This window comes from Anopheles nili, chromosome 3, assembly GCF_943737925.1.
Source record: "Anopheles nili chromosome 3, idAnoNiliSN_F5_01, whole genome shotgun sequence".
Taxonomy (NCBI): Eukaryota; Metazoa; Arthropoda; class Insecta; order Diptera; family Culicidae; genus Anopheles; species Anopheles nili.
The window spans coordinates 12,211,786-12,333,190 of record NC_071292.1 but is presented as its reverse complement, the minus strand read 5'-3'; the positions used below and the strand labels follow the sequence as shown (position 1 = coordinate 12,333,190).

The window sequence follows — 121,405 nt, the reverse complement described above, 5'->3', positions numbered from 1 at the left end:
GAAGCACGTGTTTGTTCGCCGTTACCATGGTTACCGATGATGGGTACGGGAAACGTTCCGAGACACTTGTTGCGGTTATTTCGTGGGAATCCGTGACGTGCCGTGAAACGATGGTATGCGAGGTCCTTCGAGCCAAAGGTCACTAGAAACTCTACCAGTGGAGGTTTCGTAGTGCACATTTTGGCACACGTTTGCGGACAAGCGCACATCGCTACCCATTAATCCGTAGTATTATTGAGTAAAGGGCTCGTATTAAACTCGCTATGCATTGCAACAACGGAAGAATGGAATATAATTTATCACCCCTCTCGAGAGTCAGCTGACAGGCAGTTGTTGCCGTTACGTACGTGAAACATTTCGACCACCAGCACATCAAGTAGGCCTTACGCTTCGTTGTATTCCCCTCAACCAGCCTACTAGACCTAGCGTGTCAGTACCTACCACCCACCGGGCACAAAAAAGACGATAAAACCCACGATGTGTTCGATCGAAATTCCCGAGATCGCACAATTCCACATCCGAGGAACCCCCGTTTCGAAGCTGTGTGATTTCAACCACGTGTTGTGTGTTTTGTTTAACACCGTTCAGCGTCGGCTGAAGAAGGATAAGCTCGAAAAAAAAAAACGAGAAACAGGACGTCCTAAAACCCCATTCGTAAGCGCTAGCGCTGTGAGTGCAAGCAGTTCCGGGTGAGTGGGATTAGACGCGCTGCTCGCCAGGGGTCGCCGCGTAGGGTTTTTCCGCGTGACGTGTGGGTGTAGGGGTTCGATCGAAAAGTTACCGGGTTGCATCCCGATTTTCAAGCCGTGTACTGCTTTGTATCCTTTTTTTCTCCTGGGTGTGTACTTCAGTACACCATCCAGCAACTTCGCGAGTCAGCCGAGGTCTAGCACAATGGTGCACTCGAGCCGCTCGGGAAGCTATTTGTAAGAGGGCTTATCTGTGGAAAGCCAATTTTATTTATTTTTCCATCACGTCACGTAGATTTATTGTTTACCGTGGGTGTAGCGAATCGTGTGCGTCGAGTCGAACACCCGTGCTCATCCTGCCGATGGCTGGTCCTGTGTCTGGATCGGGCGCCCTTTTCGTCCTTTGATCCGCGGCAGAGAGGCATTATGACATCATTTCATTGTACGTTGCGCTCGAATGGGGACGCACGGTGTTGTTCCAGATGCGCCGGTTGATGGGCTTCCGTGGGAGTCGCACCAAATGGACCGGACTGGTCGCCGTTTGGCCGCGGGGTTTGGGTTGGACCCATCCGATGTTTACGATGCTGGTGCCGAGTTCTCGAGTCTACCTCGACGATAATTATTCATTCGCCCGGTCCACCTTGACGAGTGTACGGCTGGTTGTGCCTCGGTGTCCTTGCAACGCGACCAGCAGCTCATCCTTCCAGCCACACAAACACACGCTCGAGGTCACGAATATTCACAAAAATGATATAATGGCTGCTCTCCTATGCAGGTTGTAGTTTTTTCGCACCACAACACCCCAACCAACCATCATCTCGAGCATTTTAGACGGGGGTTTTATGCGAGATTTTTTCCTCTAATTTTGTTTGCATATTTTCCCACTCCCTAGGTTCCTAGTTCTTTGTCGGCATTTTTTTTTCTTCCTTCTATCTCGCCCCCTCCCCTACCTGCCAGTTTATTGTTGCCAAAATGCTTGCGCCTCCCTCGGAAGCTTCAAAGTTCCTTCAACCGGGCGCCGGCAGGCTGTTAATTTTATTTAAATTTCATTAGACTTGGCACACAAATAAAATGAGATCATCTAGTCGCTTCCGGGTGCAGCGGGTGCGTTTGCTAGTTGCTCCTGACACGAGAAAAGCGACGCAATCGGGCAGCCCTATTGCACCAGAAACGGGGGCTGGCTCTTGTTTGTGTGAGTTTTGTCTCACTCGAACTGGAATCGTTTTACCAGTTTTATATTAATTCCAACAGCACAATAGCCCAGAGAGAAAGAAACGCTACAAAATCGCGCGGGCACGGTCTGGACGGAGTTTCGTTTGATTTAGTTGCCGCCAGCTGACAACTTTTGCATTCCGCAGCGAAGAAACAGTGTCGCTAATTCGTCAGCACAACTATGCTCAACTCCCTCCCTCGGCGGGCGGATGGGTGCACATATTTCCCGGCCAGCTGGCCGTCGATCTCCGGGAAGCAGCTTAAGCTCTCGTCCTGCAAGCGATGTCCACCCGGCACCGCATCAGCCTGCTGATAAGCCTCCGGGGGGCGTTCATTAGGAGATGGGATGGAACGGAAAAAAGGGAGTATAAAATGAAAACTTGCTCGGTTCGAGGGGCCACAAAAGTTGGATTGGTGGACAAAATGGCATCACACTGGGTAACGGAGTTCGCGCGCAATCCCGGTGCATAAAAATGCATGTGCATACATCACCAGCCAGCGATTTGTGAGCCGCACGGGAACTCGCGACCGGGTTTTGGGGATTTACCCTCCGCTTGGGTCGCTGTATTTGCATCCACCCCGAGGGACAAAATACGAGGAGAAACAAAATGATAATAATAATGGTAAAAAAAGCTCACCATCTCCCGTCGGAATTGTTTTCCACCTTGCGATGGAGCTGCCTGATTTGAATAAGCAAGCAGCGTGATGAAAAATAATGCGCACACACACATTCTGCGCTTGACGTGCGCGACGAGGGCGAAAACACTCACCCCAAAAGAATAAATAAAAGAGGAACAAGATGCCAGTGGGAAAATGTGCACTTATGCAACGCCGTCGGCAAGGATGTATGCTGGTGCATGCATATGCTTGCGTTCATGGTTTTGGGGAGGTGCGATATTAAGCGTGATTTTGATACAAATGAACTTTTGTGAACTTTGTTTGCCTTTCGAAACGCGAGCAAGCTGCACGGGTGGCCTAAAAACCGAAGAACTGCTGGCAACGTTTACGAATAAACCTTCTGAACGAGGTTGGGTAGACTCTTTTTCTAAGAATGGTATACAATTTAATATGCTGTTTAAAGGTGTATCAATTATACGCAATGAAAAGAAATTAGGGAAAATTTGTACGATGAGTTATCAACTTGCGTTAACGGATTTATATTCTTTGATCGTTTGACACTCATGAAAGTTATGACATATATTTTGAGCAAACTTCATTACAAAAACTAACCGAGTCAGCCCGGGATAAGGCTCTCTGCGGCTGTTGGGAGGAAATGCCTTTCAGCTCACAAAAAATTATTCAATCCTCAATACGGCCAGGCCGTTCTTAAATAAATAACAAGATAACATTTTGAGCAAACTAATAAGAGCCTAATATTTTATAGTACAATAGTCCGTTGTACAAATTATGAACCCGTTCACGAGTGAGCACGTTTCCATTCTCTCATGGTGTCGTCTTCCTGAGGCCGCGTTACCGATAGACAAGTTGAGACGATTGCCTGCGTTTAGCGGTGTCCTTGCCCGCTGATTGGCTTATTTGCGTCGGATGCGACCGGACTCGCAATCAAGCACCAGAACTCGCGCTTGTGTGTCTAGCTTAATTGTCAATTTCGTCCGAAGCATGAGACCTGACGTTCGATTCCTCGCAATCACAAGTCCGACGGAACCGGGCAAAAGAAGCCCACTCACCTTCCTTCACTCGGCGTAACCTGATCCAAGTTAAGAGGTCCTTTTTGAGGAGCGGATCTGGGGCGCTTTAAACGTCACCGGAAGGACGTGTGCGATGTCGATCCTTCCGAACATAGCGGCAAATTTTCGGTGTCGCGAACTCGCACCGTACCGCGGGTCGAAAGTCAATCAATTAAGCCACCGAACCGTGATTCCGATAAGCGACATAATAATAAACATTTTCCGTGCGTTCACAGCACCCACCCGGATCTTCCGGTGGCCGGTCACCGCAAGTCAGGCCACCCCGGGGTCACGCGAGAACCCCAGAAAGCCGAGAAAGTGTGTCCCCGCGATAATCCGTAATTGGTTTTGCGAGCAACCGGTACGGTCCGCGGGAACAGGCGACCGTCGATGATGGTGTTTTTGGCCGAATGTCCGTTTGATTTGCGGTCAGAACCCGGAACCGGGACCGAGTGGCTTCCGCGTGTGCTAGCTTCGCGATCAAATGACATCGGGTTGGCGCGATAAATCAACATCAGCTGGCGGCGTAAGGCGATAATGATGCCCACCGTCTGGCGGATGACGATGCTGATGACGCTGAGGTTGGCGTCTGACCAGAGCCACCGCGGTGACGTTCTCCGAAACGTTCGAGGATGCGTCAGAACCACGGGACGGGTTCTTCTTTCGTTCGAGCTTGCGAAACGGATTCGCGGTCGGGCGCGGCTAGAAAGCTGCCGCAGTCGAACGGACCGCTGGGATTCTTTAGGAGGTTGGATTGGCCTTGCGGTTTGGATGGCACATTCATTAGAAATTAGAAAAAAAATCAAACACCTAGCATTTAGGCCATTTAGCCTTCCTTCACAGAAATGGAAGATCAAATATTCATTATTTAAATTGAAGTTCTTCCAAATCCAAATGATGAAAAATATAATGTGAAAAAAAGTCCCCAATCTCAATTGAAATTGTGTGCATCATTACATAATTGTGTTTGAATGCTAGGCATGAATAATATAAGTAAAAACAACAATCAAAATTCGAAATTATTTACAAAAACATGCTTACAAACTAATCTGAATGAGATCGAACGTGGAAATTTGTTACTCAAATATTATAATGAAATATTCGATGTATATCAAATAATTAGTTAGATAAATATCAAGCGGCTTAATATTTAATTTGAAGGGGTTTAAACATACTGTTCTTGCTTGAATTGCTTGCTTATTTCACTGACAGAAGCTAACTGTGCTGTGTGGAAGCTATCTGTCTGCAAACACGGCGATCGATTCCCAGCGATAACAATTTAATTCCACTAGAACAGATGCCCGGTATCGAATCGGACCACCCCTAAACCACGCCAACACTGGGCTGCGTTGGAAATCATAATTTGTACAATTAATAAAAACAATCAATACGCGCGGGAAATCCCCGTAGCTCCACCAACAAGCGAGTGTGTGTGTGTGCACGCATTTGAAAAACCCTTCAGAACCCCCCCGTTCAGAGCCAAATGCGGGCTTGGGTTCTAAAATACTCGAGCTAGGCGCCGATCCTTCCCCGAAAAACCATCTATTCACCCCCTGGTGTCCTGGTGGCACTCACTAACCCCGCCGGGCGAAACAATATTTGCACCCGCAATAGTCGCGCGAAATATTATTTGCGGTTCGCGGCTTTGGACCGCCAAAAAAGGACGGCGCGGGATGTGGATCCGTTGAAAAAGGGATTAGAAGGCCGATTTGGCGCTCCGGTATGGGGTTTTTCTAATCAAAAATCGGAACCGATGGGGGCTTGCCGTATTGTTGCATTGAAATAGGACAAACACAAACACAACGCGGGTGATTGTGCCGAGGGGAGAGAGAGAGAGAGTTATTTTATTGAAGCCAGAGCCATTGCACAAATCCATTCCGGCTGCAACAGCAGCGGTTCTATTGTTTTTGTTGATGGAAGTCTCATTTATGCTCATGATTGCAGCATGTTTACGGATGCAGTGCTTGCGATGGAAAATCGTTGGCTTCGGAAATGGCGTCAAGCGTTTGAGTGTGGTTTTTGTTCAAAATACGTTACACTAAGCAATGTTGGTGAATATTTAAAACTGTATTTCATACGAACAATGAAAGGGAAAATATTCTGAAACTACGCATATTACATTTCCAAAACGATCTAGTCACCTTTGGTATCGAAACACAGAGCAGTTTAGTTTCAGAGATTGCTTGGATGTAAAATAAAATTGTCCAAACTGCGAAAAGCTTTTCCATGTCACCCTCGTTCATAGAAACGTCAGCAATAAAGCCCAAGCCTATGTCGTGAAATCCCGTCGGTACTTCCATCGTGCCACGGTAGCTCCACAGAGCCGAAAGTAAATGAAGGCCAGCCTCGGACCTCGAACGGGAAGCTGTTGTGCTCCGATAATCGCTATCAAAAAGCTGAGGAAGGCTCATTATTCCCGACCGACACTCGCTGTGACTTGGCTGGACCGGATCCAGCTGGGCTGCTCCCGAATTCCTTCACAATCCGGCCAACGTTTCCGGCTCCGGCACCGTATGTAATGTGTACATAGAAATGTACACGGCTAGTTTGCCAAAAAATCAAGCCCAAAAGTTCATTCCGGGCGTCCCACCGTGGCCAGGAAAAGCCACCCCTCGGGACGGGGAGGGTGCGGTGAAAAATGGCGCACGGACGGTCGGGTGGTGATGTTCGCCAATGTAGGCGGAGCCTAGCGCGAACCATCACGGGGGAATCGAACTTTGGTACATAAGCGCGGGTTCCACTCACACCCACAGCGTCGTCCACGCTGTGAAAATGACATCCCGACGGGAAACCGTGTAACTTTCCACCCAGAACGCGCTGGCCAAAGGAAAACAAGGGCACCGAAAAAACACCTGCGCAGGGCGGGCCAGCAGCAGAGAGCATGTGCAGGACTTTCGACTGGCGTTGGATGTAACGCACGCGGGGATGGTGTAAGCCTGCTTTCCTCGTGGTGGGCGTCTGTAACGCACTGACGGGCACTCTTTCTCTCTCTCTTTCTCTCGTTATCTCGCTCACACTCTCTGGTGAGGTGTGAGCCTTGGACGAGCAAACTATTGACACAGCCAGGACCCGAGCCAGCGTCACCGGACTTGGCAATTAAGGATCATGCCTCCATCATCCATCAAGAAGCTGGAACGGCATGGCTCAGCAGTGGTCACAGCACAGTCGAGGCGCATTTGCCTGCACGGAAAACGGCTGCAGAAAGGGGTGTGTGAGTAGCTCCTTTTCTACCACCGACTCCTTCACCTACAAGGCTGTGACCCGTGTAGTATCGCACTCGTTCTGGCCAAGGTGAAGCAGGCTCTCTGGTCGCCCCTTCTCCCGACAGGTTAGTTAGGGTTTCATCTGTCCAAGTAGTACTTTGTAATGGCTTACTTCAGCCGGCACCTGACAAATTTTCTCACACGTCCACCGGAGGGATTACTCCCAACGCCCAATGTCCAGCTGATGAAGCATGGTTTCCGGTGAAGTGGGTGAATTTTTAATTTACTCGTTCCTCCGGGGAGTCGGCAGAGACTGTGTCTGAGGTGGAATGACGATGTCCGACCGCCGGGACACATGCATTTATAGTATAGTTTTCCCTCGAGCGTCTTCTTGGATCACCTTGTGGCCTTTTGTGGTGGCGCTGTAAGGGGTACGAGACTGCCGCTGGTAGTCAAGCGGCTAGGAAATCATGTTTTTGGCTTAGGTCGAAAGAATTAGGTCGTGTCGGTCATTGAGGGATACAACCGCAAGGAAAAAGGATGCAACCCTTTCAACAAAACCACCCAGGTCGAGGTCGTCAACACTCGATGCGTAGCTGGGCTTTTTTCTCCCTAATCGAAGTAGCCGCTTTAGTGAGTGAAGAATGCACAAGGTGTGGCTTTGGTGTGACGAGTTATACACCTTGGGGTGAAATTACAAGTCAAAGTACTTCACTTTTCTGGGTATTTAAATATTCATGGAAAATTGAAAATTTAGAAATTCGGTGAAAATAGCAAAATGGTCATGTGACGACTAAGGGATTTGAGTGAGAAATTCGGTAGCACCCTTTTGGATGGTGTCCTGAATGTGGTGGTGTTAGAAATTATCATGTTGAGCTTTTCTGAAGGTTATTCGAAAATCTGTTTTGTTTCTCACACTCTTTAAATTGATTTACATGCTTTTGTAACAGCAGATTCTTTATGTGCGTTTTTAAAATCATTATCCGAGGGTGATGAAGAAAAAGTGCATTTTTCATCCTTCACAGCCGAAATTGCGAGCTGCTTAGTTGCAAACCTGTAAACTACGACAGGATAACACGCCATCCCGCCCCGGTTCCCCCTTAGGAAAAGAAGTGCGATATCCGACGGCATGCCGAGCATATTTCCACCGCACGGCTGTGCACAGTTTCCTTCAGGATTAAAATTGCTTCGCCGGTCGTCATCGACGGCGTGAAAAACTAATCCCCCATTTTCAAACGACACCCGACGCACGAGCCGGTTCAGTTTCACCGTGTCATGCGTGCTTCCTGGTGCCGAAACGTCAGCTCGAAACGACGATACATCGGCACCACAAACAGAAATAATATTTATTGTGCCAGGGGCAAGCCAGGGCAATGTTCCGGCATTCGACGGGTGCCGAATAGGACGGATGATGGGTGAAAAAACGAGACTCTAAACAACAGCACTAAAAAGTGTAAAAAAACACGCACACACTCACACGCACACAGAAGCAAGCAAAAATAGCTCAAGAGCCAGGGCCGGGAAAAAGTTTTACCCCAGCAAAATCCTCACACGGGCCCTGGGAAAACCCGGTAGCTGGGGAGCTAATGCTCTGGTATTTTGTTTACCGTTGGTCTGAAAGTCCCTTTGATAAGCCAACGGAGATCCGGCTAGCTGGCTGGCAGGGTTGTGGATGGATCTCTGCATTGATGGAACCGCTTTTTTTTTTCTCCTGCGTCGAGAATGACAAGGCAGGATGGAAAATGCACCACCGTGGGGACGAAACAAAACGCACGCAACAAGCGGCCACCGTACGCCGTAAGCCGATTGTTACAAAATAGCGAAACAGTTGTAGTTCGGGATGTTTTCCCGTCCCAGGGATCAGTTTCAGACCTGCGGGCGTTAAGCGAATGGGAAGCATTTTGCTTGGGGATAAAAAAACGGAACTAAAAGGACCTACTTTTGCAGCCACATATGATGGAGTTTAAGCTTTCTGTCTTTCTGGAAATAAGCTAATAGACTAATAAACGTTGATCGTTAGCGGCTTATTTGGAGTTTGATGTTGAATTAAAAAAAAGATCTAGAATTCATGCTTATTGACTCAAATTACCTTAAATTACGCTCGTCGTGAAGTGTCGTTTCTCAATATTTTTTCGTTTTGACCAGAACTCTCAACACCTTTCGTTTCCTCAGCAGTTATGAGTCATTTATACGTAATCAATAGTATTATACAACATTTTACAAAAGAAACGGTCGTTAGCTAGAAAACGAAACACAAACCACTTCGTGCACTTATCGTCTACGGCTCTATCGTCCTGTGCTTATCCTTGCTGCTTTAAGTGCATTTTGCCAACCCTGGCTATCGCTTCTCCGTAGTCCTGAGCTGATCGAGCTGAGGTTGTTTAATATTATTCTATACTCGAGCGTACATTGCAGTGATGTGATTTTAACGTGCGGTTTTTCCGTTTTTTTTTAAACCTCCCTTTACAAGGTTCAATTAATTCGGCTGACTTTTCTCTCTGACCTTCTGATCAACAGGCGAGTGAAACGGAAGGACATTAGAGACGTAGCAAAAAAAGGAGGAAAGAAATATGGAACGAAAAAAAAGATATCACCCACCCAACCACCAAATAGTAGCCCTCATATTTCGTGGGATTTCCGCGACCGGAATTTACTTTGCAAATTGAAGAACAACATAATTTTGCCCACCATAAGCCACGGTCAGAGATCTGCCCACCCAAATAGGTATGCAGCACACGTTGGTGGAGTGCCGTTCCCGATTGTTGTTTCTTTTTTCGCTCACCGCTATTACCATCGAAGAAAATTCACATTCCTTGCAAGCTGCGAAAATAACGCACCCGGCACTGATTTGTGGACTGTGTACCGTTCCCAGTTTGTGTCTTTTCTTGCCCGCAAACCTGCTCACCCAGTTCAGCGTGAAACATGAAAAGTTGATAACGTGTACCTTCGAGGGAAAGGACAGGCGAACGAACACACACACAAAAAATTAAAAACAGAAAAAAAATAATACAAAACCCACCAACCACCGCTGGTATGCGGTGCTGGAAAGCGATGGAAAAATCCTTCCTGCCATCGAACGAGCCGGAATAAAACTCAAACAGCCGGAAGCGTTGGAAAAACACTTCCGCCACCGAACATCGGTCCGCCAACTAACACGAGAGCGCAAACTCCCCTAGGGGAGGAAAAACTGCCACCACTGATGCGGTGATGTTTTTTTTTTCGCGAAAATAAAAAATAAAAAATCAAAAAAAGCAACAAAACAAAAACGCTCCAACAAGAGCGGTACCTTATGCCTTCGGGGTCAGAGCCCCGGTGGGTGTGGTGGCGCCCGTTCCCACCTCGAGGTCGGTGTACTTCTCCATCTGGTACATGTCGATCAGCAGCCGGGAGATGGGCACGGTACCGATGGTTTCCTTGAAGAAGAGCGTCTCGATGGTGGTGGACCGGATGGTACGTAGCAGCGGCAACAGGAGCAGCAGCCGCCCGAATCGAGTCGGTTGACGTGGGTAGCGAACGCGCACGTGCTCCGACAGGACGCACTGGGCCTGATCCTGCAGCATCTCGACTGGCTGGACGTCACACAACTCGGACGTTTCTGAACGTTCGGACGAAGGAAATTGGCCACGAAGCCACAGACAACAGGACGATTAGACGTGTGGCTGATGGGACGATTGAAAGATCCGCTTTTCGCGGCACTTACCGGGTGAGAAAAGAATGACCGCTTTCATGCAACCGAGTTCGCTGAGATCGGGCGAGATCTGTCGAAACCGGCACAGGATCTCTTGCATCGTTTTCATCTCAAGCTGGGTGGCAGCATCAGGTGGTAGACGATCGCGCACCTGCGGAGAATCGAGCAACCCGCTCAGGTCCCACGGTACACTCCACTGGGCGAAGTTGAGCAGGAACAGCTCCTTCCACGATTCCTGCGAGAAAGTGGATGAGATCGGTGAGCGAAAGTGCATGGGAAGTAGGGCGCATCTTGCAAAACATATACCTGCAGTAGCAAGTGTTGGTCGTTTTTAGAGAGCGTTTGAAATGGGATGAGGCAGCGCACCCATCGGACCGACATGAACAGCAGTCGGGCTGTCGTTTCCTGTAAAGGGGATATGGGAGAGCAAAATATGAGGAAAAGGCCCAGAAATTCTCAGACAATAACTAAGCATTTTTTGATGACCCAGACAAAGTAATAGAGTGTAGGAATGCTTAGGAAACATCTAAAGGCCAACATCTGAAGACAGTATACAATACAGCAGAAAACAAACATGGAAATAAGAAATAAAAACAATATCATAAAAGAACTATCGCTAGAGATAGAGTATGTAATAAAAGGTTTCGTATGAATACTTAAAGAATATCTAAAATATAAAATTAAACACAAAACAAACGCGGAAAGTAGGAAATTAAAAACCAACGAAAAGTGCAGAAATCAAACGAGAAATTGGGAGAAAAACAAGTAACCAACAAATGAGGCCTGACAAGGAAAACGATCACTAAAATGATGTCAAACCCTAACAAAAAACAAGCAAAAATAACAAGCCCTACGAAGAAGGAGCAACAAACTGAAACTGGCAATGGTATGGCAAACCTGCAGGATCTCCCACGTGGGTAGCCGTATGATGGCGGGTCCTTCCGGAGGCAATCCTCCACCGATCGGGTGCGGTACAAGCGGCGGCGGTGGTGGTGGAACCGGTGGTCCTCCTGCCCCTGCCGAAGACACCGGAGGCATCCCGGAACTCGTGAGGCTCACACCCGAAGGAGCCGTCGTTGGTGCTGGTGGCTGTGGTGCGGATGCAGGAGGCCCCACAGTCGCAACACCCGTTCCACCACCGGGCACGGGGACGAACCCAGGAAACGTGATGCTACCGTTGTGGTGGTGTTGGTGGTGTTGGTGATGGTGCTGGTGCTGGTGCATCTGGTACTGGATGAACTCCTGGCACTTGTCCGTGCTCATGAGGATGTCAAGGACGCCGTTTTGCGAGAGCGGTGACGGTAGACTCAGGCTGGTGGTGGTCGTGGCGTTGATCGGTGTTGGACTGAGGACACTCGAGCTGCCATCGACGGTCGAGTGTGGGCTTGTGAGACTTTCGGAGGGTGAATCGACACTGATCGAGCTCTTCGAATCGGTCGGTGAAGGTGGCATCGGTTCCAGGGCTCGGTAAACGTGCTGCACTTGACCGGAGGCCGCAAACTCGAACTTGCCGTGTTCCACCTTGATCGGTGATAGGATGCCCGCTCCCGGCAATCCTTGACCACCCGTTCCCCTTTCACCACCACCGTTGGAGCTCGCTAGGGAAAACTCGAACTTGTTCTGCTCGAGCTTGACCGGAGGCAACAGGGACGGTGGCATATGGTGGCCAAGTGGAGCGAACGAAAGCGGTTGGGGATGGTGCAGCAGGCTGTTGGAACTGGCCATGGCGGCGTGATGCAATCCGGCCGGAAAGTGTGCCATTGCGTGTCCGTACGAAGGATTACCGACGAAGGGCCCACCGAGATGTGGATGGCCAGGATGGTGATGGCCTCCGTTCGCCTGCAGGTGTTGCAGCTTTGGCTTTCGGGGGCCACGCTCGTGTTGCACCGCTGCAACGGAAACGAGAGGATGATGATCGAGAGCGAGCTTAGCTATGGGGTGGGGAGAGGGGGGGGGGGGAGGTGGGTGAATGGTGGGTGTGGGAAATAGAAGCGATCACGGGTGAATCGTATTAGAATGCGATTGGATCAGTGAGAGAGAGAGAAAAGGGCAGCGAGAGCCATTCGAAAAAGGACCTTTCGAAATTGTTGAAGCTCGATTCAGGGCGAGTTCCTGCGGGCGGTTTGAACCATTTTTGCGGGTGCATTTCGCGAAGGTCGTGATCTTTTTGACATTTTTTTTGTTGCGCAAACTGGAGGAATGCACTTTTAATCGATCTGCAGATCCGCGAACCGTTCGTGAGTGTTCTGATTGAGTTGCGAAAGAGTTTCGCCCGCCAGCGAGCGGGAAGAAAGTTTACTCTTGGTTGCGCGGAGAGAAGGCTATTAAGAAGGAGTTTTACTCACACCCAAACGGCAGCAAACTGCATTTTAGTTTGTAATCAACATAATCAATCACTGAAATCACTCAGAAAATGGATGTTGAGCTCAAAAAACGGTCACAAAAGACAGGGTGTTAAGGTTTATTATTGTCTACAGCCAGGCAAAGGCAAAGACTCAAATCAAAGAGCAACTAAATACCAACAAGTAGTGAAATTAATTGTAAATGCTTCAAAAAGCGACTAAAAAACTTCCTTTACAAGGTCCATCCTGTCCACTAAAATCACACATTTCAAATTGAGCCGTGTGAGAACAGCTTCTGTAATGCATCGAAAGAAGCGCATCCTTTTCACAATCCCTAAATGTATGGGGTTTTATTTGGCTGATTTCCGAAGTTCACAGGGTCCTTTGAAACGAGCGCACCCTTGGCAGGCATTTAACAGCCCCCCCCCCCCCGCTCCTCCCACGGTTCGTTGAAGATATCCTTTTGAACCGATCCGGCGACAGCTGGGAAAACGTGTTTAGATACGCACCGGCTCATTGCATCCCCACCGGGATCCTTTAATCTAATTAGGTCATGTGAAAAATTCGATCCGATAAACACCGTTTTCTAACCGATCGGACACGGATCCCATTCCCAACCTGAATGGGGGAATCGACCCCACCGTGTGTATGTGTGCACTCTCCCCCTCGGTTGCGTTTAACACTTCATTTGCACTGAAAAGGATATCGGTTTCAGCTCGTTCGAAATTTATTCCAAATTTCCAACCGCACCAACACGGGCCACGGATAATTGCGCCCTTCGCGTCCCGGCCCGGGATCGAGAGGATCATCATCAGCAGCAGCAGCGTCGTGCATCGTGCGTTAGCCCGGTTGAAAGCGGCTTAGGACTGCCTTCCATTTTTACGCCCTTCTCTCGTGCCCCGTCGGTGGTCGGTATTTTGTAACATTTTGACACATGACTTAACACACGGCATGGGAAAAGCGTCAGCTGATCGCCGGCAGGACGACGCAAGGGCATTAGCAAGCGGTCCACTCTGAAGGGAAGGGTCGACATTAGAAGCTAGATGGCGGCGATGGCAATCGAGCGTCTAATCCCCTTTTTCCTATCGGGTGCTGATCGAAATTTAATGTTTGCGACCGATTTACTTTTGGACTCGTTCGATGTCAAGTGTTTTCCTCCCGGGGGTTTGGTGTGACTACCCTTCGGGTGTCCTTTAAAACGCACCGAGGACGAAATCTTTTCACGCGCGCTCGAAACGCTACGTAGGAGCAAAAAAAAAAATGGTATAAGATGCCGTCAGATCGGCAAAGTTGAGACAACGAAGCAACGTTTTTCCATTTTCCGCGGCCCATTATCACCGCGGTGGACCTTTTTGCCATCTCCGGGGGCATGATCCCTGTTCTTTGTCTGCCGTGGGAAATGATTAGGCGACGCGTTTATTTCGTTCGCGTAACTTTTCCACACTCTCTCTCACCGCACGGAGCTCTTAATCCTTTTTGCCTGAGGTCCTGTGGGGGGAGGGAAACCCGCAACCCTGCGCACGGATATGTAAGAGCATAATTTCGTCCCTTCCTGCGAGGAATTAAAAAGTTTCCCCCGCACGCAAAGGAACCGCGCGCTTTGGTTTCTTGATGTCGCGTAAGACTTTGCATGCAAAAACCCTCATCGTCCTTTTCCGGCGCCACCACGCCACGGTGGTTTGGAGGTGGGCGAGTCTTTTAAGGGTGCCTCGATCCCAGGATCTTTGCAAAAGACGCCCAGAATCTTTGCGAGAAAAGGCTGGTCGACATCCGAGCCAAAAGGGAGCCGAGCTCAAACTCAAATATTGATCCACCCCGGGGATGGGACACGCAACGGGTCTCCCTTTTTGTGTTGCGGTGTGCAAATTTGGGATGGAAAATGGTCTGCTTTCTGCTTCGTGTGGATTTTCTCGACGACTTCACTCCTACTCTCTTTGGCTCGCTCAGTTTAAGGAATGCTAATACGAAGTGTATGCTAAGACATTCGCCTTCAAGTCCTTTGAGTCCTTGAGCCGTTGGGGTTGGGGTTTTCCCGTTCTTGGGTGTCATCGGGGCGCAACTTTCGGACTCACGTAATGATCGAGCTGCTGGCTGGGATGATGTGATTTCTTCGCCGGTGTATGGGAGGAAATTTGCGCCCCGAAACCTAAACGACATGCTGGTGGCAGACCAGCATTTTGCAAGCGTTGAGTGCCAAAGTTGAAAGTTAAGATGACAATCGATCGAATTCGGTTGGGGAGAAAAAAATCAAACGCGGCAATCGAAAGATAATTGGACGCTACGGGCGTGGAAATGGTGGTCTTTATCAAGGGCGCTTTAGTCTTTCCATTGCAACGGGGATATACTGAACAATTTTTCTACTCATATTCAACAATAGATAAAGGTAAAATGATCCAAATAAATTCGTTAAAAACACATCTCATAATGCTGCTAGTGTTTTTTTTTGTTTATATCCTTATAGGCATAGAATTGCTTGGGTAGAATATCTCATTGTACTAACAAGTGCTCCAAAATCAGTAATAAAGATCGTTTCATGAATTTTATCTTACGTGATTGCCACGATAGATGCATAACCGATAGTTTAAAAGAAGCACATTCAATAGTGTGATCCGAAAATGATTAAATTATAACACAGATTTGGTACGGTGTCGGTAGCCACAAAAGAACCATACATCGACAGCCAACCGAAAGCAGAACATTACACTGTGGTGAAACGTGTGTTTCCTAACATTTTCCAGCAACCCGATCCCCCTGGTGGCGCATAATGAACGAAGCACTCTTCCTGTGGCACACGAAAAGCTGCCTGCTCGTGAATCAATTACAAAACAACGGCATTCTAAACCATTTCCCAGCACCGAACCAACACGCACCAAATTGTTTCTAGCACCGACTCGGTGCTCGCGTCCGGAAATGTTTGCCGATAAATATTGAAGCAAAATTCCGTAAGCCACTGCAAACTGCAGCAACTCAAATCACCACCCGGAACCCGAAAACCGCAGCCCTTTTGCGCACCCAAAATCTCGCTTCATCGCCCTGGGCTCGGTGTGGGGCAGAAAGCGCGAAGCCACGGAGAGGGCTTTACGCGCGAGTGCGACAAATTCGGTCTCATCATCACACCGCCAAACCGTCGTGGGGGTTTGGGATGTGATGCTGGAAAACCTCGAATCATATGCCCACCCAGTGCTGAGAGCCCCCAAGCGTGGGAGGGAAACGCGCGCAAGGATATGTCGTTGTTTTCCACGCGAGCAAACGCCTCGATGTCGGCTCGATTCGTCCGCTTTCCGTGGATCGTGCAGCGATGTGGAAAAGCCGACCACCGACTTAACACCCATCCACCCACCCGAGCGGGGGTTTCGGGCGCGAATTAAGATGAAAAACAACGCTCGGGTTGACGCGCCGGCGAATATCTCGCATCATCAAAAAGATTCATGACCTCCCCCGGGAACCGGCACCGGAACACATTACGAATCGAATCGTTACGGTTTTGCGCGCCAGCAAAGGGCAAAGAGCGCCGGTGAAGGCAAAGGGCACGCATGAGCAGGGCCTGGGAATCGCGACACTTGCTGGCAGGCTCGACCCGGTCCGCCTCATGGGCCCTGGCGTAGGTGGAAGCTCGGTTTGGCAGTGGCATAAATATTTACTTGCTACACGCTACGGCTGCTGCAGCACGCCATCACGCGCACCCACACATGCGCGCGTGCGTTTTCTCCACCTTCGCTTCCCACATATGGGAAGGGATCGTGACGGGGCAAAATCATCACCCACCCCGGGGAACCGGGCGCTGGCTTAACAGCGCGGTGACGAAATTAGCTAATTTATAATTAATTTGCTGCGCGATCAAAACAAAACCCTCCCCGGGGTTGGGCCAGGTGAACCGCACCGGAACGTGTCCTTCTCGGGTGCTGTATCCTTTCGGGAAGGGTGGTTTTGTCCAGCTTTTTATTGCCACAGTATTTTTTTTATTCACTCGAGAGCCCTGTCTCGGCTTTCCATTTCGCTCCTCGCTCGGGAAGGGCATTAAAACTTCATCCGCAGCCCGTTCGGTTCACACGGCAGCATCCAGGAGGGGTGATGGATGAAAAGAAGGAACACAAAAAAAAAAACACACCCCACCTTCGATGCCTCACATGGCGTGGGCGAAGGATCAATTTCTCGTTTGAGATGAGTCCGCGTGAGCGAAGAGGTGACCATCGAGAACGGGGCAATTGAAGAAATTTGTAATCATGAGCCCATCAAGGTCAGTCTGATTCGATTCGGCGCGCGGCCCTTTGGCGAGGCGAGCCCTTTTTTCTGAGGGTGGCGGATAATTCGGGACATCACCACAGCTGTTCCGGATGGCCTGTTGGGTTTTGGCTGGACAGCGGTCATCAACAAGTTGCATTGTGAGCAAATTTCGACCACACTGTCCGTCAGCGCTGACAATCGATAGCATTTAAGCGTGTAAGGATAATTGGAAAGCGTTCTTTCCGACGCGCAAGGGTCATTCCGAGCGAGTGAGGCCGGAATTCGCAACGTCATGCTCATGCTCATATGTGAAACAGGCTTCGTGTGGGGGATAGCAACGTTTTTCTAACCGGAAGCGCTATTAGCTCATAATGAACACAATCACAAGGGATGCGTTGTATTCGAGCATATAATACAGTATTGAAGGAGGTGTATGAATCGTGGGAATTACACCAGCGATCTAGCTGACGAAGTTGTCAGAGACATCATAGTTACCACAGGTACTGCTTTTAATCGCTACACGTTGCTATGGTGTTCTTGACTGTCAGTGAAGTGTCAATAATATTTCAATAGCTTGTAAAATGTTTTACAATGTATGACAGGGTATTATTCAATGAAAACCTGCCCTACTAGAAAAATAAATTTTTAGAAACTAATATATCATATTTTGAATCATATGCGGGGCATGAATTTGCCTTTAGTCGAAACACAGCCAGGAAATTTATTCGATAACTGTAGTCAAACAAACAAAAAATCCTTACCCATTCACTGCTTCAAATGCCAAAAAGTACGCAAAGTTTAATAGGATTTTTCTTCCTTAAAGTGAGCATTACGAATGCGCCATCCATAAACCTAGGTATGCTTCGTTCGCAGACACTGGATAAAAAACAACTCCATCCAACATACGAACGCATGGAAGCGCGTCGCCTTATTTTTTCGCGGTTCATTTTTTTTTCGTTCTCTCCCACCATCCGTTTGATCCTTCGCACTTCGATTCGTTTCGCTCAATCAACAATCGCATCAAACGAGCGAGCGCGAACCAAAAGCTCACCGGCGAGAAATATGGCTTGAACCGCATGGCATGGTTGGGTGCCGGGAATAAAATATGTCGCCTCTCCTGTCCTCTTTTCCCGGCTCGGTCTCAGGCGACCACCAAAAGACGACATTACCGGCGAAAGTATCGCTTCCCGGCCCGGGGGATTACAGGGATTCCATTTTTGGTTTTCCACCAAAGTGCCCGCACCACGGTGGCCACGCGCTGCGGGCTCGAGTTTTCCGCGTGATGAACAAATCGACGACAAGCTTCTTATCGCTGGGATCTATCGTTCTGCTGAGGGAGCAGGTGTGGAGGCAAAGGACTTCCCCAGCCATTGCTAGCAAACAAGTGAGACGAAAAATGAGGGGGCCAGAGTGGCACCAAGCACCCAAAAAAAAAAAAAAACACCTAGCCCAAACTCAGCACCGTGAAGCACCGTCGCTCGTGACGGCGTAATGGTGGGAAAATGTACCGGAACGCTTCATTTGCCGTGTTTGCCAAGGCGCTCTGTTAGCGGTGCGGAAAATGATGGAAAACGATGCCGATTAGAGGCGCGCCCTCGGAACGCCCGGAACGCTGCCAGCTGACGATGTGGCGTCGTCTTCGAGGGCCCGTTTTTCCATCAACTCGGTTCGAGGAGGTATGGAAAATTGAAAATCGACGGAGGAAAACCGCAGCCCGATTGACGCACCGATTGATTAGCGTACCGTCGTGGAAAGTGCGGGAGTAATCACGGTCGCGAAAGTGTATGGTCCCATCCGTCGTTCGGCTTCTTGAGCACAAACCCCACATCCCGTTGAACTGGTACTCACCGTCCTTGTTCATGGCCGACTGGAAGCACTTGGAGAGACGGCAGGCTCGGCACTGGTTGCGATGTGTCTTGTCAACTGGACAGCGGCCCTTTAGCTCACCGGCCGCTTTGCACGTGTACACTCGGTTTCGGTGGATGCTGCGTTTGAAGAACCCCGAACAGCCTGGAAAAATAGTGGGATGGAATGGCCGGAGAGTCAATGGAAGTTTCGGAGAGAAAGAGTCACGGATTCGCCTTACCATCGCAGCTGTAGATGCCGTAGTGTTTGCCCGAGCTGCGATCTCCGCACACTTTGCACGGTATGTCCAGCAGTCTGTCACCTCAAGAGATCAGAGAGAAGAAAATCGGTTAGGACTGTGTTTTGGACGAGACCCGAGGAAGGACTCCGAACTATGAAGTAAGCATAAAAATCGCTCATCAATAGTTGGGGCTTATATTTTCATTTTTGCTCTTGAAATGTGTTCGATATTATCAAACATGAAGCGTGAATTGTGAAGTCAAATTTAGCAATTAGAGATTATTCAACTTTGTCCAAAGACATAGCGGCGTAGGATCACTATGTTTTTAGCAATTATATACTTATTTTTGTATTTAAAAGCTTTTCCAAACAAAATATTTACCATTTCTCTTTAGCTAAATAGCTGCCAAATTAATAAGAGCCAAGAAACTTAGGCGACTCCTTGCCTTTCCCTAATTTCCTGCGTCTGTTTTTCCATATCAGATCGTATAAATACTCCCGATCTACAATCAACAAACGCAAGTGAAAAACACTTTCCAGCACCTAAACGAATGCTCCAAGCATCGTCCCAACCGTCGCGGTGGAAAAATGGAGCACAAATCCCGTCCCAAATTCCCATCACCGGAGGAATCACTGACTAATGAGCTTTCGTTTGGATGGTGCCTTTTTTTGTTGCACCCTCAAAATAAGCCGCCCTCATTTTCTGCACAATCCAAGAAGCGAACGACGCAACCTATCACCCATGGAGGGCGAGAAGAAGACAAAAAAAAACCACCCGAGAAGCAATTATTTAGTCAGACAACCCCTTTTTCGTTAGCGCCACACAGGATGTCCCTTGTAATCGGATTCGGGCGCCAGCCAAATGTCGACGGCACTGCCGGCGGTTCAAATCCCTTTTTTTTGTCGCCACGGGCTAAAGGATTCCCTTTCCAAGGTGACACGCGAAACGGCAGGGCGTAATGCCGCGCGCTGTTTTTACAGCATCGCACGCTCATTTGCCACCCGTGCTGACGGGGTGTTTTTGTGCTATTCCGGCGCCACTTCCTTTTGCTTTTGTTTTGATTTGACGTTTGGCAGCACTTCTCACGCGCCCGGAAACGGGTTTCGCTCTCGAGCGGAAGCGCATTACCAGCCCAGGCCCTTTTTCCTGCCACTGAAGTGGGCTAATCTCGCAGGCCTCAGGACCCCCGGGTAGTGTTTTTCCACACTCTCCTTTCACATCTCCTAATACGCGGATGATGAAACGCAAATGAAACGTGTTTCCGCCGTACGCGTGTGGCGTGTCGCTCGAACACCAACCAAACGCCACCAATCACGCCGTCGATCGGTCATCAATCGGGATTTACATTCGATTGCGTGTCCTTCTCGAGGAAACCGACCAACCGAGGCCTCCGTGCCGCGACCAGTCGGGGCAGCTTTTCAGCTCGGCCAAAGGAAAATGTTTGCATACCGCGTGGTGCACCGAACGACGAGCCGGTCGATCGAATTCCAAACCCAACAACTTGACCCGTGCTCGCTCGGTGCTCTACTGCTCATGTCCGGCAGACGCAAGGATTGCAGAAACCGGCGGTCAAACAACAGCTCCCGGTTCCGGGTTGCACAATCAATCAGGTGCAGCCGCATCCGGTCATCGAAGCGCAGCCTTGCGTAACTTTCTGATATTGGCTGACCCCGGGTGACGGGCACCTTTTGACAAAATGGCGTCCACTTGGGGTGTTCACGCGCGTGCGGGTGGCATCGGAACGGTCGCAGTCGAGGTGTGGCACAAGTAAACACGAGTTAATCAAAATTTTAATTCCTGTTTTTCTAGCGGTCCTTCCGAGCCGCCCGAACGCGTCCGGTTATCGATTATCGAGCTGGCTTTCACACGCCCTGGCTCGAGGTGTGGCCGAGGGTGCACAACCCCGCTTTTGCGTGTACCCTTTTACGTCGCGTTTTGGCTTCCTTCGGTCCTTCGAGAGGCGGTGAAGCGCTATTTGCGTTTCTAATCCCCACCTCGGCGAAGCTCGAGCGTGCCTTCCGGCCATTTGGCCCTGGTGTCTATGTGTGTGAAGGTGTGTGGTTTTTTTTTTGTCTCGCTCGGTGTTGGGACCTCCAGGATAAGGCGGACGAAAGGGGCGCGAGCGAGTGTGTCTTTCTGGTTTCCGGTTAGCCAGCACGAGTTTGACCTTACGCCCGTGATGACATCACGGGGTCGTTCCTTCCCGCTGGAAGGGTTGGATTCTTTTTGCCAGAAAATCACAAACCAACAACCCAAGCACGTCTTTGGGCCGGGCGCTCTTACACACACCCCATTCCGGTCGCACCGGAGGAAGGGCGAACACTCGATTGTTTTGTTTTAATTTTAAATATTTGAGAAAGGAAAACACTCGTTACGCAGGGATTTGCAAGGGACCGTCGGGCGACCGTCGGTAGGCCATCTCGAGCGCACCGGGTGCCGATAGGAAAACATTCGACAAGCCGGGAAATGTCGGAAAACCCCCTACTCGCTGTTGATGGCGTTTTGTTGTGATGTTGTGATGCATTGTAGCGTTTTGAGCGCCTTGGAGTGGATGGCTTCAAAGTGGCGGAAGTCGTGTAATGCATCATGCATAAATTCAAAGCAAAAGAGGTGAATGTTCATGGAAAATCGGATCCTGTATATACTGTGGAATTGCGAAACGAACATCAAATGGTGAAAAGTCCTTTTGAAGGGTCATTAATAATCGCTTTTATCGCATTTACTACGCTTTTATATAGCATAAATGAAGTGTTCAGACTGAGAAGGAAGGACTTCCCGGATGGAATAGATAAGCACTCAAAAAATAGTAGCTTTGTTTCATAATCATTCAATTTATAAACAAACCGAGTCAGCCCGGGATAAGGCTCTCACCGGCTGTTGGGAGGAAATGCCTTTCAGCACTCAAATAACTAAATACGGCCTTGACCGACCTTAAATAAATATTAATTAAAATTTTAAATAAATTTTTTGAAGTAGCTGCGCGTAGTAAGAATTTAATCAAAAAATAATCAACTTTAGCAGTTTTAAATTAACATAGACCAATTTGAAAGTAAAACTTCTATTCAATTAATATGAGAGAAATTTTGTACGAATCACCAACATTTTTCTTTGATTTACTACTGGCATATGTCTTGACAACAATATTAGTGGAAATACTAGAATATTTCACATCTGGAAATTTTGCTAACGTTGCACCGGGGTTCTATCCCACCGGCCTAAGTGCGTTGCCATTTTCATTGAAATCATGACATACCAAGAAAATTATCTCTGCTTGACTTTATACATGCTTCTTTTCCTAAAATGAAATGGTGTGATTTTGAATGGTTAGCAATGTGAATAACATCAGTCATTCGATATCAGTGGCTGAGCATAAAATTTCTAAATTTAGCGTTCAATAGGTTGTTGAGATCTTGATGTCCTTGTTATGTCCTTCTCGAAATATACGGGACAATATAATGGACAATGTGAACCGAATTACGGTCGCGGTTATTATCCATACCTGTTCCCATTCTGCGCGGTTGCCAAATGAGTTTGAAATCCACCGTGAGCCTGTTGCCGGAGTGGCCTCACGAAGCTGGTGCGAAATTCCGACACAGTGCCGTCGAGTCACGAACCGGCCGGAAACAACAATTCGCCCACTAGTCTGACTTTGGGCTCTTCTCACCTTCACTCGTTCGCGCTTCGACACTTTCGTCCCTCCAGTCGCCAGGACTTTGACTTTCGAGCGGGGAAATTATGTTCTTCCGAATGGAAAATGGAGAGCAAAAAAAAATATCCTCCGTCACCGAAAACACGCACCCTTCCCGAGATGGGATAATCGCCCCAAATCACATTCAATCCCGTGCGGATTCACTGACACCCGGGCACCGTCTTCTTGCGCCTTCGAACGCAATGAGTAAGTCTGCACCTAACCTCACTTTGATGCCTTCCGAGAGCCTCCAATGCTTCCGACGGTGCACGCAGCGTGCTTGACACTTTAATTATTCCAGCCGCACCCAGCCGGTTCTGGCACCGGAGCGATGTCAGTCCGTTCGTTCGTTCGTTTGTCAACCGGCCTGGTCTCGCAACCGATGCTCGTGTGCTGTGACTTCGACGGACATCGCACGATAACAGAGCCCCAATGGCCGCTGCCCTTAACCGTCCGGACTGGAGACCACCACACTCATCTCCGAAGCTCCTGAAGCAGAGAAAGTGCACACTGCACAGAATTCACCTCTCTCGCTCACACCGTGTGGCCGTTTTTCTTCGCTCAAGCTTTCGAGACCACCGAACCCTTTTTTTTTATTCGAGGACCCCTTTTTGTCCTGGTGACACACCGCGAATGAAACCGCGCCACTGGCTGCTGCGATGGAAGCTGCTTAACGACTGATATCAGAGTTGACTTCATCGTAGTTCACATTGGCTGGCTGGCGTTGGCTCGTACGAGGCGCGACCTCTCGCCAAACCTTGCATCGTTTCACCATCACCCCCTGCGTAAGGTCGGTAGGACCACCACCACCCCCGGTTCACGTCACCCTTCGCACGAAGCTAACCGCGGATTCGTCGTGCCTTTCGCCGTTAGCTTCATGTCCTTCCGGCCCACCCACGTTCGCGAGGGGGTGCGCGAGCGAGACCGGAAGTGAGCGACAGCGCGCGCGCACACACAAACGCGCGGGCGCGAGAGAGAGAGGGAGAGAGAGAGTAAGATGAGATGAAAAGGAAGTTCGTGCTATGGGTCTAGCAGCCGGATGTGTGGCCTTATGTTCTGGTGGCGCTCATCCCCGGCATGACTCCACAAGCAGTATGCCAGTTTCGGACGCCTTCAGTCAGGCGACCTACAGCGGTGAACGTCGTGCTGGGTGGCTGGCGCTGGCTCTCGGCTCCAAGTGGGTGGTTTTTGGGCGACGCGAACCTCACCAGCCATCAAATCCAGCCCGTGACCGACTGCCGTCGGTGGCAACCGCAATTGAGTGCGCCATCTTTTGCCCAACCACCGGCGGAAGGGCTCCTTTGTGGAGTTACAATTTCTCCTGGCGCGGAAGCGATGACAACTTTGCAACGTTGGAAAGGCTTTCGGGGCGGCCGGGTTTTAAAGGGCCGGAAGTGGGTGGGTAAAGACGCACCAAAAGAGCTATGTACCCGGGTGCAGATGGACGCCATATCCTTTTGGTCGTCGAGAGGCGTGGCCTACGTGAACTGGCAGGACCGGCATCATGACGTATTCATCGGTACGGGTTCGTGTACTCGCGCACGCACACAACGCCACCAGGGGGCGTGGAGTTTGCGTATATCCTTGCCGGGTGCTCGTACACGCACACCACCAGCGCAAGGGGCTCATTCATTCATGCATCCTTCGCGGCACTGTCTCAACTTTCGTACGGTTGGTGCCATTCATTTACGAAACGAACTCGCGTCCAAATGCCTCGAACGAAAGGTTGGCTTGCGATACATCCCGGTTACTTCCAGTTGCGCCGTAAAGTCACGACACCGGACCGCAGTGTGCGATTGTTTCACGCAAAGCGGCTTGCTGATGCGAGCGGGCTGACGCAATCCCGAATTCGGTGCGAGCGTTGACTTTGTGCGTTTTTATTTTGTTTTTGACCACGAGCTGGGTCCGGTGGCCTTTGAATATGACACCACCGCAGTGGAAAGCGGAAAAACGGACACACAAAAATTTGGTCCTGTGGCAATCAGGATATACAGGATGTTTCGTGGAAACTAATCACGATGGGTAGTCGAGGAGCGTATGGAACATGATTCATCGAAAGAGCAATTTAAAATTAATCCTAGTAGGCGAGCATAATCGTCGAAAGTATGTAAAATATATTGGGGTGTTTAGGTGCCATAAGAATGCATTTAACTTTAAATTCACTGCTAGCAGCTGTCAACTTTGCTAAAGATATCGTTCATTCAAATTGCATAATAGATATAACCGAGAATCCTCCGATTGAGTCACAAAAAGAAAGCCCTTTGAAGATATTTTTTATCAGCCAACGTTGAGTAGGCTTTGATATTAGACGAAGCATTAAAAAAAAAACAAACGTATTTTTTCTACTATTCCGTCAATTATAAAACAACTAATGTCATTTTCCGCCTTTTTTAAAGGACTATAATTAGTGCAATGCAAACCAAATGATGATAAATTGTAAGAGCCTTAATTAGCGAACAAAAATAAATATCAAATATGGCATTTTTTTTCACTCCCATTCATCAATGCATTACCATTTTATCAAGTGGATGCTTTTTTTTATAAAACCTTACCTTCAGCTCCAACGCAGCATCTCGTCCTACGACGCTCGTTGGCCTTTCAACAATTTCACACGCCTTCGCCATTAGCACGGGTGGCCACTTATTTATGAAGGAATAAATCATAAGAGCAGCCGCCGCAGAGATTGTGTCCTCGCTCGAAACAGCTAGAAGTAAAGGAAGGAAAAAAAAACATGGTAGCACTCGATAAAAAATGCCCGACATCGACGAAATTTTCGCACCGTGAATCCCCATCCGTGACACTGCACTAATTGAGACGATGTGTACCACCGCCAGCACCGGGGACACATTTTTTGTGTGTGTGTGCTGCCGTTCCAGTCGTCCGCCACTCGGTTCTATTAAATGTATTTTACATTTTATTTCATCCCCCGGGTGGGGCGATCCACCCGCGAACACCGGTGTGGGATGTACGTGTCATCTCCTGCGGGGCCATCCTGCGCCTCGGTGCCCAACCTGCTGCTGGTGCCATCCTGCCAGCCGACAGGACGCAGCAACCACTCTTCGTTCCGTGGGCATGCACTTTCTGATGACAAAATTGACGGTAGCACGTCACGTTAAGTGGATGTGACAATATTTTTTGCCCTTCGCCACGTCGCCCGTTTACCCTCAATCACCCCCGTTCATTTGGGAGGGAGGGAGAGTAGAAGATGATTGATTGATATCGATTCCTTCGGGGAGTATTACGGGAGCCATTGGCGTGGTATTAACGCCGGAAGTGGTTGCGCGCAAGTAAGTGAACCATTTGCACGGTTCACAATTTTATGCGTGTCTTTATGCGTGTCATCGGAAGGTATTGTCGATTTCTTTCCCACGACGGCAACGTAATTCGATTCACAACTGTTCATTTTTTTTCTCCGGTACTGATTGTTCCCTAAATGATACGAATCAAATTCTGCTCTCGAAACTTCGGGCACCATTTATAATTATTTGGTAAACAGTGGCGCCTTGAAAAATAAAACCCTCATCGAGACATCTGATTGGGGGGTGTGGGTGATAAAAAACAAAACAAAACAAAACAAAAACACCCATTACGTGGTAGCCAAAAAAGGACCATCATTCCGGGGGGCTTGCCGGATTTGTCTAATTGAGTTTGATTTGATTTGTTTATGCTAATTATGATTCCGAAGGGATCAAGAGTCGTGTTAGTTTCTTTTTTTTGTCGGTCGTATTTTGTTTTTCCGTTCCCCACGGTGGTTCCATTCGTTTCCTTTATTAGGTCGTTCGTAACGAGAAGACGCTTCCAGCTTGAAAAGGACGACGCGTGCCATTGGTGTGGGTTGGTGGAACAATAGCAAATCATTGTACGCAAAACATGCCCCAAAAAAGGACCGCCGAGGTGGTGAAAGTAGTGGGGGGGGGGGGGGGGGGGAAACAGGAAAAAAGGAGCAATCGACACCTTGCCACGATAATGAGATTCTAATCGCACTCGAAAACCCGTCAATGCTCGCCTAATTGAATTCCATTCCGGCATGAAATGAAAGCAAACGGCATGCTCGTCTCGGCTCGTCGGGCTCGGAAGTGGGTGGTTTGGTTGTGAGGGTGAAAAAAATATTCCACCCACTCACACGCACCCACAGAAAGAAAATCCTACCACCAACGGGCTAATTAATTCACACTCCGATCCTCGCACCGGGCAGTGGATGAACAAAACAAAAAAAGGGATGTTAAACAATTCATAAGTCCTGGCTCGGGCCAATGTGCCCACCCCCACCGTCCCGCCTTATGTCCTTTTTGGGGGGTGGCAAAAAGTTTCCTCATTAGGCAGTCGCAACTCAGGCACGGTAAGCCGGGATAAGAAACAACACCACTGTGGCGTGTTCTGTGGGGCGTGATCCGGAGCGGAAGATTCTGCGGCAACCGTAAAACCACCGGAACTGATCCAGCTGTTTGCCATTAATCATTTGTACACCTTTTTTTCTCCGCTGTGCCGCTTCCACTCCCGGGACTCTGTTCAGGTGAAACAAACAAACATTATAACTTTCGGAAATTTTCTAATCTGCGGCCAACGAGCTAGAAGATGGTGTTTGCGTGGTGGAGAAAAGAAGACACCCGAATGTCCGGACGTCCGATTTTGACAGCGTGGCAAAGGCGACCGACGTGGTGGACATTTTTTCCTTCTGATTTTGTTGTGGTGATGATGAAAAAATCCACACACATGCTCGCGCAAGTGTAATTGAAAACGGATGCCAAGCGTAGCTCGGGTTCGGACGATGGACTTCTGTGGACAAGGATACGGCAAGGCCTACTCTTTGAAAACCGGAAAGAAGGTCTTTGTTTGAGTGAATGGAAAAATCGCCTTCTATGATAATGGAACACAAGATTCGAAACCAGAGACATAGCCTCTTTTTAAAGCAGTCAATTATATTAGTCTTACAGCAACTTATGGATGTTTGTGAATTGCACTATATGGTTATCATATTAGTGGAATAATTTCAAATATTATTCAAAATACTTCGATATGAAAAGCAATAAAATATTATTGGTAAAATACTGGCCTTTGCTTTGGTAATATAACTTATTATCAAACTTTAATTAAAATGCTTGGAAAATAATAATTTTATAACACCCATATCCTTCTCGCTTTACGCCCACTGTTCTCGACCGTCAGTGTGATCGTTACACAAGGCCCATCAGCATCGTCGGAGCGGAAGATGAGCACATTTCGACGCTTTCGTGACCGACTGGAGATAGGTTGCCTTCGCCGCAGTGGGCAACATTTCCACTTTATGACGTTCCGTGTAGCCCGGGCCACCCTCCGGATGATCTTTCCCCTGTCTCGCCCCATTGCCACCCCCCGTCGTTAGACTGGGAAGCAATTTCGCACCTCGTCGGCGAACGTTCCCGCGCAACGGTACGACACCCGACGTCGCTTTTCGACCCCGGTTCAGGGATCATCCCGAGGCTACACGGTTCTCCCTTCTCGGCTCCCGCGTGGAACCACCAAGGCGTCCACGCGAGTGAGCCGATTTCCACCTCGGAATCCTCGGGGGTGGATGATGATGCTGATACTTGTAAAACATTATTATTATTGTGAGAACGGCAACAACTGGTACGGGTTCCGGTGGCTGGGCCTTTGCAGGCCCGAGTCGAGGGGATGGCTTTCGTGCCGAACAATAGTTCAACTGCCGGAAGTTGATGAGAGATTTTTAATGTAGCCAGCGTGGCCACAGCGGGAGCATCGGGATTCGGGAAGGGCGCCTTAGCAGGACTTCCGGCCCTCGAGATCGCTGTTTGCACGAACACGCGACTAACGACCGTTGCTGGCTGCGGGAAAATACTGGCCGGTGGAGAAACGGACGGCATGAAATATGATTGGTAAAGAATGGAGCAGCATTTGGGGAGGGTGGATACGATATCATTGCTTTTCCCCGGGGTTGAAAATTGTTCTTTTCAGGTAAAACAGAAATGAGTCGATTAATTATCAGCAGAGTTTTTGTGTTTCTTTCAACTCTGGCGTAAGCTAAAAAACGAGATAAGAAACTGGTTTGTTCATTTGCCGTTACAAATTATTTATCTATCGCATTATTTGCTTTCATTATTTGTCGTGAAGTTGTTGGATCGTAATTTTCAGAATAAATGCAATTTGGAATAAAATCTAATAAATCATCTACTAGATCCAAGCAATTTACTGGCTTTTTTATCTCATACTGATTTCAATTTTCTTTGTCTTGTTCAACGTTTCAAAAACGCATCAAATGCAAACACAAATCTACTTCCAAAAATAACCGAGTTCTCATCGCAAACAGCTCACTAATGATGATCGCTCATCAATCTCGCAATGGCTAATTAAAAACTGGTCTTAAAAACATACCCACCAGAAAGGGGAGAATAAAATCTCCAAATCGATGCTTAAAACCGTGCCGAAATCACAACTAATTAATCGCCCGCAGCTGTTCCGTTCGCTCGGAAAAACCGCCCAATGAATTGGCAGCTTTTTTCCCGAAATAATCAATCTCCGGTTTGCCTCCCAAAACGGCTCCATTAGAACTCGCTGCACCGGGAGACACCGGCTCTATTACATATCGATTATTTATTTTACATCAATATTTCAATTCGTGTGGTTCCCAGGTTGCCAGTGTTTGACGCTATTTCGGCGGCACACCCGAGGACGGCGGCGACTTGCACAATCAATCTCGGGTTTGTGCCATCGTGGGCGATTGAATTTTCTGCCAATGTCATTACTCTGCCACTGCAGCACCAGTTCGGGGTTGTCGGATTCGTTTTGGTTCGTCTGGCCAGTGGCATACCGGGAGGATATGCCGGAAGGCGTTTCACTGGAAGGTGCGCTTTTGGAACGAAATGGAATCGGGCATTGAAAGTGTTACGAGCCCTTAAATGTGTCACACGGCCCACGTGGCAATCCTCCTAGGGAAAAATATACCGATGCTGGTGGGAGAACCATTTTGGTAATATTTTTATGATTAACCACACAAAAAAAGGAGTTTGAAAGAGTGCTCCAGCTAAAGTGCTGCAGTTTTTGTACTCGGGAAGACTCTCTCTTTAAAATAATTTTCTAAATTTTCTATTGTATTTAAGCAGAATTTTGTACGTCAATGTACAGCATGTAAATTATAAAAGGCCATGGGTGAGTTCTGTTTTGTAACTAACAATAATACACTTGGCCAGATTGCATGCCTTTTCCTCGAGCTACAAGCAGCAAGGACACGCTCGATCACGAGGAATAAGAATAATAAGCGCGCACACACACACGAGTTCAAGCTCCACACAGCATCATCATTTTAGGTGCCCCATTTGTACCATGTTCGGCCGCTTCGATTCCAACTAATGACGCGAGGTCCTCGCGACATCAAAGGTAAACAATTTGTCACGTTTGGAGCGACGCAGGCCCGGCCCAAAAGGATATTGATGATGCCCGGTAGCTAGGTAGGTTCGCCATTCAGGGACTGGAAAAAGGATTTCCCAACCGTCGTAGGTGGAAGAAGCAAAAAAAAAATCGCTCCCACCCACGGCAATGGTAACGGGTAACAAAAATGTGTGCCGGAACTGGGCCATCGGTGAGAAGAATAAAAAATGAAGATAGACCACCCAAAAAAAAAAGAGTAAAGGAAAACATCATGGAGCAGTCAGGAGGAAGGAGAAACCTCGTTTCCTCGACGACGGGCGGCTTCGGGGACAAAGTGAAATCACACTCGATGAATATTCAAAATGGATGAATAGAAAACGCCATTTAGCCTGCCATCTGACGGGGCAACGCGACCAACATAGAGAGAGAGAAGCAGAACAAGAGACAACATGAGAAAACTGCAACGCCGAGTGTGGGGGCGGAAGGGACTTGCGCTAATGGAATTGTCATCTGCTATTTCTCGCGCGATCGGACGCGCCATCGGTCACGCCGGCGGCGTTCGCTTTCGCGTTCCGGTGGGCAAATATGGTGGATAATTCTTAAGCTCGATTACACATTTGCCTCGTGTCGGATGTGGTTGGATTTTGATCGTTCGCCACCAGACGGCACCCAGCGTGGTGAGGGTCTTGCGCCACAAAGTGTCAGCGACGTTGAAATTACTTTCCCAGATTAGAGTCAAACCGTTCGTTGCAGGCTCGCGAGGGAGTGACGGGGCACTAGGAGTGCAGTGGGTGGGTTAGTTGCAAAAAGGAACCTTCCCATTCGTCCTGCGGTAGAAAACGACTGTCCATGGTGTGCGTTTGTGACGGTGAAAGCATGATGGTCTGAGCAGCGAGTTTCGAACTCGTCCGTATAAACGCTCGCTTAACCATTTCACTCCACTCTGACGGTGTGAGGTGGTTTTTATTGCACTCTTTCGATAAAACACGCCCTACAGAGGGTCTGAAACAATAGTCATAGGAAACGGGAATGGTTTTTCCCTTCGACATACTGCAGTGGAGTGGATGATTTTTGCGAAATTGCGTCCTAAAGTCGCCTGAAATCCCACACGCGTGATGTTTCGCTCGTACAAACAAGCTAGCCGTTGCGGATTAACGACGAGCGGAGCGAAATACGTCCATCCCTGCGTGGAAAAGGGCTCTGGACCGCGTGTTCAAGCAGGGTTATATGCAACGGCTTTTCCAACGCACGATGCGAATTCTCGGCCAGCCCGAGCGGCTCCGATCAAGCTGTTAAACTAATCAAAAGCCATCGGTCAGTCCGATTGCTTGCATTGGGTGCTGATGCGGGGAAGCGGCGTATTTTAATAGATTTTCCAAACGCGTGCCGCAAACACGAGGTGGAATTATCGCAGGGTTGAGTACGAGTTGCAGAGCGAAGTGCTGCTCAAACAGTGCCGTTCGATGACTTCCACACCATCATCACGTTTAGGCTGCTATAGCCTTTTGGGTGTCTAACTCAAGAAGCTGTCACATTTGCTTAGCTTTAATTTCAGCTTATATTAAAATGTGATCATTACGAGGTAAAAAACTTGTTACGGAAATATTTTAAATCCAATGAAGCACGAGAAACAGAATTTGACGTCAATTTCCAGGATACATTATTATAAATTATTCATTAAGCTTGAACAATTGTCGGAAAAAGATATATTAAAGGCCTACTAACATGCCATTGATTTGAGGTCAAGATGGTCTACTTTGATCGATCGTTTTTCTCATCTCTCCCCCTCCCAAGACACCCGTCTTTGAATGCAAATAATAAATTAGTTTAGCAGAGCATAATTCATCGCTTAGCACAAAACAACGGCAAATCTTTCGCCATCAAGGAATTTGCTGTTGGGCAAATTTTGGTCTCTTGTGTCGCCTTGCCTGGGCTCAAATCATACGTCTAAGTACGGGGGGTAGGGTAATCGCTTCCACAGCTTCTTGCCATCAGGCAGAGTCGGTGGTAGAGAATAAAAATAGGAAAAAGACACACGAAATTCAACGACCACGCAAGTGGCGACATGATCTCGATGCTTCAAAATCGTACTCCACGCGTACTCAACAACTAAAAGCCCGTACGCGGCCCGGCATTCGATCAGTCGGTGATCGTCGTTCGTGGCCAGCGGATCAGAGCGCCAAGCCGTGAAAAGTAGGTCCCCATCGTGGAGTACTTAAATTTGTGAAAGGCGTAAGGGGTTTATCAGAACTATTCAAGAGAGAACTTGTCCGGAAAGGTGCTAAAAGGAGTTGACCAGAAGTAATCGACCAGGTGACAGTCATCCTTGGGCGGCTTTTTGGATACAGGACATTTACCGACAAACATGTGTGTGTGGGTGTACCGTTAGTGCTTTCTCTTAATTTTATCGCACTCTTCCCAAGCTGCCACGCGGCCCGGTTCCGATGGGTAGCCTAATTATGGGCTATTTATGCCAGCAAAACGCTGATAAGACTCCATTTCGTGCTTGCTTCCTTCAATTTGCCGTTCTAATGCCGGTTCTCGAGTGGGGAGGTTGATAAAGCGAGAAGCTGCAGGCCGAAAAGGAAAGCAAACTAAGCCAACTTTTACCCCAGAGCCAACCGGGAGCCTAGTGAACGAAGTGGTGGTTAGTGATACGAACCTTACCACGAAAACTAGTTCAATCGACCAGTGGAAGTGACACAGTTTTTTTTGGGGGGTTTTGTATGCTCTAATTTTCTTTTCTCCCAAATGCATGGTGTGGTGTATTTCGTGTCTCTCGATTTCAACAAGGCTTCTTGCATTCACCCGTGCGCAGAGTTCTGTGGTGCACTAATTTCAATCTATTACTCTTCCTTTCCTTAGTGAAATCATCCGACACCGGAAGCGACCGGGATGTGAAGTGACGTGCGCCCGTGTGTGTGTGTTTGTGTGCTAATTTCAACCAAGTGCTACTAGATTATTCGGCAAAAGCGAGCAAGCGTATTGTACGGTTTGGCGAAGGGAGCTCACGATCGATCGCGGGCACGGCTGCGTGTATGCGCCAGGAGTGGATTTTGGTAGTTCTGAGCCGCTAGAGGGCATGCAGCAGATGCATCCGAGGCGCGAGTCCTTCCACCGGCACCGCAGGGGTCGGAGGAAGCGACCCGCCTCGGGGCCACCCCGTGGAGGGCTTAGTGTGTTAAGTGAAGCAACGAATGTGATGCTGGCCGCTCTCGTCGTCGTCGTCGTCGTCATTGGGGGCTTGATTACGTACGCAGATGCCGAGCCTCGGGCGGGTAAGTGTGTAAGGGGTTGTGGAGGGGTTGAGTTCTTTTCCACGTGTGTCGACGTCGGGTTGGTTTCACCATGTGGCGCAGCGATAGCTTACTAGCCGACCGTATTGCCGGTTTTGATGGTGAAATCGCCTCAGAATATGTTAGATTAACTTTGCACAGTTTCGAAAAGTGTATCGTTATTCGAAAACAATCTGCATCTCTATACAGTTTTGTGAATTATGGACATCAAAATGATATTTTGCTCTACTCTAGTTATAGTACAACTGATGCACAATTTTGGATATGGAAAAGGCAACGTATATTTATCATAGACTTTACTTTACTTTTAATTGCTCCCCAGATTCCGGATGAAATTATTCGATTATGTTTCCTTCACATTTTCAAAAGCATTTTTTTGTGTTGACTTTTTAGTCGTCCTTTTAAAAACAACCATTGCTCAACGCATGTACTTCCATTGTATGAAGATGCAAATGAGTCTTCCATTCGATCGACAGGGCAAAAATCATGTATTAAAAGAGGTTAAACGCGTAAATCCACCCGATTACAGAACCGAACAAAACGGATGGGCTCCGCGCAATCATCGTCCATCGCACGGTTCGATGTAATCGGTGTAATCATAACGATAATCACACCGTTGTAACATCATAAGCGCATCCCGCTCGGCCCGATGCAGTAAGCCTCCATCGTAGGCCCTTTCCGTTAATCTGCATCAACAGATCAACTCTGGAGCCGAATGTCACGAATGTCCGCCCCTGCCTTGAATGGGGACTGTTCCGCTGGTCAACGAAGGCTTATGGAAATTTATGGGTTTTAAATCATTCGCTGCGCGATTCCGGTGGCTTCGGTTTGGGTGGTGGAAAAATTGCACTACATGCGCAACATTGTTTCGTGGCGTCGGGCGGGAATGTTGTAATTGTCCTTCATTGGGATGTACGCGAATCGACAGCTTTAATAAACCGATCCCTATCCATCATAGGCGGCGCTGGAATGCGTGTGGCTCGATGGCCTACTACGGGGGGTGCGTTTATTAATGCGTTGTAATCTGTCACACAACTGACTCTGGTGGTGTTGCCACAGAGGAAGAAAAAAAGCGTGACAGAAAAAAAATCCCTAACCTAAACTGATGGTGCAGAACAGAGTGCGTCTCCATGCCGTTAGAGTAAACAAATTTTTTCCGTTAACACTGCACATAAAATACGTGCTGGAATTGAATAATTTTCGTTTCGTACGAGTAGTGAGTTAGATCGATCCGCTCGTATGTGAATTATTAATCATCTAATCCGTTCAAATCTATCTACACTCTACAGAGCTCCAGAGCTTGTTTCTGAAATAGTTCGCTGGCTACAAAAAATAGCCCGGATTGAATGCTTTTACTTTTTTTTTCATAGGAGGTTTGTTTGTCATTTGGAATTTATACTAGGTTTAGGGACCATCTGTTTCCATGCACACCAATCGGAATGTTTTATTTTGTGTGTGGTTTATCTGAAGTAAAAAATAGTATTTGTAACTAAGCGGGCATATAATTAAGGTTTAATTTTATGGAAATCACCATTCAATTTTCTATTTGAAAATTAAGGCTATAAACTTTAAAACTTCACAGATAAAATAAGAGAATAAGAAAATAAGATAAAAATTTAATGAATCAGACATTATTCCGAAAAATCAAATAACTTTATCCCTTCAACAAAAAATGCAATTTGAATCTCCCTCTAGATGACCTGGTCGACATGATCGAGCAGTTCGGCATGCCGAGCCTTCCGTCGGGTATATCACCTTCGGTGGGTATGTGTAACGGCAGCCGAAACCAGTACCAGTCACACCCGGAACCCGCCTACAACCTCAACCAGGACACGGTACTTAGCATCCCGACGGTGGCGAGCTTTCCGGCCGGATTTCCGATCGATTTCTCGCTACTGGTGGCACTTCGAGCGAGTCCTAACCTTGAGCGAGCGCCTCTATTTGCGGTGTACTCGAGTGATTCAGAGGAGACACTGATGCTGATGGTGGGCCGAGACGTCGCGTTGTACTACTACGACGGTAACCCAGAGGATGACGAGCAGGACCAGTACCAGAACATGGTCAGCTTCGGTGTCAGTGTGGATGATGGTCGGTGGCACCGGCTCGGGTTGAGTGTGAAGGGAAACTCAGTCACACTGATCCTGGACTGTGGGACACAGATCACACGACCTTTGAACCGTCGGGAAGGTGTACAGCTGACAACGGACGGGCTCATCCTCACTGGATTGCAGTTGAATGAGGACAACGGTTTCTTTACGGTGCGTTTGATTAGCAGAAATGAGCAACAAATTTGACACATCTTAGTAGGCCTTGTCTAAAAGTCCCAAAGTGACTTTGACAACATGTCAGAATCGTACAGGCGTACAAAATCTGTACGATATGAACAAAAGCTTCTCTTTGCATCTTGCAGGGTGATCTTCAACTTTTTATGATCGCAAACACCCCGGACGAGGCGTACAACATCTGCACGCAGTACGCACCGGATTGCCCAGGTGGAACGTCCAGTGGAACTGGATCTTCCACGACGTCAACTCGCACCGTCACCGTTCAAACCACTCGGACCGTAACCAACGGTACGGCAGGATCCGTGGTTCGCACGCAAAGCAGCACCAGTGGCAGGACCTCTTCACAGGCGGCGGCTGGTGCGAGCATTCGTGATCAAGTGCTGAGAGAATCGGTCTCTGTCACCGGTGGCGGAAGTTCGGGAAGTTCACGTGGGAAACACTCGGCATCAGCGAGTTCCGTTCGAGACTTTGTGGATCTGTACGGTGACGGAGAAGGACTCGAGGTGATCGGAGATGATGAGGATTACTACAACAACCTCGAGTTCGGTGGGGATCTTAGCCGAGTCACGACACCACAGGAGAATGGGGAGACGACCCAAAACCGCACGGTTGTCATTCCTGGGGCTTACGATCAGCTGCGTCCAGGAGTGCTGCCTTTACCCGAACCGGAGTACGATGCAGCACCAGGTGCCGGTTCCAGACCGAGTGGTGCCGGTGGAACTACGTCGACAGCACGACCTACCATCGATAGAGCGAACCGCACACGTCCGTTAGATCCTGGCACAGGTCAAGGGCCGGAATTCGAAGATGAAGAGGTAAGTTTTATAACCAACCATTTCCGGCAGAACCTCAACACTGCAACGCGTGGATCTTTCACAGGAGCGATCGGTAGGATTTCCTGCGCAACCGACCGTCACCGTGATCGGTGGAGTGAAGACAGTTCGAGGACCACGAGGACCTCCGGGTGATCCTGGTCCAAAGGGTGAACCCGGACGAGATGGGTTGAGCGGCCAGGGCGGCCCATCGGGACCACCAGGACACGTGTTTATGATGCCACTCACTTCGGCCGGAAACGAAAAAGGACCAGACTCGCAAGCGGAAGCCCTCCGACAGATGCTTTCCCAGCATATGACGGCGATGCGTGGTGCAGATGGGCCAATGGGTCTGACCGGAGTACCGGGGGTCGTGGGGCCACCAGGACCGGAAGGAGCCAAAGGTGAACCGGGTGATGCTGGAGAACCGGTAAGTGTGTAAATTCTCGCAGTTCTTGCAGGTGTGAGATTCATCCGTCTTTGCGTCTTTCTATAGGGACCGATCGGACCACGAGGAACCGTCGGAACGAAGGGCCGTGAAGGACGCCGTGGACGATCGGGAAGGGATGGTGAACGTGGTGCCACCGGGTTACAAGGCGTCAAGGGCGAACAAGGTCCAATCGGGCTGCCTGGGTTCCCGGGTGAAAAGGGCGAGCGTGGTCGACAGGGAACGGTTGGCGAGAAAGGCAGTCAAGGACACGATGGCGCTCAAGGCGAGGATGGACCACCGGGACTGCCCGGACTTCCGGGAGAGCTGGGACCGCGAGGATTCTCAGGACCACGCGGATTTCCTGGTCCATCGGGAAATCCTGGTCTTCCCGGATCGGAAGGAGTGGCCGGTTCGAAGGGCAACCCCGGACCACAAGGTCAACCGGGTGCACCGGGTCAGACGGGATCTCCCGGACCGGTAGGACCTCCTGGACCACAGGGAAATCTCGGACCACCGGGTATTCCGGGTCCACACGGGAAACCGGGTCTCCCCGGGTTACCTGGAGCCGATGGACCACCGGGTCGGGATGGGAATCCTGGAATCGCAGGACCAAAAGGAGACGTAGGACCGCAAGGTGTCCAAGGGCCGATTGGTTTCCCCGGTAACAGAGGCCCCAAGGGTGATGATGGCGAGCGAGGTGCGGCCGGTGATAAGGGAGAAAAGGGCGAACAAGGACACGACGGTGATAAGGGTGATATGGGACCGCCGGGCGAGCGGGGTCATCCTGGAACGACGGGAGCACATGGATCGGAGGGACCCGAAGGACCGAAGGGTTTCGAAGGACCACGTGGTGAAACCGGCATGATGGGATTGACCGGTGACAAGGGCAAGCAGGGAGTGCAGGGTTTCCCGGGTTACCCAGGACCACCGGGAGACAAGGGTGATAAGGGCTCCTCTGGGATGTCCGGTATGCCGGGTGAGAAGGGTGAACGGGTAAGTGCATTTATTGTGTCCTGGTGGAAGGATTTAGGGTAGAGTTTTTATTCGCGTTTTGGTGGGACATTTCAGGGCAACACTGGATTGCAAGGTGAACGGGGAGAGGTCGGCCCACGGGTAAGTTGAATGGTGGAGTCAACTCCGAGTTTTTCGCAGGACTACGATGGGTGTTTTTCCAGGGCTTCCGAGGACCACGTGGTAGACGAGGCGCAGACGGAACCACAGGACCAAAAGGAGACACCGGTCAGCCAGGATCGCCGGGAGCGCAAGGTGAAATCGGCATGCAAGGACCCGAAGGACCACGAGGCTTTATCGGACTTCCGGGACCACCCGGGAACAACGGCAAGGATGGTCCACTAGGAGCATCGGGAGAACGAGGACCTCCGGTGGGTTTCTGAACACCTCGCGTCTTCTGAAAACATCATCACATCGTTCTGCTTCCCATTTCGCAGGGTGAAAACGGAAATCCGGGCCCTATCGGTGCTCCTGGCGTCGTTGGACCTCAGGGACCAACAGGCGAACCCGGACCAGTAGGAGAGCCGGGCATTCCGGGACTTCCAGGATTACCCGGAGAACCGGGCGTCCCTGGCGACACTGGCAAGGAGGGTCAATCTGGACCACCAGGACCACCGGGAAAGAACGGACCCCAAGGTGGTCAAGGATTGCCAGGATTCCCGGGTGAGCGCGGTATGCTAGGTATGCCAGGATTACCTGGCCTTAAGGGGGAGCTTGGATTGCCCGGACTCTCGGGACCGGTTGGTGATAAGGGTCAGCCGGGCGAGCCAGGCAAAGAGGGACCTCCTGGGGGCGAAGGACGTCCGGGACCACCTGGTCCACCGGGTCCTTCGGGTGCAAAAGGCGAGCGTGGTGAGTTGGGACTAGTTGGACCGGTTGGACGCGATGGTTTGCCAGGCCAACGGGGTCTTGCAGGACCACCCGGTCCAGTGGGACCTCCGGGCGAGGATGGAGACAAGGGCGACATGGGACCACCGGGTGAGAAGGGCTTCAAAGGGGCCCAAGGTGAAGCGGTGAGTATGCCATGGCTCGAGTGATCTACATTTAGCCGATGTTTGAAAGCATTACTTGCCTTTCCAGGGACCCGTTGGATCACCAGGATCGCAAGGAAGCCGCGGTGAACCGGGTGCTATTGGTGCACCGGGTGAAAAAGGACCTCCGGGTGAAATTGGACGCACGGGACCGAAAGGCGAGGATGGTCCCACAGGTCTTCCAGGATCGCCTGGACCAGCTGGACCCCAAGGAATGCCAGGACCACCGGGCATGAAGGGTGGTCGTGGAGATGACGGACCTCAAGGAACGGTTGGACCCGCTGGACCACCGGGTGAACCGGGTCGTCGGGGACCACGAGGTGCCGAAGGAGGACCGGGTGCACCAGGATCACCAGGACCGCAAGGAATTGCGGGTGAACCTGGCACACAAGGACCTCCAGGACCGATTGGTCCCGAGGGCAAGGAAGGTGAGAAAGGCTCGATCGGACCTAAAGGCGAAGAGGGCAAATCGGGTCCTCCAGGACCACCGGGCAAACGTGGCCAACCGGGTCTCGAAGGTCCGAAAGGAGTGGCCGGTCCACCCGGGTTCCCTGGCAATCCCGGAGAACCGGGTTTGGTCGGAGCGAAGGGCGACATTGGTAAGGACGGAGACGATGGCAAGCAAGGTGAACCGGGTCTTTCGGGAGAGCCAGGTCCTCCGGGACCGGCCGGTGAGATAGGACCTCCGGGCAAACTCGGTCCAGAAGGTCCTGCGGGTCTTCAAGGTACGACGGGATTGGTTGGTGAAAAGGGCGACCGAGGAATGGTCGGACCCCCGGGCAATCAGGGACTCACCGGACCACAAGGAATGCCCGGTGTTCAAGGTCCTCCAGGTCTGCGAGGATCCCCAGGACCATCGGTAAGTGGATCCCCGATGAAAGTCCTTCCACGGTAGAGTAATGGGTGGTACGCGCTTGTTTCAGGGTGAAATCGGCCCTGTAGGAAAACCGGGCGATAGCGGAGCACCTGGCAAGACGGGCGAATTGGGTGCCAAAGGACCAAAGGGTGATCGAGGCCGACGCGGACTTAAAGGACATCGCGGAGAGCTCGGACTTGTCGGGCTCAAGGGTGACGCCGGTGAGAAGGGCGACAAAGGTGTCCGAGGACTCGTGGGTGGCGAAGGTCCGAAGGGCGAACCAGGACCTCTTGGACCTATTGGGCTCAAGGGTAACGATGGACCGCAAGGACCACCCGGACATGACGGACCACTCGGACCCAAGGGCACGGAAGGTGTCGCAGGATTGCGCGGTGAACCGGGCCCACCGGGACTTCCGGGACCACCAGGACCACCGGCGGATGCTCCACTCATCCCACCGGAGTTGCTTTTCCGCATGAACGAGTTCACCATGACGAAGGGCGAGGACCGGCAGAAGCGTGAAGCTGGCGATCTCGTGGACGATGAGCTGCTCGAGGTGGATGACTTCGACGAGGAGCTGCTGAAGGTGGAACCACGCAAGAAGAGCAAAAAGAAAAAAACGAAAGCGAAGGCGGACCTCGGACCGAAGTTCCTTGACATGTACAGCTCGATCTACTCGATGCGGCAGGAGTTGGATCGCATCCGGAAGCCGGTGGGAACGCGCGAAAATCCGGGCCGCACTTGCCGGGATTTGCACCACGGTCATCCGCAGTTTAAGGATGGTAAGTTACGAGTCTACTTTCCCTTTTTCAAATACTCAGAAGTCCCCCTAACAATGGGTTGTACAACCACCCACTCGTATAGGTTGGTACTGGATCGATCCTAACCTCGGCATGGGTGACGACGCGGTGTACGTGTTCTGTAACATGACGGCGGCCGGTGAGACGTGTGTCTTCCCGGACATCCACAGTTCACAGATGCCGACAATACCGTGGCGCAAGGAGAACGACAAAACCGACTGGTACTCGAACCTTCGCGGTGGCTTTAGGGTAAGGATTCTACGTCCACAAAAGAGCTTCCCACCATCTGACATTCATTTCGGTACTTACTTGGGCGTACTTTCAGATATCGTACGAGACGGTCGGCACCGTTCAGATGACGTTCCTGCGGCTCCTGTCCCAGGAGGCGTACCAGAACTTCACGTACGCCTGCATGAACAGCGTCGCGTGGTACAGCACGAAGGACGAAAGCTACGACAGTGCGATCCGGTTCCTGGGCGAGAACGAAATCGACATCGGGTACGAAAACAGCAAAATCAAACCGACCGTCCTGGTGGACGGTTGTAAGACGGGCCGCAGCAAGAGCGAGACCGTGTTTGAGGTTCGTACGCCAAAGCTCCAGTATCTGCCGATCGTCGATTTTTATCCGATCGACTATGGGTTGCCACAGCAAGCGTTCGGTTTTCAGGTCGGGCCGGTTTGTTTCAAATAATGGAAAAATTGCCTACCGAAAGAAAAAGTTATGGCGTATTCACATGTAGATGCTCTTTTACGGGAAGGTTAAGGTTAAGGTTAAGCATAACAAAGAAACACACACACACACACACAACGCTGCACGCTTAGCAGTCGTAGAGAACTAGATTAGTAGTAAAGTAGATCGAGTTAGTATTTAAGAACCGCGTGTCAAGAATACCTACCGATCGGGACTGAGTACATCATTAGTCAGGGGACGAAACAGTTGAACAACCCACACCTCGAACATCGTCATTGCCTTTGTTGTTAGCCTCTTTGCTTAGTTGTAAATAAAGTCCCGCGTTCTCCTTCTTCCCCCCCAATAAGTAGGTGGTTATTTGCATAATGGAAAAAAATCTCCACACACACACACACACACGCACGTGCCTGCATGGGGATGTGGGCATTTGGTACTACGTAAAAGGACACACCTGGCAAGGATGAATCAACCATCATGCCGCCAGTGCACTGCCAAAGATCGTTTGTTGTTGATGAATAAAAAGCTAAAAGGAACGAATATGTAAGCAAGATGCATTTTGGCGTAGTTTCATTACATTCGTGCATGATTGTGATGTGTTTAAAAAACCTTTAAGTGCACGTGATTTGATTCGAAATTTGTCCTTCGTAAGATGAAGCGTTCTGAAATAATTCAACATGTGTGAAATATTTCAACGCAAGCGTGTCACGGATGAACTCGAATGAACACGGGTGAGAAATATTTCGTTACTAAGTTCTTGAAGGCTTTCGGATAAATGTTGCATTACCAAAACGAACGAAACCTCAGTTGTCATTTGCTATGATTATCGTGATTATGATTAGTATCTATCATTGAGCCTCAGAGTTCAAATTTGTTAGATTTGTATATTTTGTTTTTTTTCTTCTCGCTCCGTGTACAGCACACACACCTTTAACACACTGTGGCGGATTAGTTAGCCAATTTCATTCCCGCGTTACATCTCGTGTCGCTTAACGTAGCCCCTCTTAAATCATCTGCTGCCAGTGTGTCTAATCAGCGTTAGCCGAAACAAGGTAACGTCAAGTTTCACATTTTCCTATGCTTCTGCTGGGGTCATGCTAAACGCGCCCCATCGCAAACGTACGGATGTCGTTCAGTCGTTGGACAAACCCGGGGGGAAGCGATTTAACGTAGAACTGTATGGAATTTGCGCTTTTCAATATTTTTACAACGAGCAAAACACGGTCGCGAGGTGAACAACGAAACGCACAACGAAAAAAGAAAAAACAAGCTCGAAATGCACTTGTCACTAGGTTAAAGACGATGGTGCTACCGTGGAATATTTCATCTACGTTCTCAGCTACCTAAAAACACGTTCGATCAATATTTTCTAAGAGGGGCCAGAAAAAAATACGATTTCTAAAAATTACCGCCATGACTTTTGCATATTAGTCTTCTCGACCTGATTTTCCTCAAACAGTGTATGTAACCTACTGCGCTTTACCTTTAGTTGATTCGACATTGATACGTCACTGTGCCCCGCGAGAAAGGTATCATTTTCGGATGATCCTTATACATTACGGATTTATCATGGCCTATAATGTAAATTGTTTACGGATAGAGTCATCATTTCTTTTATGAGTTTGTGTACGTGTTTTTTCTCCTGTTATCATTCCACTTGATTCTGTTTGCCTCTTTACCGATGTGCATCTTTACAGCTTTACATTGCATTTATCCCCGCTATTTCCTGCCTCATGCATCTCTCTTCCGCTAAAGTAACTTCGTATTTTATTTTATGAGCTGCAGCTTGTGGAACGCAGCGTCGCTGCTTCATTTTTGCGCCACAGATTGTGTGCTACCCGGTCAACCAGAGTTGCTTATATATACAGAAAATCATCTATCAGCACGTAATTCTATCTCGATTCCGTCGATCAATTCTTTACTTGCTTTGTTGTTGCTTGAACAGATCTGAAGCTGTATACAGATCTGAAGCTGTTAACTAATAGCAGCATATTCGAAAAGTGAAATTATTCGTGCCAGTCAAACTAGAATGAGGACGGCAACAGTTTTAAACTGATGTGTGGAGAAACTAGCCACTGCATCCGAAGTATGCGGACTGTAGAAAAAACGTCCGTCTCCTCAGGAAACGAACGTAGAAGGGGTTAGAAAATCGCTTCCTTTAGAAACAGTTTACATAAAAAGCTGGCAAGTACAAGGAACATAAACGGAGCGTGCAGAGAAACAATTAAATCGACCTGTTACAGCATCATCTGTATTCGTTAATTCGATAATGAAACAATTTTAAACGAAATATACAAACGATAGGGTAATAGGAATACATAAAAAACGAAACATAAACAAATTTCATTTGCTGTTTTTCAAATTTTACGTTAACTGGAACGAATTTAAAATAAAAATAAAGCTAATAATAATGATAGTAATAATAATATTCATAGTAATACCTCAACTATTAACACGCATATACACATCGTTTTCTGCTGCACCAGCTCACAATCTCTCTGCGTTACTGTCTCTAAGCTGTGTTCTTGCACACGTTGGCTTGTCTTATCACTTCCCGTCGGGACGGTCATTTCTACCCCACGGGGACAGAAGGGGGAATTGGATCAATAGTGTTGATTTACGTTCTTTTTTTTCATTATTTTTATCAAGTTGGCATACTTATTCGCTTTCTTTTGCTCTGTGTAAATGGTTCGTTTCGTATGCTATTGCTGTATTATCCTTTGTTTTCTCATTTCTGTTCTCTTTTTTCTTATCTATAGCGCACTTTCGCTTTACTTTTTTTTTTCTTAAATTCAGCTAAGCAAAGTTTAGAGGGATCAATGCTGTTGCGGAATACTTTTCACAATATGCTAGCAACTCGCGGTTAAGCTATCCCAGTAACTGTTGCCATCAGAAATACTTCTACCAAAAAACCCTAACTATAAATCCATTTAAAAAATACCACCAAGTGCTAGTAGTAGTAGTAGTAGTAGATGTGGTTGTGTGGTAGTAGCGAATGGGTGTACGTATAAGAGAACTGAATTAAAATCTGTAACCCGTTCAAGATTATCACAACGTAATGGCGCAAATGGTATTTCCGTCCGCTATCGCCTTATTGTTTTCCTTTTCCTTCCAATGCCAGTCGCGGAGCAGTCGAAACAATACAGCGCAAAGAAATGGAAAATGAACTATTTGAACGAACACGGACTTTCCTCCGTGCTGTATTATCCGATCAATACGCGGTCTGCATCGGAGTAAACCCAGCCCAGCAAACAACGTTCAATGATTCGGTGATATTTTTGTGTTTTCAAGTTCTTTTTTCGCGTAAGGAAAAAAAAATCACGCACAAAATGCGACGGGCATTTCAGCTCGACGGTGGAAGCACATTTCCAGCAAATGCGTCTCGCGTGGTGCTGGGAGTGGATCGGAAAACCAATTCGTCCTCCCGGGAAAGGGAGCCTTCAAAGGAACCGTGAGGGTGTGTATGTGTGTGGGAGAAAAGTGGATATAAAATATACGCTATGAGGTTGCTCCTTTAGGAACGGGAACAATCTCTAACAAAACAGAAAACACTTAACCGAAACCGGAATATTCTCTACATATACTACTGACGTACACGATCGCATTCGCACAAGCACACACACACATACTCTCTCTCTTTCTCTCTTTTTCTCTTTCGTACATATGAAACGAACAGTTAATATTTTGCACACAAATACTTCTCTTCACAATACGCAACTATGCGCACCTAAACAGATAATCACACTTTGCATTCGGTGTAGCACCGAATCTCTTAGCGAAATGGTATGGCAAATACACATTTTGGATGAACATGACGATACCAATGAGTCGAACGTCGATGATGATGATGATGATGCTCCTCTTTCGACAGCATGCTACAGCTGCCCATCCACCCTTCCATCCGGGACAGGCTGTGTCGTCTCTCACGCGGCGACTACCACCGCACTCTCAGATGGTGAAAGTAGTAACCACCTTCCACGGCAGACACAGTGAACAGGGTGGTTGAACTGGCTGCTCTGTTGCTACTGTTGCTACTATCTTGGGGTTTCCATGACCACCTGCTTGAACGCTCCGGCTGGCATGCGCGAGTGCACCTCGTGGCTGCCGACCATCGTCGTACCGTCGCTGCTGATGTACAGCGCTAGTCCGGTGGGATCTAAAATGGCAAGGATACGTATGAGAGAAGCTCATGGGCAACCCTAACCCGACACTCACTTTCTGCATCTTCTAAGTGGTCCAGCTTAGTGTTTTTCAACAGCTCGTCAATGATCAGACCGGTGTTGACGCGGGTGTCCTCGACGCGGCCGGACAGCGTCGGTGCCATGCCGCTGTCCCCGTCCAAGCCGGTTCCTTTTTTCCTTCTCTCCGCCGCCGACTTCATGCGATCGAGTGAACCGGTCTCACTCATCGGGATTGAGCTAGAACTGGGATTTCTTAACATTTTTGGTCACCGTACGGGACGGGCGCGTATGTCGTTCACGCGTGCCACAGGGAAAGTGGCCATTGAGCACAGACACGCGGACAGGGACATTGCGAAAATTGGAGTGAATTCAAGGGAAAAAGGGAAGAAGAAGAAACAAAAAGGATCTTATTAGTAATACTCGCTGTGATTTTTGTGTCTTGCTAAAAACATCTCTACTCGAAGGCTATTCAACGGCGGCTTCCAATAAACAGCAAACAACAAACGCCAAACTGTACCGAACAAGCACAACAGCAACAGTTATTTAACTTTTACACGGCATTCGCAAATCAAACGCGGTGCGTGCGTTTGAAATGGGTTTAAGGACCATGATTCAACTGGCCGTGGCAGCATTCAGGTGGAAGAGAGAAGAGGAAACGAACGAAAAAAGGACACAAACATTCAGAGGAAACATGAATAAAGTAAACGTAGCAAAAAAAAACGAGCTATATTTATATATTTACAGCTGCATACCAGTGGAAGTGGGTGGTGCGGTGTGGAAGACAATAAAAAAACCCGACAAACAATACCAACTACACAGCTTTGGCCGTCACGAAAATAATCACCAACAGAAGGATAAAAGAAAGGAGAGTGCAGGACATGTACAAAACCCACGCTATTATGTACATCTCGCGTGTGGAGTAAAACAACACTTTCTAAGATATAAGACATCACGCATAACTGTGCAACGGGTGGAATGGTAACGTAAAGCTAGTGTTGTGATGGATAAAAGCGAATCTATGAACAGAAAAGAAGCCATGCATACATTCTTCAATTGTGTTATTAGAAGTAAATCATCACCGAACGAACAGAAGCTTTCATTTTTTGGAGAAGTTAATGTCGGAAACAAAATACAAATTTCAACCATGCCAGAAACAAACGAAGCCGCCAATTAGTACAGACGGAATTACGAATTACGCTCGTGCGTCGCATTGCAGATTAACGATAATGTAAGTTACAAGAACACATTTAACGGACATAATGCCAAAGATACACGACGACAAACATTAGCGGCAGGATAACGAAGGTAATAACGGGAACAACGGACAGATAGATACGGGGGGAACATAAAGGAGCATAAGTAAAATAACGCGCAAGAGAAAGACACCAGCAAAGGCTGACAGAGCGTTGGAAAAAGAAAGAAGTAAACACAAACATGTTAGCACTGGGACGTCTGAGCGCAAGCGAAGATGGTAGATTGAGCGATGATGAGTTGTTAGTGCCATTGTTGAGCATCGACGCATCGAACCCGGATGATGATGATGATGAAGCTACACACAGTGGCGCCGTGGAGCAGGGTGGTCCCACCGAGGGCGCCCCTATCACACCGCCGGTCGGTTCCGATCCACCCGGAAGCGACCCTGGGACACCCGAACCGGCCGGCATATCCGGACAATCGCACCCGGATCCCGGCACGGTTCCGATTGAAGGTGACCCGCCGGTCCCCACCGGGGCCCCGGTACCGACCGACGTGCCCGTCGACGAAGGGCTGATGGCACTCGAACCGGACGAGGACGTGCCGGCGCCGGACGAGGTCGATGGGGTCGCTAGTGCTAGTGAGGTTAGTTGACGAGTGCTGCCGTCCAGCAAGCGCCGGTGTAAACCACAAATGTTCCTAGAGGAGCAAGTAGTTGATAAATGGTAATTATAGATATAGGAGCAGCGATATAGGCAAAGAGTTAGGAGCGCGACAGGACACAACACGACAAAGGAAAAGAAAACTAGGGAAAGAAAACCAAAACCCCACAACACTACGACGAACGAGATACGAGATACGGGGGAGATTGGATGGTTTGGTAATCAAAAGGAAACGAAATAAAACGGGCCGGAAATGGCGGCTTCCCAGACGTTCACCCCGATAGGTCGTCGCCTTTAACGGAAAAGGAAAATGTGGCCAGTTTTCGTTGGTGTTGGCAGGTCAAAAAAAGGGGGCGAGAGGGCAAAATGAACTCATAGGTTAAATTAGGAAAATCGATAAGACGAGGTGGTCACGAGAGAAAAAGAATGGCTGGGAAAACGAACCGAAAAAAGACCAATTGCATAAGCTGATCGTACCAGACGGTTTTATGGACTACATTAATATGTACGTTCGTGGTGTATTATCGTTGGTGTTAAATAGATTTAATTGTGTTTGCAGATTATATGTTTAGATACGGTAGATTTTTACAGTTTTTTTTTTACAATCAAAAGCATGGTGGGATTTATGTTTCAGAGCGTGTCATAATAAATTACTCTACAAGTGCGATGGTTGCCGCGAAAAACAACCACTTTTTTTTCTTACGATGTCGCTAAACACGCTACATGACGTTCTGTACACACACATGACTGTGATGAGTGGTCTCATTTGTGGTGCGCTATGCTCAAACGCCACCAGCACCATGCACCAAGCTATCTACCAGAAAGCGCCTACGGCATACTCTACAGGTCCTTTCTAGGTGCAGCGAAAAACCACGGCAGTAGTAACCACAAGGAAAACAAGATGAACAAGTGAGCAAACACAAAACGGGCCGGGGTTGGGTAGTGAAAAAAAAAACAAGAAGAGTAGCAGTGGCTGTTGAACGGCTCGGTGTTGTTGTTGTAATATTTGCAATCAAAACCCGGGCCACGCCAAACAAATCCCCTGGCGATCGTGTAAACACACAGGGGGAGGAGAAGGTGCGAGTGATTCTCACTTCAACACACACACACACACGTGCTAGCATGATTACTAGTCCTTACTTTAACACCGTCGCACTGGTAGAGGAGGTGGTGGAAGTAGAAGTGGAACTAGTAGTAGTGGTAGTAGAAGTAGTAGTAGTAGTAGTAGTAGTAGTAGTATTTGTAGCAGCAGTAGTAATGACGGTACTACTGGTAGTGGTAGCATTGCTGATGGTAGAAGTGGTAGATTTATGGCAATCGTTTGTCGATTGGTTCGATTGTCCCTTTATGATAAACTTAAGAACCACCCTCACTACAGAGCGGAATCTAGACGGCGAGCGTAGGAGAAGAGAAAAGAGAGAAGAGAAAGAAAGAAAGAAAAGAAAGAGCAAAAGAAAAACAATAGAGAAACTGATGGAAAACAAAATGGCACCAGTCGAACGATGCCCGACAGACACGTGGGATTCGGTCTGGTTTTCACGCTGTTGTTATGCATTTCTTAATTTACTGTGGAAATGAAACACCCCACATGAGATAGATAACATGACGTTGGATTTTTCGTGCCCACATTGATGTGATGGAACACACGCGCATACAACCGACAAGCGGTACTTTTCTGCGCCATAATTTGTTAACTAAATCAAAACGGCACAAAAAAAACATGTAAACAAAACACCAAAATCACAAAGCAACATTCAAGAAAAACAAAACAAAACAACGAAAAATCAAACAATTATCAGCCAAACATTAACACTACTGCTCGGATCACTGCAGAGGAATAAAAGCGATGAATTAAATTAAAAATAAAACAGTTACCACGTAATATATTAATGTTGGAGCTGCGATGAATAATGGTTAGCTAAAGTGAGCTACTTGACAATATGGAGGTGGGGAAAATATCCGCCTCGGGATTAATTACATGGTTCAAAATTGTTAGCACTTGACATTTGATATATGTTTAATGCCCCGATTGATATTCCATGGTACCCAAGACTGAATAATGATGGATCATGTTCATCTGACGCATTGATTACAAAGCTAGCATTTATACTCTAATTCTAAACCAAATTGCATGATGATTTTTTATGCTTTTCGCAGGTACTAGCATTTGTACTATGAGATGGAGGCGCCTGGTGTTTCTCTGTGAAACAAAAGACTGGGCGCCTCCATTGCACCTCCAGAAGAATTTAACGCGTTCATTTGCTACACAAAAGCAATCGCTTTCTACAGCAGTACAGCTACAAAATAAGCTACCATTTGTTCTCTAGTTCTAAACCAAATTGCATGATGATGCTTGATGCTTTTCCCAGGTAGAGCCCCATTTACTAGAATTTGTACTGTGAGATGGAGGCGCCCGGTGTTTCACCGTGAAACAAAGGACTGGGCGCCTAAATTGCACCCGCTCCCTTAGAGAATTTAACGCGTTCGCATTCGGAAGGACGAGGTTCATGTCTATATGCATATTAAATGAAACAAGCAACTAATGACTGATTTCCTTTGTTTCTACCACGACGTAACCTACTCCGTTACGTTTTCTAGGTTGCGTGTTTTATACACATTCGCCGATGTGGAATTCCAGCCGGACGAAACTTCCCCGTGGGTGACCCCGAACGAATCCTGAATCCATGGAGCCGGACAATCGGGCGGTGTAGAAATGTACAAAAAGCCGGCACAACATGAAACACAACATAACCACAACAATAACAACAACAACGTGGACAACGCAACATGTCAAGGGATGAATGCAAAATGTGCAAGCCGAGAAGAAACAGGCCACAGCAGGGGGTTGGTCTCGTACGATTCCTTTCTGTTCTGTCACCGTTCCATTAGAGGCTCTCCGTTCGCACGAGCCTTCATGTGTGTGTGGATATGTTCAAGTGCCGGATGGATGAACCAGACACGGCCCTAGCACGCTACGTCATCGCCGTAGCGTAACGAGGGGATGAAAATTGTATTACCTATGGTAGACTCGATTGCCCGCCGTCGTCACCGGTTGATTGACGGCCACCGCTTTCGCAGAGATGGCGGAGACCGCTTTGGATACCGGTGGCACTGCGCCCTTCACATCAGCCTTCGGTACGATCACATTTGCTTGCTTCTGAGCCTGCTGCTGCTGCTGCTGTTGCGGCTGAGACTGATGAGGTTTCAGGCTCAGCGGGAAGCTGTTGTAGGAAGAGCGGTGTTTGAGCGACTCCAGATTCGCGGAGGCGCTTTTGCCGATAGGATAGTTCCGCACGATGTTGTAGAAATTACTGTCGGACTGCCGGAAGTATCCGCCCACCTGCTGCAGTTGCTGGACGGAGCCCGACGAGCTGGAAGTGGTGAGCAACCCGCGCGCGTTCATCGCTTCCGGTTGAGCTGCATCACCGATCGGGGCGCTTTTCCGGAAGTTGCGTTCAAACGGACTGCTGCCGCGTCCGGAACTGCGCGCGATCGCCTTCACGATGGAGGAAGTCGTACCCGTCGAGGCGGCACTCGGTTTTGCTTTGCTTAATCGCAACGTCACCACCGGTGGTGGTTCGGGATCGTTCTCATCCGGGCTGCTGGTGGCGCTCGTCGACGAGGACCCAAACCGCTTCCGGCTGATGTTGGGTGTCAAGAATGGGACGTGATCGATGCGCTCGCCCGCCAACACGGTCGGGATCGTGCTGAGGGAGCTGATTTTCGTCAGATTGCTAGCACCCAGTGGCGTACCAGCCGTCGTTCCATTGCCTGCAGCTGTGGCCGTATCATCATCGATGCCGATGTAACGCGTGTATCCAATCCCAGATCGCTTCCGGTAAACGCCACTGTGGAACGAGCTGCGCATCTGGAACGGCAGGAAACGATTGACCAGCTCGATCCCACCGGAACACGGCAGTGACAGTGGCGATGGCGAGGAAGGTTGCTTCACGGTGCCCTTCTCTTCCGCTTCCAATTGCCGGCGACGTCGCACCAACGGATCATCCGTCTCATCGCCCACCGTCAGATCCGTCAGCGAGCGCATCTTTGCGAAGCTAAACCGGCGCGTTTCGAAGTCCCGCTTCGATTGCAACAGATCGACGGGCGTGTGGCCAAACTCGCGCTCGTACGCCGACAGATTGCCGAGTGATTTCATACGGCTCAGGTTCATCGCGGGTGACAGGTGCAGCTCGGCGGACAGGTCCCCTGGCGTCCCCAAGGAGCATTCGTGCGCTTGCCGATGCCGGTCGTCTTCTTCGTCCGAAAACATGGCTCCCTTGGGGACGGCCAGGTTGTTCATGCTCTTGATCTTGACCAGCTTCGCGAGCGGTATTTCCGACGTGGGTGTACCGAATTCGTCCACCCCGGACTCGGTCCGATCGTCGCCGGCTTCGTCCTCCGACAGCACCGTCACATCCGGTGTGGCGAACAGCTCGTCACCCGAGTCCGAAGTAGGGCTCTGAGGTAGGCGCAGTTTCATCAGCAACCGATTGGCGGTGATCGCGTGCTGTTTCGCGGGGTTGATGATCATGGCGGTGTCGCCAATGTCGTTGTTTCCGGTACCACTGCTGCTGCTGCTGCTGTTGCTGATGCCACTGGTGAGAAGTTTCTTATTAGCGAGCGAAATGAATCGGCCACCGCCGTTAACTACAGGCTGTGCGGTACTACTACTAGACGCGGTGACGGTGGCGCTGGTGGTCGTCGGCACCGTGGCGGTGCTGGCGCCCAGTTTGCCATGGTACCCCGATGCCGACACCGGCCGGAACCTTTCGCGTTACATTTCGTGGGGGATATAGGTTGGTTTTATGGGCGTGTTTCGTTTTCAACGTGTAACCCGACCCGACGTGTGATGTGGGTTCCCCGTATGGAGGAGGACACCGTTTTGATTTATTTTTTGGCATTTGTTGCAATTGCGTGCATTTCCAACATTCCACCGATGCACAAGCCACGCATCGCGGTTTTTATGTTGTGTTGCAAAACACCAATCGGCAAAGGATTCGGGGAAGGAGAGAACGGGATGTTATACGTGTGGTAACCCCAGTGTCATCGCGCCGGTTGTCAGCAAACGCAAATCAAAAGGAAGTGGGACATCAGTACGGGTGAGGGTGAGGGAAAGGGTGAAGGGTAAAAGAGGAAAAAGGAAGAAAAGAGAAAACAAGAAATCATAAAACGGGAAAGTAGCGCAACCTAAAACAAACTAGAAACTATGTTTTGTCTATCCTACGCTCGACTCCACCGCAAACAAGGACACTTATTACGGAGCGGGAATGCGGGTGGATTGGGTGTGGGGGCGTGGGAAAGCTAGAGACGCTCTAATGGCAGGCAAAGAGAAGATGACATGGCCATAAAATGCCAGCTAAAACAGACACAGACTATGCAGATATGTATGAGAGAGAAAGAGAGATAAGGAGAGACAGAGAGAGAGAGAGAGAGAGCTAGTAAGAAGGTACAAACGAGAGCTATTCTGTATGGCGTGACTAGTTGCTAGCTGTCAGGACGAGCTGGTCGCTGAAATGAAGTGACTGCCGGCAGGAGCCACCTCGCTACTACTACTCCAGGCAGCGCGCAAACACATTGGCTGGGTTTTAGTTTTGGAAGCGTGTTATCATTCATACCGAGCAGAAACAGACAGACAAGAGTGCGGTAAGACATTGAGCGAGAATCTTACAACAGGCAAACTTTCGCTCTATTATGGCGAAAGTTTTACACCCGTTGTAGCGTTTGCAGGATGTAGCTTTTTTGTGCCTCGTTCTTCCCGACAATCAAGCGAAAATGGATGCCCTCCGGCACGGCTGCAACAGCAGATCGATAATCGTGTCTCAAGCATATGTGTAACATAGCTGCTTCCTGAAGCCAGCCTGTCAAGTCCAGAAGGCGATGGAGCTTCCTTTTTTTTTTCGCTCTCAAGGGAAATTATATCGAAACGGTTTATAGCGGCAAATATTCAAATGGCATGCTGAATCATTCATGTTTAATGTTCTAGAACATGCGGCGTCCGGTAGGCGACCAGCACTCGCGAGAAACACATTCAAACAGCGCGAGAAGATGGCGATAAGCGAACATTAATCTTCCGTCGACCAGTCGGCCGGGTTTCGGTGTCGCCATTAGTGGTATGAATTGGTTGCTGCCCGCGTATTATAAAGCGATAAAATTGCATATTTTTAAATTTTATCGCGTTCTCCATCCGGTGGCACGGATGCAATGGCCACCTGCTGGGTGTAGGCGTGAAGGAAGAAATATTTTTTCTGTTGCGATGGGGAGCTGTAGCATATTTTAGGATCTTTTTACGAGCTCCATTCCCAACAAGGAACATGAAAAGAGTCTGGTCCGGTCCCGGTCGACGACCCGTGTCTACGTATAGGAAAACTGCGTATCCATCCAACTGACCATTCGTTACGGCTGTCCCCTGAGCACCGCCAGCTTCTTAGGCGTTTGATCTTGGGTTCTTCTCCGTATTATACCGCGTCTTTATTCATGAGTCCAAGAGCAGCCGTTTCTAAGGCACGTGACACGCTAGAAAGCGTTCCTAATCTAAAGCATATCACTAGAGCAGAACTCACACGCCTTGGCGGCTAATCATAATAAAGAACCTCGGCACCCTTTCACATTGCTTCGGCCACAATTACACGCCAAACCATAGCTTATCGGTAGAGATCAAACCCACCGTAGCGTGAACCATTAGCATAGAAAGGGAGCGATAAAAAAATAACATGTATTTCAAACTTGTTCTTTTGCGAAACGACCATGCTCAAGCGACCTTCAAAAAAACAACCAAGCTGCTTTGTTCAACTATGCTACACATTATGGCGTGCTGTTTGAGCATGATCAGGAGATTTATTTCAAAGAGATATTTGAATAGTTTGACGCGTATTCAAACCCTTTCACATTCCTTTTTTTGTATAGAAAAAGCAAAACATTAATAAAGAGAAAATTGCGCCTAATTTTAACACATGGAATATTATCAACGTTGTATAACAACTAATGAACGATCACTTCAATAAGCTCTGTATAAAATATGCATCGGTGTGCAGTAAGTAGTTTTTTGTTTTTGATACATTAATTATGTCATTAAATCTTCTTTAAAGTAATGCAAATTATATAATTTAAAACTCAAACCAATAAAATGAGATCGGATTTCATTTCAATTTAGCATCGGTAGCATCGTTAGAAGCGTCAAATTATGACTATTCCAAGTGTCTTACCTCGCTAAGGGTTGGCTTATCAAACTCAAAATTCGTACCCTTCTCTTTCACAAAGATCGAATCAGCTCGAAAGCCCAAAATCACAATTATTATCCATTATCTTGAGAGAGGAAAATTTTTTACGATCCAAAAAACCATTAGTGTCTCTCTTTTGCGGTCGTATCAAGAGACGACGAGCTGGCGAAGAATCACGCACAGCCAATAAACTGACCGGCCGGGGTCGGTATTAAATTTCACAAATTGTTTCCCGAACAAGATAATCTACGGCCCAAAAATTCAACATTACCGATAGCTCGTTGTACGGTGCTTCGTTTTACATTCCTCTGGTAAACATGCGCCATGGCAACACTTTCGACGAAAGTTGTTCATTAAATCTTCGCGTCGTGTCAAGCACATCTTCTTCAGATCTTCTGAAGTCTATAAAAGGAAGCATCTTGTTCAATTTTTCGATGATAAAAAACAGCACAACAGCAATACTGTAAAAGCATTTCTACACCCGTCTACAGATTGATCTTGACCTTCTCTTAAGCAATTTTCAATCAATCCGATCAATTTGAAATCGTAGAAGATATCATCAATATTGTCTGCTGTCAATAATGTTGCACTGAACAATACCCAATTTCAACAGAAATTTGAAGCAGGAATCATCTTCTATGATTGCACTAGAGTGAATTCATACTTTTCTTATGAAATCTATTCAATATAGAATAATCGCATGTGATTGAATTGAAGAAATACGCAAAAGCTTGTTTGTTACAGATGCTCGTTTCGCTTTACAAAAGGTTAGTCATATTGTGTACACGTATAGTACCAGACAAATGGTATATGGTTAGGAAGGATGTATATTAGTAACATTCTACTCAATGTTACGATGACTCTTGCTAATGGAAGACATTATTCAATTGGAAAAGTATAAAACGAGCAGTATATTAGTTCGCTTCTGGGAAGCGATTAGTTTTGTTAGTAAAATGGGCAATGCTATGATAGTTGCTCGTTAAGAGAAGTGAAGAGAATTCATTTCTCAAACGCAATGTACAGGTAATTACAGAAGGAAGAAGACACTAGTCAACTGATCTATTTGAAGAAAATACACCAAAGAAGACGTCTAACAATTAATTAATGACACAATTTGACAAGGAAAAAACATTGAAGGTTGAAGCAGAAGGGATGCTCCTTTTAAAATTGAGAGTATTTTAAAACAAAACATCAAAGATGACATAAATCTTTTTGATTTCAAAAATCAAAGAAAAAAGTACACAAATTACAACACCTATGCTGAATAAACGAAGTTTAAAATGCATGAGGTGCAAAAATTATTGAATCATTTTTCAAACTTTCCTAGAGATCAAAGTTTGTCAAAGTTATGTAAAGTTAAAGTTTCATTGACACCAAGACACATATAACCTTGTAGTTACAAAAATGCACGACTCTCACTGCGAGATGGAATTTAAAAGTAGTTTTTAATGTATGAGAATGCTTTCGAAAAAAAAAAATAATAGATAACGATCAAAGGGAATAACTGTTCTAAGAAACGGGATTGTGCTACTGGCAAATTTCGTATACATGACTGCACACCTCGACAACGGAAAAGTGATCTACGGTACACAAGGAACCAGAGTGATAAAGAGCGAACGCAAATCAATCCCCGCAGGATGCGGCGGCACTTACCTCTGGTGACCCGAATCTCCCTCCGAGCTTTGCCTCGAATGTTGACTGTGGGAGAAGCTGCTGTAGCCGGAACCTTTGGACATCTGCCGGTGACAACAAGACAAGCGTGTGAGCAATTGTTAGTAAAAAAAAAAGAAAACCTTGGATAGAACCGTGAGCTAGTGAATGACTTACTTGACTAGTATTGCTCGAGTTGCGCGAGTGACCTAATTCGATCGCTCCGGCAACGCTACCGACGTTCGCGGGCACCTGCTGGCCTCCGGGGACAGTGCCAGCCTGTGACGCACCGACATTGATGGGTAGCGATGCCACGAGCGAAAGATTCGACTGGAAGTCCAGCAGGGACGATGGCGGTTCGGAAGATTCAGATATCCCGGAATCGGTGATGATGAACGACTGCGGGTCCAGATCGATCGACTGCTGGTGTTCTGGAAACGTAGAAGGCCCGAATGTGGGGTTAAAACAGGATGCAATTTAAGAAAGGTTTCGGGCCGGAAAGCGAAACCCAACGTTACCTATCGTTGTCGGAAGACCCTGTGCCGTGGGTTTCTTCTTGGGCAGCGAGTCGAACCCGGACGCAACAGACGCGACCGATGGATCTTCTTTGGTGGAAACGCGCGTTACGACGGGCGTCACGACGGGACCGACCGCTGCCATCGCCGGATCGGTGGGTTGTAGTCCGAGTGCCAGGTTATCCTGCGGCAGTGCAGTCTTCGACTTGGGACTGGGAGAAGGACTGCAAAAAAATAAAATTAACACGCAAACGAGAGAACGTTCGTTTTAGTTAGAGGGAAAGGACAATTCATTGGGCTTAGCAAGCCACACGCGACTACTCACACTTTGAACAAAATATCACCCTGGATCATGTGCATGCGTAGCGACACGTTCAGCATCGAGTTGTCCTGCCGGTGCCGTGCGTCATAGCCCTCGAGCAGGCACTTGCGCGACGTTAGACCGGAACCGGCGAACTCGGCCAGGTTCAGGTCCGTGAATCCTAATTTCTGTCGACGAACAAAGCGAAAACGAATGATTACTGCTCCGAACCGGATCTGGAACCGCGGGCAGAGGGGTCGAGACTTACCTGGAAACTACGGCCGCCCTTAATCTCCTTCCGCACCGATATCCGGACGGTGCAGAGGTCAAGCACGCCCGTCGACGCGTTCGACGTCATCTTGCAGGGAAACTCGAACTTTTGACCCCACTTCACGGTGTGGTTTTTCACTTCCTCCCTGCAAGGGAAAAAGAGTAATGTGCAAACGAATTGGGGACGGATTAGAACACAATTGGATTAGGCTGAGATTATATGTATTTGTTGAAATAGACCGCGTAACAGAAAATCAAAACTGTCATTTGTGATGGCCACGCGAGACTCATTCCCCTTGATCATTACACGAAATATGGCCAACTATTGACCAACATTGTGTGGAACATTGAACACTTTTTCCTTTTCCAGCATAAGGCACGTTTTGTACGTTGCCCTTGAAATAAAACGTGATTTATATACGTAAAAAATGCACAGAACGAAATAAAATATACGACCTTCACTGGGTGACTCTTTTCTTTATTACGACATCCGCACGACATTTGTGCTCCATCCATTACATGCCATTTACAATTCAACACCGCAACGTACCACTCTCGGGTGTGTACAACAAACTTACATTAGACCACAAACAGTTACTGCATTTCCCCGTCCGGAAACGCCATTCCATCGAGCGCTCTCTTATCACCGTAAAACGATCAGTTCCGTGCAGTGCCCGGCTGTCGAGGTGGGTAAGAGGTGAAGTGAAAGCAAGACGGTACTATTTTTTTTTGTAATGACACTAACGACCGTGACAGCTGATAAAAAAAACAACCACCGATAAAAAAAGGCACGGAACAGCGCGGCACGGCGAAGAAATAAAAGTTCAATTTTGACCGATAAGAAAGTGGTCGAGCGACGGTACGTTCTGCTCGTAGTTAGTAGTGCATTTGATAGGTGTTTACTGGAATTATATTTCCCCACATTTCACGGTACACACGTGCGTTTCATGTTGCTACCATCCGGTCCGATGCATGCGGCCCTACAGCAACCTTGAACGGAGGTCACGGCTCAGGTGCGCGAGGACACATTACACATTTTATCGTTCGTGTATTGATCGCGTCTGCCTTCCCCCAGCGGACACAATGTGTGCTGCAGCATGTGCATGGTTGGAGACGAAAAAATAAAACCGGTAGCATAGCGCGATAAGTCAAGGGAAGCCGATAGGCAGAGTGAGATAAAAAAAAAAGAGCCCCCACATGAAGCGCGCGTTATGTCAACGGTCTCTCGAATGGCTGCATTCTATTTCCATCGAATGGAGGGGTGGTGTTTCTCTCCCCAATTCTGGCAGCACAGATTCTCGCTGATCAGGAAGTTATGGAGGAGGGTCGTCATTCCCTTCAACTGGCTCCAACCTCCCCCTGGGCCTGTCTGCTCGAGAGCATGGAGCATGCAATTAGTATTAACGTGCCCCAGCAAGGGAAGCCGGACAAAAGCATCAATCGCCATTCAGCGGTGTCTCGCCGGTTTACCGATCGACGGAACGTGCAACACAATCGGGTTTCTGAGTTTCTGAGGGTCGATAGAAAATGGCGGCTTGATTTACGCTGGACTCGAAGTAATGATGTGGAGAAAACGGAACCGTACCCGAGGGTGACGTCAAATGAGCGTTTATTTGAATTTGAACGATAAAAGCAACTCAATATCTATGAATGAACCATACGAATGAATCATCAACGAATACTCTCGATGCACATAAGAGAAAATATTTGCCTCATAGTTGCGTAGAAACAATGTTCGAAATAGTTATCTTTATAGCTTCACTGATCTGCGACTAAGCAAAACATTGATTATGTTTTTTTCACCACACATGAAATTTGAGAAATCATAATTAGGGGGAAGCAAAAAGTGATCCACATTGTATTAAAACGAAACATTTTACAAACAAAGCACAAATCAAAGGGTAGTCAATGGGTAAACATTCCGATTTCGGAATCAGTGAACCTGATACACTCACAGCTCCGCCAGTAACAGGAAAGTGAAAATCGCTCACACAAGCATACGGCCAAGCTAACCCTTTTGTACACGAACGTGACACAAAACAAAGAGGATGTAGTTATTAATTTTTATAACGTCGTTACCCATGGCCGGGCACTATCAAATTTATTACAACGAAAGTAAGAAACTTCGGTTCGGTGGGTTGGTGTATTAAATTCCACCCATTGGCCAACGTTTCGGTGGTTCACTAATGGCCACACAAACGCTGATACCTCGCCATGACGACGGAAGGAAATTAGAAATGGAAACCAAGTCAAACAAGTCGCTTCGACCAGCCAAAAGCCACCACTTCGAAGAGTTGCCCACCCGATGTCATAATGGGTAACGCGCGCGAGTTCATCCCCTCCTGGGCGGAGAACGACATGCATTAATTAATGTGCAAGGGCACGTGCTTTTTTATTCATTCATCCGTTTGCCTCAATTTGTCGCTTCCGCTTCGATTGCACACCCGAGGTGGCTCACGCGCCGTACGCAAACGCGTCCAACCGCCACGAGCCCTTATTGCCTACGACTACTCGCTCGCTGTCATCGGGACCGGATTTTGGAGCAACAACGAAAGCAAACAAAACCAACAACGACCACACACACACAAAAAAAAACAAAGCTATGACCTTTTGCGGCACATTTGTCGCCGGGATGGCGATTTATATTTTTACCATGATTTATCACCCACGCGTCCCCACGCTCGGCTGGCATTTTCCACGCTAACGCGGATCCTGGAGTTGGTGCCATGTAAACACTAATAAACTTCTCGACCGTTTGGGTTCGGGTTTGTTTGAGCGTACAAACTTCTCCGCGAGCGGCAAACGGAAAACCGTCAAATAATGGTTGAGGAAACGCACAAAAAAAAAGTTCACAAGGGTGGGAAAATTCATAAATCACCCCGAGAGCATTCCTAACCTACAAAGGAAACCGCGCGTATCTGTCGAGAACGACGCACGCCCGTTTGGAGACAACATTCCGCCTCTCAAGGGAGTGCAACGCACTCGCGTACCACCTCCACCAAGGCTTCAGGCATAATTGGCCGCACGATGTCGATATGGAAATCGAATAAACTTCACCCAACGGCATCAGGGGTGGGTTTTCCTTTCCAAAAAGGGCGAGAAGAGTGAACCTCGCAATGGTGATAGGAGGCAATCGCGCGCGTGAAGGCAAACAAATACCATGGTACAAAACGATAACAAACGCACGAATCGACAAAAAAAAAAAGAAATACCACACGCACCTTCGACCCCTGGCCACCGACTGACGGTTGCCCCCGTCGACACGGTCAGTGACTTTTCGCCCCGATGGTGACACGCGGGTATGCTGGGGAGCATACCTTTCGATGGTGAGCATAATTTATACAAAAGCGTGTGCGGCCGTCCTTTCGCTGGTGTGAACGTGACGAATCATTGTTGGGTGACATTTTCGATGAAAGCGTTCGTTTGGCCACCACGGACACGGATCGAATTAGATCGGACCAAGGGAAGTCGAGTAGCGTGTCGCAGGAAAGGAATCGCGGCGAGTACACGCAGGTTCAACCGGGTGGGAGTGATTCACAGATTATGGGTGACATGGGCGGAGAAAACCTGTGCCTGTCCGTGTGCTGTGTGATGATTTGTTCGAGCGTGTAAAGGATTCGAAAAGGGCATTAACGCGTGATAAGGGCACCACGCCACGCAACAAACTCGATGAGAAAATCGTATTTAGGCTTAGAGCAGCAGGAAAAATGAATCCGCTTTATTTATTCAAATGAGCAGCGAGAAACGCCCAAAACAAACATGAAATATGTACCGGGGAAAAATCAGAAAACCATAAATGCCCGTTACAACGCGTCGTGTACCTTTTGGGAACCTTTTTTTCTTTTCTACAGCAAAACGACCTGAAGTCAAGCACACGTGGAGAGAGCTCGACGAGCGTATCGGGATCAGGCTTCGTCAGAGCATCATTATGGAAACTTTTTGCACGTCCTAATTAATGGGAAAAGTTAAGGCTCGTTCTGTTCACCGGCTCGAAAGGAAACGAATAACGAAGGTGTCTACTCTTTCCCTGCTTTTGTCAAGGGCAGCTTAACGATGCTGCCGGGTCGGAACCCAAAAAAGTTACGACTAACGGCTGACGTCACTAATTGACGGCTTGTGACACTTCACAGTAAAGGTTGTTAATCATGCGAACTTGCGGGTTGAAAAAAAATCGCAAAAATTACACACTATTAAATTATCGTTCTAAGGCGCGAGGATGCTCTTCGAGGGAATTTTTCCGGAGAAAATAGAAAAGGTAGCGAGGTTTGGTAGGGGGTGATAAAAATGACGACCAATGTACTGGTGTCATGCATCTCCTTGACATCATCTCGAAAACGAATTGTGAAGGAAAATGATGATCAGTTTCACGACGTAAGCCACACTCTTGCCATGTCCGGCTCGCTGTTAATTACGAATCAAGCAAAAAGCGGAACAGCAGCACCATGTCATCGCGTTAAGAAAAGAATCCTACGCCATACAGCACCAGCAGAGCCACTGCTCACTGCTAATGGCTCGCGAAATCGTGACTCATCTTGCGCCGAGATCGAAGAGGCGAACGATTTCGCGTGCAGTACCAATTGCATTCCACGCCTTAGCCGCGCGCCAAACGCAACGGGAACTCCTTCGCGTTTGTTTACTGCAACGTTCAAATGTCGATGCGGTTGTGGGTTGCAACGAAAATAGAAAAGCACACAGGGAGTGTCGTGTTTAACCCCTTTTTCGAGTGGGATGGTGCCGCACACCGTATCGGGATGGTAACGGGTGCCAGTAAGCCAAGCATCCGATCAATGACTTGCTTTTGTCTGAGGACAGAGAGGAATTTCGTTAATCATGCCGATGGTTAAACGCGCGATCTCTAATCAAGCAACGTCCCTTCGCCGGGTTGGATCACCTGTTTACGGCCAACTATGGCTAAGTTCGGACGACCAGCTAGTGGGGTGGCTTTGTGTTATCTCACCCCACAAGGAGGAAGAGATTTGCATACTTGTTTGCCTCTTTTACACGCGCACGCTCGCGCGACCCGAACGCGGGTGAACTTGAAGGTGGGTGCGCGTTGCATTAAGAATGCATCACCGGACGAGAGTTTGCTGCCCGCTCGAACTTGAACCACCACTGGAACCTGGGGGGATGATGCAAAAAATAGAGAAAAAAAGCACCCCTCGGCCATTGCCAAATCGACGAATCTTCAAACGGCCAAGAAACGCCGACCCCATCGTTCGTGTGCGGCACCTTCGTGGGGCTCGTTAGCGATGCAAAACGGTGCAACCTTCAAACATATCGTGTCTATTGGTTGGTCCGGAACCGGTGGCCTTGCTGGAGCCGTGTACCGCACACCAAGGGAACAACCGTGACCAGCTGGTTGGTGAGGTGGCGTGGGTCAAAATAAGGTACAACACGCAGTCCATCACGTGGGTTTCTCCGTTCGCGCCGTAGTATATCGAACGCACCAGAAGAAGCCACCAGGGTTAGAAGCTGTAATGGACGGCCACAAAAGGTGGACCACGGGTTGATGGACAACGAAAAGAAATCCACTATCCGAGCGTGATGGTTTTTGATAATGGTTGAGAATTACTTTACCATCAATAAAACGCAAGTGCACTCTAGCAATGTGATCAATCGTACGGTTCATTACACGAGTGAAGGATATCGGGCAGGATGCGTGTCACGACAACGGTCTTACTAGCTTCCTTTCAACGTCGGATCGTTCGAAATAATCACCAGGAATACATAATTAGCGTCACTGACGGGCGAAGGTGAGCGCTAAATCTAGAAGGTTAAAAACCTTGGATGACCGCCACGTGATTCTCACCGGGCGCCCCTTCCCGGTTAAGATTAAATGGGAGGCACAAACAAAGGTCATGCAAAATGCAACGCACCACCAGCCGAACTCCCGCCACACCTGACGTCTTTTATGCACCACCAATTCGCTATGTATCGCAATCTCCGAGACCATCGAAAGCGAAGGTCGAAGGCGACTGTTGCACAATGCGATGAGGTGGTCCGTGAAGGTGGTTAAATTAGTATCTCCCGCCGGTGGGGGAGCACCGGTTCCATCGTTAGTTCCGATGGTATCGTCCGCGTGGCGAGATGTGGCTGGCAATATTCGATTTTTATCACCCTCCCGAGGGCTGGCAACGACAGCACGCAGGATGCGAATTATGGGCTCGCACTTTCGCAGCGAGCTGCCAATGATCATCGGTATTTATGGCAATTATTGTACAGGAAGTGTGGGGGGTTTATGATGATTTTAATGAAATAAAAGCAACCATCCATCAGCAAAAGACGCGTGAAAACCACTCACCAAGGCCATAATACTGAGCAGAAAGCGTAACGTAAGAAGTGTTTTCAAACTCAACACTTGATAGGGAATTTGGTGAAAAACGGAGCAAAATAGTAGCTTAATTGCAAGAATTGCAAGCTTGTTTAACTGTTAACTGTTGTTGAAAATTTCAAAACATAAATCAGATAAATTTGAATTGAAAAAATTAGTACGTTTTGAGCGCAAAGATGTTGATGTGTGATGATCTCTTTTGGAAATTTCTCAATATTAAACCAGTATTGATTGAAACGTCGTGTGGATCACGATCGACCACGTGTCAAAGGAACACATCTTCAACGAGGCAATAATAAAGCACTAAAAAACATACACCACGAAACAGCTCGTGTAAGGGTCATTTTCTGAGAGGAAAATTTTGGCATTTAGCGACGCAATAAAACGCCTATGATTTATAGCGACGGCTGCTCTGCACTGTTATTCTGAATCTGGGAATGGGATAAAATAAACCTTTCGGGGTTTGGAAATCGAGCAGACAGACGCATTGGTGGGCCTGCAAACTCTCACGATATCGGTGCCGTTTAACTCAAAAGGCCGAAAGAGAGCTCACTTTCAATATGGGGTCCTTCCTTGTCGCGGCGTTTTAGTTAGACAGCTTTTTTCCATTTTCGTCGACGACGTTAAGAAATGACGCAGTTAAACGAAATTAAATCCTATGCTGCATGAAAGCGAAGGAAGGACGATGTACGAGATTGATTTGTCTTTCCCTGCTCCATCCATCCTCCATCCATCATAAGCCAAACCTGAAAACATATCTCACTGGATGAGGTGGACGTTCCCTACCATGTTCGTACAGCGATCGCATTACGAACTGAGCTGACCTTATTGAATGCATTTTGATTTATAGGATCGGTTACCGGTTTCCGAACACGAACAGAAAAGTCCCTCTCTCACTCTCAACGCCTGTTGGGGTCGATGATGCGGAAAACCAAGACGCCATCGTAAACGCCTCCCCTCAAACGGCCATTATTGCTGGTGACGTTAAATCACACTCGCCCAGTGGCACGGATGACGCAACTTCATTAGAGCCGTGACACTAAACGTAACCACGCCGGGGCATGTGACGAAATGGGAGGAAAAACCACTCCGTCTAATGTCTTTTATTTTCGTCCCGAATTGATCGTTCACGAGCTGTAACACGACCGTTCGTCCGCGAATTCTCAATAAACATCCAACGGAAACCTCCAGATTCCAGTGGAAACTCGCTTCAAAGCGGTGCGATATTGCAGCATCTGCGGGACGTTATTGCTTTCATTATTTCTTAACGTCTCTCTTGGAGAAAAACCAAGAAAACGGGACGCGACGCATCTCCGTTACGCAGCTAAGAGGAGGCAATCAATTTAAGAATATCTTCTTCCAAGAAATCCACCAAACCCGTTCGTTCCCGCCACCCAAACACACCGGTGGTCCATTGTTTGAAAGCTGTTATGATGAGCTGTGGAGCTGAAGCATGTTTCACTTTCGGCGATGGAATGTGGCCCCGGTTGGACGATGGCATTACCGGCTGGTAGCACGAACGAGCGAACCGGCGAGGATGAGATAAATATTTAAATAACCCATTTTCAAGCGTGCGATAGAAAACACAACGCGGATCCGGGAGGAACCCTCTTTGATGGGGCGCTACTGCTAAAGGATCCAGAAAGATAGCGAAAGAAAGAGGAAAAAAATTTACACCCTTTTCTTAGGAAGCTGCCAAGAATACTAAAGTATGTTTTGCTCGTTGACCCACATTCCGTCGCAACGGAGGAAAATATGACCACACGTTTGGTGCACGATCCAAGATCATGGTTTAACGCTTTTGCTTCCCAACGGCAAACGGAGCTTCACCAGGATGCTGGAGTTTCGTTTGAGTGGAAGCTCAGAAAATTACGGAAATGAATTTCAACTCAATGTATCAAGTAATGACCGAAGCGGGAGGTTAAATTTACGGCCACAATTCCACCTTGTCACCCAGTTTTATTGGCGTATTACCGTCCAATTAAAGACTAAATCATCTCTTCCGCAACTGCATGAGTTGGCATCCTGGAAGCGACCGTTTCCGACGGTGATAGCCAGTTCCAATTAATTACACGTTGGTTAAGACATGTGGTTTTCTTCGCGATCTAGTTTCACTTTTATGTCGGCTTGGACCGAATCCAATGCGCTGCATTTCTCGAAAGACTAACACAGATGCATTACTGCATCCTTAATTGTCGTCACAAGTTGTCCATCCAGCAAAAAAAAAACAATTTCCTCTAGACGATCCATTCCATCCAGCTGCTTTGTAGGCCAATGTGACGGTTCGAGACGGCTAGATAAGGCCACCATTTCAATTTCATTCGCTTCGAAAGGGAACACACCTCGGTGCGCTTGTCAAACCGGAGCGCGCGTCCCTTTCACTAAGCGAAAACGTGTTCTCCGGCTCGATCCACTTCTTGATTGATTTATGAAAGTTTCCTTTTCAACACCCGAACGCCCTTTTCCTGCCCCCAGAGCCAGATCCAAAAAGGCGGTCTGGAAAACCATCGCCAATGCACTTATTTCTAATAGGCATGTCTCGCCCGCATTTGCCGATGCGCATCATGCGTGGAGAGAGGCAACTTTTGATTTCACCTGCGTCTAGGTTTCAATCATACCGGCAGAAAACGGCACGCAACGCACCGAGCGACACCGGTTCGAGAAAAAACGGGCGTACAATCGGGCGGCACAAAACGTGCCCGCAATTCTAGTTATCTGCGCGTGCATTATCCCGCATATGCACTTCGCCAGCATGAGCTTTATCAACAGACACACACACACGTGAACGTGCGCGCACATACACACACCTCACTGATACCGAACGGGGCGGAAGGCCACCTCAATTCACCCTTATTTTTCGCGTTCAAGCTAAGTGAAACTAATCGAGACGCCAGCCAGCCAGGCAGACCGACCGACCGACCGACGTGGTGAAAAAACAGATTACATTTGTTTGATCAGCGGCTGTTCCTTTTGTGGAGCGTCCACATGGCTTTAAGCGTGTGTGAATCGCCACTGGACGTCTCCAAGTCGACCATTCAAACACCGTGGTTGTGTATGACTGTCCCCACTGGATCCATAATGTCCGTGTCCCCGATCTTGTTGATACAGATGGACAAACACTTTCGCCATAAGTGGAACCCTGCGCGTCCCGTAATCGATGTGCCGTCTGGATTCATTGGGTCGGAAGCAGGCGAAATGACCAAACATGGACGCAACACGGCCACCATATCCGGGAGACCCATCACACGGAGCTCCAATGCCCTGTTCTGGCTGGTGACATGCATTCCAGGCTCAGTTCGGTGGAGAAAAAAACCGCCCGTTACGGACAATCTTCCAACCAAACGTTAAATAAAGGCGAGAGGAAATGAAGATTTACCGGTTTTTGGTGTGATCAGCGGATGGACACGTGACTGCGCGACCAAAACACCGGACGTTGAAGCAAAACTCGGCACACGGGACGGAGCGTGCACATTTTCTGTCTGCTCGTATCAGCCACGGGAGCCGCAGGTGGAATGAATTGCATTCGAAGCGCTCATGTGGCAGCTGATGAGGGCAATTAGCCGGTGACGATGGCGAGGACATATTATTAAGCCACCGAGATGAGGGGCCTTTAAATAGCAGTCCACGAGGTACATCAGTTTAAACAAAAAAAATCATACAATTTTCCTGTGCTTTGAAAAAGCCCTTCTAACGGCAACGGAAAATCACCCAGTACACGATATGACCTATGACCGGGTTTGTGGTAATTTGCAAAACCCCAACACAAATCCATTCCCCATCAAGGAAACATGCAAATCAATGCAATCAACAAAGACTTTCGCCCTCTCCGGTACAGGGCGATGTGTGTGTGTGTGTGGAGGCCCACGTGAGCGCATTAGTTTCCAACCTCGTGGCAGGAAAAGCCGGCTCCCTCACCGAAGCAAACTCGATCGGTGAGAGATTCGTTCGCTAATTACGTTTGTTCGTTGCCCGCTAGCTAGCGAGCCCCTTTTTTTTCTCCCCCATTGTGCTACTTGGCGCTGGGCTCATAATGCGAGCACGTCTTGTTGCAAGAGCGAGGGATAGAAAAGCACACCACCTACGGCCATTTTCCCTTCTGCTAGCACAAATGGCGCACGATCACGAGATCAAAGATGGTGGCGAAGGAGATGTTATTACTTTGTCAGGTGGGAGGATGAGTGAGTGAGTAAGTCTCGGGCAGGCAGGCAGGCAGGCAGGCCGTCAAGAAGTTACGTTGTGAGGGAGAGTTCGGCCACCGGGTGGATGGGTGTACGTTCGCACAATAATTAACTTTTGGGCAGTGTGCGTGGGTGTGTGTTGGCGGAAGAGAAGCGACGGCTCACCGTCACAATTGCGTGTGGAAAAATGTAAAGCAGAACGTGCATTGATTTTTCCCCTTGGTCGGCTATCGTTGGGACGGTGGGATTAAAAGGATGAATGGACGAGAAGTGGCACACTGCTGGAGTGGAGTGGAAGATTACACAACCCTAGGACTAATCGAACAATCGTAATCATTCTCCCACGGCGTACTGATTGAGCGGCACAATGAGTTGCGGCCAAAGATTAGCAAGTTAATATCTAGCCAAACGAAAGTACGTCAATTAGAGTTCTAAAGAAGAAGAAAAAAAACTGATTTCATCTACTTCAATGGCTTAGCTGCCGCAATTAACGCAACATCCATCACCTGAAGTGCTCCCAAAAGACGTCTAAAACAGCTCAAGCCAAAGTACATCTGTGGTGCACTTTAAATCGTGCATTAAACAACACTCACTCGACGTCACTAGAACCAGTTTTGGTCCAGCAAAATAAGCCCCAAAAAACAATTTGACTCTTTTCGGCCCATAAATAGAACCCAACCGAAACCGCGTTACATAAGACGACCCAATGGGATTGGGAACGAGAGAAAAAGAGCGAGTGCTTGGCAAGGGTTTTCATTTTCCAGGCTCCAAGTGGAGCGTACCCGTAGGGTGCAGGTTCAACCTTCCCATTTCGCACCAAAAACGAGCTAAAGCCTGGGTATGCCTTGTCGCAGCATTACGTCAGCAAACGAAAGAGCGGTGATGACGTATTTAGGTCTACTACTCCTCCATTTGCCGGTTTGCTTCCAGCACCTTCTCGCTGGATATTGGACCAGCTGATATAAACATGCAACCGACAGCACGCTTCCACCAATCGGGCCCCGGTGGAATGAAGGAAATGGCTAAATGCAGGAGAAATGACAACAAAATGGCTGGTAGAAAAATTAAACACGACAATTTGATAGCGGGGACTGGAATTTAATCCCACCCAAAAATAACTCTCTCTCTTTCCCCGGGAGGATCGACGTAATATGTTGGAGACAATGGCAGGCAGCACGCTGATGTCAACTCCCAATGCTGCCGATGAGTTCTCGTGCGGCGAATGCACTCGAAATTGCACCGGTTATGTCAAACGCGGTGATTTGGCAGTTCACCTTGAGCCAATCAGACTTGGGTGCTGATTGTGTCGCGTTTTTGTCTCTCCCCGCTGGCAGCTCGATGGACTTAGACGGTTCCACAACGTCAAGACGGTGCTTATCGAGCCTTTTAAAACAAGTTCTTACAGGTCGAGGGGTAAGTAAATTGAAAAAAAAGGGATCGTTATGACACGCGGTACGAAACCGGCGAAATGTCACACGTGCTTTCGATGGAATTACGCAAGTGTTTTTTATTTTGTGTGTCATTGATTTCGCTCCTTCTAGAATTCACGAGCGAACATTACCGCCTTGGCGCACGAACGGTCCCGATTGGCAATAAAAGGTGTCACTCGCGCGGAAAAGCCAATGCAAACACGTTTCACAACCCTTTTTTCCCGGTGGTGCCGCGTGCCCACCCAGCGGACGACGGTTATCGTAATCACCTCGTTAAAGTGGAGGGGATAAGGGGCTTTTATCTTTATTTGAACGAAGCACACGCTGACATTCGCGCATTCGACGCGCAGAGCCGGTTCTCCGGTTTTGTGTGTCAATGTCAGACAAAATAAAAAGTGACTGCCTCCTGGATATCGAAAGGTTGGCTTCGGACAAGGTCGCATCTATCGGAAATGTCTCCGCGAGCAGCGGTGGCAGGATCGGCTGGCTCTAAATCATTTCTATTTCATTTGCAAGGCAAAAACAAAAAACGCCAAACGAGGAATCCGTGTTGGATACACCCTTGTATGGCAACTGATTGACAGGTTGGGTCACGCGAATGGAATGAAGCATTTTTTTTTTAGCTCTCCCTCCTCAACCTCAATCACGTTTCATTTTAACGCCCGGAGAGATGCGGATGTCAACGCCGTGGAGAGTAGTAAATTATTCGACCCAGATTAAAAGGCTTGTTTGAACGAGTTCGATGTGAGATGAATAAACATAATCTGCTTTCGATGTGTACACCTAACAGTCAATCAACGTGATGGGTCGAATTGAGGCGGAATAATTGCAACGTGATCGAAATGAATCGATTGATATCGATAAAAAAACCACACGTAATGGTACTTTACTATGCAATCATCATTTGTTCTGCTTGATGCACTATTTTAAAAACGACATAGATATTTACAAAACATTATGTAGCTACTGTTATATATGTTTTAATAGGGGTTTTTTATTATGCATATTAACGCAGAGGCCATCTCTTTTTAAAGTGCTAATAAATACCAAATCTCCACAAACACCAAAAGGCTCGTTTGGGCCATTAAAAGTAAAGATCCGATAAAAATTCAATTTCTACGGTAACATGAGCTACCTTCAAACGACTTCAGTTCCCCGGCATGGAAAAGCATTGCCACCAGTTACTACCGTCTGAGGGAGATTATTAAACCATGGCTTTAGCCAAATTCTAAATCGACATTCAATACCATTCGGGTGGTTGCGGCGGCATAAATTCTTGCGACACACACGAGCAACACCAACGTGGATAAAGCAGAAAAGGGAGAAAAAAAAACAAGATTCCAAGCCGCAAGCCGACTCTCTTGCCACATGACGCAAGGGAGTCAAAATCGCACGTCCAAAGACATCCGCAGTCAGCAATCCGCAAAGCGTCATGTGTTGCACCGTCCCGTCCGGTTTGGGGGCTGCTGCTGTATATCGGATTACCACCGTCGATGTGCCAACCTGTCGAATGTGAACTCGCCAAGTGGTGGGCCAAACACCAAGGCCATCTCGCAGGGTCCATCGACCGAATTTCACTAACCCTGGCGCAAACATCTTCAGTGACCATGGCGATAGGAGTTGGTGGCGTCGTCTTCCAGCTGCATTCCTTCCACGAGGACAACACCGGTTCATTGCGTGGCCGGTTGGTTGACCGGTGAATGACCGATTGCCAGCATCGTTCGTTTAAAACTATCCCTCGGCGCCGATGAGGACACGCATGAGTCAGCTAACAAGGACAAGCCGAGTGTCGTCCATCACGACGAAGCTGTTTTACTTAGTTTCCAATCAACCGACGCTGTGTGTGACATTCGATTAAAAAAGAAAACATTTTTCGATTGTCACTTATGTTCTCTCGTGTGTTAGCGGGGTTTTATTTTTCTTCGATCACCAAACATCCGCCGACGGGCTTGGGACGAGCATAAATTGTCCAAACCAAAAACCGGCGGCGTAACGGGATCGCAGAGCCAAGAATAGGCCGCACACAGATATGTCGACGAACGGAGGAAATGGAAAATGCCATTAAAAATAAACCTGCGGCGATACCATTTCCCTTCGCAATCCACTCATGCCGAGACGGGTTCGAGTGGCACATGAGTGGATAAAATTTTCAGTGTCAAACGTGTAGCATAGTTGTGCTCTGCTCTGTATGTGGCTAACCGCTGCCGAACCCGTCCAATACCTAGACGAGCTCTCGTGGTAGGTTGGGGGATTTATTTTGAATTTAGATCCCGCCGGTACCGATCGGGAAAATGCGTTCGAGAAGTGTGTTTCGAAATTCTACCGTTCCGGTAAACCACAAACATCGCGACGGGCCAATGACGCCTGGCATACGACGCCCGGGAGAGCTGTTAATGTGAAGTCTAGGATAAGGCAATCAAGAAAAAAAATGAATGAAGAAAAAACCCAGCCACTCCTGTCGGTGTCGTTTGCTGTTCCAATGTTATGAGCTCATCCATTACGTCTCTTCTTGTGCTCGCTGCTTGCGGCATTCTTTTGCAGCGGGCATCGATCCTTCCATTGATAAAAAAAAGAACATATTCCTCGTTGAACAACGCAGACCACATTCCCCAAGGGCCCACCGACACACGAGAGCTCGACGACCACATAACATCGTCGTGGAATTTCTACCCAAAACGCGGAAGTCATCCGCGGGTGGTTTCGTGAAATCAGGTTCCGAAAATCTTAGAAAGCCGCTTTCGCACGCAACCGCGTGTCCTGCACACGTCTTAGAACACCGCCGGACCGGTTACATGAGCGAGCTAAAAATAGTTCAAGGTTGCGTTCGAGCGGTGAACATAAATATTTCCATGGAAAACCCGATCACAACCCAAACATGGTGGAATGCTATTTATAGGGAGCGGTACCATCCACAGGAAGGTGTCCAAGATATGCTCCAAAAGCACGCAATGTGCGGGTTCTTAGAGATGCGCGCGAGATTACTGGTGAAATATGTGCCCGGCATCATCAAATCCGATCATCATTCTCGGTTGAATGGCGGCGGCGTGTGTCGAAAGTTACAGTGGGACATACATTTCAGGACGTTTGTAAGGATGCCGGCCCCAAGAGTATTCGCGTAATCGTTTTTTTGTGACAACGCATTGGCAACCTTCAATGCCAATGGCCACGCAACTGCAAACGGTGCACGCTTCGTCTTCCATTGATAAATTAATTCATTCAACAACCCTTCCCAAGCCTTGACAACGGCAGCACACAACGTGGCGGCCAGACAGTTTCAACCGCTCAAAAGTACCCCTTGTCCACTCGAACTAGGTCATTTGGTCATTTGACAGCGGTCGGAATGCACCCCAACAAGGGTTGGGGATGGAGGCGTTTAGCCTTCCCCTTCGAGAATGGATTTTTATTATTCGCCCCAAGCTTGTGCACTGCGTAGCACGTCCTATTGGAGCTCGGGTTGATTCGTACGCACGCGAGAATGAAATCTTTAAACCGCGTGGATTTCAGAGCTCTTTGCGTTCTTTCGATTCATTCTAAGGAGTGTGGCTCAATGCCGGAACTATCAACAATGCTTGGGGACGGTTCGAAACATGGCGAAGTGGGCCACATTATTCCGCCATTTAGGCGCGACAGAACCAGATGAGCCCCCCCACACACACACACGAACACTAAAACAGGCGAACTGAAGCAGTGTCGAATGGCGGATCACATCCGGCTTAAAAGTTCAACCCTACGTCTAGCTTATGGAGCGAAGCAGGCTGTATGAGTGCATAAAATAAAACTTTATCTTTTACGGAACCACATTGGGCACGGTAGAACCGAAAACGAACCGGACCATATTTTTCCTTCCATGGGAAAGGGCATATATTAATGTTTTAGTGCTTTTTTTCCCCTTCATTCACGCGCAATCAAACGAACAGCAAAAGGGGGTTGTTTAAGGTGGCTTGCATACCTGTATGCAAATAAGGTGAACTTCACACGCACGCACACACATACATACGCACGAACCCGCGGCCATCGCGACACGGTTCATTGACACGTGCGCTCGCCGGACGTTGAGAAAAAGGCACGTAATCACGGACCCGGGGGGCAAACCGGCACTCATGATTATGAAGCTGATTGTTATTAGCCCTATCTGGCTGGTCAGGGGAATTTTGCCCTTCCTCTTGTGACCCACCCACCCTTCCAACATGCTCGTGCCTCTCATGAAGGGTGCCGGTTTAGCGGGGTGTTTGTCATGTGCATATCATTACAACCCGGGCCAACCTCTGGTAGGCGGTTGCATCGACGATCGCTGGTTCCGTTTCGAGATAGAAATCAATGAATTACCTTGGCGTGTCTCATAGTCGGATCTTGCACGTGATACGATGGAGGAAGAAACGTGTACTGAACGACATCCAAAGACACTTTCTGCCAGGGCGAAGAAAGTCCAGCGAAACATTACGAGGCTTTGTGCGTAAAACCGTGATTGTGCCTCTCGAAATGTCCACGCCCTGTAGTTAGCTTTCGTCGCTCTACTGCTCGTTCACACAGAGCGATAATTTTCTCATCTCGTTTGACGTTCGGTGACCCAGATAAACATGCGGGCCATATCAAACCCAACAATCACCGACGGCAAGGTCCTTGATAGATTTCTCCCCTTTGCGCGTGTTAACGCTAGAAAAGCGTTAGAACGGCGTAATCGGCTCAGTTTCGCTGCCAGTCAACACCGACGATAGACGGCATGATTCGAATCCACCTACAGCCGACGTGGCCCCAAGGTATAGTGGGTGTTAATAAAAAAACCACCTCACTCCCGTTTCGATGGATGGAAATACATTGTCCCCAGGAAATGCCACACGAGTTGGCTAAAAAGCAAGGCCGTAACAGCGCCTCGACTTCCTCTAATTGCACAGCATCGCGACCAGAGCGCGACAGAACCAGCACAAACTCGCGGCCACTTTGAAACAGCAGTGTTCTCGTTCGCGCTCGGTTGCGGGTTGCGTGTGTCGATCGAAAAACCTTCCATTCGGACCGATTGCTGTGTGTTGTGAAGGTTGCTTGGTCGACCGCCAGGCCCCAATGGATGCGTTATTGTTGAGGGAGGGCTCATGAGCGTCCGGTGGTTTGTGTTTGGACGCGAAATACGCGCCGCCCGTGTATGGGTGCAGTGCATGATTGGGGCTTTTATTTCTTGCCTACTTCGATGCATTTCGTCGCCATCGAGCTCACTGCTCAGCTGATGAACGACGCGTGTCGCTTGTTCGCTTTATATCATTACTACCACAGCAGGAAGGTGGATGAAAAACGCATCCACGCACGACGTGGCACAATAAGCTTCCAATGGCGGATGACAGCTTTCATAAAGATTAAAATAACGTGTGATTATCACAAAATTAATTGGTTTTGTAGAAGCGGATATATTGTGGAAATACCACCATGCATACGCCTTAAACTAGTCCAGAAGGCAAACTAAAAGCTAGCATAAATCGACCACATAAATTGATGACACGCACACCGTAACACGACACGGCGCCGTGGCATAAACAACATGCCGACGTCACCACCGGCAGGAGAACGCTGGTATAAGCAGGAAAAAAACTGGTTTGAATTTTACAATGACGCAAGGTTGCGACCGTTTCAAGGTTGGTTGGTCAGTCTCCTTTTAGCCGCTTTGCGCGAATCTTATGACGATTGGCCGGGCACGCGTTTACTTGGTGCGAGTTTTAACATTCTGTGCCTCGTCCACTGTGAACCAACACTCTTCGATTAGCTGCGTGGCAAAGGAACTCGTCAAAAGGGGGTTTCCCACAGCAGCCTTTCCACGAGCGACCTTTCGCTGCTAAGTCCTCGAAGGACGTCATCATGGGCTGCAATGGCCACGGTTCTCAGACAGAACAAGGAAGGAAGACGTCGATTTTTCAATGGTTGAACTTTTCTCCGCTCTGCGACCACGTGCTCCGGGAGGCCTTTTTTCAATGGCATTTTTTATTAGGTCGGCAAATTTACCATTGGAGCAGAAAATTCCAGACCCGCTTGCGGCCTCGAATGGTGAGCCTTCGGTATGGGTTTCCGTTTTTGGCAAACTTTGTCTTTTGATTTTTGCGAACTATTGGCATGCTCCCTTTTATTTGCCAGTGCCATTGTAACGGGGTGAAACTTTTCACTGACGTCAATCTGAATGACGGTCAAAACGAAAATCCTTTCGAGGAAAATGTCAATTTGCGAGGAAAAGTTATTTTCAAATGGGCTAAATCAGCACAATTATGCCTTTGTGCCTTTGTGAAATAAATAATTTAAACAGATTTTCGTTAGCATTTAACTAGCGGATCAAAAACTAAAAATTCACGGCTTGGATCATTCGCGACATATATAATATGAATAGAAAAAAGTATCATATATATACCGCTTTAATTCACGCCAACACGTTAATCAGGGGCGCTTTTGTTTAGCATCGGTCCCAAAGAGATGGATGAATGAATTGCGCAAATATTTGGTAAACTATTTTCGATCAAGTATCCTAAAGAAAACAAATTGCAACACTCAACATTATTTCAGGCATGGTGTCGGTGCCTTTTTTCGAAAGATTTCCATATCAACCGAAAATTTGTTAATCATAGTCTTAGAAATTGTATATGCTATCTCGTCCATATTTGGAGATTTTATTATCACCACGAAGTGGATGCTATTTATACAACTTTGCAACAACAACAGCAAAAATTTATTCGTTTGTTTAAAACTCAACGTTACCAGCAAGTAGAGCCCGGGGCAGATGGGCTCAAGCTGCTTCACATTATTATGAGCTTTCATCACATCAGACGAGACACCTTTGTAGACATGTGCCGATGCCGTAAGAGAAAATGCACGTGCCCACCTAGATACACAACGGAAACAATTCTCGCAGTGTCTCCGTCCGAAGTGAAGCCATGTCGCAATACCTGCCGCGTTTAGCGATATTCTTCTGACTACCACTCATGCCCTGACATGATAAATGAAGAAAAAATGTTCTGGAGAAATAATAATCCGCGAAGGAATGTCACAATAGAAGACAATGAGAAATCGTAGAACCCCAGAATGAGCCCTTACTATTGGAACACGAAAAAAAAGAGCTGTCAGGTAACTTACCTATTGCTGTGAGCCTGGAAGGAACCGCCATCTAGCAGACGAATTTTCGCGAACAGCACCGCGTTCAGGAACGGGACCTCCACCAGCTCCTCGAGGTGGAGCTCCACCGAGAACTTGTACTTTTTCTTCTTCATCATGAATGCCATTCCTGGGGCACCGGGCCCTATCAGTGTCATTCACGACGGTATGATACTAGCCGGATGGTGTCACCGGAACCGGGATCCAATCCCGACCACTAGTTGCCGAAGTTCGCCACTCCGCGGCCTGATTTGGCGAAGAACCACTGGGAAATACCCGTTTCCTGCTGATGCACCTTCTAACTCCGTACCAGCCGATTTAGAAGATGTTTTATTGGTTCGGTTCACTCGATCAGTACACTACCCACGATTGTGGGAAACACTTAAAGCACTTTACAATCGCACTCAACGCACTTTAGCTTAATATTTTACGAACTTCACCAACCGCCACTGACGTTCGTCCACTGGAAATTGACCGCACCACAAATCACACACTTTACACTCTTTAACAGGGGTGAATAAAACGATTTTCGCAGCACAACCCCAGCAACCGAATCGAGCCTCTGACAGACCTGAAGTCGGTTGTCGCTTTGACTTTGCTCCCTTACGATCGGCGCATAATGTTCGACACGTCCATAATCCGTGCTATCGGCCGCGCAGTACCTTCCTCGGAGTTATCTGGTTCTGCAAAGATAAACAACAAAGCTTATTAGAAACGTGCGCTTGACGTGCAGAAGTACAGGGTATGCCTCAAGAATGTGACAAAGGTTAGCAGGCTAACCTCTCCGCTGTGATGTTGGCAACGTCGCCTGGAACTATACGTATACTAGTATCACTCCACCGGAATTTGATTCTAAGCCACCATTCCGATATCGCACACGCTAATCCATCATGTAACTGAGAGGGATTGAGTATGTCTGAATATTGGAATTTCGTTAGACGAAGCTCCCACACCTCTAATGATTAGTAACCGATGTGGCGAGCCTTTGCGTGGAACAAAAAGTGCAAATTCACACGCTTTATGAACCGCCATCAGCTCGGGGAATGCGTAACGTTTAACTGGAAGGGTTTTGGGAACCGTGAACCGGTCCGGTGCCGAGATAAGGACGAAACTTATCGCTCGGGGTTTCCCGCGATAGAAAACAAAACGCAATTTCGCAAACGGGAAGTGATTTTTTTTATCAAGGCTTAGTACCCTCATTTCGCTATTCGCCGAGAGTTAGGGATACGAATAGCGGTATGATAGAGCAAATGCAAAGCCATACCAGGATTCATGTTATCGATGTTATCGTCCTTTATGTTAATCATATTTGGGGTGCTTTTTATTGTCCAATTTTTTATTGCAAAACAAATATCTGTTTGATGTACATTACTACATCTCATTACGCGAGCTCATGATAAATATAATTATTTATGAGCATATACGAGCTGTATATGCTTGCGCTATATATAAATCGTTACGCTATTTTAACCAAATAAAATTATCGTGAATAACACTTCTAAATACAAGCGTATATGTACACGTAAACATATCTTAGTCACTCGTATATAAAACCAAACAAAATAGCTCGTACAGTACAAAAAAGAGTGTGCTCATCCTTCAACAAAGTTCCGCCTGACAACGGAAAGAAATTCGTCTACGTAAATCCACAACGATAAAATGAGGATCGCGAGCTTGATTCATGCACAAGATAATTAGAGTCGCCGTAGAATAAAGCTCAATTCGCCGGCCAAGCCCCAGCAGACTGTGCAAAGTTTATCAACAATTTTATCAGGTTGTCGTAAATTACTCGTACCTCGCACCCAACGGCCCTTTTTCGCCTGGCGGGCATGATAATGCTTCTCGGTGCTGTTTTATATGGGTGCCCTCTTCGCTTTATTACGTACGCCCAAGTGCAAACGATGATTCACTAGCATAGGTGCAAATTTTCGTCGATTGTATTTATCTTGCAACTTCGATCAAGATAAAATGCCTAGGATTGGGGTTTGGAAACCAGCACAAACGCGGCTACGCAATCGTTTCGTCACATTTTAAGATGATAGCCCAATCCTTACGGACGACATTTTGTTTGTTTCTTCGTAAGCAGCATTCCTCGTTCGCTGCTCATCAACACCGCTCGCGAGAAGCAACCGCAATCTGCATTCAATTTAAGGTAAATTCCAGCGCGAATCAAGCGCAAACACCGACCCCGAGCAAATTGCTCGGCAACAGGAACGGTCAATTGAAAAATGACACAAAAATGTAAAGCACGTCGCACGGGAAGGACCCTCAACACTGGTCCCACTTGTGCTCTCCGGGTTTCATGAGTAGGAAGCATGGATGGGCTGCAAGAAGTGTGCGACGACACGAGCAGGCAAGAGTGGATTCCTTCCAAATTACCAGGCTAGGATTAAAACGATGGCATGTTCCCATCACCAACGAAAGAGCCGCAGTGGCGTGACATCGAATCGTTCGGTTCCCCTTTCCATCACCTCTTTTCCAAAAGAACCCGAAAAGTGTGGCCAGAGATTCGGACGATGGGGGGGGGTTTGTCACTCAGCAGGCAGGAAGAACTCGCTCAGCACTTGGCTGCTTGCGCAATATGCGGCATCGAATAAATCATCGCGCCAAGTGACAGGGGCACACTCACACGGTGGGCACTTGTTGCTAAAGTCATTAATGGCACGCAAATGACTGGAATCGAGCTCAGGAAGCCAACGGAGAGCAGCATTATGTCGCAATACAGCAATCAGAAACCTCACCATGTACTACGAGGGAGTGGGATTTCGCAACGGAATTTGCAGATACGTTCTAATGAATGAGCTTCTTCTCGGACGCCACCACGGGGGGATGATTCTTGAGAAATTAATTCTCCACCGGAAGCCGCCATCATGCGCCTAATTTTGCGCTCGGTTCCCACACACCAGATCGGGGTGGGGGTTCGTGAAGAGATCGTTGCTAGCGATAAAATTGGAATTCATAAAAAAAACCCGCCCGACGAGGAACAGATGTACAAATAGGTCACACGGCGAACAAGACACGAAAGAAAACGTTTTCTAGCGGGGAGAAGAAAAATAAACACATACACACACGCGTACAAGCCTCGTGTTGTTGGAACTGGGAAAACAACATTCTGGAAAACGCACTCCCGTCCCGGGTGTGGACCATTCTCGCTCGCACGAATCCTAACGGTGTGGTCATAACAAAGAGTTGCGTCCCCCGTGGTCGGACCAGCCTCGGTCAATGTTTACGCCGTCAATCTAATGCCACCGTCCAGTTCCAGATTTTCACGCCTGCACCAGCACGTAATGCTCGGGAGGTTTGTCCAGCGAATAAAACTCTCCCACGAGCGTACAGTGCAGGGCGATATATGTAAGCGCGGTAAGGTGAAAAAACTCACCAACCAAACGTCATGACGATTCAAATTCATATCCTTGCACAATTCTATCCCCTCGTTTGCCTTACTAAAAATACATCGACTTTATAGCTTTTTTTTTGCTAATCCCAGCCGAGAAAAGCGATGAAGTTTAACGGTCAAGAAACGCATAAAACCATATCGACCCTTACACCCACGTCCGGCAGGGTAGAGTGTGTGTGTGTATTTTAGCCCACACAAAGCTGGAATGCAATGGGATTAAGCTGACACGCGATTCGTTCGGGAATTACGCCAAAACGGAAGCACTCCAATTATCCCACCGCACCGCGCACTAGAGGTCAGAGTCTTCGTGGCCCTAGACACGACCAGACCCCCTTTTTAGAGCGAGAAAGGAAGCCGGAAAGCCACACGGGACGAAACGCTGGCCAGAAAAAGGGCCCAGCCGTATTTATTTGTTTACTCACATGGTCACGCGCGAGTGTTTGTTCTGGCGTACGGTTTTAGAGCGCTGTTTTAATTCGCAAGCGCAGTGGCAAATAGTGCATCAATAAACCAGCCCGTGCCCGCTCGGCTGGTGGCAGGAAAATTGGGCTTTATTTTATATCGCTGTTTTTCACAAGCATACAAACGCACACAAATAAACACGCTCGAAGCTAGGCATGCTCGTGACTCGGTCAACAAAGAACGCCGGAACACGCACGCCAGATGTGGAAAGCGCGACCAAGAGACGCGCGTTATGACGTGACGATAATTACACTAATGTACTAAAAGCCATCTCTCCCATCAGTCATGGCACAGGGTTGCGACAACGGTCACCAGAGTAATGGCAACCTTGAGGGACGTGGATATTCCGGGAACCGAGCCCGCTCCATTGGGCAAGTGGATCTGGGACAGTAAAGCGCTATCGTAATGGACCGTATGTGTATGTGTGTGCGTGGTCTATTCCGTCAACCACACGCCCTGAAGATAACGTGCCCCCTAGAACTCCTGGCTAGGGTGAGTTTTGTTCCGCACACCGCCCTGACAGTGACATTCCGACCGGGGGGGCACCTTTTTTTTGTTTGCACCGTTATCAGTCGGCCATAATCGGTAATTAAACCACCACCCTCCTGCGCGAGCCCTTCTACTCGCAGGGTGGATGACGAAAAATGGCGAAAAACCCACCCTCAAAGTGTGCCCGATATGAGCTGCGTGTTCGCGCTTATCACGCCCTAAAGCGTCGAAATGGGCGTCTTCGTAGGTGCGGAGGTGCGTGATAAGGATGTACGGGTAGTTCGCGTCCATCCGGCATGGCTTGTGGTAGGCACCTCAAATGGGCCCCTCTAAGGTGCATCGCACTTGAGCTGCAATCAGGGCAGCATTTGTTCCGGGACTGAGTACAAAGAAGAATGCAGACACCGGATTGATTGCTGGCGGAATTGCAGCGGCTTGAATTGAGCGTTGTTTTATCTGTAAGACCTTGTGAGAGTGTCCTATCAAAGCTCCCATTAAGATTGTTCAAACGCATCAGGTGCTATCAGGGTTTTTACAATATATTGATCAATAAACTCGCACACATCCTCGAAACTTATAAGTCTCACAGTGACATCACACGCATGAAAATAAGTTCTTAAAATCGTTTTAGCATGAAAATGTTTTCTGTGCAAATTTCCCCCAAAAGCGATCCAACCAGCGATTCCACCCTTAGATATTTGTTTATCCCTACCTCCCAGGGCGGAAAAGACCTTCCACAGAAGGCAACCCACTGACGATGAAAAGGTCGTAAATCACCGCCAGTTGATCATCCGCATGTGTATGGTGCTGTTTTAAACACCTAATTACGGAGATTTACCTCCTGCAAAATGGCCACCGATAACCGTGGTGTTCTCTTTCTCCACCGAGCACGAAACATCAAGACTCGAAGCTGGCAGCGATGTGGTGTGTCCTCGAGAGCTAATAAGCGCGCAAACCGTTTCATTTCCTAGCCAGAGTTTTGTTTGTTTTCGCTTTCCAATCAAGTGTGTACGCGATTTATCACCAACCTTGGCGAACGTGCCCGGCACTTGCTTGGTCTACGAGGCGTCGGGAAATAGTTCGTTTGTTGAGCTGAAACTGGAACGCGATTGCGACGTGGAATGCCTCCCACTCGCGTACTATCACCTCGCGGGGGTGTTTTTGTATGTGTGAATGGTACGAGGGCGTACGTGCGTGAGTGCAGAAGCTCATTTCCTCGAGCCCATTTCCTTACGATCCCTTGCCGCCAGCTATATCACTACTTCCAGTCAACTTCATTTTGCTAGAACGTCACGTTCCATCGCCGGAGGTTTGACGGTGGAAAGAAATGCTCAAAAAACGACCAACGGGAAAGCGAAAAGTCTCGAAAAGTTGAGGGGCATGCTCATGCCCTTCGTTGACAAACAGGTCTTCTCCCCACCGGTGACCGCCTTCAGCAAAGCCGTTTCCGAAGGTTTTGCGCGCGTGTCGATTTTGACGAAACCAAACCAATAAATCATAACGCCGGCGTGGGTCGCCGCCGAAAAGCACCACCATTATTGCACGTGTTCCGGACACACCGGGCACGTGACGTGGACGGGCCTTTTTCTACGGGACATTTTTGTTTCACTTTTTGGCAAGCTTTGTTGCTTCAAGTGCTTCATCGAGCACAATCCGGGCACGTCCTTTCACCAATCGATTGCGATACGAGCCACGAAAAGCAATCTTGGTTGATCTCGGGAATGCGCCTCCGAGAAGCCTTTTCTGAGGGCGCGTACATTTTCGCCCCCGGGTTCTTCTGGGCATCATTTAGCCAAGGGCTCATGAGAGAAATATATCATAATCAATTCAAGATGAACTTCACACGACGAGCGCTCGAAACCCTGCTTAGTAAACGCTACGTATCTTGTTCCCATTTTTTTTTGCTATGGTAATTGCTTTTTGCTGGAATGAAGAGCTTCAAAATTTACGGCAAATGCTCATTCCCCTAATGGCATAATAACCTTTCCCTTTGCCCATTCCGGCACGCTAACGATCTCAATTAAATTATCATTCCCCCATTCGAGGTGCAATAAATCTCGTCACATTATTCATTCCCATCGCCATCGCAGGTTCGCGAGCTTCCCTGTGCCTTTCCAGCAGTTCACTCTACCCCGGTTGGTTAGATGTGGAGCTTCTTCTTCACACGCTCTTTGCAGGTTTTCATAAATTCAGATTCGATCGGCCTGGTCCGAACCGCAAAAGGTTACCGGGGGATCAATTGGCCGCGTCGGAGTTGTATCGATTCCCACTGGTGGTGCTGCGTTTCTCGGAGACAGACGATGGTCGTCTAGGGTCGTGTCTGCCTGCTCGATGGCATCATGCAATCAAGCATATTTCATAAAACCTCGACCACCGTCTTTTGGAGGTGGCGATCCACAAACCGAGCTGAAACTAGCTTAAAGAGACGCGGGAATGTTTCACGTTCAGAACCATCGAAACATGACAACGAACACGAAGCTCCAGTGTCGGTTGGTGAAGCCTAAATTCAGGTGAGGCCACCGAGACGGCGTGAACATAATCATTAACAAACCCGTTTCCACCCATTCGGGCGCGCATTCGATGCATTAGCGTTTCGAAACGAAAAACACAGCCACGATCACAAAACGTGTGCTCGAAAACTAAACCATCGAAGGCATCCTTCTGTACGGGCGATTTTCACGTGGCTTTGGGTTCCACGATAGTCAGCCCACCCACCACCAGACAGATAGGCAACAAACACACATTTTCCTAGCGGGGCTATGATTTGTTTGGCTTCTGGTGGTGTTTTTTTTACTCTGAAGTTGAATTTGGCTACTTTTCTACGCTGTTCAATCGACAGAACAGGTGCGCTAACTTGTGCCGCCCCGTGAGTTTCTTCACGCTCAATCGAGGGCGAGGAAAATTCGGCTTTTCATTTCTCCGGCCAGTCCGAAGCGGCCGATTGTTTGCCGGCAATAAAAAGGCAAAAGAATCTCTCGCTTCATCAATCATCCGAAGGCGCCCTTTAACGGAACCGCGTGCACGGACCGGTGGGAAAAGAAAAGCAAACATGTCCGTTCGGTCGATGCCGCTTCGAAGATCTTCTATTCGACACATGATGGGACCTCTTAAGCGTCGACTGGAGTCACTTCTCGGTCGGTGTTTAAGCACGCTCACACTCGAATAACCTCTTCAGATGGCCTGTTTCTTTTCCACGATGCTGACCTAGTCTCGGACGCGACCAACCCGGGGGTCCTTGGTGCTTATCGTGGTCACGGGGGTTTCCGTTCCGAATTTAAGCGCCAGACGGCCAGATTCGGTGGCTTATGAAAACCTTAACTGCCTGGTGAGGCGATTAGACGGACAGGGTGGGTAAAAATAAAAAAAAGTTCAAGCCAAAAGACAAAATATAATGCTCTAGGCCCCTGGTAGGCCTCAGTGGCTCAAAAGACTCGAGGCAACATGAGTGCCAAAAAAACTAATGTTTGTCGTTCACTATCGCTTCGGTGGGTTTGGGATTTTTTTTTTCGGCTCTTCCCTCCAACTCAGACCCAAGGGAAGCACTTGTAGCGGGACTTGTGCCGTTGACTCTTAGCTCAACAGGGAAAGAGAAGGGCGCTCGGTGGCCAATTAAAGACAAAAACGTGGCGCTAGACCGGTGGGAGCTTATCGTCCGGGCTAAGTGTCTCTCTCTCTCCCACGGGCGCTAAACAAACTGAAGACAGCGGCCTCTTCACATTAAGAAGGGAAAATTACCCCCGGCGATCAACGGTGTGGAAAATGCGAACCTTTTTATCACGGCCCAGGTATATACCATGTACAAACAATGTATAGCAAACAATGCGCGAGACGCGCGCAAAAACTTGCGAAACGTTAAACCGATTACAGAGGTTCGGGTGAGGGTCTATAAGAGGATCAATTGCTCCCCTCGAAATGGCAATGTTTTTAAACCGATCTCGATAGCGTCTTCGTGCTTCACCTTCCCATTAGAAACTCCATTAAATATAGAAAAAAGCTCCACCCTCGACGCCGTCTTCAGGGACTTCGAAAATTTCCACGATAAGACCTCCTTCTTTAAAAAAAAGCTCAATGCCCCTCGTTTACGAATTAAAAGCCAGGAAAAAAAACCCGCCCTTATCTACTCGACCCCATCTGTTCCGCTCGTGCACTCGTTTCGATGTGTACTAGTTTCGATTAAATAATTACTAATTCGAGAACCACCTGTTTGATCGGCCGCAACGGGTCCGCACCAGACCTCGCAACGAATACACGCCCTTTCGCGCTCGAGAAGTAGCGGGATTAATATTTTTCCCAACAATCGATCCCAATCAACGTCCTGCTAAGACATAAACCGACAATCGGTGGGGTTGATTTTCCACCTGCCGGCTACCAACGCCACCCAGTGGCTGAGAATAGACACAAACCCCCTCACGGGGTGAAACGAGGCGGCCCGATAGGGTTGGTTCGATGAATTTAGAGCAGTTGGTGTGTTTGATGTATCCGTAGCCATTTGATTGGGCTCGTTCTCTATCTCTCTCTCTCTCTCTATCTCCCTTTCTATTCATACGCTGCCCACAGTGTAACGCTTTTTAAAAACTCCACCTCGATGGGGAAATCGGTTTAAAAACCCCACCGCGGACAATAGCATCAAATCAAAACATTAAAGGGTCGCCGAGGCCGAGGCGAAGAGAAAATAAAGCAGCTTCCTGGGTTGGGGCCTTCTGGTCTGACCTGGCAACCCATATCAACGTTGCTTCCCCCGTTACCGGCCGCAAAAATGCTCCTCCCTAAAGGGGATTCCTTCCTCGTTGGAAAACCAAAGAAACCATTACGAGGAGGTTGGTTTTCAACCTTATCGCATTCGCGCGCGCGCACGTACTTGAACTTCGATGGCCTACAGATGATCGTACACGGTACAGAGTTCAGCGGCTGCGTTACGGTACTACTCGCCTTTTTGGCGGATGAATTCCATCGGCCAAAAAAAAACCCTCCTCTCCGACAAATTCGAGCCTTTTCCGAACGGAGTGTGCGTTTCCCGCTCGTGATACGGTGATTGCTCTACCGGCACCGTTATATGCTTATCTATTCCATTTATGTTTCCGCACAAACAACAACATCAACAAAAGCCATGAAGGAGAGAAGACGCCGCTGATAACCAACGGCGGGCTGCCCAAAGATCGACGATAATTTGCCGTGTACCTTACGCTCGTTTCTGGGTCAATTGTTTTTTTGTCCAATCGTCTGCAGTTTCGGCCTCTGGGTATGCGTTCCCTCCCACTTGCGGGGCAGTAAAATTGGGGAGTCAATTTGTTTGGTAGCCTGGTTTTTCACGCGAAAACAAACCGAAACGTGAAAAGAGCAAGCGCCAGCAAGGAAGGCGAAGAGATAAGAAAGGAAACAAAATGTTAAAGAATCGATAGGTTTTTCTTAGCCGAGTAAAATGATACACTTTCCCCTATCCGCCAATCGTAGCTGATTTGGAGGTGGCTTTCCGTTGGCTCAGCTTCCGGAGCCTCTAAACAAACAAACAAGCTTTCGATGGTTGTTTTTCGCCAACGAACGAATTAACAAAAGCTTCCGGTGTAAATGAAATCGAACCGAATCGATCTTCTTTACGTTTGATGACCCAGAGCGAGAAAAAGAGGGGAGTTACACGGACGAAATTGGGCGAAAACAAACAATCGACCAAGCACATTTAAATGCTATGATTGTGCTGTGATTATCCTAATGATAAGCTGTTCTACTTAACGCGCTCTGCACGGTGTTTGTTGATGTTTAATGGCATTCATTCTTTCCAAATCATGATTCAGTGCAGTGTGAATTAAGTTAAGCATTATGTTTGGAGCTATTTCCAGCGAAAGTCCCGTTACAATCATGTGGAGCAGTGTACCTAACATTTGGAACAGCTTTATCACTTGCAAAAACATTCAGATTCAGGTTTTCATGCTGGTTGTTTATGGTAAAAAATGCCACTTATTTAAATCATCGGGGCTCTTGCTAATCCCGTACTGTTTCGCTACACAACAACGCTACAATAATTCTCATTTTCTGCAGGTTATTGCCCAAAATAAATACAATTTCATAACGTTTTATAACATAATTTAACAATAACTAAGCACAATCCAGCGCACCGACATCGCACCCCTCACGATCATTGTTTCGCAGCTTATCACACAGCTGCATACATTCGAATATTTCATTCTAGACAGAGTGTAGACTCCCATTTCAACGGCAATAAACAAGACTTTTCAAACTGCATCAAATAACGATTAAAAGTTGGGGGGAAAAAAACGAAAACTCCACTCGTGTTAACCGGTCCCAAACGGCGCTACCGCACAACGAAAAGCTTTACACCCAGCGAGAGGCACGCACCAAGAGAAGAAAATAAAAGAAAAAAAGACGTTAACAACCGCACTGTTGATATTTACAATTCCATACACCCAAGCCTAGACACGCGCTGGGGGTCGTCAAGCAGATGCGTCGAGGCATCTGCCGTGGGTTGAACGGAAAAGCAACGGTGTTTCCTCGCTACCCACTTACATCGGTTGACCTTCGGGAAAAACGGAAAAGAGGGAAACGGGCTGTGGCTTCCGTAAGGGCAAAGTTTCGAAGTCGAACCCACCTGATCGGGATGGGGGGATGATGAACTCGTTGCGCGAAACTTTTCCCTCCAAACCGCACGGAGCACTCGAGCACTGACAGCACAACGAAAAGAGAAACAAAAGAAAAGGAGGAAAAAAACACCTCGAGCCCTCCAGCGATAATTCGATTTCGCGCACCGGGCCCAAGAGCTTCCTTTTGCGCGCGCCCTTGTGGTTGGCACCCCAACGTTTAAACAAAACAAAAAGCCCCTTGCAGAAGTCACGAAACGGAGGGTTCGAACGTGATCGAAGCGTACACACCTGCGGTTCGCGTTTTACGTAACACACTCAGCACGGGGCACGACTTCCGTGCCATCGCACGGCCACGGGAACATCGGAACAAGGCTCCTTCCGAGCGTCGGGCAGGTGGTGATGGTTGGTCATCAACCCAACGCGTCCCGACACGACGCCATCGGGCGGATTACTGCACCCCGGAGATGGAACGCTGCCACGAATCGACTGGCTGGCATCGTTGGGGTTGAATGAAGTTCGCCCGAACATCCCCAGTTCGCCTGACCACCACCCGGAGCCCACGTTGAAGGGCTCGTGGGGGTTTTTTCTTTTCTTTTTGGGGAACGAGCGTTACATAAAGAGAGTCCAGCCCAGTGGTCGCGCCACTGGAGAGCACGCCGATTTTCCTCAATCAACCGCGACACGAACGCACTTGTGCTCGGGGAAAGGCGAACCAGCACGGCTGCACATGCGCCCCATTATGTCGTGGAAACACACCGCGAGAGAGCGAGAAAGAAAGAGAGACAACGATGGGGATGACGACGCCGAACGGGATGCGCGGTCGTACAAATATCGGAAGGCTCTCGTACCACCCCGAGGCTCAGTCCTTTCACCGTGGGCGTTTTGGGAACACGAATCCTTCGCGCAACGATATCCCGACGTTATCCCGACGACATCCCGACTTCTCTCAATGGCCGCTCCGTCATACGCTAACCTTGACGACGCGCCCCAAAAAAGGAAGAAGCAACGAAACCTCCCCAAGGGAGCACAATGACGGAAAACCAGCCCTAACATGTTTTTTGTTTCCTCACTCACACAGCCACCCACTCACCCACGCATTCAGGCACCGGCTTATCCTCAATTAGCCCCCAGGGCCGGGGACACATCCCGCCAGCGATCGATATTCGCTCGGGAAATCCATTCGAGCGAATAACACCTCGCATCCAGACGGAACTTTCGAGGACGCCACGTGTTTTTTTCTGCCTTTTGCCAACGCCCCAAAAAAGGCTCGTTCGGCCTTCAGCGAAAGGGCGCGCTGGCAGCGAAAGGGCTTATTCTAGCTGCCCACTGGACGGTGCCCGGAAAAGCAAATCCTCTTTAGCTTTTTCCCGAAACCCCATCAGTCAGGGCGGTGCACTATTTCACATCGGCGGTCGGGACGCAATCACTCAGCGGCTTATCGGTCGGGGCACATTTAACATCTGACACCACGCGGTGGGTGAAAACAGCCATCCCAGCGCGGGAGTTCACACAATGGTACGCGTGGGTTGCATGCGGTCAATCACTGGAAAAATAAGAGTCCACCACCCACTCGCGGGATTTTTCTTCTATACCTTCACACCTACACCAACCCAGGCGCTATGCGATCGTCTGTAGCTGATAGGAAACGGTTAAGTCCTGCTCTCCCACGGGGACAAATGCGTCCTGCAGCGGAGCCCACACGCGTGTGGGATCAACCATCACGAATGACGCATGCCGTCCATGCTGGCATGCTTCGATTAATCGTTCCAAGAAGGAGCGAATTTAATCAAACCGAATGGCAGGAAAGCGAACCTATTTGCTATGCGCTGTTGCTCGCAGCTGATGGCGGCATTCACACGAAGTTGGTTGAGAACTGAATGTGAACGATTTGGAAGCATGAATTAAATGGAACGCCTTGTCGTAACAATAGCATGGTGTTTGATTTCAAAAACATTCGAAACATTCTCATCCGCGAAAAAGGGACGATGGCAACAACGATCCTGGGGTGCCTTTGACGACTAAGCAAGCGTCGCTTTTTCGCATTTCCATTCACCCGGTTTCATTCACCCGATGCGATGTCAGAAACAGCCCACGGATGAAAGCCAACTTTGCCAGCCGCTTTTCCTCCGCATAGTTCTAAAACTCACCAAACGTCCGCAGCGTGCTCGAACGAAAAGCAGATGCCCGGCTCGGGCTGGGTCGCCGCCAACTCGCGCAATAAAAAGTGCATTAAAAAGAATTGTAAACATTTCCCGCACGACCGACCCTGAAAACATACGCCTGGCGCGAACTTGGCTGGAAAACCGCCACCCACCGAGGGCGGCTCAACATGGTTCTCGTTCGGGCCAAATCCGTGGCTGATGTGCTTTTAATGAAATTCTTCCCCAGATCTCTCGCTTGATGCCACCAAGTTCCCGCAAACGTTCGACCGTGGAACGGTTATGTAGGCCACAACCCACCCAACTACCGAAAGTCCAGCTTTGACCGATCGGCTTTGGGCTTTATAAATGCTAACGAGCGACCAAAGACCTCTCTGATGAGGGGTTCATGCACCAAAGGTGTTCGCTCTCGCGCGCTGTGGGGGAGAGAAATCCTAAAATTTTACCCATCGGCCCCGTGGGGAAACTGGTGAAGAAATGACCGGTGTGGGTGCACGCGCGGGCGGACCGGCCTATTGATTAGGTACGAGACCACCGATTGCTTCACGGAACGGGGTCACTGATGTGGGGTAGGAAGAAAGTAGAACGAGCGTCGAAACCGCCTCGCGTGGATGTTCTGCTTCCGTACGGTGGGGGGCAAAGTGGGTGAGATTTGTGCCCAAAAAAAAACAAAAAAAAAAAAGAAAAGGCAAGTGGCACCCAGGTGATGAGCCCATCAAAAATTATGGCGTGTTAGCAGGGGTGGAAAAATCGCGGTTTCGGGTGCTTGAAATTTCTGTTTTAAATTACACACTTTTCAGGTTGGCCCCTTTTTAGATTCACGTTCCTTTGAACACGACTATGGGCCCTTCGTTATCGAGTTTCTGGAAATGGATGGGTTCGAACTCCTTTCGTTCCCAAAGTCCTTCCGAGAGGTGCAGTAAGGTTAAGCTTATCAGCAAATGGTCAGCCCTACAGCTGCTCGGGTGTACGTTCAAACAGAAAAGCCAGCATCATATCCAGTCAGCCGAACAAGTCCCTTGCTTTTGCAATCTCTCGTTTCTCGTGCGGGCACATGGACATCAAAGATTAACAAATCTATTATAAGCCTCCGTTGCGGCCTGCCTGCACGTTCGCAAAGACGATCCCTCGTCGGTCGCTTTAAAAGGCTCATTCTGCATTCTGTTGCATCATCGAGGAAAACTTCACCTCTCTTAAGCCAGAAAAGCGTCAACCTCTCCTTCATCCGTCACCCCACTTGTAACCCAAACCAACAGTCGTTAATAAATTATCGCTACCGAGGCACTTGCACACCAACAGCCTGCCGCCGAAGAAGCGAGAGAGCGTGACAAAAGTGTGACACGACCGGTTCCTCGGAAGGCCCAAACATCGGGGTTTCTCATTGTGGAAAACTGCCAACGACCAAGCAGCGGCATCACATCACATTCGGGAAAACCAAGAGAGGAAAAAGGCCTCCAGACGCTTCCACAAGACGAGAGGGTGTAAAGTTTAATGAACAAATCCCTTCCTGCCCCGATCGGCTTCTTGCCATTCCGGCTGGGCAAACCGCGCCAAAGACGAATGAAGCATAACAACCACAGCATAACCGCTTTTGGGGTAGCGATTTTCTTGTCGCTTTTTTCCGCCCTCTTTACTAAGGCGGAAATCCACCACCTTCACTGAACGGCTTTGTAAAGACGCCAACTCCGCCACCGGTCAAAGAGTCTCTACTTCTGCATCTTGCCTTGTAACGTGGTTACGCCGGGGGTGAGACAAATTTGGGATGGTAAATTTTGCGTTTTAGGTTGGCCGTGTCATAAGAACGGTGGCGCGCTGGGAGTGTGCAAATCGTTGCTTTATATAACGTGTTTACGCGGAGTCACATCAACCCAGCCAGCCTGCCACCCTTGCCGACATTTAAACGCAACACTGTGGGTGTGTAAATTTTGGCTTGCAAAATGTAGGCTCATGGACGATTGGTCACGGTTAAACTTGTCGTAAAGCCTAGGCACCATTAACTCCTATTAGATCGAGCTGCTTCATACGAGCGTTGGTAAACTTTGCTCTGTGCGGCAATGAAGCGTAATGAGTAAATTTTAATCCTTTTTGAAATCTTTTCAATGTCATGCCTTATAGCAAACACTTATTTTGAACAATTTTTATTTATTTTCTCAATTCCCATCGAATTGACTTCAAATCAGTGCGTGATGCTTCGTAATTTTGAGTTATTATGCAATTTTGTGATTATTGCTTTATGAGGAGTAGCTTATTGATGCCTTCGATCTGATCGATTTTGGTCCCGCTACACTTCAAACGCGCCGTTCGAGCGGCTTAATCTAACAAACCTTCCTCGCTGACATTAAATCAGGCCCTCGAGGGCACACAATTAAAACAATTTAAAAGCCTTTCTCAACTAGATGCATACGCCTAATGCACCCGGTGTGGGCAACTCAGCCAAAAATGCTTAAATAACTCGCTCGCTCACACACACTCTCACCCATCCAGGAGTTTACTTTTGTTTTACTGAAAAAGAAAAAAAAACCCGTCAGCAACAAAAGAACACGCGAATACCATAATGGCTGCGCGGAACGCTCTCCCAGAGGGCCAATTATCTGCTTTGTTCGGCTTTCGTGCTGCGCAACGCATCATTATTGACCGGTTTTTCGACACTTTTCCAAAACAGCACCCATCGTGTAAAAGAAAGAAAGGAAAGAAAATCCCCCCAGCTCGCCCAAAACACAATAACGTTTATCGACTTGCGCTTTCGTGCCCATGCTCCACTTGAGCCAAGGCCAGCCGGTACGCGAAGGCAAAAAGGGAATCATAACGCACGCTTTTTTTTTGTTGTTGTCCGTCTGCGAATGGGTTTCGGGGGTTTTCTTTTTTGCAAACGATTGGACGACTTGAAACGGTACAAAAACAGGCCTCTTAAACGTGCGCGCGCGAATAGTATCACCCTCAACTCATCGTGACACGAAACCCAACACGCGAAGCGCCACACAATGGACGGGGTTGTTGTGGTACTCGTTTGATGCCTTCACATATGTCGGGAATCTTCACAAGGAAACCTAGCTGCTTGTGCGTAAATAGCAAACAGATAAAGACGGTGACGTGTCCTTTAATAACGCAAATATCCCAACGGAACATGCGAAAAAAAAAAATGAATCATTGAAGCCAACACCGTTTCATCGTCCACTCTTCGCCACCGAAGCGACGTCCGATCGTAAACAATTAGCGATCGACCGCAAGAAAAGCCACCCCCCAAAATATACATCTCCAACACGCCGAAGGACACGCGCACGTACACACACACCTGAGGGGAAGCGCGTTATTTTTTTATTTTTGATGGAATGTAGTGTTTATCGCCGAAAGCACCACTAATTGCGAAGAAGCGAAGAAATCCAAGCGCAAGAGAGGCGCTTGTGAGCCCACCAAACTGCACCCGATGGCCGCTAATTGCTGCTGCCCTCGCAGCCTCGGTTTGTTTAGCTTCACTTTCTTCGCCTAATTAAAGACTCGTTTCACCGCACCCGAGCGGTTATGCCTAATGCTTTCCCGCGTCGCAGCACATTCTATCGATCGGTGGTGGGGTTTTAAGGGAATTAAAATGGCCGCACTAATCGCGCCAGTCATCATTGCGCACGCGATCAGTGTCATATTTATATATATGTGCGTGTTTTACCCCTGCCGACGTGCAGTGTTATCGTGTCGGTTAAATAGCTTATTGCACAACTGCTACTGACAGTTTAATGAGGCTTATAAAGCGCCATTTCGTAAGAGTGCGTATGGGAAACGCATAAACAGCATAAACTAAGCCGATATAAGCGCTATAAGGAAACGGTCAACGGTTCATATGGTTCGTCAATTTTTGTGCTATCAAAATAATAGGGGTTCCTCTTTTCAGAAGCCTCCAGTCGGTTGCTGATGGCAAAATGAACAGGAAATTCAATTTTGATGCCGTTTTCAACGTCCGTAAATTTAATCAAAACGAACCCCGCAAGCGTTCGTCGTGGCCTGTGTCTCTTGGGGGTCGCCTTCACCCAAAACCGCACCTGAGGGATGCTCGAAGTTTGAGTCTATATTAGTGCATTTTTCACCAAACATTGGTCAACTGGCGCAAAAAGGGAAGAAAGTCATCTCCCTTCAAAATGAGGAACACAGCACAAGCAACAAAAAAATCGCCCCACTTCAGCAGCACCCTGTAGAAAAACGCAAAGGAAAAACATGGCCCGAACAAGATGCCACGAATATCCTCGCAGAAAAAAATCACTCCGCCTTTTGACCGGTTGTGTGTGTCTCTTGTCATTTTCCACCGCCAGTTCGCCGGTTCGCCTCTACATTTCCACCGTAAATGGGTGGCGGGGTGGCCGTTTTCCAGTCGAATGCCCAAAAAAGCAATCATCACGCCGGTCGGTCGCCATCCAAAATGGACGCGAAAGAAGTCGCGAAATGGAAACAAAAACAACCTCTCTCCACAAAAAAAAACCCGACGCACGCACACACTGATCGTGTCAGAATAGGGGTAAGCGAGTTGATCGTGCGGGCGCACACATTTACTCCACATTTGGCGATGGCGATTTATGGTTTCCGTTTCGGTTGCTCGTTTTTTTTTTTTTTGGTACCATCATCCGTAGCCAACCCGCCCCATTGCATTGCATCATCACGAGTAGTAAGATCGCCGAAGAATGGCAAGAAGTCGCACGTTTGATCCCTGATCGCGGACCGAATTTTGTGTCAAATTGTGACACAAAAACGTTGCTGCCGAGCAAGGAGTAAAAACAGCCGAGACCCCATCCAAAAACCGGTATTTTCATCGACGTATTGCTCAAGAACGCGCTAGGTTTGCGAGACGTGACCGGATGGTGAACCGAACCGGACTTTAACGTCTGTTTTGTGGCTCGGTTTTACCGGGGGGCTGCGTGTGGAGCCTTGAAAAAAAAGGGGGAAAAGAGAAAACCTAGGTACCGAAAAGAAAACCACCTCCCAAACGACAATGGACCACCAACGAATGTGCGGGATGTGTCGGATTTTTTGTTGTTGCTGCAAACGTCCGCATCTATGGTATTTTCTTTTCCTCACTTTGCAGCCATGCCAAAACGATGCCAACAGTGGGGTTTTGTTTTACTTCAAAAAGACAGATTGCATGTATTCCATTCAAAGCTAGAGAGGACCATACTTCCCCCCATGTGTTTTGCGAGAAAATGCCACGGAGCGTAATGTCTTGTGCTGATTGAGAGTAATTCAATACTATTTTTCTTACTTGAAACCAAAATGAAACACAACATCTTGTGTGCACCAGGACAAAGTACTCGCTAGCTCAGCAGATAGCTCAAGAATGCCTTTTCAAGTGCTCTTGTGATGGAATGAGTGTCAATTGGATGGAACACAAATGCCCCTCGTCGTGTTCTCGATGATTTGTATAACATTGTTTTATAGTTTAAAAATAGATATTTTTTAAACGAAGCATACGAAAATAAAATCTTATTTTAAGTACTGACGAGGAGGATTTATATACGAAAAGTACGAAATTAATGAGGAAAATAATATTATGAGAAAAAGGCCCAAGCACGATCTCCAGTTACGTTTGCTTTCCAAGAGTACCATTAACACCTGCCGACTCAATTTCATCCAAACCCGGGTGGTATTGGCTAAACGATGCTACCGTTTCACAGACCATTCCAGGTGGATCGATTTCCCACGGCACTTTTGCGCCGATGGCAATGACAGGGAGTGTCCAGACGTGGGGGAGAACCAAGTGAAAGGTAACATGGAAACAGCACCGGTAGAAAAGTTACCCCCAGAAGCTGAAAGTGCGACGAAATGGGAGATCCGGAGAGTGCCCTGAACCTGATTAACCAACAGGCAGCTTCGTTGGAGCAGCTCGGAATGTCGTTCGGAAACTCGTACCGATAGTTGCATCCCCAAGGCGATGCATGCGTTCGAGCTGCGAGTTGAGAGGCTCGAGGAAAACCGGGAAAAAGAGTGAGAGTTCGACGACGACGACGACGACAAGAAGCAGCCACTGATAAACGGTGCAACGAACTGCTACTGCTGCTAGGTTTCTTCGAACCGGAGGCGCCTTCGAGAGAAGATGTTACATATTTTCCTGTGGACGATGTCCCCGCGTGCGCCCGGCTGCCCACCCACCCCTTGCACCATCACCTGGCCAGTTGCACGATTTTTCGCTCCACCGGTACGACGACGACGCAGGAACTCGAAACGCGCCACGGTGGATACGATTTTATTGCATTTCTTTTCGTTTCCTTTGGCTAAGGTTTATTTAAAAAAAAAACCTCCACCAGTCTCTTCGGAGGAACCGCCCGGAAAAGTGCACGGAAAACGATTGCAACTCGCCCGGCACGGGGCCATTCGAGGAAATGTGCGCCATTAGTTTTGTTGCTTTTCTGCACCATTCTTCCCGCACAGGGCGACGGAACGAAAGGAAAATCGATTAGAGCGTGTGCCCTTTTTTTTCGCGCCAGCCCGTTTCCCTTTGCCAGCGCCAGTCGGTGGTGCAAGAGCATGTCTTTAAGAAAATGTAAAGCAAACCAAATTAAACCCATTTTTCCGACCACTTTACGCACCGCACCCACCCACCGTTCGTACGGCAGCCCTCCGTGGCGTGGAAATGGCGTGTATGCGGGGCTGGGCGTATGCATGTGCATCGACGCCATTTGACTTCATTCCGGAAACACAATTGCCGTTGGGGGGCGGTGGAAAACAAAAAAGATTTTCAAGCAAAGTGGAAAATGGGGGAGGGGGGAAATATACACCATGATCCTCGACGCTCCACAAGTGGCCAAGGCGAGTGTGTTTGTGTGTGTTCCGCATACCTACAGAACCGGGGAAAATGGAGGGAAAATGTTCGTATTTTTTTTCCTAATGGAAAACATGGCCTTAGGCGGCAGCGAACCTCCAACCGATGGGTATGGTGATTGTTGCATTCCACCGGCCAACATTTGCTACAGCCACTTGAACTAATGCCCACTGGACCGGTGGTAGCTGAGTGCCGAGAAGCGGTTTCATTCCCAGAGTGCGTTGCAGCGGGAAATGAATGAAATCGAAAAGAACGAGGAAGAAGTACATAAGTAGTTGGACGCTGGTATCGGAACAGGAAATGAAGAAACCAGAGGTTCAGCTCAGACGAAACTTTTATATGTTTCTGTAAATGAACATACGCTAGTTTGATGAACAGATTTAAGTGATAAACAAAAAAAATCCTCCAAAACCAAAGGCCATCATTGTTCATGTTTGCCAACATCCCAAATTGGGTTTTATTCCTTATGACCAGCTAAATCAAGCACACCACGTCCCAGAGATGATAAATGAACGTTCGGTCTCGCGGCAAAACGCCTAATATTTCAGTCTAACGCGTGGAAGTGAAACAACCACTCACAAATCTATTTTTGCGTTATTATTAGACAGACGGGCACATTCCTCCCGTTGCGAATCACTGTTTTTTGTTGGTAAAGCACAGCAACAAAAAAACTACCAAACGTTTCGCGACATGCCGAGGCCACTCATCATGATTTTTACCGGGTGCGGTTTCGACGGCCTCGGGAACGCATTTAAAATTGCCAAAATTTGCTCGAACGCGAGTAACGCAAAAATGTGTCACCTACCAAACAACGTACCTTGGGGTGTTCGTTTACTTACATCTACTCTCATTTTCCACCCATAAAAAGGTAAGGGTAAGTCGTGTCCATCCACCCAAAGCGAGAAGCTGTTACGTAAACAAGTGTATCAAATCTTCGCCACTGTCCGTGCCGTGGTGTGCATGCTCGAGATGGCCGTGTGTTGGTGCCGCTGTTGCACGTCTTTCCCCTTGGCTCACCGTCGCTCTTCAAGCTTCAGTTCACGGCACCTCTCTATTGCTATTGTGCATCGGCAAGTGGCATTCCAGCCATCTCTGTCCGGCGCGAAGCCAACACAGGCACCTTTCGCTGGGCCGACGCAAAGAAGACGATGCACTTCTTTTGCAGCATCCCTCTTTTATCGAGAGGTTGCAACTCTCGCGAAAAACGGTGCCATTCTTGGGTGCGTCTTCGAGGAGATGGAACTGGTTTTGCTTGACCAACAATGGCAATCAAAATGGTACAATTTTGGTGGCAGTTTTTACTGACATAAAGCCACATGGCTCAAAGGGGTTTGTGGGTTTTCCATGCTTGTGTTGTGAGGCATCTAACTTTTCCAGCATTTCTAACGCTAACTAGCCCAACGCATGTGTTTTTCGCTTCGTTCTTTGTTGTCACGACGGTTGTGAATTGTTTTCGAGAAAATTCCACCCACCAAAACCATCGCCCAATGCTGAGCGTGCGTGTGTGCGTGGTGTGTGCAACGAATGCTTACAGAAGAAAAGGAGGTGGAAAGGCGGCTGATTTGCAATGCTATCAGACAATCGAGGCATTTTCTGCTCCTGTTGCACTTACCACTGTAGTCGCCTCCGCCAACCACCCATGCGGGCTGGTAGTAATCGGAGGTTTTGTTCGATTTGCTCGTTGTTATGGTTACTGGTGGCTTTCCTTCGCTCTCCCTTGCTCGCTGTCTCGCTCTTGCGCTCTCTCTCTATCTCTATTGCTTGCTCCTAAGCAACGGACTTTGCTTTCGCTTTTCTTTCTCCGTTGCACGGGCGAAAACTAAACGAACCACGATTGATTGCAGCCGATGCACCAGCAGCATAACCGTACGTAGAGGGAGGTCGAGCCGGAGTGGCCACGGAAAACGCCACACATCGCGGCTGGTGTTGGTGGATTCACAATTCACATTACACAATCTCCCTCGAAAACAACCGTGCAGACAACGCTTTTCAACAACAAAAATGCACCTTACGCTCGGGCAGAATTTTACGCGCACACACACACACTATTCACACACACAAACACACGATACGCGACACATGCACTCGGCGGGACACACGGGTTCACTCGCAAAAACTGCCTTGTTTTCTTTATTTTCGTGCCACAGCCACCCACTGCTTCCGCGGGAGGACGATGACGACGACGGCGGCGGTGGCTACGAATACGGTGATTGTCAAAAACGACGGAATCTGTTTGACATTCATACGGGGAAAAATAGCACCATCTAGCGCTATTTTACACTGCGCCGCGCACGCCACTATTTCCCCCTTTATGCTACTGGCGCGACACGACGGGGCTTTCTTCGATGGGTTGGTGGGATTAAGTGGGAATTCCGGATTCCTCTCTCGCTCTTCTTTTTTTTTCGCGATCAGAATCTCGGACACCTTGGGAACGATTTCGCACCCAGCGCTGCGGTCTTGCGGAACTTCGGGCGATGATTACGTACCCTGGCGTTCGCGCTGGCGTTTTGCGATGCTCTCTACCTTTTCACCCAGTCAATGGCGCTAGGATGGATGGTGCTTTCGAGAACGTACGAAGTGGCGCATAAGGAACGCGCTGAGACATCGATGTTAAATCAAAGGACGCCTAGCTAATAGTATGCAGAAAGGTTCCTATTCACTAAAGATCAAGCACAAACACTTAAACGTTCTCTACAAAGCATCCACGCAGCTTCCACCCACTGATTGTGAAGCACATGGGTAAAGGAACAGCACTGACGGAGAAGTTCATTAGTTACTATCGTTTAGACTCGATGGAAGCAAAATCTCTAGTGCGATACAGCGGAAGAACCTCTTACTTCACTCTTTTGCTATGTCGTTGTAATGGCTTCCAGGTTTACCGTTGCAGAGTTTGGATGGAGAATAGACAACGCTGCAGGTAGACAAGGAAGATCGGGTGTAGAGACCGTGATGAAAGTGAGCGTGTACACTGGTTAGAGGATCAGAGAGACGTCCTCCCTTTACAAGATTTCAAAATAAAATGTTTTCTTTCTCTTGTTGCTAGCGCGAAGGGAAAGAACTGGATGTTTTCTTCATACGGACGCTATTTGACATCTGCCATTGCTGACAGTTACCTAAGCCAACTGGTACTGCGCTCAAACGTCAACGCGCAACCAGAGATAATTTATTACATTTAATAGTAAAACAACGTATTAGTGGTTGACCAATTTCCTCGATTGGTAAGGATCATTACGATGTACAAACTTATTATTTTTGTTCCATCAATTATAAGCTTTTGCTATATCCGGAATACCATAAGGAGCGCGCATACCAGCTGTCAAATTTAGCATAAACAAAAACCACGTCAGGGCGTTTAGTCAGCTGGTAAATTGCGCGAGAATATTCAAACAAAACCAACAAATCTAAGTGATAACGATAGTGAACACGTATACAATCAGTCGTTTTTAAACTTACCTACATAGTATATCGTTCAGTTATCGCACGAGTAGCATGCACCCGGGACAACCATGACTTTCGACATTGAAAGGAAACGTTTGGATCTGTGCTACGCTTTCGGAACAAACGCCAATGGAACCTGCACCAAGGTGAGCGAAAGGAGACGAAGACTAAGCTCTACTTCCTCGGATAAATCTGCGTCGAAACGGCGGAAACGATCCGATAGTGATCCGGATAGTCCTACCAAACAACAATGGCACCATTTTCGTCAGACAAAGTGCAATGTTATCACCATCTTTGCTAGTGGCGCGATATTTTCGTTGACCATGTTTGTGCTGCTGGACTTAGTTCCTTCTCCGTATCATCCCCATCGGCAACCGGACATAAGCCGCGTCAGTTCCGAGGCAGGGCGAGCGCTGTACGCTCCACGCCATCTTCCGGACCAGTCCCTGCTGAGGCTGGCGGATGAATCGCGCGTCATGGAGCCATACTTGCCGGCACGTAAGCTTGCCAATACACCAACGATAGGCAAAGGGTCGGATCAACTAACCAACGAGCAGGAAGCTCTTGGATCTCTTAAAATGGCACTCGAAATGAAACAGCTCGGTAAAGACGACAAAGCGCTGCGATTGTTTCAGCACGCGCTAGCCCTTTCCCCGAAGCATCCGGAAATCCTCACCAAGTACGGAGAATTCCTTGAGCACAACCAGCAGGATGTAGTATCAGCGGATCAGTACTACACACAAGCGCTGACGGTAAATCCGTACTATTCGGAAGCGCTTGCCAACCGGCAACGTACAGCACAGATCGTTGAACAGATGGATGCCAAGCGATTCGAAGCGTTAGATCGGAAACGGGATGCCTTAAGCTCGGTGCATGCATCCAATATGGCACTGAAACGCGCGGAAAAAGAGGCGTATATTCAGCACATCTACCATTCTGTCGGAATTGAGGGCAACACTATGAGCCTCGCACAAACGCGCTCGATTCTTGAGACGCGCATGGCCGTCGACGGAAAGAGCATCGACGAGCACAACGAAATTCTTGGTTTGGATGCTGCCCTGAAATATATCAACGCCACGCTGGTGAACAAAAACGACTACATTACGCTGAAGGATATCCTCGAGATACACCGTCGCGTGCTAGGACACGTGGACCCCATCGAGGGTGGTGAATTCCGGCGGACACAGGTGTACGTTGGAGGTCATATCCCACCCGGACCGGGAGATTTAGCAATCTTGATGGGTCGCTTTGAAAACTGGCTCAATTCGGAGCAAGTATTCTTGATGCATCCGGTCAAGTATGCTGCAATGGCACACTACAAGCTCGTGCACATTCATCCTTTCAGCGATGGCAATGGACGGACATCGCGTTTGCTTATGAACACGTTGCTCATGCGGGCCGGCTACCCGCCAGTAATCATCCAGAAGCAACACCGGCATAAGTATTACAATTATCTGCAGCTGGCCAACGAGGGCGACATTCGCCCGTTCGTGCGTTTCATTGCTGATTGCACGGAACGCACGCTGGATCTGTATCTTTGGGCGACGAGCGGACTGTCCAATCCAATTCCTCTGCTGGCGCAGGAGAACATGGAGGGCATGCCACTCATAAATAGCTTCGCCGACGAAGTCATCGATGGAGGAAGCGGTGCGGGTGATACGATACGAATAGGAGTAATTTGGTAAGTTAAGCCATTGTCTCGTTATTTAATGAATGAATCCGCCTAACTATCTTTTGTTCACCTTGCAGATATTGGCTTCCAGTGGCCCTGGCTGGCTCAGTGGCTTTCGGCGCACAAAACCTGCCGCAATTTACCCGTGTGGAGCGTCTCTTGTTTGTACATATTGTTATTGTATTTTATCCGTTGCTCGTGTATTTTAAAAGCCGTCTTATTTAGTTCTTAAATTATTAACCGTTTTCAAATTCTTCCGTTACTAGTTAGAAATTTGCATTGCGCACTCATAATCTAAATCGTCCGATACGCAGCAAAATAGTAAAATGTGATCTATTAATCCCTACCAAGGAGACTTCAATTGTAGCAAATCATAACGTTCACACATAATTCTACTTTGGCGTGTCCCCGAGTGTGTGATTTATGCCGTAATTTGCAACAGTTGCTATTGCAGTATCTTCTACCAAACAAATGCGATTACATAGTCAATGAAACCACGAATATAAGTCCTATTTTACTGCTGTGATTTTTTTAGAAACTATGATATCAATAGCTCTAAAACGTACAATAAACTAGCAAATTTTTAACTTCAACTTTGTGCTTTGTAATTATAATATTATATAATATAATTTTAACGGGACGTTATCAAATGATTTTATTTTAAGTGATTTTTATACATGAGCAGGTGAATTCAGCTATGCATTGACCTGTAAACCATAAATGCACTAGTGCAATGTTCAAGCAATGAAACGGTTAACCGTTTTGCCAGCTGAAGCGTTTCTAAAGCGTTGCGCGAAATGTCAAACTCGGCACAAATTTCACCTCGTAGCGTCCTATGTGACGTTTTGTTTTCTGTATTTTCGACGCAATTTTGTGATGTTTTCTCATAAATTCAATGCACTAATTCCACCGCGTTAATGTAGTGAATCGTTCACGCACCTACGTTTGAGTGGCGCGCTCGAATATACAACCGGGAACAGTGCATCCAGGGCGTTTGTTTACATCCACGTGCGTGTATTGTTGGCGACCTGTGTTGTTCCGGGCTAACGCGAGGCGTGCATGTTTCTTGGTGGCCGGCAAACATGGGTGCCAGCTCCGCCAGTGCCATCAACATGATGGACACGATGGACGATCACGTCTACTGTAACTCGACCACGGTTACGGTGGCCACCCCCGTCACCGTGACTTCGCCGAGTGCAGTAACGACGTCTATGACTACGACGACGGTGGCATCGTCCCTAGGCGTACCGAAGCCGGCCGTAATGGCTCAACAACCATGCCCTCATGATGATGGCAGCGAGAACCACTATCAACAATCGTCACCCTCGCAGTACTCGCCGTCACCGTCTTCACCCGTTCCATCGATACCGGCGTCTCCCAGACCATCCTCCCCAGTACCAACCGCGTTGGTACCGGTATCATCGGTACGTTCTTCCCCGTTGCCTTCGATGGAAGACGAACCGGTCCTGATAGAAGATGACGATGCGGAGCCCGACGCAGAGCTTGAGGATAACGAACAGGAGGAATACGATGAGGCCGAGAATGAACCTGAGGAGGATTTCGAAAACGATTTCGAATACGAAGAAGATGAGAATGAGAACGAGGATGCGTATGACCACGGGAGTAACAATGGCGAAAGGGACGAAGAAATTCTTAACATTCCCTCGGATAGCGGAGTTCTAACGGACGATCAGCAAGGAGATGAACACGGTGACGCCAGCAGTTCCAGCCAGCTAGAATTGATGGCCGACAAGCGGGAGGCCAAACAGCTGCAGTCGATACTGCTGCTGCACCTTGACCTGATCCAGGAGCAAGGCGACCAGATATTGAGCAAGGACAAGATGATCAACCGGTTAAAGGACGAAAATGATATGTTAAAACATCAGCTTGACGTCGCCAATCGGAATGTTTCGATGATGATTCTGCAACTACGACAAAGCGGGATCCCGTTGCCACTAGAAGTACAGCAGCTATTGCCGCAGCGACCGAAACAGGAAGGCACCGTGTCACCGCTAACGATCCGAAGGCAAATGGAGAATGGACGATTGAAATCGATCATCTTAAAAAACTCCGCATCGCCTCCTTTTGTTTCGTCCACCATCGCGGATGGGCCCATATTCGGGCCCTGTCTGCCGATCCGCAACTCGGAGGTGAGCAGTACTGTTTCGCCAATCAAGGAGGAACTGACGGATGAAATTGTACTGCAACCAGAGGCAGTACAATCACCTTATTACGATGCTGGGGATGACGATGAGGATGAAGACGCAAAAACGGAAAATAACGAAGTTGACGGAGAAATTTTTCTCAACTATTCCAAATCCGACGATGACGAATCTCTTTCGGCCGGTACGAACTATGATTACCAGGAAAATGAAGAAGATGCCCAGGACGAATTGTATAAAGATGAGCAACAGCAGGACCAACAACTTCAGCAGCAGCAACAGCTCCTTTTACTCCAACAACAACCGCATGCGGTATACCAAAATTACGATGGTTTGCAGCACGAAACGATGGAAGAAGCCGACTACGAATCAAACGGAGTGGGTGAGGAAGACAGCCCGATGCCATACGCTAGTGATGATCAATGCGCGTACGATGGCGCACCCATGATGCTCGACGTGAATGCCGTCGAAGTTGCCATGGAAACCAACTCACCCATTTCCCAGGAGTCTCAAGAATCGCAAGATTCACAAATATCGCAGGAGTCGCAAGATTCGCAACAATCGCCGCAGCATGCAGCGGTGGGACCCGGCATGGCAGTGAACGTTCCGTTTGTAGAGAGCACGGTGGGTAGCGAAGGCGACGAACAAGCGGAGGATGATGATTGCAAGGAAAGCGAAGATGATGTCGGCATGGCACAGGCTGCTCAGTCAACGAAGGTAACCAAGGGCAACGGTCGGAATACCATGGGAACGGCATTCGGATGCAGCGCGTCGGGGGAGGGCAGAGTGAACGAAAGGGAAAATCGTGATGGCAGTGGTAGTGGCCCACGCCAGTTTAACCCCACGGTACACTGTCCATCAGGGAACTCGTCCGATGGTAGCATGGCACCCAAACGCAGCAACAAACACACCCCTGCGTACATGGTCACACAGAAGCAGTACGTTAGTTGTAGCTGGAAGGATGACGCTATAACGGCCGAGCTGGAAAAACTGCTCTCAAATGAGGCGGCCGAGCTAGAGATTCCCTCGTGGACCGTTGTCGAAGAACAAGACGACGAGGAAGATCTATCGACGGGCGGACGAGATCGACAAGGGTCGGGCTCGTTCGCCGATGACGAGTCCGTGTCGGCGAGCGAGCCCTCGCGCGAAAACATCAGCGACGAAGCGTACATGAAGCGCCACACAAAGCTAGAAATCGACGAGCGGCGTCGTAAGAAGTGGGACGTGCAGCGGATACGGGAACAAAAGAACATCGAGCGGCTTAAGAAGCGCCAGCTGAAGGACCAACCATCCGAGCAGGAGGCACAAAAAGCGATCACCTCACTGTACCCGACGGTCGAGACGCTCAAGTACATCCAGGTCACGGATGACATGCCGGTGCAGGCCTTTGGGGAGCTCATACCGATGCTCCCGTCGACCGGTGGGTTCTCGCTACCTTGGCACCAGCTGAAACCGGGCCCTTCCTTCGCCAATCCTGCATCCTCCTCCAGTGGCCTGCTGCATCATCACGTGCCGCCTTTACCGGGTCCTTCTGGGAGCGGCAGCACTGGCATAGGCGTTTCCGCGGTTGGCGGTATGCTGCACGAGATGAAAACCAAATTCCTGCACCGACTGGCCCCGAGCATGCAGGCGCAAAAGCAACGATTCACCAAGCGAATCAAGAAGGACCTTTAAATCGGTGGACGGGTACACCACCGATGCAGGCTAAACAGTGTGATGTCATCTTTTTTTTTATTAATCGCTACATAGTTTTATAATACAAACAATTTTTATCTCTTACCGTAAGGACATCGTGGCGCGAGCTCCATGTGAGATCGCCATCAACCAGAGTACATTTATCCGAGTTTCCATCACTGCACTAAGGCCCCAAAGGAAATGTAGTTTTCCTTTTGTTGTATCTTTTTAATTTGAGTTAAAAAATTTGGGGCCACATCCCCTTCCCCTTCCTCTCCCAGCTGCGTCTGTTGTATATGTATGTGCTTTTCGTCGCTGTTACGTGTGTCACGTAGATTGAGGAAATGTTACGTGTATGGATGGAAACTTTTCTGTACTAACAAGAAGGGATGGGCTTGATGGAATGGAAGGCAGATTGTGTTGTAGCAAAACGAATAAACATATAGTTTTAGAACGATGTATAACAATGAAAATCGCTCTAGTTAAAAACATCTAGTTACTGAATGTTGCATTCGAAAACGTTTGGATTTGTCATAGATCATGCTTTCAGAGCTTTTAGTAAGTTAGCTGTGCTTTGCTTTACTATCTTTTAGAAGATGATCGTCAATGTTGGTGGGATAATTTCTCGTCACTTTACAGGATACATACAGCATTGCAAAGTAATTTCTGAGTAATGCTGGGCTAGGCTGAAATATAAAACTAAAATATTAACCTGAAATATGTTACCTTAGGTTGAATCGATTTCAGGCACTTTTTGAAACAAAATTACGGGAAACTTAACTATTTTTTTTATTCTCATAAACCGTGACACAAACACAAAAGTAACAAACACAGTGAAGGAACAACTTGGCATGGTATGCGAGACAAGAGCATCAAACGTGTCCTTGCTCTCCAAATTATCACTAAGACCGCTTTTCCGGCATGTTCACTATGCTGCAGATGAACGAACAATGCAGCTAATGACTTACGAAATGATCGTAGTATAATTTTCTAAGCAATCTTTGCTAGGATAATGAAATATACCGGCTCCGACATCCCTTTTCCGCTCCGTAGAGCGCGCGCGAGTATTAACTGACGTTTTTTTTACAAACTAATATGTCTTGTAACCTGGTCACGTAAATAATTAACGAAAATTATACTAGGACTAGAGCTGGCTACTATAATCTATCTACTCCATTTCACCATTGGCGCGATGTCCGTTGTCCGCACCGAAACTTATTGTGCGATGGTTCAAACTAAACGAGCAAATGTAACTGCCTACTCATAACACTTTGGTAACTATTTCCAAATGAAGAGATTGCTTCTAATGTCTCCTTTCCATTATTGTTAGACATCTGTTTATCGGTTGCCTTCGGAACTTGTTCCAATGTCTTGACCATTTAATTCGATCTTGCCTGCTTTTTGCTACCTCTGTTGAAGTCTATTGTTTTAACTGTATTCTAGTAGCAGTTGGTGTTTCCATTTTACTCATGTTGAATATCGATTATTATTGTTTTTTGTTTGTTTTTGTTACTACTGATTGTTATAATGTTCTGTATATAGGTGGAAATTCCATTTGGCGGAGGGAATACTAACGTACAATAACGTCTTTTGGCAATATTGTAGAAAAATAAACAAAGCATGCCCTGCAAAGAGTGACCATGTGTATGGACTGTACGAAAGATTAGCTAGTACTGGGTAGGCTGTGAGACCAAAGAGGTCTACATAATTCTTGTCAAACTGGTAAATAGTGGCATAAACTCTTGCTCTAGAAGATCCATTAAAAACATATCAAAGATTTGAAACAATTAAATAAATACAGAGTCAGTATAAATTCTTCTACCGCTCGGTCACGTTCTGGAAAGTCCTAGAAACTAACAGGATGCTAAGCTCAATTTTGCGACTTTCAACTTCCAGAATGGTTTATCGTAACAAACACAGCTTTAAAGCTCTTCTGGTTAAGAATAGGTTCCGATTGTGTTTTTTTGATTGAAAGCTTTCGTCTCAGCCTCGTAAAAAGTAAACTCCTCGCCTCTGTCGATGGGTGTTACGATTCTAACAATCCACAGTTATAAAAGGAAAGTAATAGAGCATCCTCCCCGAAGTGCATTATTATCGCAAACCAATGTCGATCTGCTCTCTAACATCTCTTATACAAATTTTCCTACATTAAAGTTAACGTGTGCTACAAACAAACAGGCACCCACCAGTTACGCCGAACGGTGCTCTCATTGTCTATTCCTAGTATCCGACATAAATCTCTTCATATTTCATCGCTGGATGGATGGAGAAGGTGGATGGCGTTCCTGGTGTACAGTAAAACGGTTGTACGATAAAGAGTTTGAGGCAAGAGTATTCCCAGTGCCAGTAGCTACTAGCCAGCGGTCACGTGGCGCTAGTAGTCTTTCGGAAAGGATGGTCCATACGTCCAGTACGTGGCCGGATTCTAGGTGAACCCCGGTGGCTAGCTGATTACATTGTTAGTCTCACAAGTTAACACGTGTTTTTTTGTTGTAGTTGACTCCTCTATCTTATCCCCCTACAAAAGTGTGTCTTCATTCAACAAAGTTAAGGTGTACGGTTCCGTGGGTACACACGTGTGTTCGTCGAATAAGATTAGTATTACCTGATCCACGGTTTCGGGCGTGTTTCGAAATGTTTCAAAAATCACAAAACATCACGCGAGGTGCACGCACTCTACAGTCATAGTCTTCGGTGATCAGGGAAAAGGTGGCTCTAGCTAAAGGGGCAACCCTCACGCCACGTGCGTGCGTGCGATCGTACAAAATGGTACTTGGTTACGTTTTCAAATCGTTCTACATTAAAATTGGATTAGCGTTTTGGGCACATCGATATAACAACAGTGATACAATAGTCGATATCACTACAGTCAGTTGAATGGTTAGGCGGGATCCACTGCCACACTGGGCAACCAGTTCTTCCTGTGGGGCAAAATAAGTGAAGGTCGAATGAGCCGATGGAGGCGCCCAGTTACTTACGCGCAGACGGGTTACTTACGTCCGGATGATCGGTGTAACATTCTTCCAGTCGACGGCGGGGTAAAAAGTTCAGCTTCGTCTTCACACACGGTAGTGCCTCCGACTCGTTATGGTAGATCACCTCGGGTTGGGCTGATAGCACCACCTTTTCAACCTTGTACTCGTTCTCCACAATTACCATCATTAGGTTCGATCGCGGGATGCGTTTAGCAAAGTACGGCTGATACAAAAGGCTACAATGTGATGAGGGAAAAGAGATGAAAGTTAGACACTAGCCGAGAGTTGATTTTCAAGCCTCTTACTCTTCCAATGCCGATGGTGGAGGCTCGTAGAAGAAGCCTTCTCCCTTGATGAATTTCTCCTGCTGCATTACGTACAGGTTTGACTTCTTATCACACGGTTCGTATACAATCTCCTTCTTGATCTCTTTCGGTCGGTTGAAGTATTCCTCCTCTTCGTCGACGTGGATCTTTTTCGGCTTGGAAGGACGCGTATCGTCGTAGTCGTCGTACTCATCTGGAAGCACACACATACACGTGGTTGGTTTACGGTCCAAAGGATATTTTGCGCCTAACCGCTAACCAGACACACTTACGTCCAAAGTAATCAGGACTGGGTATGCCGTGCACCCAAAAGTCGAACCGCGACAACATAATTGCGATCTCTGCGATCATCCACTTAAGGCCCAACATCACAAGGCGCATGGGCTGAAAAAGAGAACCACCGAAACACGTGGGTAAATCATCGTGCAAATTTACACCAAATTGCATTCAGAAACCTACATGCATCAACGCCATCGCGTCGTTTTCCACAACCCGCTCGTATTCACACAAACCCTGCAGATCGAACACGGTGATCATGTTGAAGATTTCCTTATCCACCATCGATTGCATGATCGCACCTTCGATCTCACCAAAGAACCGTCCCGTGTGGTTGGACGTTTCTGATAGCACCACATACCCGTTGTTGTCGATGACGTAGCAATCACGCGACTCAGAAGCACACGTTTCAATGCATCCGTCACACTGGAAAATGAGTCGGAAAATTACCAACAAACTCACAACTTCGTTCTTTCCACCGAAGATGGCTATTTCACACTCGAACTTACCGTCGTCTTGGACGTGATCTCCATAAACCGCTCGTACATAAGCGAGTGCGTGAATTGGAACCCTGTAACACACCCCGGTGCCTCTAAGCCGCCATCGCGGGGAAATATCGCCATACTAGCCGTCACCTTCAGCTCCCCATCCTCAGGAGGATCCGATTCATGTGGCACCGAGTACACGAAGCTCTTCGGATCGATCTTGTGCTGCAGGATCGCACTACGATACCACGTTTCATCGATCGCCTTCTTGTGGTAATCACCGAACTCACTATCCGTATCAACTTCCACCTCACCAAAGATGAACTGCCACCTCGTCAGACCGCTCATCGTGGCCACAAACCGCAACGTGGCGTTGTACATCTCGATGATCTTACGCTCATTTTCGTTTTCAAACTCCCAGTTTCGATAGCTGTTGTTGGTAACCTTCGCGTCGAAGATGAGCAGCTCCACGAGCTCCTTGTTGCAGTAGTACGCATCGTCGTCGAGCGTTTTACGGCCACAGTTGGCTGCCAAAAGGGACAGTAGTTATTAGCGAGAGATTTGAGAAGCCCAAGAGCACGATTCCACTTACGACCGTCGGACTCCTTCTCATTTCCGTCGGGCTCGTACTGTTGAGACCATTTCCAGGTTGGTTCGTACAAGCGGTTTAGGAAATGGCGCAGCTCATCTTCAGGCTCTTTAAACTCGTGACCCTCAAGGTAATGGTACTTGCAGTAGACCCTAAAAATGGATCAACAACACGCTGTTGTAATATCCCACACCCAAGAAACGACGTTCAACGTACCACTCGGGATGCACCTTCCAATTGTCACCGACGAAGAAATCCGAGATGTTCAGCCCCATATGCTGGTTGCGCTTGATCTCATCACCCACCTTAATCCAGGTACTGCCATAATCATGCGGCAGGACCAACCCCAGCGAGAAAGGTGTGTTCTCGAGTGGTGCATAGTAGTAGTCCTGATACTCAAGCGAAACGCGCCTCATCTTGTCGTAGTGGAATCGCACAGGCAACTTGGTCATGTTGCCGAACCTCGAGTAGACGAGATTCTGTCGCAGCTCCAGGATCAGCGGACTCATCTCCCGTCCGGTCATGTCTTCCACCAACCGGGTGATGTTCTCGTCGTAGATCTGTTCAATCTCAGTCAGATCGATACTGTTGTAGTTCTCCTTCAGTCGCCCGTTCGAGACGGGTCGAAGATCCGGGTGCATCAGTACGTATCCGTTGTTACTGACGATGAACGAGTACCCATTGACACCGAGCTTGTACGGGAGTGTCAACTCGTCCAGATCCTCGACAGGGATGTCTGTTCCGGCCACACCAAGCAATCGGGCCGTTCGCGTTTCATTGTAGTGATTGGCTTTCCGATCGAACGCCGGTGCACCGACAGCTATCAGCAGTCTTGGGGGTTCATCATCGTCTGCTTCCGTAAGCAAGTTTTCCTATGGAGGAGTCAAATCGTTAAACGATCACGTGCGAGGATCATTTCCATTCTTTCACACATACTTACCGCCGTATCGGTGAAGGCATGTGTCCACGTTGGGGGATGTTCAACACCCTGCAGCACCAACGGGGTAGCTATAACTGTGACGTACTTTAACACTTCCTCTTGCACTTCATCCAACGATTGGATGTGAGAGTAGTAGCCACGGTTCAAGCAAGCCATCCACTGAATTTCACGAACCTTCGTCACCTCACGGCCTAACAGGTAGGTGAACACACGCACCGGAATCTTTGTCCCATTCTCGAACCAGTTGTACGCCTCGAACACTTCCGTGATGTTGCTCGGAACACCGTCGGTGATGAGCATGATGGCCTGGTTGCATCCACTGACCGACTCGTTACAACGGCGTATTTCGCGGTACTGAAAAGACATGTTTTGAATAGAGTATGTCGAGGTCCCAGAGCATGACCGAGTTCTAGTTACCTTCTGAAGAAGCTCAAATGCAGCAACAAATGCCTTCTTCACATTGGCGTATCCTTCCGGAAGAAGCTCTCGTACGTATTCGTTAAAGAATCGCATATTTTCCGGAGTTGCCTGAACTAGCATATCCTGGTTTGGGGAGAACCAATCAAGGGAGAGATAATCACAAAAATGCACTCAACACTAATTTCCACCTTGGACCTACCTCGAAGCAAGGAATCAACGGTTCTACGTCGTTCGAGTATTTGTAAATGTTGATAAAGTCATTGTTCGAAAACGTATCGAGAATACTCTTCACCGTCAGCTGCGCGATGTAGTTCCGGTAGCCTGTCATTGAGCCGGAGTTATCCAGCAGGATGACGATATCCTTGGAACACGTGGCCGTCTCGATGTACCACGATCGCTTGCGGCAATCGAACGTGTCCACGTGCTCGCGATTCCACTCCAGGGCCGGATAGTGACGCAGCATACCCGTGTACGAACCAAAATACTGCCACGAAAGTGCCGGATCGGAGTTGTAGTTCTGCACGAACACATCGTCCAGCGATTCTGACCACTGGAGTGCCTCCAAAACCCACGGATAGCGATCGTATACGTTTTGTGGGACATGCACCGAGCTGTACGACGTGTTGACCGAAATGTTGAAAAAGTGTGTGTCCGGATTGAGCGACATGTTCTGATACATCCAGGCGTTCTCCAGCAGTGTCTCTGGGATCTCAGGCTCAGGTCGGCCATCAATCTATGGAGGATGAGAAAACAAATCATAGGTCACATTGTGGAGTACTTCATACATTGGAAGACCTTGTTTGGATGCTTACGTTTGAGTATTTGCTGGAATAGTACGAGAAGTTGTCCGCAAGCGTTTCGTTGTACTCAAACTGCTCCGACAACTCCTCAGCCAGATTAATGATGCACTTGATGGCGTCCATCTTGCGGATGAACATGAGACCAACGTTTTCCACGATCGATTGTATCAACGACGTACCGTTCTTGGGCTCTACCCGCGCATTGTAGGCTTTGTATTTCTGAAATTGGAAAGTGACGATGCCTCTGTAATCCACTGGACGCATTGAGCTCCATTTCACCTGCAACTAACCGCCGTAATTTCCGTCGCTTTCGTCATCGTTTGTGCCAGATCCCAGAGCTCCTCGCCGAAGTTCTCGGCCCATTTTGCCATGCTGCACGTGGTAGGCAGAGGTCAACGTAAGCGCGACGGTGAAGATATGTGACGAATATGATGTGCCCAAATCGTGATAGAGGGGTGAAAAAAAGGTAAGCATGGCGGTGTACCGCCACGGCCATTAACGAGGAGGTGAATGGGTCAGCTTTCGATTATGATAAATGGGAGATGTACGGAATGTTTGACGGCACGAAAGCCAGGATCGGCCGAACAACCATACGTCGAACGTATAATTGCATCTCACAGTGGTTATCTTATTGATTTTAATGTATACTGCTGAGTGCATCTTGCTTAAATTATGTTGAACAAATGCGAAATTTGTGTGAGATATCTTAAACCTTCAGACACCGAAACTGAAGTGCCTTAAACAAAGTTTAAAGTATCGTAAGATTCATATTTCAAACTTCGATAAAGATAAATTGTTTTCATGATATTTTGTTCTAAACAGATATTCTACTTCCGCTAAACCATCTGATATTATAGTTAAGTAATTTTTCAATAATACTTTAATATAAAAATTAATCTCAATTCTATATTATTAATTGTTTATGATTTTCCTTCTATTGCTTATTTTTTAAGCAATAAAAATATCTTGCTTGCTTGCAGCAAATGGTTTATGAGCATGTTTATCTATACGATTGTTGTTAAAAGCTCCAAAACATTTCTTAACGAACCAACAAAATACAATGCAAGCGATTCTCTGCGCACGCCCGACGTGCACGTGTCGTGTAACCGGAGGCGAAATGACGAAGGATCCGGCATTAGGACACGGGGCGCGTGTGTTGACAAACAAAAATTCCGCCGACCTCAGCCGGCATCTTAAGTGTGCCCACGCCCTCCCACTTCCATCCACGCGCACCTCACCAACCCATCGTCAGCGACGAAATGGATCGTGTTGCGCGCGGTTTACCTGCTGACAACGCAAAACAAACCGAGCACGTGCTTACGCGGGAAAGCGCATGGATGCCAGAAGCGTATGGGGCGTAAAAAAGAGAAAGAGAGAGAGAGAGAGAGCAAGAGAGTGTCGGTGGACACGAGCAAGAGCAAAGCGTGGAGCTGTTGGTCGTACGTCTCAAAATAGCATCCCCTTTCGTTAAGTTTTTCCCCACCGGCTGCACGCACTGCCCTGCCGGACAGGAGAATCCACAGGCTGGTTCGCTTTTCGCAGCGCCAACATGACAGCGAGGGAATATTTTCATCTCACCAGATGAGCTGTCAACACGGAAGCAACGCACGGGCGATTCCCTGTCAAAGTTGGGTGGAAAATGCAAAATTTTCCCCCAATTCCGGCCCATTTCGGGCTCGGGGCAACGTTTTGCTTCTATTTCCTCCGCGGCTACTCACATTTCCGTCTCGACCGAGGCACTGACGGGCTGGTCGGGTAATTTTATCCATAAAAGGAAGACGATGCTGCCGAGCAGAAACTTCCTGCCAGCAGTCCCGGGAAGTCGCATCCTGGGGGCAGCAGATTTATCCCCAGCACTCGCGAGGCTAGCTCGACTTTTCCAGCCCCGCCCGAGACACACTAACTCTACCGAAGCACTAGCGAAGCGAAAAGAAAACTGATGCGGCCGCTCGCTAGCTGCACCTCATAACGAACGACGGCGCGTACGACGTGCTGCCGTCGTCGGAGGCAAATCGGAAAATGTAGCCTCCCGTTGGAACGCACAGCCCCCACAGCACACCATACGCGAAGGTGACGAACGCGAGCGAATGCCGCGGGTTTCCGGGGGGGTTTTCCACTCAATCCCTTTTTTGCTTTTCCTCGATTGTGAGTCACCACCGACGGTGCTTCGCGACACTACCGAGCTCAGGCACGACGTTCTACTGACTGTGAGGTGCTCGCGTTTGCACTGGCCGAGTGGGGTGATGAAAAGTTAACGAAGAATTTTCCACCGCTTTCCCAGAACACGGTGGGGCCATGCGTACACGCAGCTGTCAAACGCGATGCAACGAGTGGGTTTTGTTTGTTTGGCTGCATGGCTGGCGCATGGCTTGCTCCTTTTCGATTCAAATGCGCTGTTACATTGCATTCGGTGGGAAAAATTTTCCAACTCACGTAGGGTTGGAGATTTCAACTCGATAATGGAACAATCTTCAAGTCGGTTTGAAATATTAAAGAAATATTTTCTTAAAAAAGATAGCAAGGAGCATTTCAAATCATTGATCAATCAATCAGGAAAATGCTTGGTAAGAAGTAACAATTAATCAGCTTGAATGAAAGCATGTCTTTATAATTAAAAGCTTTCGTTGATCCTTCGTTAACCGAGTCAGCCCGGGATAAGGCTCACAGATGCTGTTGGGAGGAAATGCCTTTCAGTCCAGAAACAATTATACAAATTTCAATACTGATGATACTGATCCTTCGTAACAGGTAGCCAATAATTCAAGGCAAGCAGCTAATCAATTACATTAATTTTTTTTTAATTTAAACTAAAACTTTTTAAAGATCTGCTCAGAAACACACAATTGAACGATTTCTTTTGCAGTGGCTTTCGTGATTTGAGATATAAGTATAATTGTGCTCTTAAACATACTCTATCGAGGATTTCTCGACGTGACGCAACAAAATCGCGTGATTCATGCCGTTTAATGATTTGAACTCACGATCGCTCGCGATCTGCTATGGTCTGGCATATGCCGGTTTGATCGTTCAATTCCATCAAATGTGCCAATATGCATCCAAGATGAACTAGGTCAAGACCCGGTCTTTATTAAGTGCTTCTGGTTGTTGAATAGATCGCAACCCGTTCCTAGAATCAAACTCACTGATTCATCGCCCACCACCAGCCCGCTACCCAGCGGCTCCTAGCGGCTTCAATCCCGAAGCAATTATGCCTCCGCAGGAAAAATGAAGTTTGGCACACAATTGATGAGTGCCATAAATTTAAAATTACAATAAAAATCATCAAACTTTCGCAAACGGTGCCGAAAATTGATTACCTCTGGGCTTGTTCCTGCCTCCCAAAACTCCCCCTTTCCCCTAACTGCGCCCAGTACACGCAGCCGGGATCGAGAAGGTCACCAGCATAAACCCCATCCTCGCTGCTTCGCTAACCCTAGCTCGTAAATTGTGCGTCCTTCAGTGCCGCCAGCCTCTTATCTATGATGCCGCTGGAATCTATTAACCGTAGAGGTCTACCGAGAAATTTGCAAACATAGCAAGAGCACAAGGACCCGTGAGAGTGAGTGTGGTCTGCGCGAAACCCGCTCCAGAGCTCGTGATAAATTGGAGGAGCCGACTTTGGTGATTTGTCTCGCAAGAGCTCGGTTCGGTGGCCTACCACGCGGCAGGATCATATCCCGACCGATAGAGAGAGAGATGGAGAGAAAGTGTCCAATGCCGCGAGTATGACCTTCACAAATTAGTTGTCAAAACAGAAATCATGTGACTCGTTGCGGGATGCCGACGTACCCGGCTATCAGCTGGTTCGATCTCACGTCTGGGGTTGGGATTTTGAGAATCTTTTTTTTTTCCTTTTTTTGTACTCTAAAAGGATCTTGTCGTGAGGCTCGTAAAGGTTTCCGTTGGTTTTCTAAAATTCTAAGCGTTAATATGGAAGAGGGTGTAAATTATTAAACTTTTCAACAAACAAACTGGAAAAAAAATGTTTGAAAAATCAATTTTAGCTATGATTAATCTATCTTAGTTAAATATATTTAATATGAAGTATATTTAAATACCTAACAAATAGTCCTTTCTACTAATCATAATTAATTGCAGAGCTTCCCAAGACATCCGCTATTTGAACAAAACTTAAGTAAATTATTCATCCTTTCCCTGCCAGCCGAGCAGGCTTGATCCTTTTATTTATTTCTGAATTCTCGAGAGAGCAACCATGTCCTGCCGGTCTCAGCTTTCGAGAGGCTGCATCTCTGCGTTCTCTTTCTCTTCTCTCTTGCCACGAGAGCTGGAGCTTCTGAGCGAGTCCGTTGCGGCTTTCGAAAGCAAAATCGGCCCCCGAGTAAAGCCATCAGCACCAGCACCAGCAGAAGAGCAATCGAACTGCAGAATGTGGCCACGAAACCGGAGCAAATGTTTCCGCGACCCAATAGGTGGCTGGGAGTTGGCCTGTTTTTTACGCGAGCTGTCTGCCAAGGGCGAGCCTTCGGAACCGAACAGCATCCCGCTCTCGACGGCAAAAGCTCGGTGTAGCACGTTATTATTCTTCCGAGAATGCTCATTCTAGGTCGGCATTGCTGTACCAGTAGAGCGGTGTATCGATGGTCCCACCCTCTTGGCTGCAATACAACGGTTCATCACCCTAAAGGATGTTGTTCTAAACACGACCCAGCCGTCTCTCAAATACAACGATCTCGTGGATGGTTTCATCCGCGCGTAGTACGTCCACCATGACGTGGCGAAACGTGGCTACCGACTGTGACTTTCCACCATCGCGAATTTCACCCTCGAAACTGGAGCTAGCAGTTATTAACCCATCCCGGGATCGATAAACGATCGATCACGAGTGGTTGCGAAATACGCGCCTTGCCACGAGCTCGGTACGGGCCGTGATGTGGCGTGTTGGGAAGGTTACGCTAAGCGACGGTTCCAGTTTCCAAACGGTCAAGTGGGCCGGTACCGTCTCAATTACGGGCGAAAGGCGAACCATCTGACCCAGCGAACCCGAAAGCAATCCTAACTGGCGCTAGCGGTGTAATTACCCTCTTCTAGTTCTTCTAGACTGGTTAAGCTTCGTTTGGTCGCCCTAGCGCAGTGGTGTCGGACTCGAAGAGATGCCACTTTGCGTGTTTATTTGATGCACTTTAACTATGAGCTGTGAGGGTGTTATTCTATTTACACGATTGATTTTAGTAAATATCTATCATCTTTGTTGAATTTCAATAACATTTTCAATAACTCTTTCACAATTGAGCAGTTAAAAGAGGTAATTGTCTTCAGAACTAGTTCAGCTTTTTGCCATTATTACCTAAAATATGGAATGACCACAACTTTCTCATAAACAATCACATTTTTATAACTCAAAAGTTTATAAAAAAATATTTATAAAATATCAATTACTATGCATGTTCCAGTTGTACAGCTGTGAACAATAAAAACGAGCTTTCGGCACTTCGAAAAGCATCCTTTTTTAATGCACACGCAGTAGGCCACAGGATCCCACCGAATTTCCCGGGGTCACGTTTGACGTCCCTGCTCTCAGGTGTGTATGTGGCTCCGCTCAGAGCCAGACCGGCAGTCCAAGAGGTCCAAAAAAGCTCAATCGTGTATGCGGGTGTAGAGCCACAGCCGTGGTTCGATGCTCCACGCCAGAAAGAGCCCAAAAACCGTACCCCGTGAGCTGGAATGGACGGCAAAACGAGAGCACACGCCACTGCACGCATGCAGCAAAAGAGAACAATAGCGAGAGAACGAGAGAAGCACGCGCAAAACAGAGAGCGAGAAAGAGAACGGCTAGGGTGAAATTCGCGGCCGACCCATTCCGTGGCTCCGTCGATTGCGGAAGAAGCCACACCGGTCCAGAGTACTGTTGGCGTTCCGTCTGCACAGATTACCCTCGGTTGGTTCGATTCGAGCCTCGACCAGAGTTGGTCCCACTGGTGCGGGTTTCCAGCTCCAGCCCACGGTTACACCGACCCGTGCTGTGGTAGTGGAAAATTTGGAAAATTCGGCAACCCCACCCAGGATCGATCTTCGGTGGCTTCGCTCATCGTGTGCAACGGTGCAGTCAGCCATCGTTCGGTGTGGCCTCGTGGCTGGTGCTCGAGCCAGGTGTGTATTAATCGCCCGGTGCCAGGGCGATTGGGTTTGACAGCTGAAAAATCTCGCCCGTCAGTGCCGTCTCGCTCGCTCTCGTGGACGGTGGAAAAGACGCCACACCGTCTGTTCGTGCGTACGGGGCATTTTCCACCGGCACCGGCTCCGCAGTGTGTACGTGCGTGCGTGTGTATGTGCGTGCGTGTGTGTGTGTGTGGTAGTGTTGGTGGTGCGGGTGGCCCAGGACATATCAGGTGATTCGTTGCCCCATCGAAACCGCGTGTTGTACGAGCAGAGAAAGCTTGCGCGCAGCTGTTAGACGACGGTTAAACCCGGCCTTCACCGTCGGTTGAAAAACCCCAGGGTGGCCACATCTCTGACCATAATTCAATAACAATAACCGTCCAAATTGAATTAAATCACCGGCCGGTACAGGCGGCAGCACCGCGATCACAGGCAACCGGACGATTGGGACTGTCAACTCCAGCCGACGGTTGATGGCGGACGCATCAAAGTGACCGTTGGAAGTTGGTTGGATTTTTACGTTGCGAGTGCGTGCGTATGTGTTGATCGAATTGATCGAGTCTGCCAAAGGCCGCCGAAAGGTGTACCAGTGTCAGTTTGACCAAAAAAAAAAACAATTCCTCTCCCCGGAACGACCCACGGAATAGTACATCTGTTCCTTTAGGTGCTGTTTTCGAGCCTGTGTTGAGTGAAATTGATATTTCCCCCTGTTGGATACCGTTTCGAACGATAGTCACATATACGCTCTTTTTTTTTTTTTGCAAAACACTCCATTCGGACGTGCTACGGTGCATCTGGCATCCGTACTATCGTCCCCTTCTCGATAACGCACCATACGGTTCTACCATAATTAGTGTAGTTGCATTAATTGGCTTAAATTGAGTTCTACGTCACCGGGCGCGTGCTTCGCCGAGGGTTGCGCACCGACCCGTCCCACAAAATGGAACTTTAATCGGTGTCGGTACGAGAAAAAAAAACCTTCCTCTCGATTCCCCGATTGTGCAATACACGATCGCGTCGATAGGGCGTGCGGAAATTTCGCGTACGGAAGCAGAACGATAAAAAACAAATCGCCGAGATGAAGCAACGGACATGGAGAAAAGCGCGATAAATCGGCCGGCCAACCGGCGGTACTCCATTTCCGGCCGGAAACGCTAACAAGCCCGATCGTGTGCCGCAGCGAAGGCCTTTTCCGAACCGGGGGAAAACCGAATGGGAGCCGAGAAACCCCGGCGTAAATGATTCTTAAGTGCGGCGATTACTAGGATTAGTCGTCCTTCACGGATTTAAATTCAAATCCTGGGGAGTCTGGCCGCCCAACGCGATGTCCTGGCAGCGCCCCGTCCGCGATGTAATCGATCTTTTATCCTCCGTTAAAGCGTTTAAGAGGCTTTTGCCTATTCGTTTTCCACTCCGGCGAGCCTGGATTTGAAAGGACAGGGTTTTTTTTTACTCCTCTTTCTCTCGCTCTCTCTCTCTCCTGCCGGCGACATAATTACCATATTTAATGGCCGGGGGTCGTTCGATGCCCAATTACGTGGAAACCATTTGGTGCACTTAAATTTATGATGTCACGTTGGTTAATTTGAAGGGCATTTTTTTCTGTCATTGGTTTTGTGATTTCGATGAATGACATTTTTGTTTTACGTTGCCTTTTACAAGCTCATATCTGCACTTTAAAACAAACACGCTTCGTTTACGCTTGAAATATGAGCACAAAAAAAACGAGTCCCGATGCTGTAAATCCTTGCTCGAAGTGTAGTAAAATTTTCACCGCAATAACTCAAAACCACGTACGGTTTAATGTACTGCATCGCAGCAAGCGAGCAAAGGTTCATAACGCATTCAGATCGTTCGGTTTTTCGAGCAAACACTGTGCGCACTCGGGCGAAAAAGGCTCGCACATTTCCCGCCCACCGTCCTTCATTTTTCAACCCTCCGCCATCCGTCGGAGCTGCTGCGCCGAATGCAATTCCACATTCGGGAATGATTAATTTCCCGCTGCAGATGACTGATGATGATCCCGAATTCGCTCGCCGCACCGTTGCGGATGTGTGGATGATGTTCGGTTTCGCTTTTTTTTCTCTTCCCTTTTTTTTCTTCCCCATGCGCCCTCTCGCTCTCTTCGTCGTTCGGGGAATTTTCGCCCTCTTCCGGTTGGTTTCGATTCTAATTTTTGCAAGTGCTCGCACATTTTCTCGCACAGCTTGGTTGGTTCACCCCACCCAGGGCCAGCGGACCGTGAAGCCTGCCAGCTGTTGGGCCACCGGGGAACGGGCTCTTGACGCTCGTCGGACCATTTCTCGCTTCGACAGGCCGTGGTTGGCAAAAACCGGGTCGGTCATCGCACGGTACTGGTGGTTGCACCTGGAAAGCCAGCAGCATCAGATGACGAAGACGAACAGCCCGCGAGAGCTTTCCCACGAGCTTCGCGAAAATTTGCTAGCGAACTCGTGTGTTCGTCTTGTGTTCTTTTCTATTCGCCCATTTTACCGGCTTCTTTTGCTGCACAACGGAAGCGTATTAAATTGGCTTCCTCTCTTGGGGTGTTTCTTGCGAATTTGTCTTTATTTTTACTCGTTTTTTTTCGTTTTCTTCTGTTTGCGCTCTTCACTTTGCCATTTCTTAATCGGATTCCTGCCCTGCTTCTGCAACATTTTAGTTCGCTTTGATTTAATTTTTAGCACTCATCGTTTTCTTTTCTCTTTTTTTCCTTTTCTTTTTTCTATCGCTTCTCCCGCTGAACAGATTTCAACAAAGACTACACAAAAGCTTTTTTATTTTCGGTTGATTGTGCCTCAGGTACGTATTAATTATGTGTTTCTTTTTTGTTTTGTTTTTTATGTTCATTTTTTTATGATTTCACGTGCAGTGTTATGTTTTCGCGTTATTTATACCTTTTCCCGCGCTTACCCACATTTGGAATGATCCAAAGAGCTAATTGGCCGTTTTTTAACGGCCCTCAAACACCTTGCACCGGTGCAAAGCAACGATTAAATTTGTTCAAAGTGCAGCTTCTCGTTTCACCGCTCGTTTGTCCCTCGATTGTGCTGTGGCCTTTTTCACCGATTTCCTGTACAGCTGGGAGCGGATTAGAAAATTCGCAAAATTCGTGTGCGAGCCCGGTGGTTGGCAGATTTTACGGATTTCGCCACTCACCGGCAGCCCATTGTCGGGATGGCTCTCTCTCTCTCTC

The 121,405-nt window shown here is 48.1% G+C and overlaps 6 protein-coding genes across 6 annotated transcripts; 3 read left to right on the top strand and 3 right to left on the bottom strand.

Moving 5' to 3' along the window:
* Window positions 1-10,079: 10,079 nt before the first annotated feature.
* Window positions 10,080-22,641, bottom strand: LOC128722864 (nuclear receptor subfamily 2 group E member 1). Its single transcript, XM_053816546.1, has 7 exons — window positions 22,632-22,641; window positions 19,133-19,213; window positions 18,895-19,056; window positions 11,378-12,369; window positions 10,787-10,885; window positions 10,493-10,715; window positions 10,080-10,387 (listed from the first exon to the last, which is right to left on the bottom strand). The coding sequence occupies exons 1-7, from the start codon at window positions 22,639-22,641 to the stop codon at window positions 10,080-10,082; spliced, it is 1,875 nt and encodes a 624-aa protein (XP_053672521.1).
* A 10,623-nt stretch (window positions 22,642-33,264) lies between these two features.
* Window positions 33,265-41,394, top strand: LOC128725102 (collagen alpha-1(XI) chain-like). The gene is made up of 12 exons (XM_053818823.1): window positions 33,265-33,460; window positions 35,174-35,736; window positions 35,889-36,578; window positions 36,643-37,005; window positions 37,072-37,998; window positions 38,074-38,118; window positions 38,181-38,387; window positions 38,454-39,029; window positions 39,097-39,906; window positions 39,971-40,685; window positions 40,768-40,952; window positions 41,029-41,394. The coding sequence occupies exons 1-12, from the start codon at window positions 33,265-33,267 to the stop codon at window positions 41,392-41,394; spliced, it is 5,643 nt and encodes a 1,880-aa protein (XP_053674798.1).
* A 4,031-nt stretch (window positions 41,395-45,425) lies between these two features.
* On the bottom strand, window positions 45,426-76,667 carry LOC128725151 (serine-rich adhesin for platelets). The gene is made up of 11 exons (XM_053818872.1): window positions 76,422-76,667; window positions 57,380-57,527; window positions 57,136-57,299; window positions 56,814-57,034; window positions 56,473-56,726; window positions 56,299-56,381; window positions 50,446-52,194; window positions 48,569-48,814; window positions 47,007-47,465; window positions 45,607-45,824; window positions 45,426-45,547 (listed from the first exon to the last, which is right to left on the bottom strand). Exons 1-11 carry the CDS (start codon window positions 76,595-76,597, stop codon window positions 45,426-45,428), a joined length of 3,840 nt encoding a protein of 1,279 aa, XP_053674847.1. The 5' UTR covers window positions 76,598-76,667.
* Window positions 76,668-99,841: 23,174 nt separating this feature from the next.
* On the top strand, window positions 99,842-101,935 carry LOC128726253 (protein adenylyltransferase Fic). Its single transcript, XM_053820051.1, has 2 exons — window positions 99,842-101,454; window positions 101,523-101,935. Coding segments are annotated over exons 1-2 (1,614 nt in total). The 3' UTR covers window positions 101,524-101,935.
* Window positions 101,936-102,527: 592 nt separating this feature from the next.
* LOC128726381 (uncharacterized) lies at window positions 102,528-105,702 on the top strand. Its single transcript, XM_053820186.1, has one exon. It carries the CDS (start codon window positions 102,528-102,530, stop codon window positions 105,279-105,281), a length of 2,754 nt encoding a protein of 917 aa, XP_053676161.1. The 3' UTR covers window positions 105,282-105,702.
* Window positions 105,703-106,055: 353 nt separating this feature from the next.
* Window positions 106,056-113,920, bottom strand: LOC128727767 (voltage-dependent calcium channel subunit alpha-2/delta-3). The gene is made up of 14 exons (XM_053821708.1): window positions 113,811-113,920; window positions 112,383-112,464; window positions 112,105-112,311; window positions 111,492-112,025; window positions 111,290-111,415; window positions 110,873-111,226; window positions 110,149-110,804; window positions 109,936-110,084; window positions 109,368-109,870; window positions 109,042-109,284; window positions 108,855-108,966; window positions 108,562-108,775; window positions 108,279-108,492; window positions 106,056-108,202 (listed from the first exon to the last, which is right to left on the bottom strand). Exons 1-14 carry the CDS (start codon window positions 113,918-113,920, stop codon window positions 108,077-108,079), a joined length of 3,630 nt encoding a protein of 1,209 aa, XP_053677683.1. The 3' UTR covers window positions 106,056-108,076.
* Window positions 113,921-121,405: the final 7,485 nt, after the last annotated feature.

Bases quoted from the DNA above. Each gene is read 5' to 3' on its own strand.
- LOC128725102 (XM_053818823.1), top strand. From the start codon at position 33,265: ATGCAGCAGATGCATCCGAGGCGCGAGTCCTTCCACCGGCACCGCAGG. The intron at 37,999-38,073 runs GTAAGTGCATTT...GGGACATTTCAG, and splicing joins CGGGTGAGAAGGGTGAACGG to GGCAACACTGGATTGCAAGG. The intron at 40,686-40,767 runs GTAAGTTACGAG...CCACTCGTATAG, and splicing joins TCATCCGCAGTTTAAGGATG to GTTGGTACTGGATCGATCCT.
- LOC128727767 (XM_053821708.1), bottom strand. From the start codon at position 113,920: ATGCGACTTCCCGGGACTGCTGGCAGGAAGTTTCTGCTCGGCAGCATC. The intron at 110,805-110,872 runs GTAAGTATGTGT...ACTCCTCCATAG, and splicing joins ATGCCTTCACCGATACGGCG to GAAAACTTGCTTACGGAAGC. The intron at 109,871-109,935 runs GTAAGTGGAATC...CCCTTTTGGCAG, and splicing joins TGAGAAGGAGTCCGACGGTC to CCAACTGTGGCCGTAAAACG.
- LOC128722864 (XM_053816546.1), bottom strand. The intron at 12,370-18,894 runs GTGAGTACCAGT...TTTCCGTTGCAG, and splicing joins GTCGGCCATGAACAAGGACG to CGGTGCAACACGAGCGTGGC. The intron at 10,716-10,786 runs GTATATGTTTTG...ACTTTCTCGCAG, and splicing joins ACCAACACTTGCTACTGCAG to GAATCGTGGAAGGAGCTGTT.
- LOC128726381 (XM_053820186.1), top strand. From the start codon at position 102,528: ATGGGTGCCAGCTCCGCCAGTGCCATCAACATGATGGACACGATGGAC.
- LOC128725151 (XM_053818872.1), bottom strand. From the start codon at position 76,597: ATGACACTGATAGGGCCCGGTGCCCCAGGAATGGCATTCATGATGAAG. The intron at 52,195-56,298 runs GTAAGTGCCGCC...GTAACGCGAAAG, and splicing joins GGAGATTCGGGTCACCAGAG to GTTCCGGCCGGTGTCGGCAT. The intron at 45,825-47,006 runs GTTTGTGTTTAC...AAAAATGTTAAG, and splicing joins AGACGTCCCAGTGCTAACAT to AAATCCCAGTTCTAGCTCAA.
- LOC128726253 (XM_053820051.1), top strand. From the start codon at position 99,842: ATGACTTTCGACATTGAAAGGAAACGTTTGGATCTGTGCTACGCTTTC.